At 41.7% G+C, this 144,179-nt stretch overlaps 4 protein-coding genes across 5 annotated transcripts; 3 read left to right on the top strand and 1 right to left on the bottom strand.

Moving 5' to 3' along the window:
* The first annotated feature begins 12,718 nt into the window (after positions 1-12,718).
* spdya (speedy/RINGO cell cycle regulator family member A) lies at positions 12,719-25,058 on the top strand. The gene is made up of 6 exons (XM_060932867.1): positions 12,719-12,980; positions 19,179-19,237; positions 19,393-19,478; positions 19,915-20,086; positions 22,937-23,213; positions 24,997-25,058. Exons 1-6 carry the CDS (start codon positions 12,719-12,721, stop codon positions 25,056-25,058), a joined length of 918 nt encoding a protein of 305 aa, XP_060788850.1.
* Positions 25,059-25,641: 583 nt separating this feature from the next.
* On the bottom strand, positions 25,642-41,144 carry trmt61b (tRNA methyltransferase 61B). Of its 2 annotated transcripts, XM_060932866.1 has the most exons (8): positions 40,976-41,144; positions 40,210-40,885; positions 39,896-39,998; positions 37,181-37,371; positions 33,846-33,937; positions 33,555-33,739; positions 31,627-31,710; positions 25,642-25,788 (listed from the first exon to the last, which is right to left on the bottom strand). In XM_060932866.1, the coding sequence occupies exons 2-8, from the start codon at positions 40,864-40,866 to the stop codon at positions 25,754-25,756; spliced, it is 1,347 nt and encodes a 448-aa protein (XP_060788849.1). In that variant the 5' UTR covers positions 40,867-40,885; positions 40,976-41,144; the 3' UTR covers positions 25,642-25,753. The 2 variants fall into 2 exon arrangements, with proteins under 2 accessions (XP_060788849.1, XP_060788848.1); XM_060932865.1 differs by having other exon boundaries at positions 40,210-41,144.
* A 10,852-nt stretch (positions 41,145-51,996) lies between these two features.
* wdr43 (WD repeat domain 43) lies at positions 51,997-117,900 on the top strand. The gene is made up of 18 exons (XM_060933343.1): positions 51,997-52,265; positions 65,448-65,585; positions 66,533-66,654; positions 74,138-74,258; positions 83,745-83,863; positions 84,144-84,246; positions 86,575-86,639; positions 86,826-86,997; positions 91,248-91,334; positions 91,510-91,638; positions 93,751-93,900; positions 94,066-94,152; positions 94,269-94,300; positions 107,812-107,875; positions 107,972-108,085; positions 114,978-115,047; positions 115,207-115,259; positions 116,500-117,900. Exons 1-18 carry the CDS (start codon positions 52,047-52,049, stop codon positions 116,653-116,655), a joined length of 2,001 nt encoding a protein of 666 aa, XP_060789326.1. The 5' UTR covers positions 51,997-52,046; the 3' UTR covers positions 116,656-117,900.
* A 6,032-nt stretch (positions 117,901-123,932) lies between these two features.
* On the top strand, positions 123,933-130,868 carry gjb10 (gap junction protein beta 10). Its single transcript, XM_060933342.1, has 2 exons — positions 123,933-124,040; positions 128,578-130,868. Exon 2 carries the CDS (start codon positions 128,666-128,668, stop codon positions 129,446-129,448), a length of 783 nt encoding a protein of 260 aa, XP_060789325.1. The 5' UTR covers positions 123,933-124,040; positions 128,578-128,665; the 3' UTR covers positions 129,449-130,868.
* Positions 130,869-144,179: the final 13,311 nt, after the last annotated feature.

The raw sequence follows: 144,179 nt of genomic DNA, 5'->3' as shown, positions 1-144,179 counted from the left end.
CAGGAGGAACAAGGAGAACGAACGAACACGGAACTGATAACTTTGTTTATACTCTTGAATAGCTCTTCTTCATGACGACAACCGGAAGTGTACCAACACGATGGGGCGTGTAGCGCCACCTGTGGCTCGGGTGCACAATGTACCTCACGCAATAGCTCGATTTCCTTGTGTGCATGTAGGATTGGATTTCTCTGGCACCCCTGCTGGGACCCTTAGCTCGATTACCGACAGTAGCTCGATTTGGATGTGCATGTAAACGCACTGAGTGGGTTATTAGCTTATCTGACCGGCTAGTGGCCTAGTGGTAGCATGTCCGCCTCTCGATCGGGAGATCGTGAGTTCTATTCATGGTCGGGTCATACCAAAGACCATCATAAAAATGGTGCCTACTAGGGTTGGGCGGTATTACGGTAAGAAGGTATCCCGAGGTATCCAAAAGTACCAACGGTATTGGTCTCATTACTGTCATTTTAAAAAAATATATAATATCTAAATAAATATGGAGTACATGAGGTCATAATCTCATCTCATCTCATCTCATCTCATTATCTCTAGCCGCTTTATCCTTCTACAGGGTCGCAGGCAAGCTGGAGCCTATCCCAGCTGACTACGGGCGAAAGGCGGGGTACACCCTGGACAAGTCGCCAGGTCATCACAGGGCTGACACATAGACACAGACAACCATTCACACTCACATTCACACCTACGGTCAATTTAGAGTCACCAGTTAACCTAACCTGCATGTCTTTGGACTGTGGGGGAAACTGGAGCACCCGGAGGAAACCCACGCGGACACGGGGAGAACATGCAAACTCCACACAGAAAGGCCCTCGCCGGACCCGGGGTTCGAACCCAGGACCTTCTTGCTGTGAGGCGACAGCGCTAACCACTACACCACCGTGCCGCCTGAGGTCATAATATAAAATAATAAATTGAAGATCATCCCGAATAACTGTGTGATCGTATTTTCACTAATTCTATCAATTTCCTAAAGAAGTTTTCATCGCGTGCAGGGTTGTTTATGTCGTTACCATGGCAACCCTGCGTGACATTTTGGAGTCTGACAGAAAGCTTCGCAAGAGACTGAGAGCGGGGGTGTCATGGCTCAGATGGCTAAGTACCGTACCATAAATCCGGGGACCCGGGTTCGATTCCGACCCGAGGTCATTTCCCGATCCCGTCTCTCTCTCCCCCGCTCATTTCCTGTCTCTCTATACTGTCCTATCTTAAAAAAAAAAAAAGAGACTGAGACCGCGGTTGAAAGATGGCAAGTCAAGATAACGAGTTAGTGGCAAAAAAAAAAAATACAACATCGGCAGTGTGGCAGTATTTTGGTTTCAAACCAAACGAAAAATCTAATATGTCCCCTAAGGCACACCATAGCCTGGGGTACTCCACTTCCACGAGATCTCCAATGAGTTGTGTTTTGAGTAGGTTACATGAGTAACAACAAGGTAAAATAATATAACGAAGGGATGTGGGTAATAAACGTTTGAAATGTCATCTACTGAAGAAACGGAAGAAAACATCGTAGCGTAAACTGTTAGGTTTCCGGTGGGAATTAGCAATGCGCTTGCTATCTTTGTTGGGTGTGTTAAACCGTATGGATTTAAGTGGAATAATTGTAAGGAGTTATGTGATCAAGACAACGTTTTAAGCAAGGTAAGGCCATTTGATTATTAATTTCCCCGCCATGGCATGACGTGGGCCCATAGGATTTTGCCTTGTGCAGCTATCACGCATTTGAATTAGGTTCGCCTCATTTGCGCTGAAGAATATGGTTTATCGCGCAGTCTAAACGGACTTGGGTGTTGGTTGATTCTTTTTCTTTTTTTTATTTCCCATGCTTGAAAGGGTATGATCCTGCTCATCGTGTACTTTTTTTGATGGAGCAGGTGAAATAGTGCTGCAAATGGCGTTTCAACGCAGACATGTGTAAACGACAGTTGAATGCTATTTTCAAGATGAAGGAAGAGTTGCGTGATGCTTTGAAATATCTCTTAATCCATTCATCAATGCACAAAATTCGCTTTGCTGCTTAATCCATACCACAATGCACACAATTCGCTATGCTGCTTTTAAATAGTACATTTGAGGCATAGGCGCACGTTACACAGTAGGCCGAAACAAAATATTTTTTTCTCGGTAATACCGTATACCCCGGGAAAACACAGAGACGGTTTAAAGGTATCAAAATTTGGATACCGCCCAACCCTAGTGCCTACTACCATCTGGCAAGGCACGCTGCAATACAGATGCGAGTGGGGAGTTAAACTCTCATGGTAACCAGAGGACTGGCCCCCCACTGTAACCCTAGCTATGTAATAGGCGAGAGGCCGAGGGCTGCGGAAACGGAGATCGGCGCCACACGGCGCGGGAAGGACTTTAACTTTATTAGCTTATCCGGCCAACAGGTGATGAGCTTATCCCATCATGTGTTGTCCGTCTGGCATCGTCCGCATTTCTCGAAAATCACTTCTTCTCTCTGTTTTTCACTGATTTTTATTCCTTTTGGCAGGAAGGTTGGTCTGCCTGGGGTGCATATAGCTTCTACCCAAATTTGCATAATTGCAGTTAATAATGAAGATATGGAATAATTAATCAATCCCTAACGAGCAGTTTCCACACACATCGCTGCTTCTCCCTCAATTCTTCACCAGTTTTGATTCTTTCTGGCATGAAGGTAGGGGTACCTAGGGCGCATATAACTTCTACCCAGATTTGCTTACTTACAATTATTAATGAAGTTATGGACTAGTTAAGCCTTAATGAGCAGTTCAACAAAGGTCAATTCCTCCCCATTTTGGATTCTTTCTGGCAAATAGGTCGGTATTCCTAGGGTGGATATCGCTTCTATATATAGCTTGTATATAGTGTATATAGCTTGCAACATTTATTACGCAAGGTGGCCCACTTTAGATTGCTCCTTCTAGACTAGATGGGGCCGGAGTGAGCTATGACATCATTGACGGTCTCGTTTGTGCTCTGACTTGGACACCAGTCTCCTACTTAGCTGCAGGTCCGGAGAAAAGCTAATCGGTGGTCCTGTAATACCACTGGGGCCGTGGGCATGTGTCATTTGTTTTCGAATAAAAGTGAAAGAAATGTAACAATTGAGTATTTCACTCTCTCTGAGAAAGATCAGTGATGTGTAGTTTATAAGACATTTGAAGAGGAGGCGTTGGAGTGTGAGCTGCTTTTACAGTTTAAACACATTAATAAAGTTTTGATCTTGACGGACTGAAAGTGTCTGAACATGAATACGATGCTTTTATAATGAAGGTTTCTGTTTCCCTGGCACATAAGGGGGAATAAATAACAGCAAAAACTAATTAACAAAAAACGTCAGCATTGGCTCTCGGCCAAATCGTTATTTTAAGTATCAGTATCACCCCAATATCAGAATTTCACGTTTGGTGCATCTCTGTTTCATTTCAGGAAGCTTACCAAATGGGTGTATAATTTTTCTAATGATCAACTGACCGTCGAAACAACACAAGGTGTTTTTTTTTTTTTTTTTTTTTTTTTTTTTTAACAACTCGCAGAATACCTTGGATGATGTTTTTAAAAAGGTGCCATCACCAAAAATGTTAGTTTCTGTTACAGCAGCTCATTTGTTATTCATGTTTAAAAATATTTTATGTAATTTTTAAAAAATATTTATTTATTTACAAAGTAATTGTAATATCTGCTAAAAAAAAATTTTGCCATGATATAGCCTCAGGTGCTGACATGGCATTGAAAAAAAAAATCATTCACAAACTAACCTTCTAGGAACGTTCCCATTACGTTCTCTTACAGAAAGTTCTGAAAGTTGTGTGATGTTTTTTTAGGTTATATTTTTAATATAACAACTACTTTCTGGATACAAATTGATAGCAACGTTTAAATTTACATGAAAACACTGGAGACATGCTGCATTCAACTGAAGCTTGTAACCCAAAATGCACCGGATCCCTCCAAGGCTGCGTCCTTTCTCCTCTATTCTTCTCCCTGTACACCAACAGCTGCACCTCCAGTCATCAGTCTGTCAAGCTCCTAAAGTTCACAGACGACGCCACCCTCATTGGACTCCTCTCTGATGAGGATGAATCTGCCTACAGATGGGAGATTGACCATCTGGTGTCCTGGTGCAGGCAGAACTGCTTAGAGCTCAATGCTGTAAAGACAGTGGAGATGATTGTAGAGTTCAGGAGGAGCTCTGCCACACCCTCCCCATCACCCTGTTCGATTCCCCCAGTAACCTCTGTAGAGTATTTCCACTTCCTGGGCACTATAATCACCCAGGACCTTAAGTAGGAGATGTAAACCTGCTCTCTCACCAAGAAAGCACAGCAGAGGATATACTTCCTGCGGCAGTTGAAGAACTTTGATCTGCCAGAGACAATGATGGTGCACTTTTACACCACCATCATCGAGTCCATCCTCACCGCCTTCATCGCTGTCTGGCCAGGGACAAGGGCAGATTGCAGTGCATCATCCGCTCTGCTGAGAGCACGATCAACTGCAACCTTCCACCTCTTCAGGACTTGTACGAGTCCAGGACCCTGAGGAGAGCGGAGAGGATTGTGGCTGACCCTTCTCATCCCGGACACAAACTTTTTGAATCGTGTCCCTCTGGTAGGAGGTCGCAGTCCATTAGAACCAAAACCTCACCCCATAAGGCCAGCTTTTCCCCACTGCAGCTGACTTTATCAGTCAGGCCCGAGACCCCACCGACTCTAACCTCACATTTTCAATCTGTGACATTAATGCACTTCGTCTCTGACCTGCAATTTTGCACATTTCATTTCATGGTCATCTTCATTCTGTGAACTTTTATTGCACATTCCGGCACATGCTGTACAGCTTGGTTATTGATTTACGTATCCTGTCGCACATGTTCTCTTCCTTTCACACGTTCATGTCAGGACTCATCATCTTCATCCTGTGACCCGTTTGTTTGTTTGTTTTTTTTGTTCGTTCATTCTGTAACATACTGTACAGCTTGGACTTCAAAGCAACTCCTTAAATATGTCCACTTTTCAAAATTGTATATTTTAGATTCTGCTTATTTTTTATTCTATTTATATAACTACTTTTATCCTTTTTAATTCTTCTATCCTAACCGTTCAAGCATCAACCACCAAAACAAATTCCTTGTATGTGAGAACGGACTTGGCAATAAACTCGATTCTGAAAAATGTTTGACCACCAAATCGGAAAAACCAACCATTTACAAAAATACGGCCGAGTCCCGCAATACAGGTTCACAGAAAATAAAAAATACAAAGTACAGATCTTTTATTCACGGATATGTGATGTTTTCCATGAAACATCAATAGTAAATTAATAAAGTAAACATATAAATGCAGGTTAGATATTTTAATTATGAACTTTGGCATTCCAAACATTTAACTGTTTTAGACTTCTTCTTAATTTGTTTTAAGTTGTTGAAATTGAAGACTTTGGTTTAATTTGTTTGACATGTCTTCCAGGCCTGATATTACAATAAGATCTGGAAAAGTTGCAATAAAATGAACAAATCCTTTGTCTTCATATACAGTTGCTTGCGAATCTTGAGTTGTCCTTTCTTCTGTTTTGTTTTTCGCTTCAAGGGAATGGATTTGACAGGCATGCTGTGGCATGTCCATGATTTCTGTCGCCTTTTCTGTGACAACGGACTCTTTGGTATAATTTATGGGCACTTTGATCGGTCCATGCTGCTTTTTACCGTCTCCTCCGTCTTTTTAATGACACGAGGCTTTGGTCTTCCAGATATTTTTGTTTTCTGTGTGCCTTCAGTTTAGATGTAGATTAATCACCGATGTAATGCAGACATCCCAACCTGACAAAATTCATTTCAGGGAGGTCCCCGTCTTTGGGGAAGGATTTTTTTTTGGGGGGGGGCAAATACATTGCCGGGGGTACTCCCCCAGAAAATTTGAATTTGGTTGATGTGATTTCCTGCATTCTCGTGGATTTTGGGGTGGCCGCCTGGAGATGAACAATACCTGAATTCACTCAGTTCACTCAGATTCATAGCTGACACCCTGACTTGGGGACTTAGCTGGCCCCAACCCATAAACTATAGGGGTGTTCACACGGCACATATTTGCATCGATGCTGCACCGATGTATTTTGTTGCGATATATCTTACACCGGTGTAAATTTTGTGGCACGTTCACACGTCACAAACCTGCTTACTAGAGAGAAGCGTGTTAGCACCGGTGCAGCCCCACTTGCGTCCACACGGCAGTTTTTGCGACCGTGCTATACGATAGTAATAATGCGGAAATGAAATATGCGCATGCGTGAAAATGTACTTCCTTTTCCCGGTTGTCATGGCATCACCAAGCGCCGGGAAAACAACGTAGATGAAGACACCAGTGTTGCCAGATACTGCTGACGTTTTCCAGCCCAAAATGTGTTCAAATCCACCAAAATGCACTTAAAACCGCCCAATCTGGCAACACTGGAAGACATGCAGTTCTGTTATTGTTGATATTCGCCATTTTGGAAGCGCAAAATACCAGGATGCAAATTATGCAATGCCCGTATGTAATCAACTCTCCTCACACGTAGCGAGTCTACCCCTGTAGCGTTCAGACGTCCCAGTTTATATCGGTGCTGCCCCGCAAACTAGCATTTACTCCGGAGTAAATTTCTTAAACCACCTCCTGAGCAGGGTTAGATTTGCACCGGTTTAAGCAGCTTTCAGGGGCTACACCGGTATAACTTTGTACCGTGTGAACACTCTACCGGGGCAGCCCCGGTGCTACACCGGAGTAAAAGTTGCCGTGTGAACACCCCTTATGATCACTACAATGTGCCATATATTAAGCTCCTTACTGACTGAATCTGGACCCCCCCCCCCCCCCCCCCCAAATAAGGAAGGATGACCAGGATAGATAGAAATGTTCACCACAGAACATTGCTTTACTTAAATACCGAAACACGGATGAATATAACAGAGCAATGAATGAATTGCATGAATAACAATGAATGCAACTGTACATGTAGGCCTAAAGGGCTCTTTCTTTTCCTCTGTTCGATGCCTGTTCCTTTTGCAATTTTCCAGACACCTCCACCTCGTAGTACTCTGTGTCAATAAACTTGTTAATCTTGCAAGACATCGGATTCGCACGTGTTTGGTGAGACGTCCAACTCCTAAATTCTGTCTCTGTGACGCACCATGCTGAATGCCCTTTCCACATCACAGTTAGAATTTGGCAGCAGCTTCATCAGCTGACAGAGCTCCCTGAATCTCAGCTGCCCTGGGCTCACAGATGTGACTTTGGACAGCTTCCCCCAGAACTCAACTGGTAAATTCTTATAATTTGGCACCAGTGCTTCCAGGTTAGATGAGACATAATCCAGGACTTCTAAATGGAGTTGTTCTCTGGCATCTGCCTTCATTACATTTGGAAATCTCTCTGCCAAAGTCAAAATCCGCTCTGATTTCACATCATTGTTCTCAGGATTAACCACTGACAGATTCGTCAAGATTTGATCTCTCACTGGGAATTTTTCCTTTTTTTTTGAATACTTTATTTTCACAATTTCACTTTTTCACAGAACAACCACACATACACAAAAAGAGACCAAAAAAAAAACCTCTGAAAGATCAGAACCTTGGTCAATACAAAGAAAAATACAGAAATAAAACTATTACCAATCCCACATAGCAGCCCAAATCACAAACTGGTCATTTAGGCCTCATCAAGTAAATCCAAGAATGGCTTCCATGCTTTTTCATAATACTTTGGTGAGTTCCTTCTGCTAAAGCGAATCTGTTCCATCCTAGAAACCCAAACCATTTTGTTGAGCCACCTCTTAAAACATGGGGAAGATGGAGATTTCCAGTTAAGTAATATCAGTTTTTTGGCTGCTACCATGCCTGTTTTGAGAACTTGCTTACAGTAGGAAGGAAGGGTCGATGTCTTTTCAGAGGAACCAAAAATGGCCAGGTTACAGTCTGGTTGAATATTTTTGTATTGCTTAGAGAACCAATTAAATACGTCACTCCAAAAGTTGTCCAGTACAGGACCGTACCAGAATAAATGTGCGAGTGAACCTTCGGCTCTGTTACATCTATGACGCATGGGAGACACCGATTCAAATATTCTATTAAGTTTAATTTTAGAATAATGCAGTCTATGTATGACTTTAAATTGAATTAACCGATACCTAGAGTTTATAGAACACCTTCTTTACATTGGACAGGCTCTCCTCCCATATTTCATCTGACAGTGGAACTCCCAGTTCTTTTTCCCATGTATCCCTGAGATAACTAGTACTCGCTGATGTCTCAAAAGCAATGACGAAGCGGGAAATCAAATGTTTGGAATTTGGTTGTAAGTGAAGTGTATCATAAAAGTTATAATTTTGTGGTCTTATTGGGAAATCCGAAATATGTTCCTTTACAAAGTGTCTGACCTGTAAATATCGATTAAAAATGTGATTGAGGAAGGTGATATCTAGCCTGGAGCTGAGGGAAAGAGGCAAAATTATCAATGTAAAAGTCTGATATGCAATGTAGGCCTCTCTCTCTCCAGTCCAAAAACACCCCATCCATCAAGCCTGCTTTAAACAAGTGATTGTCTGTTATTGGGGCATTTATTGAAACATTTGGTAATTCAAGGACTTTTCTAATTTGATTCAATATCTCATCTCATTATCTCTAGCCGCTTTATCCTTCTACAGGGTCGCAGGCAAGCTGGAGCCTATCCCAGCTGACTACGGGCGAAAGGCGGGGTACACCCTGGACAAGTCGCCAGGTCATCACAGGGCTGACACATAGACACAGACAACCATTCACACACACATTCACACCTACGGTCAATTTAGAGTCACCAGTTAACCTAACCTGCATGTCTTTGGACTGTGGGGGAAACCGGAGCACCCGGAGGAAACCCACGGGGAGAACATGCAAACTCCGCACAGAAAGGCCCTCGCTGGCCACGGGGCTCGAACCCGGACCTTCTTGCTGTGAGGCGACAGCGCTAACCACTACACCACCGTGCCGCCTTTGATTCAATATCTTCAGAGAATTATTAAGAATGAAGTTGTAACCAAATAGTTTATGGGATGATTGTGAAATTGAAAAAAGCAATGCTGAGAGCGAAGTTTGTGACACCGACATGGATTCAATTTTTAGCCAGAGTGGAGATGAACAGTCATCATAAGGCAAAGCCCCATTCCAAAAAATAAGAGCTCTTGCATTTGCAGCCCAGTAATAATGCCTAAAAACAGGGAGGCCGAGACCCCCACTTTTTACATTCTTCTGCAAATGGGCTTTAGAAATACGAGGGGGTTTATCTGCCCAAATAAATGACAGGATAATTGAATCCAGTTGTTTAAAAAAACGTAATGGCAAATAAATAGGGAGGTTTTGAAAAAGATACAAAAACCTTGGAAGTGCAACCATTTTAATGGCATTAATGCGGCCAATCATTGAGAGAGGAAGCAATTTCCAGTTCCTAATCTCATCTCATCTCATTATCTCCAGCCGCTTTATCCTTCTACAGGGTCGCAGGCAAGCTGGAGCCTATCCCAGCTGACTACGGGCGAAAGGCGGGGTACACCCTGGACAAGTCGCCAGGTCATCACAGGGCTGACACATAGACACAGACAACCATTCACACTCACATTCACACCTACGGTCAATTTAGAGTCACCAGTTAACCTAACCTGCATGTCTTTGGACTGTGGGGGAAACCGGAGCACCCGGAGGAAACCCACGCGGACACGGGGAGAACATGCAAACTCCACACAGAAAGGCCCTCGCCGGCCCCGGGGCTCGAACCCAGGACCTTTTTGCTGTGAGGCGACAGCGCTAACCACTACACCACCGTGCCGCCCCCAGTTCCTAATATTGGCTTTTAGTTTATCAACCATTTCCAAAAAATTCAATTTCATTAAAAGTTTGGGGGTTTTGGAGATTTTAAGGCCAAGATAATTAATATGGGTAGTAGCTATTTTAAATGGCAAGGTTTTCAAGAAAATCGGACACATGTTAGTCAATGGCATGAACTCACATTTGTCCCAATTAATTGTGTACCCAGACAATTTACTAAATGATTTTATATAATTCAGGAGGTTGGGAATTGAGACTACTGGGTCCGATAGAAAGATCAATAAGTCATCAGCATACAGGTTAACAAGGCTTTCCACATTACCAAACTTTACCCCGTGAATGCCTGTATGACCTCTTATACCAATTGCAAGTGGTTCCAGGGTAATATCAAAAAGGAGAGGAGAAAGAGGGTCACCCTGTCTTACGCCCCGCTGTAACTCAAAGGGTTGGGATCTATCTGAATTGGTGAGGACAGAGGATACTGGTTTAAGATAAATTATCTTCACCCATTCAGTGAAATTTTCCCCAAATCCAAATTGTTTTAGTGTCTTCAGCATATAAAGCCATTCAATCTGATCGAATGCCTCCTTTTTTTTTTTTTTTTTTTTTTGAAAGCTTCTGACGTAGAATGCTCTCGCATCTCTGTAGAATTGCTGTCTTGTGACTGGAGAGTGCTGATTTTCACATCGGAAAATCACATATTTGACGGAAGATGGATGTGTTAACAGTACCTGAAGATACAGTATTAATTGAACAGCGTAAATTTTGCTCATGTTGTGAGAGAATCTCTTTCAGAGCCCATAAACACAGAAAACCCCGATGAGTTAGTTGAGAGAGATAACAGGATGGCGTGTCCATTCATTTGATATTGAAATCATGTTTTTAGATGCAATATAACATCACACGTGTTTCAGTGGACAAAAAGGCAACGGCAAGATTCAGAAATACACAGGGAAGTTTATAAATTATAAATTAATCTTGCAATGGCTTTTTCCTTCACTCCAGTTCCGTGATTATTGTTTAGCCTTTACCTTAAAATTTCAAACAGTTAATTCACCTTAAAATCAGCTCTCAGTAAAGGGACACCGCAAGATCATCATAGGGTTTGGAATTTTGAAAAAAAAAATCTTGTATGGTTGCAGAGATACGAAATAAATTAATAAATAAGTAACGGTAATTACGCATTGACACCCACACACACACACCTCTACTTAAAGTTGTAGCACAAAATAGAAAGGGTGTACATGGTCCTAATTGGTTCTGTTTGAACCAGAAAAGGTTGTGGTTTTATGAGCGACTTAGTTTTGGAAGTGAATCCGAACAAATTCCTGGTGGTTCCGCGCCACCTGCTCCTGCAGCTCCAGCACTGAAAGGGAAAGTAATTTATTGCCATTATTTAGCCTTCCGCCGAGCAAGTGAGCTTACAAAGATGACAATTACAAAGAGACACTGCTTTATCATAACCGTGAAAGTTGAACACCAAATCAGTTTAAAAAAAAAAAAAAAAACCTGATGATTTGTACCATGCATTCATTTCCTGGGTTCCAGAAAACAGCTGGAGTAGCTGCTGCTGTTCTTCATGTTCTATGCGCTCACTGACTGGTCGATAGGTTCGGGATGAAGCTTGCTCTAGATTCCGTGAGATTGTATGTAATTTGCGGGCATCAGGGAGCCGCTATCAATATGCGGGAGACTCCCGGAACTTCCAGGAGACTTGGGATGTCTGGTAATGTAACACTGCGATGTTTATAAAATTTGGCGGTAACAGGATGGGAATTTCTTTTCGAACTTCTTTTCTACATCAGTCTTTGGGTGAAATATGTAAACTCCACCCCCTTTTGTCAAAAATGGTATTTCAGAGTTATTCTCTGTATATTGTTAATGTTCCACATCTCTTATCAAAAGACTCGTCTACTGATCAAGTTAGTATTGGCTCGACTTTATCTGGTGCTCCTACCTCCATCATGTAGCTACCATCAGCAGATAACATCACCATGGAGACAATCTTTGTGACGTCTGTGTCATTGTTCCGTAGACTCGTAGCAACATCCGTAAAATTAACCATCCATGATGCATCATCTGTATGAAATCCATAATCAGTCCATAACATACTGGAAATGTCCGTGACCAATCCGTAACTTACTAGCATCCGTATTAAAATCCATAACCACTCCGTATTTTGTATCTTTTTTTTTTTTTAAATTATATTTACGTAGTCCGTGACCTATCCGTATTTTGTCAACTACCAGAAAAACCAACCAAAAATGTTTCCTGACTCGGCTTGGAACTCCAACTCAAAGTCTGGAATGTTGCACCATCTACAATAAATAAAATATGACTCTACTAATGTTTTGTTGCACATTTTTACAAAGGCTCATTTATGAACGTACCAAGCTTGGAAAAATTACATGATTCCCACTTCAGAATTCAACTGCAGTATTAGTAACAGGTTTGTATCGGGACGCTCCTCTAACATTAGGACAACATTCCCAAGATGGTCTAATAATTTAAAGGTTACCAGAATGTTAGGGGAACGTTCTCCAGACCATCTTTGGTTACTACAAGGTTCCTGGGAGTCTAAAATTAATCATGGGAATGTTTTCTAAACTATCATATGCAATGAAACATGATATTTTTGTAAAGAGATCTTTCTGGGAAAATCAAGCTGGAACCAAAAACAAATATCTCCAGAATGTTTTGTGAACCAATATCAAACAATTGCTAGGTGTGTGATACCGTATGTAGCTGTATATTTGGTCGTCCTCTATGTCTTATACTGTATACCAGTGGATATTAGTACTCAGTAATCAGTAATCATGGTTGTGATGTAAAAGAATCACACTTTTTTTTTTTTTTTTTTTAAATTGCATATTTCAGAGCATGATGAAGCAGCTAAACCGTGCCGAGACTCCGCCGTCTATCACGTTGCGTATCGGCTTGGCAGCAGCTCACAGCCTTCAGCTCCGACGAGGACTTCGGGTGAAGCGTCCAAACGTTCAGGGCCCTCGGGGACCCCCGGGAAAGAGCCAGAACAACGGCACAATTCACCATCCCAGTCAGATCTCCTGTCTGAGTAAACAGCCGTGGGGTTCGACCCTGGTCATCCAGCGGCAAGAGATGGCTGCCTACTTCAGACTGTTTGGTGAGGGGAAAGTGATTGAGCGTGAGCGTGCCAGGTTATATCCTGATGTTTTGCTGTTTTATCTGTCAGACTGGGGAAAAAAATCACTGAAAAAAGTCCAGCACCATGAATCAGTATGAAGCTGATACCACCCAAATATCTGAGTGGATTCAATTCGATCCTGTAACAAGATTGGATTTGGACCCGGAAATGTTTACATATAAAGGCTCTGCATTTTTTCTATTGTTCGGACTGATTTTCTTGTGATTTTATATTTATTACAATTTGAAATGTAAGGGATTTTTGTGTGAAGTTCTCAAGGTTTCAGTGTTCATATCCGTATCGGAGAACAAGAAGTGGCATCATGCCATCTCTGGTTGTACCGGAGTATATTGTAGCTACTGCAGTGTCCAATTTGGAAGGAGGCAGCATCATAGATATTATAGTAATTATCACAATATATATCAATAAAAAAAGAAGTCTTCTGGACCCCGATTCCAAAAAAGTTGGGACAAAGTACAAATTGTAAATAAAAACGGAATGCAATGATGTGGAAGTTTCAAAATTCCATATTTTATTCAGAATAGAACATAGATGACATATCAAATGTTTAAACTGAGAAAATGCATCATTTAAAGAGAAAAATTAGGTGATTTTTAAATTTCATGACAACAACACATCTCAAAAAAGTTGGGACAAGGCCATGTTTCCCACTGTGAGACATCCCCTTTTCTCTTTACAACAGTCTGTAAACGTCTGGGGACTGAGGAGACAAGTTGCTCAAGTTTAGGGATAGGAATGTTAACCCATTCTTGTCTAATGTAGGATTCTAGTTGCTCAACTGTCTTAGGTCTTTTTTGTCGTATCTTCCGTTTTATGACGCGCCAAATGTTTTCTATGGGTGAAAGATCTGGACTGCAGGCTGGCCAGTTCAGTACCCGGACCCTTCTTCTACGCAGCCATGATGCTGTAATTGATGCAGTATGTGGTTTGGCATTGTCATGTTGGAAAACGCAAGGTCTTCCCTGAAAGAGACGTCATCTGGATGGGAGCATATGCATGGATTAAAGTTTTCCGTCGCTACGACGGATTTCCGTCAACTGGGAGCGCTAAAGGTCAGTAATGAGATTGATGCAGATCCGAGGGGGTAGGCCACCGATGTGATTTAGAACTTCACCAAGCTGCTGTTATTGTCTGTTGTTGAACCCTTTCTTATGCTATGTTTGAGTATATGTAAAAGAATAAGTTGTTGCGCTAGATAGGCATAAATAAATAAATAAATAAAGCCTCCGCTACTGTCTAGTCCCGGGGAGGCTCGGCGGAGGCCACTGATGAAACTATTTGGCTGTCCTACTACTAGGCAACTAAGTTACTTGTCTACTACTAATACTAGGCCTTTTGTAGTAGTAGTAATAATGATATTTACCTACTGAAAGGTGATCAGGTGAAAAAGTTGAAGCCGCAGCAAGACCTTTGCTATTAAGCCTTTTGTAGGTTAAACAGGCTTCGGCAGACAACGTTCTGGAAAGGCTGTATTTTTCTTTGGTTTGATTAGCCTACGATTTAATCTTTAAACATTATGGTTTCAGCAGTTCGCTTAAACATTGGAGGCTGCAGAGTCAGGCTGCAAGATTTCCCGACACTTGTTTAAGATGCCAAACTTCATAGTAAGGAGAAAATAATTCCACAGTATTTAGTGCCTCGTCAGTCTCAAAAATTAATAGTGAAGGACCAACGCGAATTAAGTCCCAAAAAAACATCTCGTAGGCCTATATTTTACATTTTCAAAAAAGTCTGGAATTGGAAGTCGGTCAGTGGAGTGTAATGAAGTGTCTCATTCACTAAGCACAAAAGGTCGGAAAACAGTGGAGAAAACAGCTATTGCTTAAATAGGCTTACATTAGTAATTTAATGTATGTGACAAATAAGTTCATTGATTAAATAGATAAAGAAGCGAATACTCCGAAGCTCAAAATTCAGGAAAGTGGCTCCGGTGTCGCGAGTGCACAAGAACAGTTAATTGAAAGTTAACCTGATGAATTTGTGCATGCGATTTCATGAAGAACCGGGACAATTGGCATTCGGTGAAAGATTCACACCTGTGACTCATTATATTCGCGCGCCCTCTCGCCCACTGTTGCTTCATTTTCCCGATTTACACGCGTGTCTGAAGATGGAGTTTTCAGAAATCTCCACTCTGCCCCGAGTTTGCGAAAGTAGCTGTTTTCAGTGACTGAAACCTCCGTATAGGTGTGAATGAGCGGTGCAACCAAATAAATAAATATGCGTCTTTTTTATCCGGCTACATGTAGGCTATCACTGCGCAAAGCCTCTAATGTTGAAATGGTAGTAATATTTGTTAAAATAATAGTAGGCTAATTTCCACATTACTTGGTAAAATGTCCCAAGGGATGTGATGGGGGGGATGGCCGTTTTATAAGGGGGATGATTTGAGATTTTTATTTCAGAAGGGGGATGCCTCTCCCCACATCCCCCCTCAACTCGAGTACTGCGTATAAGGCCGTATTTCACCAGACACAGGCCCTTCGATTTCCATCACTAGAGCGCGTCAAATTACTTTCGGTTTTGCCAGCATGGACGCGCTTCTTTTAAATGAAGGCACAGATGTGTCAGACACCGACAAAACGGTAAAGAATAAGTGGAGATGGGCTTGACTAAATGAAATGGGCGATAATGGCAAGCCATTTAGTTCATGGTGCAAAAAGATGAAAATGGCAGGTGTGTGCTTTTGTGTAGTTTGCCATAAAAAAAAAGTCTATGGAAGCAATGGCAAAAAACTAGATGCCTTTGGCTTCACTGCAAAGAAGCAGAAAAAGTGAACTTTCACTTTACTTTTCTTGTTTCCTGGTTTTATGTCAACAGATTTTCTTATTTTTCTTTCTGTTCCACTCTTTTGAAAGCATGGTTCAAGTTCGACTGCACTTGCACTTTTCTCTTAACCACTGTTGTGCATTACTAAAGTATTGTTGAAATAAATTTGCACTTTGCGCTGAAAACTTGATGTTTCATCATGAATAGCCAGTAATGACAATGTACAAGTCTTGCCTTAGCTTTAGTCATTGTTAAAATTATGTAAATGTACTATAAGTAGGGGCCGAGGGGATAATGGACAACACAGCGTTTAAAATTTGACGCATTGCTGACATGGTAGGAGCCAACGACATGGAGCTTCTTTTTTTTTTCAGTCAGATGATTTTTTTTTTGCTTTAATCCATGCATATGTTGCTCTAGAACCTGGATGTACCTTTCAGCATTGATGGTGTCTTTCCAGATGTGTAAGCTGCCCATGCCACACGCACTAATGCAACCCCATACCATCAGAGATGCAGGCTTCTGAACTGAGCACTGATAACAACTCGGGTCGTCCTTCTCCTCTTTAGTCCGAATGACACGGCGTCCCTGATTTCCATAAAGAACTTCAAATTTTGATTCATCTGACCACAGAACAGTTTTCCACTTTGCCACAGTCCATTTTAAATGAGCCTTGGCCCAGAGAAGACGTCTGCGCTTCTGGATCGTGTTTAGATACGGCTTCTTCTTTGAACTATAGAGTTTTAGCTGGCAACGGCGGATGACACGGTGAATTGTGTTCACAGATAATGTTCTCTGGAAATATTCCTGAACCCATTTTGTGATTTCCAATACAGAAGCATGCCTGTATGTGATGCAGTGCCGTCTAAGGGCCCGAAGATCACGGGCACCCAGTATGGTTTTCTGCCCTTGACCCTTACGCACATAGATTCTTCCAGATTCTCTGAATCTTTTGATGATATTATGCACTGTAGATGATATGTTCAAACTCTTTGCAATTTTACACTGTCGAACTCCTTTCTGATATTGCTCCACTATTTGTCGGCGCAGAATTAGGGGGATTGGTGATCCTCTTCCCATCTTTACTTCTGAGAGCCGCTGCCACTCCGAGATGCTCTTTTTATACCCAGTCATGTTAATGACCTATTGCCAATTGACCTAATGAGTTGCAATTTGGTCCTCCAGCTGTTCCTTTTTTGTACCTTTAACTTTTCCAGCCTCTTATTGCCCCGTCCCAACTTTTTTGAGATGTGTTGCTGTCATGAAATTTCAAATGAGCCAATATTTGGCATGAAATTTCAAAATGTCTCACTTTCGATATTTGATATGTTGTCTATGTTCTATTGTGAATACAATATCAGTTTTTGAGATTTGTAAATTATTGCATTCCGTTTTTATTTACAATTTGTACTTTGTCCCAACTTTTTTGGAATCAGGGTTGTATATACAGTATAAATATCTGTGCGAATGCACACTGTTTAAATTAATTAGTTGACTTGTTTTTTTAATGTTTAAAACCCTATTCAGACTGGATTAGTTTATCATAATGAGCTGGGGTCATGTTTTCCCAGAGCATCACTGCTAATTTTACTGCCATCCAAATCTATTATTATTACAAACTGCACATTCCTGCACTGGGAAAGACTATCCTGTATAATACCTATAGCCAAAAGTATGTGGACACTTGACCATCACAGTCGTATGTGGTTCTTCCCTCAAACCGTTCCGCCAAAGTTAGAAGCACACAGTTGTATACGGAATGCCTTTGTATGCTGCAGCATTATAATTTCCCTTCAGTGAAACCAAGAGTGAAACCTGTTCCAGCCCGACCCACACAAGTTCTAAGGTTGGAGCAGAGGAACTCGAGTGTCCTGCACAGAACCCTAGCCGAACTCAACCCCATTGTACGCCTTCCCAGAAGATTGGAGGAGGTTATCACAACAGCAAAGGGGGACTAAATCTGGAATGGGATGTTCAACAATGACGTATGGGTGTGATAGCCAGGTGTCCACGTACTACTTTTGTCTCGGACGTGCCGTTCTTTAAAGGACCCATGGCATGGTGGTTTGTTGATGCTTTAAACGGGCTCGTGGAGGTTTCCGGATGTTATATCCGCAGCCTTTCTCGAAATGAACCCTCGGCACGTAGATATAGCCTCCTGGGAGAAAGCCCCATTTCAGCCCTTTTCCCAGTGCGTCGTTTTGCTAATGAGAAGCATGGAGGCAGGGAAGGGTAGAGGGTGGGGGCGGGTCTTATCATTAATATTCATGACATGTAAACGTGTTCCCTCTGATTGGCTAACAGCACTGTGACGCTACCTCCAGTGGGTCAGAACAAGCGGATGTGGGTGTCTTACTATGGCGAGAGAGAAGGAACAAACCGCGAAGGGAAAAATACCGCGCGCTGACGTCATTAAGGTGCGACGCGAGGAAATAAAATAAATTCAACAAATGTTTGGGTTTTTACTGAACAAACAAACAAACAAACAAAATGAACGAGTGACTTAAAAAAAAGAATGTGGGTGTCTTTGTAAAAACTGTTTTGATTGGCTATTATAACAGAGCATGCTGCATGCTTTTTGGTTTTGTAGCACAGAGTACCTGGCTAACTGCAGGAAGCGGTTAGCTGCACAGCTAATGTAGCCATTGCAAGGCTAACGTGGCACCGATTTTAAAACACGGCAAAACGACTTAACAGTTATACACTTACTTGTTCGGTGTTTGTGGCTGATGCGGCAGGGATGCTTGGTACGGACCCAGGCTTCAGTGACAGCTGATGTGCAAAACCTGCCCTGTACTGTCCCAAGTTGTGGAAACATTCCTCAGGAAAATGCTTCCGACAAACATACACCGTCTTAGGTAGACTCGACGGCGTATTATTGGAGTAAATAAAATTAAGCCACTGCGTCTTCAGGGGCTCTCCTGTCGGCAGTAAAAACAGACTCTTTTCTGTGTTGTCACATCCATGTACAGCGCAACTTCCATGTTTCGCTCGCTTAGGTGATGCCATGTTGTGTCCTCTATGGTCTCCTCACTACAACTGGGCGGGCAATTCATACAGTGGGTGGGAATCCAGAGGGGGGGCGTGGGGATCATCTCCCTTGCTGACGTAGTAAAGGGAAGAGTTTATCATCAACGCGCCGTTTTGACGCGCCATTCTCAAATGTTGGGCATAGTTTGCTTTACACATTATGAAATTTCTAGCCACTGGGGTGACTTAAGAAGGTCAGAGGAACTCATTTTAACTTTAAAAAACCTCAAAGTGAAAATTTCATGCCATGGGACCTTTAAAAAGGATATTATTTGAGATACTACCATGATGTTAGTTCTTCAAATTCCAGGTCTGTTTCTTACTGTGGCACTTGTTTTATTTGTTTTGTTTTGTTAGATGATGATCTCATCCAGGATTTTCTGTGGATGGACTGCTGTTGCAAAATTACAGATAAGGTACGAAAGTCAAATTAAATTCAGTTTACTTTTTAACATCACAAAAGAAAGCCTGCCAGTGGTGCAGTACTATTACACATGGAAATCTTGTAGTTTAACATTTGATTAATATTTATATTGGAGGATTTTTATCCTCTTTTGCATTGTATTTATAGTATTTGCTCGCCATGACGTTTGTCTACTTCAAGAGGGCGCGTTTTAGCATCGGCGAGCACAGCAGGATGAACTTCTTTATCGCTCTGTAAGTTCATTTCACTAAAGCAGCATCCTGATGTGGCTAAGTTAATGTATTTGGGTTTTTTTCCCCCTCATCTGCACTTTTAATAATAATAACTAGTTTAAACAGGAGGCCGTATAACTTGAGGTTTTGGTGATAACTTTTTTTTACCACCAACTGGAATAGTTTGAGTAACAGCAAAAGAAATTAGTGATTTATTTGTGCATAAAGATTTAACAGCCATATTCATGTGAACTCCTGTATCCTCTAAACCGCTTCTAACATGCAGTTACTGTTAGCTTTTCAACACAGTGACATCTTGTGGTCAAGATGATGAACTGCAGCAGGGATTTTGGGTTATTTAGTATAATCTGCTCTCAACGGAGTTAAATTTGTTTTATCAGTAAAATTGGACTCTGAATTTTAGCCTTGACTGTATCACTTGTGGTGTGTGTTCTAGATACCTTGCAAACACCATGGAGGAGGATGAAGAGGAGGCAAAGTATGAGATCTTTCCCTGGGCTCTGGGGAAGCGCTGGAGGAAACAGTTCCCTCGTTTCCTGAAGCAAAGGGACAAGCTGTGGGCTCGCATCGAGTACCGAGCGGCAGTCAGCCGCCGCTGCTGCGAGGAGGTAATGATCCACGTCATGGCATTTCACACTGTTTTGAGTCAATCATTAAAAGTGCTATACAAACAAAAACAATTTATTTTTGCATGCTGGTGGATCTGTATAGCCTGGATCTTAATCGCACAAAAGCGAGACAGACCTTTACCCGAGTCATAATTTATCTCCGTCAACAATTACAGCCTTTTTAACAGAGTTTTAGACTCTGTGTTGCGGTGATGATTTTGAACATCATTTAAAAATCACTGTTTATTTTTGTTACATAAGAAATACAGTTCTGGACTCCTAACAAGTCTCCTAATGAAAATGAATGACTAATGCTCCATCCCAGTGAAAGCTGGCTATGAGCTGAAGGAGCAGAGAGGCGCACACACACTGGAATAAATCTTAAAAATATTGCTGTTTTTTTTTAAATCCCACTTATTTGTGAATTCTCACCCTGGCACTCCTCGATCACACACCCACTACCAACCAGGGATGGTGAAGGTTAGACATGTGAAGCCACCACATCTTTTCTGAACACTTGTAGGAAAGCTTTGTCTCCTCTTATACGAGAGGAAGTCAAAAAGTTCTAAGACGAATTGAAAAAAATCTTTATTTATGAAAATAACAAAGCTATTTCTCTACATATCCTCCATTTAAGTCTAAACACTTCTGCAAGCTGTGTTTCCATCAGAGAAATTCCTTCTTTGTAGAATTCTGAGGGATGTCTTAGAACTTTTTGACTTACCCTCGTACGTATGTGAGCTCACAGATAACCATCACTGGCTAGTGTCAGAATAACGCCATTGAGGGAGCATGGCCCGTTGACATGCTCTTGTTTTCCAGGTTGGCGATAATATCATTTACTTCGAACTTTCTATCTCCTGCTGCACCACCAGGGCTCTACGTTAACTTTGAGACATGGTTGCCAATTCGGGCAACCATTTGTAGAAATCTGGTTGCCCGAACTCAGAACATGGTTGCCCAAATATTACATATTATTTTTTTATTTATTATTCAACCTTCTCAGACGCTGTCTGTATCAACAAGCATTGACACTAGCGCCCCGTGCGAGTAACGCGGTAATTAGTCACGTAGTGAAGGACGTACCAATAGAACACTGAATATGCACTACGCGATAATTATTAGCAATGGGAAACTGCCCACGATGTGCAAATGTGAATTCCGCTAGTTGTTGAACATCCCGTAATGATAACATGGACGCGGTCTTTCCGAGTCAAACAATCGCAAATCGTGATGGAATTTCATCATAATATGAATGAATAAACATCGTTTTTCACGCAAGTTGACCTATTTGGGTAGTTGCCCGATCGGGTAAGCATTTGTGAGAGTCTGGTTGTCCGAATCTATTGAATGGTTGCCCCGGGCAATCGGGCTACTGTTAATGTCGAGCCCTGACCACTTGGGAGTCCAGGAAGTTTTCATATATGCTTTAGGTGCTAAAGAGCACCTCTAATAGCAGGAAAAGTGTACTTCAGATTGAGAGCTAGGAGCGTACTGGTATGATGTTATGTGCTTACACTTTAAAATTTTCGATGAGCTTTAAAACCTACTTTTTAAAATAAGATGAAATAAGAGAAACTAAAAAATACTATACGAAGGATGTATTTCTGCAAAGAAGAAAAGGAAAGTTATCAGTCTATTTATTAGGGGTGTAATGATACATTTACATTACGGCATTTAGCAGACGCTCTTATTCAGAATGATGTACAGCATGCCCGGAGCAGTTGGGGATTAGGTGCCTTGCTCAAGGCCACTTCAGCCATTTGTGCTGGTACAGAGAATCAAACCGGTGACCTTTTGGTCCCAAAGCTGCTTCTCTAACCTTTAGGCCACAGCTTCCCATACATCATGACGCAACGCATCGCGATGCAAATCTACAGTGATCTGTAGTGACAGAGAGAGCAGCCATTTTAGCCATCCTTGGAGCTCTATTTCCAGTTAAAATGATGCCTCAGACACTGCTATGGAGTTCATTATGTTTTAGTCCGTCGTTTTCTCTCGATCAGATCTCATCTCATCATCTGTAGCCGCTTTATCCTTCTACAGGGTCGCAGGCAAGCTGGAGCCTATCCCAGCTGACTACGGGCGAAAGGCGGGGTACACCCTGGACAAGTCGCCAGGTCATCACAGGGCTGACACACAGACAACCATTCACACTCACATTCACACCTACGGTCAATTTAGAGTCACTAGTTAACCTAACCTGCATGTCTTTGGACTGTGGGGGAAACCGGAGCACCCGGAGGAAACCCACGCGGACATGGGGAGAACGTGCAAACTCCGCACAGAAAGGCCCTCGCCGGCCGCGGGGCTCGAACCCGGACCTTCTTGCTGTGAGGCGACAGCGCTAACCACTACACCACCGTGCCGCCCTTCTCGATCAGATACTTTTGTTTATTCAGGGAAAATTTGGGGAGAATTTATAAATGTAATTATTTATTTTTGATGTTTGTTGAACCTGTAGTACATTTTGTTTAAATGTATTAACTATCTATTCCTGCCCATTTTTGATTGCTTTTAGTTTTATACAGACAAAAATGCACGTTGCTTTGAATTGTTTATCATTCAGAAATAAATACTAATACAAGTAAATAATTTTTTCTTCCTTAAATATTCTGAGAAACATGAAGCCAGTATCCCGAATCAAATCGTGACCAGAGTGTATCATTACACCACCACATCTCACACACAATTCTGATATTTGTCATTCCCTTTGAAAATCTGTATCCAGATATACACCAACATGTGGATTTACAGTCGTCATACCATGACTTAATTGTACTGTTGTAGTCCATGTTACACATCACACATTCCTATACTGTGTGTGTGTGTGTGTGTGTGTGAGATCAGGTGATGGCCATCGCGCCGTCTCACTTTATTTGGCAGCGGGAGCGAGCAGCTCACCACAGTGGTGCACAGCGGCAGTACCGGGACAGGGAGGAGATCCAGATCCCACGAGGTCCAGCTGCCTCTCCCGAGCCCTGCGCTCTCTGTGCTCAAGTCTCACGCCTGTCCCCGTCCCCTCTTCCCCTCAAACTCAGCCTGAGTCTCCAGGAGACACCCAAGTCCGAGAAATTATTCAGGCCCCACAGTAACGCCTCCTGCTACTGCACACACAGCCCAGCAGGTGAGACAGAAAAGCACGGACAAGAATAAAACACTTTGGGGTGCACTATTGTAGGAAAATAATCAGTACTGTATTACCACATCAGAGTTGATTATTTTTCTATAGTAGCCAGCATGTACCAAAGTGGTTTATTTATCCTATATTTTACCCAATTATTGTTGGGTTTTATGATAAATAGGCAAATATTATATTGATAAACGCTCCTCTCTCCGAGTTCTGCATTTTACTTTACTTTTGGGACATTCCACCAAATGGGTGCCATTTGCTTGTTGTACCACTCCCAAATTAAACTTAATTTGTTATATTTTTTCAACACTGATTATAATAACACACACATTTAACTATTCAAAATGTTAAAAGGCTACGTTATTTATTTGTTTACAAGGTTTGGAAGTCAAAGATGGCTGCATTTTTTTTTCAGTCCTGTTACCAAAACTCAAAGTAACAGGACTGAGTTTTTAGCTAATACATGGAATTAAGCCACATGGCGTCATTGCTAATAGCATGACCACACTTGGCACATTCTAGTGATTTACCAAAAATCTGTATTTTTAAAATAAATATCATCTAAGAAATAATTTAAGTAACAGGACAGTATGTTGACATTGACTGATAAAGTCAAAGTTAAAAAAATCATCAAATATACAGAAAAGTAAATGAGAGAACTAACTTTTGGTCTTCCCATGGCCTTCAGAAGACACAACTGATGTAACTTCCTGTTGAGCATGTGATTTATGGAATGTTCCAAATTTGTCAGATGGGGTAATATGTTTGGGTAACAGGACTGAGTGAAAACCCAGGGACACGACTAAAATGTGTATTTTAACTAAGATATTGTGGATTTCTTATGAGAAAATATATTTAAACCATGGATAGGATATGGAGTCACACAACAGTGCAAAAGAAATACTGTTTCTGAAGGATTTTAATCATAATATTTCATAGTTAAGTATAAAGTTATGGTGATGATACACGGGGCAACTTTTTGGGCAATGTTGCCGAGCAATGTTGCTGGCAACTAGGTGAGACACAGGGCAACTTTTCAGGGCAACTAACAATGGGCAACAACAGTTAGCTAAAAAAAAAATCGATGTCTTAATTTTTGCTGTGACCATTTAATCAAGCTGTCTGTTGTTTTTTAGAGCTTTGGTGAGGTAAATTCCTCCATATAGAATATTAAAATAACTTACCGGCGTAAAAACAGATGGAGTCTCTCCATCTCTTCACTCCACTGACACTGAGCGGCCGCCATATTTGTTTGAAATTTCTGATCCGAACCTCACCGGAGGTAACATGACTCGATACTCGCGTTCTGATTGGCTTATCTCAAAAAGTTGCCAGAGATTATCAAAACCATTCAGAAAGAAACAATGTTGCCCAATCTCAATAGAAAAGAGTCAAAACGCAATTGCCCAGCAACATTGCTTGGCAACATTGCCCAAAAAGTTGCCCCGTGTATCATCACCATTAGAGTGCGGGGACAGGTAACACATGCTATTTTTCAGTGTTTTAGGTAGTTTTTATTAATCCTTACAATTATATATCTTAAATTTGAAATCAGATCAATGTGCAGGACATTCTGCGTAATAAGGAAATGTATTTTAAAGTACATTTTTATGTGCATTTATACATATAATTTTCTAGGGACGGAAATGGCACAGATTCGGTGGAACGGCTCTTTTAACTATCCCCCCTCTTCCTTTATTTACACTCTACGTAAATAAATTGCAGCTCACCTGTAGTGTACATTTTACAGTTTCTCTTATTTTGAATTTACAAACAGGAAGTGATGCGCACAGCGAAACCGGCCATGACAATTCCATAGAGTGGATCAACAAGAACTAGAGTCTCGTTGCAACCAGTAACACATTACCCATTCCCGACGATCTGCTCTTTTGAAACCTCCGTCACCAGGTAACACGACCCCAAACAGCCCCGCCGACACATCGAGATCAAACCGGTCTGCTCTGTTTCACCGCTGAACGGATCAGCTGCAAAAATGACCCATGTTCGTGTGCAATTCTTTCAGTATTTCACTGTTCATATGCACTTTTCATCCTGTCACACATCATCGTTATCAATATTTATTTACTTTATTTATTAAGTACTTTGCTGCTTTTCTGTATAGCACTAAATGTTCACGTGACACTTTAAGAGGAATGTATGTGTGATGTTTTTTCTGTTTGTTTTTTGAGCCATCCAAGGCACAACACACACTATGGAGTGTTTAACAGCTTTCCTGGTTATAAACAATAAAACAAAATGGAAATAATTTATTAGTTAAGGCTTGTCAAAGTATAAATAAACATCAATGAAATGAACGCATTAATGGATTGCTCTCGATTTTTCCACTAAATTCAGCGACTACGTTTCATAAGTCAAAATAATCTCTCTGTTGGAAAATCAATAAAAAATTAGGACAACGTGGTTTGTTGAACAGATTTATTGCAAAACAACCAAAAGCATAATTTGTAAACGTAAGCCTTGATTTATCATCAGCTTCCTTCAGGGTCGTGACGGGTGCTGAAGTTATACACAAGCTATCTGGATATTTTTCTCAATTTCACAAGGAACGCTGGAAGAAAAAGAATAGAAAAATATTTGTGAGGTCATTTTATTTTAATACTGATGTTCTATATTCAGCTGATGTCACCTTTTTTGTAGCCTAGTAAACTAGACCCACCCGCCTAGCGGCCAAAAATATTTTTTGCCTAGCGAGTGGGTCTAGCCTCGCACCATATAAACAAAAACACCCTGGGCATCAAATCGTGCCCGTCAATCACAACGCAAGGTTTTTGTTTGGATTCTTTGGGCGGGCTTTTGCAGGAGTGACGACAAAGCTGCGCGACGCTGGAGAAAGCACAGCAGGAAAGATGGCTACGGCTAGTGAACAGCGCGCGTTTGACTCCGCTTTGGAATCAGTTTTAGAAGAATTAGACTTGGAGTTTTCGTTTGAAACATGAGCAGTAAGAGGCTCTCCGCTCATTCCTTTTCAAGAAGGACGTTTTCGCTGTTTTGCCGACCGGCTATGGCAAAAGTCTTTTCTACCAGCTGGCTCCGCTCATAGCCAAAAGGATGGGGCTAGTTTGTGCAGTGCGAAGAATTAATAAACAGCTTTGAAACATTACTTTTTGATTGTTTCTTATTTTCCCGTTATTTTAAATTTAAGGGAAATTATTTCACCAAACACCAATAAATAAAAACTCTCAAAAACAGTTTAAGCAAACCCTTGAAAAACACTTGGAAAAAAATGTATATGTGGTACAGACTCCAAACTTCTTAATATCTAGAACCTGTTTATTAATTAATACGCATTTTGAAAAATTATTTATTTCAAGGCCTCCCCCACTGCTTTCTGTCGCTCTGACTACGTCACAATCACTGTTGCGCTGATTGGTCAGAGCGTTGGCCTATACGCACAGAGACAGTTTGAAAGACAGCGGGTTGTTCCTCCTACCCGCTTCGGAAATGTCTACGGATCGAGGCCAGACTAAATATTCACATTTAGTCTGGCTTGCCAGGCTACTTTTTTGTATTTTTTTTTTTTTTTTTTTTTTAGAAATTTGGTGCATACCATCTAATTTAAGTAGTTCCATGAAATCGAGTCGTACGTGAGCTGATGGCTGACGAGGAGCGCAGCACCGAGTTGTCTATAATCCGTGTATGACGAGATTGAGTGCAATAACTGTTTTATTCTGTCCACATTCAGTGGATTTTGAGAAATGGAGTTTTTTTTTTTTTGTAAATTGGATAAATAAAAACTTTGTACAAAATGTCTGACAAAATAATTTTCGCTTAGAATGTAAACAAACCAGTGAAATGACAGGAGCAATTTGTGAAAAATGCTATCGTAATTCTTGAAAAATAAAAAAGATGCGTTCTTATCGTCAAATACTTCTTGTTCCATATTTTGTTGCACTTTTTTTTTTTTTTGGTATTTTGTTTTCCAGTAGAGTTTTTATTTCATCCTCACTTGGTTCAGCAACACGATCCGCCTTTTGTTTTTCTCTACTCACGGTATATGAGCTGATAGCCTAGTAGCAGAGTAGCCAATCAGAGCGCACGATTGCTCATATCCAGTGAATGTGGATAGAATAATGGGAAATAAACCAAGTTAAAACTTCCTGAAATCTGGCTAAGCTTCTGTGAGGCTACCAATAAACCTACAACTACGAACCTGAAATTTCCACAGAATATTACAGCGTATTAAAACCAAATCATCCATGGGATTCTAGTGGAAACATCCGGACTGAATTACTCTGGAATAAAAAAGACTTTTGAACTGGAAACTTGCAGCCAATCATATCACGTTGGAAGAGTGAAGATCTGTCCATATGATCAGCACTGGATCAGAAATTTGCTTCTAGCATGGGTCACACAGGAGGACGGTACGACCAAATGGTTAGAGAAACAGCTTTGGGACCAAAAGGTTGCTGGTTTGATTCCCTGAACCAGCAGGGCTGGCTGAAGAGCGGTGGCATACCTTGTGTCTGATTAGCCAAAGAAAAACTGATGATGCGATTATCGGTTCAGGCAAGAACCCGGCCATAACAAAAATGGGTCGCGTCAAACTGGAAACTTCTGCAATAAATCGCTTCACGGTGGAAACTTCTTCAGTGGCTCACTTTGCATTGGAAAATTTTGTCATGGATTCCATCACAGGGTCCTTAGGATCCTTTCCAGAAGTTTCCAATCACATTTCCATGGATGCAAATGGCGCGCCTTTTGGCGGATGCCGCCTTCTTCACGCCTGTCTGGGGGGCTTGTGTGAATCGTGCAGATCCGATGAGGTTTTTTTTTTTTTGGGGGGGGGGGGGGGGGGGGGGCGTTGGAGTGTCTGATTATAATTTAATCAAAGTAAATTCTGTATTAAAATTACTAAATAAGCAAATGCCGTTACAGTCCATGAAACAGGAAGTATACCGTAAGTATGAGAAGAAAACAGTAAATCAGAAAGCTGCGCACGTAAAGCCAATTGGCTGCGCGCCATTATCTGCTGCTGGCTGCACTTCACTGCACGCGCACGGATTTCCATCAGTCCATCAGTTGTATCTCACTGTATCTCTCCAACGGGACTGATGGGAATCCGTGCAGTGAAGTGCAGCCAGCAGCAGATAATGACGCGCAGCCAACTGGCTTTACGTGCGCAGCTTTCTGATTTACTGTTTTCTTCTCATACTTACGGTATACTTCCTGTTTCATGGACTGTAACGGCATTTGCTTATTTAGTAATTTTAATACAGAATTTACTTTGATGAAATTATAATCAGACACTCCAACCCCCCAAAAAAAACTCATCGGATCTACACGATTCACACAAGTCCCCCAGACAACCGTGAAAAAGGCGGCATCCACGCATTTCAGATTTCAGCATCACACCTGAAACTTCTACAGCGGATCACATTGCGTTAGACATTTCTGCAGTGGAATGTCGCTTCATGTCACAGCTGAAACTTATGCAGTGGATCACATTGCATCGCATCACATCACACACTAGGGTTGGGATCATCATCGTCATGTTGAGTCCGGTGGTTCTTTGAATCGGTCCTAGATTAGGCGAGTGACCAAGCCAGACTTCAGCAACTTCACTTAATTAAAGAAGAACTGAAGTCATTTTTAAACTTGCTTTATTTCTTAATTAACGTGTTATTCAATTACGTTTTCAGTTTTAGTAACCTTATATCGTGACTCGTATTGGCATATTATATCACACTTATCGGCCTTTTTGGGTTTTAGCCACGTTGAATGTAGTTCGTTTGGTCCACGGCAGGCGTCGCTTATCTGCGCGATCTTCACAAGACTTGTGCGAGACTTCAAACATGAAGTGTCAGCGCTGCCATTTTGAAAACCGTTTACGCAGCGGCCAGATCGCCATATCATTCCAATTTAGATTAATTTCGAGATTTGCCAGCTTCATCGGTGATGATTATTCCATACGACTTCGAACCAACATGAAGTAGAGAAGAGTTGGAAAGACGACGGGATAAGGACTAGTCTGTCGCGCTGGTATTTGCGTCATTACTGTCATACAATTAAAATGTGCCAGATCAGGCGGCTGGTGGGTTTTCAAAATAATAAATACATACATATTATACTGAGCGCATTTCCCACACAATCCTCACTAAGGTTTCAGACAGCACTACAAAATGGCGTCCCCACTATATAGATACTTTTCACATGACGTCACAGAGTCGGGGATTCCCTAGTGGCGGCCATCTTGGGGGTCCAGCTTACCGTACGGGTGACTGAGCACACATTGTAATGTGCGAGTACAAAGTCTTCAAAAGAACCCAAGCAGGCTATTTAAAGCTAGCAATGGTGCACACCTGTTGTATTCACGGCTGTCGTGATAGGTCAGATGATGAAGTCAAGCGGAGCTTTTATGGAATTCCCACTGTACGGGAGCACGAAGGCGAGCAAACAAAGAAACTCAGCATACAAAGGTGAAATCTATGGCTTGCGAGAATCAACCGCAAGGATTATCAGCCTTCCAAACACAGCGAAGTCTGCTCCGATCATTTTATAAGTGGTAAGTTGTTTAAATAAACAATCAGTTGTGTTTAAGTTTGTTTTTGGAAACCAAAACATCATGTGAACAATCTCTGGAGAATGCCTAACTGGAACCGCTGAGTGTACGTTTACATTGTAATGTACACTTAATATCGCTCGTTTGTCACGTTTCTATTTGACACTTGTCACTTCACTCACGCAAGGGTCATTTTTGAAAAACATTTTAGGTCTATTCTGTATGATTTGATTTGTGTTTGGGATGCAAACAGCGTGCCTTTTGGCGGATGCCGCCTGAATCGCACAGCTCCAGGGTTTTTTTTTTTTTTAGGGGGGCGTTGGAGTGTCTGATTATAATTTAAAAGTAAATTCTGTATTAAAATGACTAAATAAGCAAATCCGTTACAGTCCATGAAACAGGAAGTATAAGGATGAGAAAAAAAACAGTTTAAATCGGGAAGCTGCATACATTTGTGCAGCCCGAGCGGTGTGCAGGACTGCGCAAATGTGCGCAGCTTTCCGATTTACACTGTTTTTTTTTTCTCATCCTTATACTTCCTGTTTCATGGACTGTAACGGATTTGCTTATTTAGTCATTTTAATACAGAATTTACTTTTAAATTATAATCAGACACTCCAACGCCCCCCCCTAAAAAAAAATCGGATATGCGCGATTCAGGCGGCATCCGCCAAAAGGCGCGCTGTGAATATATAAAGTTGTATATATCAGACAGCCTTTAAAGTTTGATGAAGTCAGTTTCAGGCTTTGGCAGTTTCAGGCTTTGGCAGCCCTGCATAGTCACTTGAAAATGCATCTTTGTCCACGTCGTAGGGGTCAATTCCCCCAATCAAGGCCAGTTTGGCTGCATACCGTTGTTGTGAGATGTCGTCTAATGTATCTATATACTTCTGTTTGCTTGAATTTGCCGACATTGATCTTTATTTTAGAAAACTGACTATATAACTTCATAAATTCGTCCAAGATAACGTAGCCGGTAGTGGCGATGGTCCGTTTTGTTTGCCCCCCAAGATGGCGGCTGGGGGGCGTTCCCCGGAATGCCATGACGTCAGTGAAAACTATCTATAGTGCCGTATATAGTGAGTAGGGAGCGATTTCGGACACGGAAAACTTCCGGCTTGATTACGTCAACATTCGAAGGAGGGTGCGCACGTCTTTTGACAATGTTGGTCGCTTTGATTTCCGCTGTACGTTTTATTTCCATCCTACGATGTCTCGTACAGGTCTCAACGAATCTCGTTTACGGCCATTGCGTTGACATATGGACTGATATATATTACAGAACATATTTCAAACACTCATAACTTGCTACAGCAGCGACAAAATAGCGATCAAGAATGCATTCCGATATTCAATAAAATGAGCTTGAATTTTAATCAAAAATTTGCCTTCAGTTCTCCTTTATGTCCTACTTCTCTGATTAGGCAATGTCATAAGACAAAATGTTACTAAAAATTTAAATAAAAGAACGAAGTTGTTCCTGATCAGCGCCCATAAGACGATTTGCCCCAACCAGCCCTGATGACCTCACCCATCACATCTTATCCCAACCCTACACCGTAATGGAAACTTGTTCAGTGGCTCCTCCTGGATCAGAACCTTCCTTAATGGCTTGTGATTTATTGAGGAACTCTAAGATCACACAGGTTTGTTGTAGCTTGTGTTGCATCTTTTTGCAGCGCAGCAGGTGCATCCATGGTGGACCAAGCAAAAACCTCCACAGAAGATCATTTACGTAAGGAACTTCAGCACCAGAGGATACAGGGTCAAAGGCTTTTGCAGCAGATCATATGACCCTAAACTGGAAACTTTTTCTCAGTAGTGGAACAGATCATACAATTCCTCTACAACAGTTCATACTGGACTGGAAACTCCCAACATGCTCACCTGTGTGTCCGTTCTGTTCGGGATGCGGTCGAGCGATGTACGGGATGCTCCCGAACGGGAACTGTACTGGACTCTCATGTCCTCCTAAAACACACAAAGGGACCATAATACGAGAGCTGTAACGTGTTCGAATTACAGTTATGTGCAAAATAATAGCAGTCTAACATCACTAATGTGTTTAATTACTGATTTTGGCAGAAAGGATAATACAACATGGGAAAAAATAGGTGTAGCCGAGTAATGGGCAACCAACAGAATCAACAGTCATGACATGCACTCTGCTAATTGGGTGCAATTGACTCATTTAATGAAAAGGGCGTGTTCAAATTAATAGCAGTGTGGAGCTCAATTAGAGAGGTCATTCATTCTGTAAAGAAACAGGTGTCAATTATGGCCCTTATTTAAAGAAGGAGGGCAGCAAATGTTGTACCTGCTGGTTTTAGCCCTTGCTCAGTGAGTAAAATGGGTTGTTCCAGACATTGTACCAAAGGAGAAAGAACTTTGATCAAGAAGTTGACTGGAGAGGGGAAAACATATAAAGAAGTGCAGAAAATAATTGGCTGCTCAGCTAAAATGATCTTGAATGCTTTAAAATGGCAAACAAAACCCAAAACACGTGGTAGGAAAAGAAATATTACCATCCACGTAGATCACAGAATGGCAAAGAAGCATCCAATGATCAGCTCCAGGGAAATCAAAGAAGATCGTCAGTTACTGTACCTGGGAGTACGGCAACAATCAGAAGATGCCTATGTGAAGCCAAACTATTGGCAAGAAACCCTCGTAAAGTACCATTGTTGAAAAAAAGACGTGTTGAAAAGGTTACAGTTTGCCAAAGAACACATTGACTGGCCTAAAGAGAAGTGGCACAACATTCTATGGACAGATGAGAGCAAGATTGTTCTTATTGGGTCTAAAGGCCACAGACAGTTTGTGAGACGACCCATAAACAGTGAATTCAAGCCACCGTACACTGTGAAGACTGTAAAACATGGAGGTGCAAGCAGAATGGTTTGGAGATGTTTCTCATACTTTGGAGTCGGGCCCATTTATCGCATACCAGGCACCATGGACCAGTTTGAATATATCAAAATACTGGAAGAGGTCATGTTGCCTTATGCTAAAGAAGAAATGCCCTTGAAATGGGCGTTTCAGCAGGACAACGACCCCAAACACACCAGCAAGCGGGCAACATCCTGGTTCCAGACCAACGAGATTGATCTTATGAAGTGGCCAGCCCAATCTCCAGACCTCAATCCGATTGAGAATTTGTAGAGTGGCATCAAAAATGCTGTTTTTAATGCAAAACCCAAGAATGCAGAAGAACTGTGGAATGTAGTCCAGTCAGCTCGGGTTGGAATATCTCTTCGCAGGTGTCGGATGTTAGTTGACTCCATGCCACACAGATGTAAAGCAGTTATCAGAAATAAAAGGTTATACAACTAAATATTAGTTTCGTGATTAACAGAAGAGCTAAATCTGTAAACAAGTTTGTTTATACTGTAAATATTCGAGTTTGTAAATGAAAATGCAGACGCTGCTATTTTTTTGAACAACCTATTCTTTTTTCTTCATTTTCAGTTTAAAACTGATATTTTGTTCATGTTTTCATTTGTAATTGAATATGCAGTGCTCCCAGTGCCTTTGTGTATATGGAAATAAATGCTATTATGAGGATTGAGCTTTTTCTCAATTGTTTTAAACACACTGCTCTTATTTTGCACATAAGTGTATGTTAGTTAACATGAGTGCATGATGTAACTTGAAATCAGCTTAAAGCTTTCCTAAAGGCAGTTTCGTTTCCTGTCTTTAATTCAGTGAAGTTTTCAGTAGGAGCATACTATAAAATCTACAGCAGAAACCTCAAACTAGTTCACGGAAGTTTTTCATATTTATAAACCGAACAGCAGGTAAGTTTTATGTTTTACCTTCATCGTTGTTGCTCTCTGTGGTTTCTTCACCTGGCGATGTTTTTCGCTGATTGAAAGAGCCGTCTTTCTTGAGCGACGGCGCAAGCAGCCAATCCCTGTACTGCACCTCGATGATGCGTTCACACACCAGAGGAAGGGCGGAGCAGCGCAGCCCTTCCATCAAGTCGATGATCTGTGTAATGCTGCGACGCGTCATACAGGCGAGTGACGCGTTAAAGGAAAGCTCGATTTATTAAAGGTTTAACTAGTCTGTAGAATCCTGTGTGTGAGAGAGAGTGAGAGACTTACTTGGCCTGATAGATGGCGCACACACCTCCTGTATGGAGATGAGGGACGACTGTGGGTAAAGCCAGATGAGGGTTAATCATATCCAGAGCCACCTGAAAAACCAACATGTTTGCAATTATACTTATGAAGGAGCTGCTTTATTCCCACATGGGACTTTTGTAATTGCAAACCGAGCCGATTGCTCAAAAAGACTCCAACGTTGTCTTCGCTGCCTTCTAGAGTTTTTGGTGAACGGCTGGAATTCTTGGCTTAAATATCTGCCAAAAAAAACTTACATCTGACCTTTCAGAAGGACCAAACAAAAGCTGTGATAAAACAGAAAAGGTAAATTTTCTTCAAATAACAACTTACAGTGGTGCTTGAAAGTTTGTGAACCCTTTAGAATTTTCTATATTTCTGTATAAATATGACCTAAAACATCATCGGATTTTCACACAAGTCCTAAAGGTAGATAAAGAGAACCCAGTTAAACAAATGAGACAAAAATATTATACTTGGTCATTTATTTATTGAGGAAAATGATCCAATATTACATATCTGTGAGTGGCAAAAGTATGTGAACCTCTAGGATTAGCAGTTAATTTGAAGATGAAATTAGAGTCAGGTGTTTTCAATCAATGGGATGACAATCAGGTGTGAGTGGGCACCCTGTTTTATTTAAAGAACAAGGATCTATCAAAGTCTGATCTTCACAACACATGTTTGTGGAAGTGTATCATGGCAGAAACAAAGGAGATTTCTGAGGACCTCAGAAAAAGTGTTGCTGATGCTCATCAGGCTGGAAAACATTACAAAACCATCTCTAAAGAGTTTGGACTCCACCAATCCACAGACAGACAGACTGTGTACAAATGGAGGGAACTCAAGATCATTGTTACCCTCCCCAGGAGTGGGCGACCAACAAAGATCACTCCAAGAACAAGGCGTGTAATAGTCGGCGAGGTCACAAAGGACCCCAGGGTAACTTCTAAGCAACTGAAGGCCTCTCTCACATTGGCTAATGTTAATGTTCATGAGTCCACCATCAGGAAAACACTGAACAACAATGGTGTGCATGGCAGGGCTGCAAGGAGAAAGCCACTGCTCTCCAAAAAGAACATTGCTGCTTGTCTACAGTCTGCTAAAGATCATGTGGACAAGCCAGAAGGCTATTGGACAAATGTTTTGTGGACGGATGAGACCAAAATAGAACTTTTTGGTTTAAATGAGAAGCGTTATGTTTGGAGAAAGGAAAACACTGCATTCCAGCATAAGAACCTTATCCCACCTGTGAAACATGGTGGTGGTAGTATCATGGTTTGGGCCTGTTTTGCTGCATCTGGGCCAGGATGGCTTGCCATCATTGATGGAACAATGAATTCTGAATTATACCAGCGAATTCTAAAGGAAAATGTCAGGACATCTGTCCATGAACTGAATCTCAAGAGAAGGTGGGTCATGCAGCAAGACAACGGCCCTAAGCACACAAGTCGTTCTACCAAAGAATGATTAAAGAAGAATAAAGTGAATGTTTTGGAATGGCCAAGTCAAAGTCCTGACTTTAATCCAATCAAAATGTTGTGGAAGGACCTGAAGAGAGTAGTTCATGTGAGGAAACCCACCAACATCCCAGAGTTGAAGCTGTTCTGTACGGAGGAGTGGGCTAAAATTCCTCCAAGCCGGTGTGCAGGACTGATCAACAGTTACCGCAAACATTTAGTTGCAGTTATCGCTGCACAAGGGGGTCACACCAGATACTGAAAGCAAAGGTTCACATACTTTTGCCACTCACAGATATGTAATATTGGATCATTTTCTTCAATAAATAAATGAGCAAGTATAATATTTCTGTCTCATTTGTTTAACTGGGTTCTCTTTCTCTACTTTTAGGACTTGTGTGAAAATCCGATGATGTTTTAGGTCATTTATGCAGAAATATAGAAAATTCTAAAGGGTTCACAAACTTTCAAGCACCACTGTACTTGATATCGAATCCGTAGCCTCAGCGAACCATGAGGTGAATTTCGTTTATCTTTTTATCTGCCGATTATCTTCGGATACTATGAAGTCATAACGAGGTTTCTCTTATTTCGTTTCTGGTTCTGATTGGTTCCGAAGTTTTATCAAGAAGTAGAACAGGTAATCGAACTCGTTCAGAATTAAGTGCTGATTGGTTCCGAAGTTTTATAAAGAAGTAGAACGGGTAATCGAACTCGTTCAGGATAAGCGCTGATTGGTTCCGAAGTTTTATCAAGAAGTAGAACGGGTAATCGAACTCGTTCACGATAAGCGCTGATTGGTTACGAAGTTTTATCAAGAAGTAGAACGGGTAATCGAACTCGTTCAGGATAAGCGCTGATTGGTTACGAAGTTTTATCAAGAAGCAGAACGGGTAATCGAACTCGTTCAGGATAAGCGCTGATTGGTTACGAAGTTTTATCAAGAAGCAGAACGGGTAATCGAACTCGTTCAGGATGAGCGCTGATTGGTTACGAAGTTTTATCAAGAAGCAGAACGGGTAATCGAACTCGTTCAGAATAAGCGCTGATCGGTTACGAAGTTTTATCAAGAAGCAGAACGGGTAATCGAACTCGTTCAGGATAAGCGCTGATTGGTTACGAAGTGTTATCAAGAAGTAGAACGGGTAATCGAACTCGTTCAGGATAAGCGCTGATTGGTTCCGAAGTTTTATCAAGAAGTAGAACGCGTAATCGAACTCGTTCAGGATAAGCGCTGATTGGTTCCGAAGTTTTATCAAGAAGTAGAACGCGTAATCGAACTCGTTCAGGATAAGCGCTGATTGGTTACGAAGTTTTATCAAGAAGTAGAACGGGTAATCGAACTCGTTCAGGATAAGCGCTGATTGGTTACGAAGTTTTATCAAGAGGTAGAACGGGTAATCGAACTCGTTCAGGATAAGCGCTGATTGGTTACGAAGTTTTATCAAGAAGTAGAACGGGTAATCGAACTCGTTCAGGATAAGCGCTGATTGGTTACGAAGTTTTATCAAGAAGTAGAACGGGTAATCGAACTCGTTCAGGATAAGCGCTGATTGGTTACGAAGTTTCGCTATTGTTACACTCATTCTTACATTCTTATACTCGTTCTTGTGTACCTTTTAATAACGCAAGATCACGATTCGCCGTTCTGGTGATTGTAATGCTATGTGCAGTGCGCTATTGTTATAGTCACTCTTACAACACGATGACAGTAGCTCCACCTCCTATGAGGCAATAGCCACGAAAAGGTAATCATTGGAACTGTTGATTATTTTCTGATGACAGCATGACACACACACACAGTTTTATTGCTGATTCAATAAACATGCTACATTGCAGTTACAGTATGGAACTTACGGAATTGAAGCTCTGCCCAGCAAGCAAGGGGACGGCGTTTATGAGATCTCCGAGGTGAAAGTGGATGTTTTCGGGCCACTCGTTCCCACTGCGCAGCCTCCAGGATGAACGCCAGCGCTCGAAGTTTAACACGGCCCGTCTGTGGTGGTCCGCTCGGAGTTCAACACTCAGCACGTTTCCGCTCGAGCCGACTGAGGAGGGAAACACACACACGCAGAGCAGCCAGTTAGCTGAATCCTTTCAGAAGGTTCCTAATGCAGGGATCCCAGCAGTAATTGAAAAAAATAGAGGAATGTAAGAAACTATCAGCAGGGGTCAAGGGCGCTGCAAGCCCCCTGAAGCTGTTGAGATTTTAACATTTAAAGATGCTATAGAACACATTTTTTACATAGATTTAACATAGAAAAGCAACAGAATTTAACAATAATGTGCATCTATTTGATGCCATATTTTGTAATCAATGACATAAGTGGCAAAAAAAATTGTTATTTATAAAAATTAGATGAAAATGTAGCTTTGAAGAATATACTTCTAACCCGGACACTGTTCCGCTATCTCTTTTATGGACGATATCTTTTTTCCACGACATATTCAGGGCTGGGCGGCACGGTGGTGTAGTGGTTAGCGCTGTCGCCTCACAGCAAGAAGGTCCGGGTTCGAGCCCCGTGGCTGGCGAGGGCCTTTCTGTGCGGAGTTTGCATGTTCTCCCCGTGTCCGCGTGGGTTTCCTCCGGGTGCTCCGGTTTCCCCCACAGTCCAAAGACATGCAGGTTAGGTTAACTGGTGACTCTAAATTGAGCGTAGGTGTGAATGTGAGTGTGAATGGTTGTCTGTGTCTATGTGTCAGCCCTGTGATGACCTGGCGACTTGTCCAGGGTGTACCCCGCCTTTCACCCATAGTCAGCTGGGATAGGCTCCAGCTTGCCTGCGACCCTGTAGAAGGATAAAGCAGCTAGAGATGATGAGATGAGATATTCAGGGCTGTGAAATTGTAAAAGAAATCCGAGGAAAAGAGGGGGGGGCTGGGGGGCACAGCCCCCCCAGCATAAGCCGGACACCAAGCCATTTTAGGTGTTGTATGGTGTATTCTGAGCATTTCCTGCAAGTAAAAAATTGATCTCAACAAGTAAATATTTGACTAGTCTTGGTCTTCATTTTGCCATATAAAATACCTATCAACAGTTTTCTCTTTTAAAATGAAAGATCCATGTAAAATACCTTGAAATATCTAATAAGTGCCTCTGTATTTTATCTCTTAATCAAAATAAAAGTAAAAAAAAGTGTAAATAACAATTAAAAGAAATGTTAATAAAAGAAAACTTTGATGGGCCTTTCAAAATGACTTTGTGAAAATCATGCTCAATATTTAAGTGAGAGATACCTGTTGTCTTCCAAATTACACTTAATTCTTGTATTATGTTCTGGCTTTTTCCAAGAATCTGTCACAATGTCTCTTGTCTACAGAGCAAAAGTTTAAAAAAACTAATGTTTCTATTATTTACATCTTTTCTTTTACTTCTGGCTCCTTCTATTCCTCTTTGCATCACTCCCAGCTATTTCTTTCAATTCATCTTTCAGTAAGGCTATTAGTTCTGTAGTATTTGCATTCCTCTATTAAAGCTATTTACAAAATGTTCATAGTCTGTCAAACAGCATCTAATGAAAGTCTTTTAATTTTCTTTTCTTTAACACCATCTCTTTCAGTTTTGCAAACTTGTTCTTTTTCATCTTTTCCTTCAGTCTGTCTGTGTGTTCTTTTCTAGCCCTCTTTGCATCTCTCTCAAACACCTCCTTAGCTTTCCTTTTTGATGGCATCTTAACTATGTCTGAGCTTGCAGCCCAAAATATGTTCAAAACCCACCAAAATGCACTCGAAACCGCCCAATCTGGCAACACTGCTCCTGAGTCGCAGTCAAGACGTGTTCCACGCTCAGCTGGCATAAAACTCCGCGAGTCCGGCTGAGCCGCCGGTCTCGTGCAAGGCGATTAAAACCTATGATTAAAACCGACTAGACCCCCCAATGATTTTTAATGCAAAAATAGACGTTTTGTGAAGATATTTTTCGCGACAGAATCCGCGGAAATTTCACAGCCCTGCATATTGAATTAAGTTCAACGCATTAGAAACAAAAGCACGAACAGAGTTAAAACACATTTTCTAGCAAATGGGCGCAGCCATATTGTTTTCTCGTTCTATCGCGTACAGTCTCGCGGTATTTACATCAATTTAACTTCTGAATGTCAACGAGAACAAACGAAGCTGACAAAAACATCGCTAAACAAGCAAACCAAATCAGAACGTATTCTGCTGGTCATTTTACTTAAACATATTTTTAACGGATATACAAGAGATTTAAAAAAAAAAAAACACCACCACTTTGGCTAGAAAAATGGCGCAATTCCGCTAAATAGCGGACGTCTGGGATCCCTGCTAATGTCAGCAGAACTGCCAGTTAAAACACTTGAACCAACAGTTGAAACACTTTTGAAGACTCGCAAGACCCTGTAGGCTACACTCGGGGTAATAAACTTCAGGCTTTAGTAGCCTCGGATCAATATGTGACCAACTTTTGATAACAATCTGGGATAGGCCTACTATTAATCAGTAAATTATGACATAAAAAAGAACTATTTTAAAAGCATATGGTTTGGGTTAGACTGACTGACAACGATCGATCCATCATAGGTCGAGAATGTCTCTGTAAAAAGAAAGAACCTGCTCGGGACAGGAAGAGACTCATAGCTCCGGATCCAGACCCCGCCTCCAGTACACAGTCTCCCTTGTTCACGTCCATCATCATCAGCATGGCACTGGCGTCCTGCAGAGAGATGAGAGAAAGGAGCGAGTCATGTGTCTTCTGCAAAGCAGTCAGCACTTTGCTTTGAGTCACTTGAGCCGGTTTGAGAACCTCTGATCTAAGGGATAAATCAGGCACTAGTGACCAGAAGGTTGTACGTTTACATCCCAGAACTTTCAGAGAGCCGTGAACGTCTGGGTTCTATGCCAATGTGTATAGGATAAGAGCTTACTTTTGGATAAGCAATAGCAGGACCTCGTTTCATAAACAGCGTGAACTCTTCGAGACTGGGTCTGCGGATGAGCATAGGGAGCCCCAGGCTGGTGCGTAAAACTGTCCCAGCATGGCAGCCCTGGATGGCATCGTGAGCAATAAACCCACTGTTGCTTCCCAGCCTCGATCCTTTCTCCAGCTGGAACATTTTCTGGAACTCCAGCCTTTGTTTACGGTGGTACTCAGCGAGCAGGACTTCTCCAAAACGCATCACACGCTCTCCAGGTAAAAGCCTTTCTTCCTTGCTTCGATTCTCAAGATCAAGATCTTCTATGAACTTCTTTGGAGTCTGCGTTTCCGTATTTTCATTCTCTTCACTCGGTTTATTCCCTCTGAGTTCCCAGACCTCCTCGTTTAACGATTCTTGGGGTAACATTTGACTCACCCTCTCTAAAGGTGACAAGGGTCTCCTCCTAAATCGAGACATTTCCCTTGAGAATGGAGAAACCGTTAGACCAGATGGCACTGATGCTCCAGAACCATCATCATCTTCATCTGGACTTTTTGGACCTGTCCCAAACCACTTTGTCCAGGCTAATGAAGCAGTTCTGAGATCACTCTGGTTGACCTTTTGGCTTAACCATGTGCTGTACACTCTTGCCAGCCCTGGTGTCATTTTAATTGAGGGACCCAAACTGAAACACAACCCAAAGGCAGACATCAGCTCAGCTTCATAAGATTCCCAGGGATTCTACCAGTGATGATGTTTCTCATTCATTACTTACATATGGACATGTCAATGTCAAACAGTCAGAATTCACACGCTTTGTCTGATAGAAAAATATAAACAAAACAGAAAAACAAACTCAGGAACCCAGAACAGAAAGCGATGTGAAATATTTTAATGCATTAACTGCAATAAAAGCGATGGTAAACAAATCGAATCACAGCGTGACTCTTACAGAGCAGCGCCATTTTGGATTTGGTTACGTCATCAACAAGAGACAAACACGGCGCAGTACAAAGAATGACCACAAGATGGAGCCAAAACCAACGTGATGTTTCAGAGCGCCTCAGTTTTTTTTTTATTTGTTTGATTAGTCTAAAAGTATATACAGAGTAAAATAAAACAGAAAATAATTTTTAAAATTATATATTTAAAAAGTAACATCCAATTTGTTACATTTACACTACCGTTCAAAAGTTTGGGGTCACTTTGAAATGTCCTTATTTTTGAAAGAAAAGCACTGTTCTTTTCAATGAAGATCACTTTAAACTAATCAGAAATCCACTCTATACATTGCTAATGTGGTAAATGACTATTCTAGCTGCAAATGTCTGGTTTTTGGTGCAATATCTCCATAGGTGTATAGAGGCCCATTTCCAGCAACTCTCACTCCAGTGTTCTAATGGTACAATGTGTTTGCTCATTGCCTCAGAAGGCTAATGGATGATTAGAAAACCCTTGTACAATCATGTTAGCACAGCTGAAAACAGTTGAGCTCTTTAGAGAAGCTATAAAACTGACCTTCCTTTGAGCAGATTGAGTTTCTGGAGCATCACATTTGTGGGGTCGATTAAATGCTCAAAATGGCCAGAAAAATGTCTTGACTATATTTTCTATTCATTTTACAACTTATGGTGGTAAATAAAAGTGTGACTTTTCATGGAAAACACAAAATTGTCTGGGTGACCCCAAACTTTTGAACGGTAGTGTATGTGCTATGTAAAATACTGCACAATTAAAAAAACAACAACACAATTTTAAATTTTGCACCAAATCAGTATTAATTTAATTTTTTGTTTAATCTATTTAGTCTTTTTTCCAAAGCAACAGATGGTATTTTTGCCTTATAATTTTGATTTATGCAAATAAAATTTAGCCATATGATGCAATTTAATTATCATAGTCAGTATGCATGTAAATATTTTGAATTAAGTATGATAAACTTTGTTTCCTTTCTAAATATTTTTTCATAAATATTTTCCAGAGTAAAAGCACATAGGTTTTGCCAGAAAAGTTTCACAGGTGTGTTATGCATCAGACATCACATATCATATGTACAAAATATTGGAACAGATTAAATTTAAATGTAATGTAAAAAAAAAAAGTTAAAAACATTTGGGACATACGGAAGAGTAGTGGTGCCATACCAGAAAAAAAAAATCAGTATCATGTAATAAAGTGAAAAGTTTATTGTTATCACAAACTTATCATGCTATTACGTGATACTGATTTTTTTTCCTTTTTCTGGTGTGGCAGCAATACGCTTCTGTAGGGACATATACACAAGGTTCTTGAATTATTATTTTTTTAAAAAGCAGAAATTTTTTAAAAGTACAGTAATACGTTGGATATTAATTATACACACTCCTGTTGGAATTGCAGGATTGGTGTGGTTTTTTTTTTAATGAACCCAATATAAATTATGTCTGAACTTTTTCTACCTTAGTGTGAGAAATCAACCAACAAAATTCAAGTGAAAAACAAATTTCAGGTGAACAGAACAAGAAAAAAACTTACAATACGTTGGTTGCACAAGTGTTAAAGCAACTTTGATTTTTTTTTTTTTTTTTTTTAAAAAGGTCCTAATCCGGTCCACCAAACGAATTTATGTTCTAAATTGTTCTAAATTAAAATCATCTTGTGGACTGTGATTGAATTGTAAGATTTAGAAATGAGTGTTTTGTCCACTAGAGGGCGAAAGAGTGCAATAAATTCAGGGACACAAACTCAGAGCTAATAAACTCAGTTACTGATAAAATGTGTAATAATGTAATAAAACAGGGGCTGCTGAAGTTTTTTTTTTGGGGGGGCAAACGATTTCAAATGGATATTATGAATTTTCCAAGACCTTGACATTCAAATTCCATCTTTATTATTGAGAACTACTGTAACATTTGAATATTTTTCAAACATTTGTAACACAAACATATGTAACCACAGTGACTAAAAGGAACATTCCTTGCACTGTTTAAAGATTTTATGCACAGTGATTTTAAACACACTGATGAGCTCTGCTTCTCAATAACTTTGCATTCAGAAGTATTTACTAATCCAGAACACTGTCCTGAAAAACGACCTTTTTGTTAGATTTGGAGGTGACCTGAAACATTAAAATTCAAACACTAACAACTGGAACAGAAAAACGGACTAGCGTTAGTACTTAATAACGCTCTATAATAGTACCCAAGAAGGCGATTTAAGACGGAATGCTAGCTAGTTTGTTTAGCGGAGGTAGCTAGCTGGAGAAATTTGTCCCTTTTTATTGCTGAAGTATGCACTACACTGTATTATTAATTACACACAGGACACGTTTTCGATGGAATAAAAACGTGTTCTATTCCCTTCTAGCGGGTTTCATTCATTTGGTTTGATGGCATGCAATATTGTTAGCATATCACTTAAGGCCAATTTATGCTGACAACCCAGTCCTCGCAGATGGCGTCGCAGATGGCGTCTGCGTAGCCCCCCCCCCCCCCACCTTCGCAGACGCTCTGCGCGCACCTCCCAAAAATTATGACCACCGCAGAAGCCTCGCAGACAGCATCGCAGACAAGAGGGCTCTGATTGGTCCACTCTACATCCGCTGTACACGCACTTCCGCTTCCCTACTTTCCCGGTTTGTTTTGTTTTCACTACCGCCATTTTTAAAAACACGAGCGAAGATGGAGCAGCACGAAGAGCGGTTGATCGAGGAAGTGAGGAAGTACGTACATCTATACGACTCCAGTTCTAGTCATTATAAGTAACCGGAGGATAAACACTCCACTAACCACACCCACCAACTACTCCTAGCGACTTCGCGCCCCCTTGCGTTGTGCCGGTGAATAACATCGCGCACGCCTATTACTCCCCGCTCAACAATAAATTACAACTGTCTGCGAAAAGCTATCTGCGAAAGCCTTGTCGCAAGAGCATGCAGAGGCCTTTAGGTCCAAAGGGTCGCTGGTTCAATTCCTGGGACCGGCAGGAAAAATGTGAGGGGAGTTGAGTGAATGAACAGCACTTTCCCCTCCCTCTGTACCATGGCTGAAGTGCCCTTGAGCAAGGCACCGAACTCCCAACTGCTCCCTGGGTGCTGTAGCATCGCTGCTCACTGCTCTGGGTATGTGCGTGTGCTTATTGCTCACTTGTGTGTGTTCACTGCTTCAGATGGGTCAAATACAGAGGAGGAAGTTTACTGTGCTTGAGTGTACGAGTGATAAATAAAGGCTTCTTTCTTTACTGAAAAGTAAAAGTATATAATTTGATTATTTTAGCCAAATAAATTTAAAAAGTTAAAAAGAGAATATATGTATAATTTTTTTTATTTGATTTATTTGGCAATGATACAGTACATAAAAATTATAACAAACGTATACAAAAAAAAGATCCAAAATAAACATCTCTATCCTTCTACAGGGTCGCAGGCGAGCTGGAGCCTATCCCAGCTGACTACGGGTGAAAGGCGGGGTACACCCTGGACAAGTCGCCAGGTCATCACAGGGCTGACACATAGACACAGACAACCATTCACACTCACATTCACACCTACGCTCAATTTAGAGTCACCAGTTAACCTAACCTGCATGTCTTTGGACTGTGGGGGAAACCGGAGCACCCGGAGGAAACCCACGCGGACACGGGGAGAACATGCAAACTCCACACAGAAAGGCCCTCGCCGGCCACGGGGCTCGAACCCGGACCTTCTTGCTGTGAGGCGACAGCGCTAACCACGACACCACTGTGCCGCCAAAAATAAAATCATTATTCTCAATAGAAGTCATAACATTTTATATATATATATATATATATATATATATATATGGCTTAACATTTTTCTGAAAATTTAACAATGATTGACTAGAATTGACTAAAGTAGAAGGAAGACTATTCCATAACTGAGCACCAGTGATACAAAATGAAAACTTGTCATAAGCACCAAAATGAGGAATGACAAGTGAATGTTGACTAGAACGAGTATTATGAGAAGGTCTTCTTGAGATGGAAAGGAATTGGTCAGAAAGGTATACTTAGGATTAGATTAGATTAGATAAAACTTTACTGATCCCTTTGGGAGGGTTCCCTCAGGGAAATTACGATTCCAGCATCATCATTACAGATAAACAGAGAAAAGAAATAGAGAAAAACTTCTCGATAAATTAAAATAAATTAAGTATTTACATATACAAATATAAAAAGAATAAGATATGGGGGGAGGGGGGAAGGGGTAAGTGTGGGGGGGAGCAGGAAAGATATTGCACTTTATATTGCACATTATATTGCACATTGTCTGGTATTGCTTATTGTTAGGCTAGGCTCCTGCTCCTTCCTGTCCTCTGTCCTCCTGTTACCCCTCCTCCCCCCCCAGAGAGGAGTTGTACAGTCTGATGGCGTGAGGGACAAAGGAGTTTTTGAGTCTGTTCGTCCTGCACTTGGGAAGGAGCATTCGGTCACTGAACAGGCTCCTCTGGTTGCTGATGACGGTGTGCAGAGGGTGACTGGCATCATCCATGATGTTCAGTAGTTTGTCCATAGACCTCTTCTCTGCCACCATCACCAGAGAGTCCAGCTTCATGCCGACCACAGAGCCGGCCCGCCTGATCAGTTTGTCCAGCCTGGATGTGTCCTTCTTGGACGTGTTGCCCCCCCAGCACACCACGGTGTAAAACAGGACACTGGCGACCACAGACTGATAGAACATCCACAGGAGAACATCCATCAGGCACTCAGTATATGTGATTTAGTTTTAATTGCTCTACTCTATATCGGATAGGGAGCCACCCTAAGATTTTGAAGTGTTCAGTAAATACTGATGTTCTTGGCTGTAAATTAAGAGTAAAACGAACCAATTTATTCTGAGAAATCTGTACTTTTGGTTTTGTTTTCTTGGTCAAACTTGAGTACCAAAAAGAGCAGGCATAATCATAGTGACATTCTACCAGTGTTGATGCTAACAGTTTCTTGGTTCTTAAATCTAAAAATTTTGATTTTCAATACAAAAATGTTAATCTGGCATATACCTTACTCAGTACCTTTTCAGCCATTGGCTCTCCATCTAAGGATTGGTCCAATTCTGCACCCAAATATTTAACTTTTGAGTAATATTTGATTTCAATACCTTGACACACAATGTTCAAATTTGAAGTTTTCTTCAAGTTACTTTTAGAGGAAAACAATATAGGTTCAGTTTTCCCAAAATGTAAAGATAACCTGTTATCCACTAGCCAATCCCTAACAAATGATAATTCTTCACTAAGTTGATTTTGTAAAGTGACTGAATTCTGACCAGGTATTAACAATGCAGAATCATCGGCATGCAACAATAACTTGCATTTCACAGCCATTTCCATATCGTTAACATACACTACCGTTCAAAAGTTTGGGGTCACCCAGACAATTTTGTGTTTTCCATGAAAAGTCACACTTTTATTTCCCACCATAAGTTGTAAAATGAATAGAAAATATAGTCAAGACATTTTTCTGGCCATTTTGAGCATTTAATCGACCCCACAAATGTGATGCTCCAGAAACTCAATCTGCTCAAAGGAAGGTCAGTTTTATAGCTTCTCTAAAGAGCTCAACTGTTTTCAGCTGTGCTAACATGATTGTACAAGGGTTTTCTAATCATCCATTAGCCTTCTGAGGCAATGAGCAAACACATTGTACCATTAGAACACTGGAGTGAGAGTTGCTGGAAATGGGCCTCTATACACCTATGGAGATATTGCACCAAAAACCAGACATTTGCAGCTAGAATAGTCATTTACCGCATTAGCAATGCATAGAGTGGATTTCTGATTAGTTTAAAGTGATCTTCATTGAAAAGAACAGTGCTTTTCTTTCAAAAATAAGGACATTTCAAAGTGACCCCAAACTTTTGAACAGTAGTGTACATCAAAAACAATAAGGGCCCAAGGACTGATCCTTGCAGCACTCTCCATGTGATAGTTTCAAGATTAGATTTAACGCCTGAAAGATCAACAAGTTGTTTACAATTTAATAAATATGACTTGAACCAATTTATAGCAGAGTCAGACAAACCCATACACCCCAATTTACCAAGTAAAATCTCATGATTAACCGTGTTGAAAGCTTTCTGTAAATCAAGCAACCCCATTCCTACATACAGTGGTGCTTGAAAGTTTGTGAACCCTTTAGAGTTTTCTATATTTCTGCATAAATATGACCTAAAACATCGTCAGATTTTCACACAAAGTCCTAAAAGTAGATAAAGAGAACCCAGTTAAACAAATGAAACACAAATATTATACTTGGTCATTTATTTATTGAGGAAAATGATCCAATATTACATATATATGAGTGGCAAAAGTATGTGAACCTTTGCTTTCAGTATCTGGTGTGACCCCCTTGTGCAGCAATAACTGCAACTAATGCCACTTTTCCACTACAAACGCGGCTGAGTCGGGCTGAGCCGTGCCGTGCTGAGCGGGGCTGTTGGAGTTGCATTTCGACTACAACCGCGCTGAACCGTGCTGGCTGGAAGTGGGTGGACACATTGGGTGGAGTTAGCGAAAGTGGGTGGACGTCAGGTGATGTCATTAAGCAGCGCAAACAGTGACATCAGTGATCTTTTAAGCGGTAGTCTCACGACCCGAATAGTAAACAATAAACATGGAGGACATGGAGTCGTTAGTGTTGCTGGTCTTGGTGCTGTGGCTTGTTGTCACCGACAACGCGGACAGATACTGGCAAGAGCGTATAGATGAGGCGAGGCGCATAAGGCTTCAGAAATTCTCGTAATTCTTCTTCTTCCGGGTTTGCGGTGTTTACAGATCCCAGCGCGCTCGCGGGGCGTGTGTGGGCATGTGAGGACAGTCCTCCTCACCAATCAGTGCACAGGGGAGTGTCTGCTCACGCCCCCAACCTCACTCGGCTCGCTTTGGCTCGCTTCAGCCCCACTCCAAAACCGTGCGAGTTTTAGGGGCTAAGCAGGGCTGAAGCGAGCCGAATCGTGCTGGTTTTTGGTAGTCGAAACGCGAGCCGTGTCGGGCTGAAGTGAGCTGAAGCGAGCTGAAGTGAGCTGAAAAAGGGTAGTGGAAAAGGGCCATAAGCGTTTTTGGTAACTGTTGATCAGTCCTGCACACCGGCTTGGAGGAATTTTAGCCCGTTCCTCTGTACAGAACAGCTTCAACTCTGGGATGTTGGTGGGTTTCCTCACATGAACTGCTCGCTTCAGGTCCTTCCACAACATTTTGATTGGATTAAGGTCAAGACTTTGACTTGGCCATTCCAAAACATTAACTTTATTCTTCTTTAACCATTCTTTGGTAGAACGACTTGTGTGCTTAGGGTCGTTGTCTTGCTGCATGACCCACCTTCTCTTGAGATTCGGTTCATGGACAGAGGTCCTGATATTTTCCTTTAGAATTTGCTGGTATAATTCAGAATTCATTGTTCCATCAATGATGGCAAGCCGTCCTGGCCCAGATGCAGCAAAACAGGCCCAAACCATGATACTACCACCACCATGTTTCACAGACTGGATAAGGCTCTAATACTGGAATGCAGTGTTTTCCTTTCTCCAAACATAACGCTTCTCATTTAAACCAAAAAGTTCTATTTTTGTCTCATCTGTCCACAAAACATTTTTCCAATAGCCTTCTGGCTTGTCCACGTGATCTTTAGCAAACTGCAGACGAGCAGCAATGTTCTTTTTGGAGAGCAGTGGCTTTTTCCTTACAACCCTGCCATGCACACCATTGTTGTTCAGTGTTCTCCTGATGGTGGACTCATGAACATTAACATTAGCCAATGTGAGAGAGGCCTTCAGTTGCTTAGAAGTTACCCTGGGGTCTTTTGCAACCTCGCCGACTATTACACGCCTTGCTCTTGGAGTGATCTTTGTTGGTCAACCACTCCTGGGGAGGGTAACAATGGTCTTGAATTTCCTCCATTTGTACACAATCTGTCTGACTTTGGATTGGTGGAGTCCAAACTCTTTAGAGATGGTTTTGTAACCTTTTCCAGCCTGATGAGCATCAACAACGCTTTTTCTGAGGTCCTCAGAAATCTCCTTTGTTCGTGCCATGATACACTTCCACAAACATGTCTTGTGAAGATCAGACTTTGATAGATCCCTGTTCTTTAAATAAAACAGGGTGCCCACTCACACCTGATTGTCATCCCATTGATTGAAAACAGACTGACTCGAATTTCACCTTCAAATTAACTGCTAATCCCAGAGGTTCATATACTTTTGCCACTCACAGATATGTAATATTGGATCATTTTCCTCAATAAATAAATGACCAAGTATAATATTTTTGTCTCATTTGTTTAACTGGGTTCTCTTTATCTACTTTTAGGACTTGTGTGAAAATCTGATGATGTTTTAGGTCATATTTATGCAGAAATATAGAAAATTCTAAAGGGTTCACAAACTTTCAAGCACCACTGTAGTTACCTTTGTCCATTTCTAGCCTAATATAATCAGTTAAATGCAATAAACATGTATCAGTAGAATAAGATTTTCGAAATCCAGACTGAAATTCATATAACAAATTTGACTCATGCAAATGCAAATACAGTTGGTCATGTATCACTCTTTCAAATATTTTAGATATCACATTAAGAATTGACACAGGACGATAATTACCTTCACTGGGTTTACTATTCTTTTTATATATTGGAACAACTCTAGCATATTTGAGGTCATCTGGTACAACACCATGTAAGACAGATACATTTATCATATGAGTGAGTGGAGCAGCAATAATTTCTGCAGAATCTTTTACAAATTTTGCTGGAATGTTATCAAGTCCAGTAGCTTTAAAAAAAATTATATTTCTGGGCAATTTACAAACATATTCTTCTGTCACTTGATTGAGAGAAAATGTATTATGTGATGCACCTTTTTCAACATAAAACTGTTCCATTTTACTCACGCCAGATTTACCTGTAACAGCTGGAAGTTTCTGTATCAGACTTGATGCCACTGTAGTGAAGAATTTATGTGCAACCTTAGATTTATCAAAGATAATTTCACCATCAATGTCAAGACCTCTCTCTCTCTCTCTCTCTCTCTCTCATATATATATTATATATATACACACACACACACACACACACACACAGAGTAGTGCTTGAAAGTTTGTGAACCCTTTAGAATTTTCTATATTTCTGCATAAGTATGACCTAAAATCTCATCAGATTTTCACACAAGTCCTAAAAGTAGATAAAGAGAACCCAGTTAAACAAATGAGACAAAAAAATTGTGCTTGCTCATTTATTTATTGAGGAAAATAATCCGATATTACAGATCTGTGAGTGGCAAAAGTATGTGACCCTCTAGGATTAGCAGTTAATTTGAAGGTGAAATTAGAGTCAGGTGTTTTCAATCAATGGGATGACAATCAGGTGTGAGTGGGCACCCTGTTTTATTTAAAGAACAGGGATCTATCAAAGTCTGATCTTCATAACACTTATTTGTGAAAGTGTATCATGGCATGAACAAAGGAGATTTCTGAGGACCTCAGAAAAAGTGTTGTTGATGCTCATCAGACTGGAAAAGGTTACAAAACCATCTCTAAAGAGTTTGGACTCCACCAATCCACAGTCAGATAGATTGTGTACAAATGGAGGAAATTCAAGACCATTGTTACCCTCCCCAGGAGTGGTCGACCAACAAAGATCACTCCAAGAGCAAGGCGTGAAATAGTTGGCGAGGTCGCAAAGGACCCCAGGGTAACTTCTAAGCAACTGAAGGCCTCTCTCACATTGGCTAATGTTAATGTTCATGAGTCCACCATCAGGAGAACACTGAACAACAATGGTGTGCATGGCAGGGTTGCAAGGAGAAAGCCACTGCTCTTCAAAAAGAACATTGCTGCTCGTCTGCAGTTTGTTGAAGATCACGTGGACAAGCCAGAAGGCTATTGGAAAAATGTTTTGTGGACAGATGAGAGCAAAATAGATCTTTTTGGTTTCAATGAGAAGTGTTATGTTTGGAGAAAGGAAAACACTGCATTCCAGCATAAGAACCTTATCCCATCTGTGAAACATGGCGGTGGTAGTATCATGGTTTGGGCCTGTTTTGCTGCATCTGGGCCAGGACAGCTTGCCATCATTGATGGAACAATGAATTCTGAATTATACCAGCGAATTCTAAAGGAAAATGTCAGGACATCTGTCCATGAACTGAATTTCAAGAGAAGGTGGGTCATGCAGCAAGACAACGACCCTAAGCACACAAGTCGTTCTACCAAAGAATGGTTAAAGAAGAATAAAGTGAATGTTTTGGAATGGCCAAGTCAAAGTCCTGACCTTAATCCAATGGAGATGTTGTGGAAGGACCTGAAGCGAGCAGTTCATGTGAGGAAACCCACCAACATCCCAGAGTTGAAGCTGTTCTGTACAGAGGAACGGGCTAAAATTCCTCCAAGCCGGTGTGCAGGACTGATCAACAGTTACCGCAAACGTATAGTTGCTGCACAAGGGGGTCACACCAGATACTGAAAGCAAAGGTTCACATACTTTTGCCACTCACAGATATATAATATTGGATCATTTTCCTGAATAAATAAATGACCAAGTATAATATTTTTCTCTCATTTGTATCTACTTTTAGGACTTGTGTGAAAATCTGACGATGTTTTAGGTCATATTTATGCAGAAATATAGAAAACTCTAAAGGGTTCACAAACTTTCAAGCACCACTTGATATATCCAAAAAAAAAAAAAAAAAAATTCCCACGGACACGACGTCTTCGCTCGCTTTCCGCGCATGCGCGTTGCTTTCTTCACGGATAGCACGTGTTACCGTCCCACCCACTCTCTGTTGCTCCTCCTTCTTCTCGTGCACGCGCACGCAAGCAAACCAAACCAAACCAAACCAAGCGAGCGCACTGAGAATGGCGGCCGACGGAGGCTGTGTTTTTTCTTCATCAGCGCCGACGCTGCCGTGCTCCTTCTCGCCGAAATCGCGGCACTACCTCGCCGTGTGCGCGCAGGACGGCCGCTTGCGGATCTGGAACGCCGACTCGCGCGCGCTGCACCGGGAATACGTGCCTTCCGCGCATCTCAGCGCCACTTGTACTTGCATCGCCTGGGGACCATGCCGAGCGACCAAGGTACACGGGGGCCCGGGCCGTATCCTCAACTGCGCCTCGCTCACTCACTCGCGCGCACTTCATTATCCGCCATGACAGTATAATCACCATGGCGTCTCGCGCACAGTAATCCACACTACCTAGCGCCCTAGGTTTCGATTTGACACACGACGTCAGTTTTTTTCATTCCAAACCCAGACAGGCCTGCTGCTACACTCACACACACTATGCTAACTTCGCTAGCTCGGATTTCTGTGCTTGTACAACCTTTATGACCGCGCTTAGATCACTCCAGCCGTGTTTTAAGACATTTAAAAATGACTTGAGACGCTATTCGCGAACATTTAATCTTGTCCGAGATTATTTCTAGATAGCACGGTTAGCTTTTAGCACCCCGTAGTGAAACGCACATGTGTTACTGACGCACATGTTCACCTCCGAGATGATGGCCTCAGGGCTTTCCTTTCTTTCTTTATTTCTGTTTAATCCTGGGTGTTTGGTTAGGATTTGGTGCAGTTGTAGTTTATTGTTTCCTGTGTCTTTGTTCGTTTGAAGTTATAATATCATGTTTTGCTGTTAAAGCTTTTCTACTAATCGTGTAATATGTTCATTTTGACTTTATGCTAACTCTAATACCAGACTCTTTTTATTAATAAATGGTGTTTTATCAGTGGGGTTTTCTTTTCTTCTTCTCTAATCTTCTCTTCTGACTGAAATTCAGCAGGTGGTGGAGAGCTCAAACTTCTGGGGGAAAAGTTCAGGATGAGTAAATTTGAGTTAAAAAAAAACACAGTACAGGTTTAATTTTGAGCATCATAGGAACATATTTAAGGCATTTTGGGGCTTTATGTTCTAAACCTTTTCAACCTTGACCCACTAGATTTTGGAGACACATCATATTAAACATCACCTTCTACTTAGACTGTTTACTGTTGTTTGTTTGTTTTTATTTTTTTTAATTCATTGAACTTTAGCTTAAACCCTTAGTTTAAAGTGACCGCTCATTTCGAGTTCTAATTAAATATTATTGATGCTAAATTGCTAATAAATTTAAGAGACCACTCTTGATTATATACAGTACAAGACTATTAGAGGACCTGAAGGCAATTTTTTTTTATTATCGAAATTCAGTTTCTCATTTTATTAAATATCGGAATGTATTTTTGGTTGCTGTTTTGTCACTGATGTAGCAAGTTGAGTGTTTGAAATATGCTCTGTAATATATCAGTCCATATGTCAAAGCGATGGCCGTAAACAAGATTCATTGAGACCTGTGCGAGACATCGTAGGATGGAAGTAAAACGTACAAAGTGGCCAACATTCCGTGCCCGAAATCAGGGTTGTTTTACAATCAGGGTACGCAGGCTAAAAATCACATTTAACACTTATCTTCAATATCAAAAGGCTTGACTAAATAAACTTTGTTTTTTTGTAGCCCTGTGATACCGTAGCTCTATTTACCATGCAAAAAAAAAAAAATTGGTGATAACGTTATTTTTGGTGAATGTATGGCAATATGTCATATTCAGCAAAATTACTCGTGTCATTTAGAACAAGTGCTTTTTTGACCACAGGTAGCTCCAAAAGGGATGCACTTACATCATTCTTTATACCATAAAACAAATATTTGCTTCCATATCATTGGAAACATAGGTAAGTTTTAATGTTGAATAGGGATCGACCGATGTGTTTTTTTCAGGGCCGATACCGATATGTGCAACCGATAAATGTAAACATTATAATTCACATGAAATTAAACATGGCACACACTGAGACAGACCTTCATATCCATGAAATGTATGTTTAATTGTAAAATTGAACATGAAATTTTGTGCAGGGAGATGCCAGCAGTATTTGTACAATAAAGTCAAACATTAGTTAGAATAAAATGAGAAATAAAATAATAATAAAATATTCACCAATAAAAAAATAAATCACTCCCTACTATATTACAGCTCACCATTTTCAGTGGAAAATAAATGAAAATACACTCTGGATTTTTTTACACTAAGAACTAAGTAAGACTTGCCAACTTCAAGTAGTTTTTAAATAAATCAAGTGTAGGGAGCTGCCTGCAGCATTTTTTAAAAAGTAAAATCAAACGTAAAGTCGGCTATCACTCCCTATTATGCAACAACTTAACAAGTAACCATCTACATTCTAATGCTTTTAATGCCCAAGCCTAATATTCCCAATTTAGGAGGGTTATATTGTAGTGAAGGAAGCATTACATGTAGTTTCAGCGAGACTAGTTGGTTGTAGGCTAATTCAAGTGCTTCCTTCTGTAAGCTAAGTTTGCCTGGCTACACAGATGCAAATGGACAATTTTAACGAGTAGTAGATGAAGAATGTAAACATATAATGATGTTGTGCTTTTGCAACTTGTGTGTTTGTGACTTATTGCAGCAAAAGCAGCGTGTCCTTACCTTGAAGTGGGATCTGCTTCTGCCCGAGTGCCCGTACAGGCGCCTTGAAACAGTTCACAGCGTTTAGCTACGCGTGTTGATTGGCTGTATCCCTTGTGCCACTTCTGCCCGAGTGCCCGTACGGCCGCCTTGAAACCGTTCACAGCGTTTAGCTACACGTGTCGATTGGCTATAATCTCTTGTGCCAAACAAATCAGATGTTGTGGTGGGCGGGACCGTGTTCTTGAACTCAGAGAGGCGAGTGCAGGAAAGGACGTGCAGTGACAGTCGCGTTAGGAACAAAATGGCTGCAAAAAGGCATGTTATCGGCATATCGGTGGAAATTATGGCCGATACCGATAACCCTAAAAATGCAGAATATCGGCCCGATATATCAGCCAGGCAGATTATCGGTCGACCCCTAATGTTGAATGCCAGTAAGTTTTCAGACTATTTTGATCAAATTAGTATGCAATTGTGTCAAAAAAATGTCCTCTCCGAGATGGCTAATTTTTCAATATAAAATAACGTGGCATGTTTCATAATTATTTGACACTGCTGTCAACCAGAGGGTTGAAAAATTGACTTTCCCATATTTTGAATTAAAGTATGTTTTCATTGAGAGTAGTATCCAGCTGATAAGAGTGCCAAAAATCTAAGAAAAAAAAACCAGTGTTTCGGTACTTTTTTTGACCAATGAACATGCTAAGTCAGCAATAGTTACATACGGGACCAAGGCCCTTACCGCACCCAGAGTAATACAATAAAAGGCCAAAAAAGATCTGATATTGATTTCTGATGTTGATTTCAGATTGTCTGATGAAATGGTCTTAATATGGCTCTAAGACATTCTATCAAAACCATAGTTTGGCTTACCTGACAAATAGTTAGAGCTACAATTTCAGTTACGTACGGGACATTTGATGAAAAATTCAAAAATGTCAGCCCTATGATTGCTCTCACATTACAGAACTTTTTGTCCAAGCGAGGTAGCTCACTAGGCTTAGACATGAAAATTGATACTTTTTCTAATAAAATAAAGTAATCAAAAAACTTTCTGATGCCTCTGAGGACACTTTCTAATCCCCCTAAGTTACTATATAAAATCATTAAGTTACGTATGGGACAAACCTCTCATTTTCCATTCTAAGCCCATGTGGAATGAAGAATTGTTTATTGATCTAATCATAACCTCTTCGAATTATCGACAACATTATTCACTTTATCCCTCTGGCATCTGGTCTATGAAATCCATAATTTTACAAAAATTCTGAAGACTGAAAAAATCTGGTTACATACGGGACAATTTCAATTCCAATTTTGCATAGGCAGTCAGGAAGTCACATAATCACATTGAAGTTCTTTCCTTGTGAGGGATGATAGAAATAATGTCATATTATCATAAAATGACCAGATATTAGCAGTTACTTTAGTTAGGCATTCTTATTGGCAAAACTATTAGTTTAAAAAGAAAATTTTTGCTTGGCGTTACAAAAATATGTAATTACATATAATGAAAAAATTTTTTTTTGTTTCAAATACCAAATAAATTCTATCTGGTTTCCACAATATTTCAAGAATTCCTTGTGACTTAACATTAAGGATTTTTTAGTGGAACAGCTTCGAATTGGAATGGGCATTTGTAAAAATAGATGCATCATCTCAGGTTGACGCAAATTGAGGGAAAACAGGTTATGTACAGGACACATCAGGTGAATTTCTATCCACACCGGTGCCTTTATGCAGGAACAGTTGGTTTTTTTTTTTTTTTTTTTTTAGATTGCACAATAGGTCTATAGTTGAAACTAGAAACAAAAAATAAAATGCCATGGCCTATGCATTATCTTTTCATTAGCCTGTTACAGAATTTCAGTCCTTGGTGTCAAATTTTTGTGAAATATGCCATATCTAAAATGATTATTTTCATCCTAAAATGTGGTCAAGATATTGGGACATAAATATTAGAGACAACTAACACAAAGCTTACAGCCTTATATTTAAAAGCACTATGGAAGTAGCGGATTCTGAATTGTCAAAAAAAATGTCCTCTCCGAGAATCACTTCATTTGTTTCTCCCAGCCCTGCTTAAAGCTACACTTAATCTTCTTTATCTTATAGCAGATTACACAAAACTACCATACACACATGTCAAAAAATTACCTGAAATCTGTTCTTTAACTTGTCCTTCACTTAAAAACTGGTACAAGAACCAGTTTGAATCAATTTGAATTTTGGACCCCTGTGACATAAACTTTGTACCCTGATTGTAAAACAACCCATCACTCACTTGTTCACTACTCCCTATATAGGGAATCTCTGTATAGAGGACTATACAGTGAGCTCATTGATAAAATGATGAAGGAGGAACCTTTATTTGTCACATGTACACTTCAAGCACAGTGAAATTCATCCTCTGCATTTAACCCATCTGAAGCAGTGAACACACACCCAGAGCAGTGGGCAGCCATACTACAGCGCCCAGGGAGCAGTCAGGGGTTCGGTACCTTGCTCAAGGGCACTTCAGCCCAAGGCTGCCCTATGTTAACCTAAGTGGATGTCTTTGGACTCTGAGGAAACCCCACGCAGACACGGGGAGAACGTGCAAACTCCATACAGAAAGGCCCTCGCCAGCCGCTGGGTTCGAACCCGGAACCTTCTTGCTGTGAGGCGATCGTGCTAACCACTGCACCACCGTGCCGCCCTATATAGGGAGTAGTGAACGAATGAGTGATTTTGGACACGGAACATTGGCAGATGTTGGTTACTTTGATTTCCGCTGTACGTTTTACTTCCGTCCTACGATGTCTCGTACAGGTCTCAACGAATCTCGTTTACGGCCATCGCTTTGACATATGGACTGATATCATGTAGCATATTTTAAACACTCATAACTCGCTATAGCAGCGATCAAAAATGCATTCCTATATTTAATAAAATGAGAAATAGAATTTCGATAATAAAAAAAATTTGCCTCCAGGTCTTCTTTAATACAGTCTTGTACTGTATATAATTAAGAGTGGTCTCTTAAATGTATTAATCAGTCATTATAATTGTTTTTCGAACAATTTCAAAAAACAATTTTGAACACCAGTCCATCACGCTGGTATTTCCATCATTGCTGTCGCACAATTAAAACCAGATCAGTCAGCTGATGGGTTTTCGAAATAATAAATACATGCATGTGTTTTTGTGATAAATCCATATTATACTGAGCGTATTTCCCACATTAATCAATACAAAGTACCTTCGTCTTTCAGTTTTTTTTTTTAAATCCAGGCTGAATACTTTCTTCTTTGCTGTTGCCTTTCATTAAATCAAATTTGAGACTTTTGATTTCTTTCAGCGTGACCGCAATGCATGATGGGATATATTGCTTTGGTTAGTGACCATCGTTGTACACTACTTTTCATGATGCGTTGTGGGATACTTTGAGTGCGCTATATAGGGTGTAAATAATCCTCGCTAAAGTTTCCGACAGCACTACAAAATGGCGTCCTCACTATACAGTGCCCTATACAGTGAGTAGGGAGCAATTTCGGACACGGGGGTTGTCAAAAGGCGCGCGTGCCCTCTTTCGAATGCTGATGTGATCAAGCCGGAAGCTTTTTGTTTTGATAGCAATCAGGAAAGTTTGGAAAAAAGTAGGCAGTAATCGTCATTTAAACTCGTTTTTGTGCAGTATTTCGTTTGGAAACATTTTTCAAAATGGCGGCTCTGACACGTCAAGTTTTGAAGTCTCGCACAAGTCTTGTGAAGATCACGCGGATAAGCGACGCCTGCCGTGGACCAAACGAACTAAATTCAACACGGCTAAAAACCGAATAGGCTGATAAGTATAATATTATTTACAATTAGTTGCCAGTACGAGTCACGATATAAGGTTACTAAAACCTAAAGTGTAATTGAATAACATGTTAGTTAAGAAATAAAGCAAGTTTAAAAATGATTTCAGTTCTCCTTTAAAGTCTTAGGCACCCTATTTTTTAGTCCTGTACAAACTTTTTTTTTAAAAGGGCCTCTACATTATTGAATCAGCACTAAAACAATTTTAGATTTCCAAACCTAAGTACAAAATGAAAAGGCTTGTGATGGTTTAGCCCCCAGTTTATTCGCCCCATCTTGGGCATGGGGCTAAAACACCGTACGTGATTTTAGAAGGCATTACAAAAATTTCTTAATTTTGTTTCAAATAGCTTTATTTGATTTAGATGATCTTCAAAAGATCGGCAAAAGCCAAAATATAATAAGTAGGAGAAGTTAAAACTTATTTATTTTTTTCGCTGTCCGGTTTCCATCAAATCCTGCGCTCTGACTGGCTGGCGAGCGGGTCCGTATCCTACGATATGGACCCCGGTTACGGACCCTGGTTATGGACCTCTGGCGACTCACACGTTCACAACAACAAACATGGTAGCAATTTTTGTCAACATTTATCTTATTTTATAAGATTTATAAGATTTTTATCCAAAATCTTATTAATTTTGCCAGCATTTCTCAGCATAATAGCATTAATTTTACATCATGGATAGCGATAACGACAGTCTTCACAGCGAAAGCGAGTTTTACTCCCCTGAGGAAGAAGAAATAAAAGCAAACATTTCAGGAGAAAGCTAAAAACCTGTAACTGTTGCTAACGCCGAGCAAAAACATGGCTGAATCCTGAATGACTCAATTTTGTATAAATAGGGGACTACATAGGCGGCAAAATGTAGGTTTTTTTTTTCCCTGCCATGGAAGTGCACTTGTATACCGAGGAGGAAGCCATTTGCATTACAGCCGTGAATGAGGATTCAAAATGGCGGCTCGGCTCGGTTTTCTCTTTCGTGCGCTCTCGTTTTCTGTTAGAATTTGGTAAAGAAAAAAAAATTATTTACCAGCTTAAGGTCGATCCGTATGGTGAAATACCGTGACCTCGGCCTTACTTTCAAGACCTCGGCCCAAGAATTTCACAATACGGATCGACCTTAAGCTGATAAATACCATATGTATTTGTGACTTGCTACGAAATAAGAGCGGTTTTGATTGTGTTTACGTGCATGTTGAAGCTTGCAGGGGCTTCAAAGTTTGGGAGAATAGCAGGGTACAATTTACAGCAGGGTGCAAAATGGTAAAATGTCTGCCAGCGGCAGACATAATGCACGTAAAGCGTGCAGGGATATATATATATATATATATATATATATATATATATATATATATATATATATATATATATATATATATATATAAAAAAATGAGTGATTCCACGCTTATGGGTACTGAAATGGGGACATGAACTTATTCACCTAAAACCATTTCTCTTTTTACCATCAGGTCACAAAACATGTAATCTTTAATGAATGATATGTTAAAAGATAACTTTAATTTTCTGAGATGTAATAAAAACATATTTATATGCCAAAGTCAAGCCTATGAGTTCCAAAATGATGTCTGTTACATTACTTCTGTTACGATTGTCCATCTCGCGTCTGTTACAAATTAATTACAATCTAGCTATATACCATGTTAATCTTATTGAAAGAATGTGTATGTTTATTCTACTACACATGTTTATTAATTATATTTGCTAAAACATCACCTTCCTATGTTTCAAAAAGTAATTCTACATTGTTAAAATTGAGAATATATATGTCCACAACACTTCTGTTGCGTTCTGACTTTGGCATATAAATGTTTTTATTACATCTCAGAAAACTAAAGTTATCTTTTAACATATCATTCATTAAAGATTACATGTTTTGTGACCTGATGGTAAAAAAAAAAAGAAATGGTTTTAGGTAAATAAGTTCATGTCCCCATTTCAGTACCCATAAGCGTGGAATCATATATATATATATATATATATATATATATATATATATATATATATATATATATATATATATATATGAATGAGAGAGAGATGCAAGCATGAATTTTTCATGGGGCGGGATGGTTTGGAACAGGCCATCTAAAATTGGGATAACATTTTACCCGGGACGGGTATTTGAGGCGGGTCGTCTAGCTTAATCTTGATTAGCGTTGTTACGCACGCCAGTGTTTCCCACAGAAATTTTGGAGACTATGGGGGAGGCGTGGGGGTTGTTTAAAATTGAGTGATATGTTAAATATTAAGTTATTACTGAAAAACTATTGATTAAAAAAAAGACACTGAGAAATGGTCCTATGAACAACTTTACCAGTATAAAAGATTACCAGGACTACAAAAATGCAGAAAAATAGGCTTTACTTATCCAAATGCACCTGTTGGTTCAAAAGTTAAAGTGCAGAGGACCTCACAGCACAACATGAAGTTACCTTAAAATATAATATAAATGCCTCAGCTTTCATGTAAGAAAAAACACTATTAATACTAGTACTGTGTGCAGGCAGTCTCTCCTGAAGACTAAATTAAACAATAATTATAAACTAAAATAAATGGCTCAGGCTTCATAGAAGAAAAAAAACAATTTGAACAGAATCTCTCAGTATGATGCTGAAGCTGCCTAAACAATGGAAAATAAAATACCATTTTGGTAAAAACGTTGGCATCCATTAATTTCTTGTATTAAGTAAAAAAAAAAAATATGTTGCCAGATACTGCTGACGTTTTACAGCCCAAAATATGTTCAAAACCCGCCAAAATGCACTTAAAACCGCCCAAATTGGGCGGGAAACCACGCAAACTGGCAACACAGGCGGCAGTAATGGCTGCACTCGTGTCGAGGATGTAAACACAGTTGACGCGGCAACGGACATACATGACGTAGTGGATGTAATTTACGTTCACAACTTTTTTTGCTTTTTTTTTTGTCAGAAATATTTAATATTAAATTTTGTGACTCGACTGACAATAGCCGGCGGCATAACAAGCCATAGCCAGCGATTTGCCGCCGGTGACCGGCTACTTTTCAGACCGCTGTTGATGATTTGATTTACTTACTTTATTGATCCCAAGCTGGGAAATAGTTTTCTTGTAGCATCAAGTTATCAGACACAGCGCTCGAAACTAACGGTGTCCCGACGTCCCGGGGACCATAAAAAATGTCATCGGGACACAAAATTATCATATCTGGGACAATCCCGGGACAATGGAAAAAAATAGATCTAGAAAAAAAGTTCTACATTAATATTATTTACAAAGCCGTAACACATACGTAGACATTCACCTAATTTGTCAATTTTAATTTTAAAACGTTAACAGCGAAAAATACATAGTAGCTACACTTTCGATGCACCTGCATCCGTAGGCTACAGAGCAGCGCATTCTGTTCTAGAATCTTCGGCCGGAGTCCGCATTATATGGACTTGGAATGGAATTGCTACCGCACACGCTGCGCCGACTCTTGCCAGAACAAAAATGCTGAAGTGGTTGAAGCGGACCGACCGCGGGGAAGAAACTGAAAGCCCAGACATAACGTCTCCGGGACCTTCAGGATCCAAAGTGTCCTCGCCTGGTCTGCAGGCAACGCTAGCAACTGAATGAACTTAATGAACACTGTTAGACACGTTATAAAATACAACAGGAATGATGTGGCTGGATAACGGAAAAAAATGGATAAAATGGATAACGGAAAGTTCATAAAATGGATAACGGAAAGTTCATAAAATGGATAACGGAAAGTTCATAAAATGGATAACGGTAATGGATAACGGAAAGTTCATAAAATGGATAACGGTAATGGTGAAAATTATAAGTTGGCCTTATAAGTGCCAACAGATATTCAAGGTATAAGTAGATGAAATGAACATAAAAGGGCTCTTATTTTCAACTAAAGTGTACTGCAGATGTAGGGAGTTGAAACATTTTCTGAATGAGCTAGTTGGCCCCTTTAAATAAACGGGTATCTATTCATACAGTGAGATCGCCAAAGTTTAATAGACTGAAAATGCAATAACTGTAATTTTGAAGTAGATGATGTATAGGACGTGTCGCTTGTGTCTTGTGACTTATTGTAAAAATGATATAAAGGGTTCAAAATCGCATAGTTACAAATATAATAGTAACTTCATATGATAATATTAACCACTGGTTATTTCAGAGAGGAAAAAAATGGGGACACTGTTGCTTCCATTCGGGACAATACAACACAGAATTCGGGACCACTGGGGGGGACAAAGAAAAAAAGTTAATTTCGAGCCCTGATCAGACATGTGAAAAGAGAGAATTAAAAAAAAAAGGTTCCAAGAACAAGCAGACTATAAAATATACAAATAAGTGTTTGTGAATAGTGCTAAAAACAAGAATTGAGATAAATGAAGATAAAAACTGTGCAAAAGAGAATACCGTCAGCAGTGAAATCCTGATACGAAGCACTGAGTTCAGGTCAACTTTTCATATTTTGGAGGAAGGATTCTCGCTTGTTTGTCATCTGATATGTGACACGACTGCACACACTAAAGACAAAAGGAATTCAAAATCACTCCAAATTATTACCAGTAGGGCTGTAACGATATGCGTATCGAAATCGTGATACGCAGAGCCACGATCCGTATTGCGATACAAGAAGGCAGAATCGCGGTACACCCTTTCAAACTTCTCCTCAGCCCAAAAACAGAGGCGCTTCCAAACTTCAATTTATGAATACTTTACTTTTTATTTAAATTACATTTTAAACTTACTTAAATTACTTTTATTTTTTTATATCTATTAGTAAGTCGTTTTTTCGCCGACCTGCGACAATCTTCTGCGAGCCACGCAACGTCCACACTCGCCACTGGCAGAGCATTCATTTCTTTTAAGCGGTCGCCATTCTGGTTGCGACGCGGGGAGCGAATCTGTAAACAAGCAGCTCGTTGGCTGGCTAGGTGTGCCACAAGCCAATCACAATCACTTGACCGGAAAGGCATGCAGTGTTGCCAGATTGGGCAGGTTTAGGTGCTTTTTGGCTGGTTTTGAACATATTTTGGGGTGGAAAACGTTAGCAATATCTGGCAACACTGAAGGCATGTCTGCTTGGGCGGAAGCCTTCTGCGGCAGTTACATTTTGACACGCGAGCAATGTTTCACTATAAAAATTCCGTAATTTCCATCTGTTTTCCGCGATCACAGAAAATCATTGGCCCTATGAGAGTGAGACAGTGAGAGAGCCACCCCCCCCAAAAAAAAATCTTAACGGATTTACACGATTTGGAAAAATGACTTTTTCAGAACCGAAAAAACCAGAGCTTCCGGCTCAACAGTATTATTTTGAGAAATAAAACAATCTTTGGATATACATTTGTTCATTTTTGCATACATATTACTCATTCTCTGCAGTGGTCTGAATTATTTGTTATTAAATAGTTAATGTGAGTAAGTAAATGTTAATAAGTCAAATTTACTACTTTTTAAAAAAACGTTTTTAAAAAAATCGTGGGCGTATCGAATCGTGGGTCAAAAATCGCAATGCGAATCGAATCGTGAGTTGGGTGTATCGTTACAGCCCTAATTACCAGTGATTAATTATTCACGTCAGATGGTACTAAAGATGAGAATTCGGCATCACGCCGAATTATTACTGGCGAGCAGGAATATGTTTCTTAGAACAGCGATCAGATCTTTATAGTGTCCTCTGCGACAGCTCTGTCAAGCTGCAGAGACTTAAACATGCAAACCCGTGATCTGATGGCCCTTTTCCACTACCCTTTTTCGGCTCACTTCAGCTCGCTTCAGCTCACTTCAGCCCGACACGGCTCGCGTTTCGACTACCAAAAAACAGCACGACTCAGCTCGCTTCAGCCCTGCTTAGCCCCTAAAACTCGCACGGTTTTGGAGTGGGGCTGAAGCGAGCCAAAGCGAGCCGAGTGAGGCTGGGGGCGTGAGCAGACACTCCCCTGTGCACTGATTGGTGAGGAGGAGTGTCCTCACATGCCCACACACGCCCCGCGAGCACGCTGGGATCTGTAAACACCGCAAACCCGGAAGAAGAATTACGAGAATTTCTGAAGCCTTATGCGCCTCGCCTCATCTATACGCTCTTGCCAGTATCTGTTGGCGTTGTCGGTGACAACAAGCCACAGCACCAAGACCAGCAACACTAACGACTCCATGTCCTCCATGTTTATTGTTTACTATTCGGGTCGTGAGACTACCGCTTAAAAGCTCACTGATGTCACTGTGTGCGCTGCTTAACGACATCACGTGACGTCCACCCACTTTCGCTAACTCCACCCAATGTGTCCACCCACTTCCAGCCAGCACGGTTCAGCGCGGTTGTAGTCGAAATGCAACCCCAACAGCCCCGCTCAGCTCGACTCAGCACTGCACGGCTCAGCCCAACTCAGCTGCGTTTGTAGTGGAAAAGCGGCATTATTCAGCTTGCTAGCCAGAGTTTCTTTAACAATTGCTTTACAGAAGTCAAATGAAAAATCCAGTCAAAAATTTGGTCAAATTTTCCTTTTTTTAAAAAAAAAAAAAAGGTCTGTTGTCTAATGATCCATCATAGACATGTTTGATCAACTCTGTTCATGTTTAAACATGCGGCTAAACCACCGGATGACAATTTAAAATGTTACAGAAGAATATTTGTATCGGAGACCTGGATCTCCATCCAGGACCCCGTTTTAAGAAGCAAAGGTGTAAATGTTCTGGTTCTGGTGAGCTCCTGTATGGACTTCACAGATGGGATGGAACACGCAAGTGCAAGTCAACTGAGCAGGATATTCATTTTTAAACAGGGATGATGGTTTTGGATGATGTTACCCAGATCAGCTGTTTCCAGACAACTAAACCACGTCACGACGGGGCTTTTACTTCCTGGGTCGGGTTCGATGATGACTGATTTCTTTAACCCTGTTATGTAACGTGTGTTTTTTTTTTTTTTTTTTTTTTTTATAGGAGGGGCCTCAGAGGAAGAAGAGGAAGTCGGAGGCAGGTCCGGCGTCGGCTCAGCAGGTGGATCTGCTGGCTCTGGGTACAGCAGCGGGCACCGTCCTCATCTACAGCACAGTGAAGGGAGATCTCCACTGCACTCTGGTACGACACGGCCGGGGTTTCGCTTCACTTCTGATCAAACGCTGACTAACACCATTAGCTGGTTTATCTCTGATCACATTCCTCTCGAGTGCCGGTGTTAAAAATCCTGATGATGGAAACTCTCTCAGGAAAGATAGACTTTTATTAAATCCATATCAGAAGCCAAGTCAGTCTGCAGTCTAACCAAACCTCAACATTTTCTATTGGTCAGTCTGTCTCGTGCTTCTCTATTTATTTATTTATTTCCCCCATGACCGAGCCAAACATTCCAGTCCATGAATGCACAATTGAGGAAGAGTTAAAATACATGATAAGAAGTGATACATCCTGAACAACACATGCTATTCAGAAAGACTTTGGCCAGACCAGAATAACATAAGATATAAAATGATGCACAATGCCGGTGCGCAGTTGAGCAATACACACTTGAGAAAATAATATTCAGCAATAACAAGCTTTCCGTCAGATCAGTTTCCATTTCTTTACTGTATGTACTTTAGTAATTACCATTCATAAATTATTTTATTACTTTTAATAGAATCAACTTCACTTACTTTTGATAAGATGAACATCATTGTTTTGTTGAATGTGAATAATTAATGAGCATGATTGTGTTTATAAATAAGACGCACTGTAATCTGTGTATCTCGGGAGAGTTATTGGATTTGTGATTAAGATGGAGCCGAGCCGTATTGATCACTTCTGTATCTCTAACACTCTGAAATGGGCTGCACTGCTTAGAGCTCATTAATCGTGTGTGTGTTTTGCATTTGGACCTGCGTCGTCATCATATTATAACACACACACTGCTTTCTCGGTCATTCTCGCTCTCTTATTGGCTCCCTCGCGTCTCTTTCTCTCTCTCACGCACGTGCGCACACGGCTTTCTCTACCATTCTTGCTCTCTTATTGTCGCTCTCTCTGTTCTTTCTCTGCCTCTCTCTCAGGATGGAGGGCACAGTGGAAGTGTGAACAGCGTCCAGTGGCACCCAGAAGAGTCTGTTCTGTACAGCGGCTCAGACGACACACACATCGTAGAGTGGGACCTGAAGACGGGCAAAACCCGCTGGTGAGGGGCACGAATGTGCCTTCTGTCTAATATTAATATAAAATAGGTGCATAATAACTGTAGAGATTAACACATGGGCCCCGACACTCATTTACCCGGAGTCTGAGTGTGAAAATGTCCAAGAACGCAATGAACTCTTCCTGACAGCTTAGACTGAGTGAACAGTGTTTAATATTAGAACATTTATAAAGCACTTTGAGCAAAAACTGAATTACAGTGGGGCAAAAAAAAAAGTATTTAGTCAGCCACCAATTGTGCAAGTTCTCCCACTTAAAAAGATGAGAGGCCTGTAATTTTCATCATAGGTACACTTCAATTATGAGAGACCGAATGGGGGGAAAGAATCCAGGAAATCACATTGTAGGATTTTTAATGAATTAATTGGTAAATTCCTTGGTAAAATAAGTATTTGGTCACCTACAAACAAGCAAGATTTCTGGCTCTCACAGACCTGTAACAACTACTTTAAGGCTGCTGGGCCATAGAAGGTTCACGCTGCATGCTGCACACTACACGCTACACGCGTGTAAAGAAAAGTGGACAAACGTAGCATGACTTGCTCTGGGCCATAGAACGGCGTTCACGTTGCACGCTGCACACTTCACGCGTGAAGCGTGAAATGAACATGCACACTTTTTTCTAGGCGTGAAGATGGAAATTCCAGTCAATGCATGCGGTCACCGCCGCGCCAGCCAATCAGAACGGGTCTAGGGAGATAACTCTATGCTTTCAGGGGAAAACTTCAGAAAAAATATAATTGAATGGTATAATTGAAAAATAGTTCTTCATCGGGATTGTCAAGCAGATTATAGAATGTTCGGTGAAATTCACCACGGGTTTCTCTCAGAAGGAAGTGTTCTCGGCTCCAAATTCTGTTCCTTTTTCTCTTCCTCTGTCTCAGTAAAAGCAGAATGAGGCAATCGTCGTCATCCGAAGAGTCCGTATTGTTGGTTACTCGGTCAAAGTAGAACAGACGCAACACGTGAACATCCAAGCATGAAGTTTAATGGCCCAGGGTCCGGTTCTTCACGTGAACGTGTAGCGTGTAGCATGCAGCGTGCAGCGTGAACCTTCTATGGCCCAGCAGCCTAAGAGGCTCCTCTGTCCTCCACTCGTTACCTGTATTAATGGCACCTGTTTGAACTCATCAGTATAAAAGACACCTGTCCACAACCTCAAACAGTCACACTCCAAACTCCACTATGGCCAAGACCAAAGAGCTGTCAAAGGACACCAGAAACAAAATTGTAGACCTGCACCGGGCTGGGAAGACTGAATCTGCAATAGGTAAGCAGCTTGGTGCGAAGAAATCAACTGTGGGAGCAATTATTAGAAAATGGAAGACATACAAGACCACTGATAATCTCCCTCGATCTGGGGCTCCACGCAAGATCTCACCCTGTGGGGTCAAAATGATCACAAGAACGGTGAGCAAAAATCCCAGAACCACACGGGGGGACCTAGTGAATGACCTGCAGAGAGCTGGGACCAAAGTAACAAAGGCTACCATCAGTAACACACTACGCCACCAGGGACTCAAATCCTGCAGTGCCAGACGTGTCCCCCTGCTTAAGCCAGTACATGTCCAGGCCCGTCTGAAGTTTGCTAGAGAGCATTTGGATGATCCAGAAGAGGATTGGGAGAATGTCATATGGTCAGATGAAACCAAAATAGAACTTTTTGGTAAAAACTCAACTTGTCGTGTTTGGAGGAGAAAGAATGCTGAGTTGCATCCAAAGAACACCATACCTACTGTGAAGCATGGGGGTGGAAACATCATTCTTTGGGGCTGTTTTTCTGCAAAGGGACCAGGACGACTGATCCGTGTAAAGGAAAGAATGAATGGGGCCATGTATCGTGAGATTTTGAGTGAAAACCTCCTTCCATCAGCAAGGACATTGAAGATGAAACGTGGCTGGGTCTTTCAGCATGACAATGATCCCAAACACACCGCCCAGGCAACGAAGGAGTGGCTTCGTAAGAAGCATTTCAAGGTCCTGGAGTGGCCTAGCCAGTCTCCAGATCTCAACCCCATAGAAAATCTTTGGAGGGAGTTGAAAGTCCGTGTTGCCCAGCGACAGCCCCAAAACATCACTGCTCTAGAGGAGATCTGCATGGAAGAATGGGCCAAAATACCAGCAAGTGTGTGTGAAAACCTTGTGAAGACTTACAGAAACGTTTGACCTCTGTCATTGCCAACAAAGTATTGAGATGAACTTTTGTTATTGACCAAATACTTATTTTCCACCATAATTTGCAAATAAATTCTTTAAAAATCAGACAATGTGATTTTCTGGATTTTTTTTTCTCATTCTGTCTCTTAGTTGAGGTATACCTATGATGAAAATTACAGGCCTCTGTCATCTTTTTAAGTGGGAGAACTTGCACAATTGGTGACTGACTAAATACTTTTTTGCCCCACTGTATACTGACAACAGCTGTCATCTCGGTGTGTGTATGAGAGATATATCAATCATATGACCGAGTGCATTGTGCTTTTTGCCAACTGCGCAGTACAACCTTCTGACCTTTCCTCTCTCTGAGGAAGAGTGTCCAGGTGCTCTGTTTCTGTCCACAAGGCTCATGTGATCTAATGATTTATACCACAGTGTGGATCAGTTCTCCAATCTGATTGGTCAGAAGGGTGGGCATTATTTTTATTACCTCACCGTTCGTAACATTCACGCACTCGTTCTGATACATTTATTGTTTATAGTAACAGCTCATACATGGTGTAGCAACTCTGGATTTGGGTGGAGCACAGCAGGCGAGAGTTGTTGGTCACACACAAACACTTTTTTTTTTTTTTTTTTCTTATTTCAGCTTTTCAGCATTCACTCACTCAACATGCACACATGCGTTGTGGTCGGGAGGGAGACCCTTTTCTCTGCTCTCTCCCTCCTTTTATGCTCCGTCCCTGTAACACACACGCACATTAATTGACAGCAGGTGGAATGACTTAGCCACTTACTTTCCCTGACCCTGCCCTCCATTCACAGACTGCTGCTTGGCTACGCCCCTGCTGCCACATACCCCCACTGCCTGACTCAGGCCGGGGAGCTGTCCGGCCTGAAGCTGACCTCCACCCCCCCCCACCCCCCCCCCCCCCCCCCCCCCCCCCCCACCCCGACAGGACAGGAAGTCCGCCACCACCATCTGTGGATCACCTCGAGCTTAAATGGCTGGAGGGAAAGATACCAACCGGTGATCCGCGCATTGGCATCCTTCATGCGGTGGAGCCACTGGAGGGGCGTGTGGTCTGAACAGAGTGTGAAAGGGCGCCCCAGCAGGTAGTATCGGAGGGCGAGGACCACCCACTTGATGGCAAGACATTCCTTCTCAATTGTGCTGTACTTGCTTTCACACATCGACAGTTTCCTGCTGATGTATAGTACGGGGCACTCCTCACCTTCCACCTCCTGGGACAAAATAGCCCCCAGCCCTTTGTCCGATGCATCAGTCTGCAAAATAAAGGGGAGAGAGAAGTCAGGGGAGTGTAAAAGTGGCCCCCCACACAGTGCAGCTTTTACCTCACAGAAGGCCTGTTGGCACTGCTATGTCCACTGGACTGGATCTGGAGCCCCTTTTTTTTTTTTAGTGAGATTGGTTAGCGGGCTGGTGAAGTCTGAATAATTAGGTAGAAACCTACAATAATAGCCAGCCAGCCCCAGGAACCGTCCCGCCTCCTTTTTGGTCTTGGGCCTCGGTCAGGCCGCAATCGCTGCAGTCTTGTTAATTTGGGGACGCACCTGCCCAATTGCACACTTTTTCGGGTTAGCTGTGAGGCCCGCTCGCCTCAGCGACTTTAGAACGGCCTTCAGGTGTTCCAAGTGCTGTGGCCAATCATGGCTGTAGATTATTATATCGTCCAGATAGGCAGCCACGTAGGCAGCATGAGGGCAGAGGACCCTGTCCATAAGCCGCTCGAACGTAGCAGGCGCCCCAAACAATCAAAAGGGAGCGTGACAAGTTGGTGTAAACCAAACGGTGTGGAAAATACTGTTTTCTCTCGGGGTAGAGGAGTCAAGGGGATCTGCCAATATCCCTTTGTTAGATCCAGTGTCGAATAAAAGCGAGCAGCACCTAACCGATCAAGCAACTCCTCAATGCGAGGCATTGGGTATGTGTCAAATTTAGACACCGCGTTGATCTTTCTATGGTCCACACAGAACCGGACCAACCCATCGGTCTTGGGAACCAGGACCACTGGGCTGCTCCAGTCACTCTGGGACTCCTCGAGTATGCCCATTTCGAGCATGGCCTCCAGTTCGTCCCAAACCACCTTTTTCTTGTGTTCGGGCAAGCAGTAAGGGCGGCTATGCACTACCACCCCGGGGGCGTTTCGATGTGGTATTCTATGAGGTGGGTATGACCAGGAAGGGGCGGGAACATGTCGTAAAATTCCTTTTGCAACTTGGCCACCTCCGTGAGTTGGGCCGGTGAGAGGTGGTCTCCACAAGGGATGGTCCAAGATGTTATCTTTTTCACCTCCGGTCCCAGCTCCGCCTTCTCCGGGACTACTGACGCCAATGGCACAAGTAACCCCTCATTCCAGCGTTTTAAAAGGTTGAGGTGGTAGATTTGCAATGCCCTGCCCCATCCATTTGCCTAACCTCCTAGTCGACGTCCCCGACTTGCCGTGTGACCTCGAAGGGTCCTTGCCACTTGGCAACCAATTTGGAGCTCGACGTGGGCAATAATACGAGCACTTTGTCTCCTGGCGTGTGAACTCTAAGACACGTGCCCCTGTCATACAGCTGGATTTGATGTTCTTGTGCCTGCTGCAAATTCTCCTGGGTTAGGTGTGTGAGGGTGTGGAGTTTTGCGTGCAGGTCAAGAACATACTGGATTTCATTTTTGCTAGGTCAAGGTCCCTCTTCCCAATTTTCCTGTAGCATGTCCAGAATGTGACGTGGCTTATGCCCATATAATAATTCAAATGGAGAGAACCTTGTGGAGGCTTGCGGGACCTCTCGTACTGCGAATAACAGGGGCTCGAGCTACTTATCCCCAATTACACGCATCTTCACTTACGAATTTCCGGATTATGTTTTTGAGGGTTTGGTTAAATCGCTCTATTAAGCCATTTGTTTGTGGGTGATAGACACTAGTGCGGACAGACTATAATCCCTAATAACCCATATAGATCGTGCAGTGTGCGTGACATAAACGAAGTGCCTTGGTCTGTCAGGATTTCTTTCGGAATCCTGACCTGGGACATAAAGCAGAACAGCTCTTCCACAATACTGCATGCTGAGATATTGTGGAGAGGCACTGCTTCCGGATATCGCGTTGCATAGTCCACCAGAACTAAAATAAAGCGATATCCCCGTGCTGACCTATCTAATGGCCTGACGAGAGCCATCCCAATTCGCTCAAACAGGGTCTCGATTAGAGGAAGAGGGTGCAAAGGCGCTTTTGGAGTGGCCGTGGGATTTTACTAATTGGCATTCACGGCACACCGCACACCACCACCGGACAACCCCGTGAATCCCTGGGCCATTATTCGGGCTAGTGTTTTATCTTGCCCTAAGTGTCCAGCCATGGGATTAAAGTGAGCCGCATGGAATACGAGTTCCCTACAGCTCTTTGGGATTAACAATTGGGTTATTTGCTCACTAGTTTGAGTGTCCTGCGTCACTTGGTACAATCTGTCTTTAATAATAGCAAAATAAGGGAAGGTCAGTGCTGCGCTTGGCTGAAGAGTTTGACCATCGATTACTCTTGCTTGGTCAAACGCATGCCACAGAGTCTCGTCTCGGGACTGCTCTTATGGGGAATCCTCGAGAGAGGGAGGAGGAGCGGGCTGCTCCTCACTCTGACGCGGTGTTGACGTAGACGGCTCTGTGACAGCTTCTCCAGTCAGTGCCACACCGAAATCTTCCCGTGACCTACTAGTGCAGGACCCACTACGTGTTAAATATTCCATCAGCTTTTTAATCCCTGGCCAATCAGTACCCAAAATCAACGAGTGGGTGAGACGAGGACTAATCACCGCCTTTACTCTATGCATTTGGCCCCGGAATAGAATATGGACAGACACTAAGGGAAAACTGTGAACATCCCCGTGCGCACACAACACTTTCACCGCTTGTGCTCTCCCCAATGCCTCATCTTGCACCAAGAGTTGGTGAGTTGAGGTCTGATTACAACCAGAATCCACCAAAGCGTGATATGTATCCCTTTGAACACTTATCGGTATGCGATACATTCCAGCCCGATCGGGGGCAGTTTCTGGCGCGTCAGGGATCCGGATTACAGCTTCCACCTCCCTTGTGGAGCTCCGACTTTGGAGAAGCTCCGATTCCCTGCCACGCTAGCACACCGGCCAGGCTTTCCCTCTGCACTGGTGTTATGGGAGTCACTCACCTGAGGGGGAGACAACACAGACACGGAAGAGGGAGATGGGAGGACACCACGGGTGCGACAGGCCAGCTGGGGAGGAGCCGGCCGCTGTCTCCGCCGGAGGGGGACGAGAGATGGGGGGGGGAGAAGCGAAGTGAGAGGAGCCGCCTCGTCTGCCTGCTGTCGGAGCCACCTCCAGATGATCCTCCGCCAGCTCGATGGCTCGTTCCAGCGATGCCAGGCGATGACACTGGACCCATTCCGCTGTTCCTTCCAGAAGTCGAGAGATAAACTGTTCCAGTACCACCAGATCGACGATCTCGTCGGTGTCACGGTCTTCCGCCCTCAGCCACCATCGGCAGGCATCCCGGAGTTGCTGGCCGAGTGCAAACAGCCGGCCGACCTTCTCCAATGCCAGCATCCGGAAGCGCTGGCGATTTATTGTTCTGAGGAGCGGCCGACTCGCTGCAGGATGGCTGGCTTTCCTCAGGTCGGCTGCGAGCTGAGCCTCGCCAGTCAGGAGCCGGGAGGAGGCGCGCTGCTCCAGCGGCCACCCCCAGGCCTCGGCTGCTTGCTCGATGAGGGTGAGGAATGCTTCTGGATCGTCCTGCGGGCCCATCTTCGTGAAAGTGCCGGCTGCAGTGGTCGACTTCCCGGCTGACGCAAGCAAGTGCCGGAATGCCTGGCGAACTTCCTGCTGGGCCAGCATCAAGGCTTCGAAGCATTGCTCTTGTTCCTTTCGGAGGGCGATCAGTGCTTGATGCTGGTTCTTCTGGGCAGTAGTGAGGGCAAGGATGAGCTCTTCAAATAGGGAGGACTCCGTGGGGTGGTTCCCTTCTGTGCTCCTGGGTTTTGGCACCACTGTAGCAGTTTCAGATGTGGGTGGAGCACAGAAGCATGGCAGGCACACTATGAAAATGATCTATTTCTTGTCGTGCTGTGTGACACCACCTCAGAGTGGAGGATGTTTCTATAACCGTGTGATCGGTTCTTATTTAATCGTCTCTGTGATATTTCAGTCATCGTATGTAGTGGTGTGTTTTCTGATCACGTCACCAGGTATGGTTGTTTTATGATGTGTGTTGCATATGAGAATTAAACGAATACTGACTCTGATGTGCGTTTTATTTCTGTTCAGTAAATGGAAAGCGGATCGAGCGGCCGTGACGAGTCTGTGTGTGAGTCCTGATGGCAAACTCCTGCTCTCTGCTGGAATGACCATCAAAATGTGGGACCTGGAGACCAAGGAGGTGTACAGGGTGAGTGTGTCTGTCTCTCTCTCTCTCTCTCTCTCACACACAGGGTTTTTTCTAGAAAAATTTAGTATGAGGGCGCTCACCATGGTGAGGGAGCGAAGCGACCGGGGGGGTGCCAGTTGTCCGAAAAATTGAGGCTACAATGGGACTTTCTGAGGCTATCTGAGAGCGAAATTGTAACAAATTGTCTGTCAACATTGAAAAAGAAAGAAGTAATCATCTTCTGCCCCAGACAGTCTTTGGCTTTCTTCCGTTTTGTGCCGCGGGATGCCATCTTTAAATGCCCAAGTGTCAACAAAAACAACTCGCGAACTACTTCTGTCAAAAGCTCCTGCACCGGTGGGTGAAAAGTCAGTCTCGAGAAATCGCGCGAGAGCAGCCGCGACAAGTAAACAACAAGGCGCCTCAGTCTGGAAAATTCCAATTCGGGTTGTTTTTGCACCGTCTGGCGGTGTATCTACTATGATTGGAATATTTTTGGAGTAATTATGACGTATTTGATGATCGGACACATTGTCACGTGGTGTTGCTGGGATGTTTTCACGGAGAAAAGATCGTTTTGAGAAAGATTGCATGTTGTGCAGTAGCATACAAGTGTATGGCCTAAGTGTGACTTGGGGTTCAATCGGCATTTCGGTAAGGGGGCGCACGCCGAGAGTAAGAGGGCGCAGCGCCCCTGTTCCCCGGTTTAGACGAAAGCCTGACACACATGGGGTTGTATTACAGAAAACACTGGTTAATGCTAGTTAGGTAATTAATTGACTGTAGATATGATTAGTGAGCAAACTTTATGCCTGTTACAGTTGTAAATCTCTCACTTTTTAATGCGCTTGTTATCGTTTCTATTGCAGCAACTCGCACAGAGACTGGTGAGAGCAGACTGATGATATTAAGTGTTTATTGACAGACATTCAGCGTTTTATGGAAGGAATCTCCAGTGTCGGGGTAAATCTAAGTCTTCAGGACAGGAGTTTGTGCTTCGTGGTTTCTTGTAACGTAACACAAATTTGAGAGGGGGGAAAAAAAAGAGCCTGGGGAGGGATTTTCTTTTTTTATTTATTTATTTGAGTTGGTTTCCTGTAATAGCACGCATTTTCTTCTACATACAGTGGATATACAGTGATGCTTGAAAGTTTGTGAACCCTTTAGAATTTTCTACATTTCTGCATAAATATGATCTAAAACATCATCAGATTCTCACACAAGTCCTAAAAGTAAAGAGAACCCAGTTAAACAAATGAGACAAAAATATTATACTTGGTCATTTATTTATTGAGAAAAATGATCCAATATTACATATCTGGGAGTGGCAAAAGTATGTGAACCTCTAGGATTAGCAGTTAATTTGAAGGTGAATAGTCAGGTCTTTTCAATCAATGGGATGACAATCAGGTGTGAGTGGGCACCCTGTTTTATTTTATTTAAAGAACAGGGATCTATCAAAGTCTGATCTTCACAACACAGGTTTGTGGAAGTGTATCATGGCACGAACAAAGGAGATTTCTGAGGACCTCAGAAAAAGCGTTGTTGGAAAAGGTTACAAAACCATCTCTAAAGAGTTTGGACTCCACCAATCCACAGTCAGACAGATTGTGTACAAATGGAGGAAATTCAAGACCATTGTTACCCTCCCCAGGAGTGGTTGATCAACAAAGATCACTCCAAGAGCAAGGTGTGTAATAGTTGGCGAGGTCACAAAGGACCCCAGGGTAACTTCTAAGCAACTGAAGGCCTCTCTCACATTGGCTAATGTAAATGTTCAAGAGTCCACCATCAGGAGAACACTGAACAACAATGGTGTGCATGGCAGGGTTGCAAGGAGAAAGCCACTGCTCTCCAAAAAGAACATTGCTGCTCGTCTGCAGTTTGCTAAAGATCACGTGGACAAGCCAGAAGGCTATTGGAAAAATGTTTTGTGTACGGATGAGACCAAAATAGAATTTTTTGGTTTAAATGAGAAGCGTTATGTTTGGAGAAAGGAAAACACTGCATTCCAGCATAAGAACACACATAGCACACAGCATAAGATGTTGTGAAACATGGTGGTGGTAGTATCATGGTTTGGGCCTGTTTTGCTGCATCTGGGCCAGGACGGCTTGCCATCATTGATGGAACAATGAATTCTGAATTATACCAGCAAATTCTAAAGGAAAATGTCAGGACATCTGTCCATGAACTGAATCTCAAGAGAAGGTGGGTCATGCAGCAAGACAACGACCCTAAGCACACAAGTCGTTCTACCAAAGAATGGTTAAAGAAGAATAAAGTTAATGTTTTGGAATGGCCAAGTCAAAGTCCTGACCTTAATCCAATCGAAATGTTGTGGAAGGACCTGAAGCGAGCAGTTCATGTGAAGAAACCCACCAACATCCCAGAGTTGAAGCTGTTCTGTAGAGAGGAAGGCACTAAAATTCCTTCCAGCCAGTGTGCAGGACTGATCAACAGTTACCGCAAACGTTTAGTTGCAGTTATTGCTGCACAAGGGGGTCACACCAGATACTGAAAGCAAAGGTTCACATACTTTTGCCACTCACAGATATGTAATATTGGATCATTTTCCTCAATAAATAAATTACCAAGTATAATATTTTTGTCTCATTTGTTTAACTGGGTTCTCTTTATCTACTTTTAGGACTTGTGTGAAAATCTGATGAAGTTTTAGGCCATATTTATGCAGAAATATAGAAAATTCTCAAGGGTTCACAAACTTTCAAGCACCACTGTAAGTCTACACACCCCATTAAACTGATCGATTTTTCTGATGTAAAAAAAAGAGACCACAATAAATAATTTCAAAACTTTTCCCACCTTTAATGTGACCTATAACCTGTACAATTCAATTGAAAAACAAACAAATCTGTTGGGGGGATAAAAAAAAAAAAAAAAAAAACGTACAACAAGCTGGTTGCGTAAGTATGCACACCTTTTAAACTAATATTTTGCTGAAGTACTTTTTGATTTAATTACAGCATTCAGTCTTTTTGGGTCGGAGTCTATCAGCCTGCCACATCTAGACTTGGCAATATTTGCTCACTCTTCCTTGCAAAAGCGCTCCAAATCTGTCAGATTGCGAGGGCGTGTCTTGTGCACAGCCCTGTTCAGGCCACGCCACAGATTTTCAATTGGATTTAGGTCTGGGATCTGGCTGGGCCATTCCAGAACTTTTTTTTTTTTTTGGTGTCATTGTCGTGCTGAAAGATGAAATTCCTCTCCATTTTCAGCTTTCTATCAGACACCTGAAGGTTTTGGGCCAAAATTGACTGGTATTTAGAACTGTTCATAATTCCCTCCACCCTGACTAAAGCCCCTGTTCCAGCTGAAGAAAAACAACCCCAAAACATGATGCTGCCACCACCATGCTTCACCGTGGTGTTCTTTTGGTGATGCGCAGTGGTGTTTTTGCACCAAACGTATACCTTTTGGAACTGTGGCCAAAAAGTTCAACCTTGGTTTCATCAGACCATAGACATTTTTCTCACATGCGCCCCCCCCCCCCTCCCCCAAAAAAATTTTTAGCCGGCCTGGATATTTTTCTTTGACCCTACCTCATAGTCCAGACATGTGGAGAATACGGGATATTGTCACATGTAGTACACAACCAGTACTTGCCAGAAATCCCTGCAGCTCCTTCAGTGTTGCTGTAGGCCTCTCGGCAGCCTCCCTGACCAGTTTTCGTCTGGTCTTTTCATCAATTTTGGAGGGACGTCCAGTTCTCGGAAATGTCGCTGTTGTCTCATATTTTCTCCACTTCGTGATGACTGTCTTCACTGTGCTCCATGGTATATCTAATGGCCCTTTTCCACTACCCTTTTTCAGCTCACTTCAGCTCACTTCAGCCCGACACGGCTCGCGTTTCGACTACCAAAAACCAGCACAACTCAGCTCGTTTCAGCCCTGCTTAGCCCCTAAAACTCGCACCGTTTTGGAGTGGGGCTGAAGCGAGCCAAACCGTGCCGAGTGAGGCTGGGGGCGTGAGCAGACACTCCCCTGTGCACTGATTGGTGAGGAGGAGTGTCCTCACATGCCCACACACGCCCCGCGAGCATGCTGGGATCTGTAAACACCGCAAACCCGGAAGAAGGAGAATTACGAGAATTATGAAGCCTTATGCGCCTCGCCTCATCTATACGCTCTTGTCAGTATCTGTTGGCGTTGTCGGTGACAACAAGCCACAGAACCAAGACCAGCAACACTAACGACTCCATGTCCTCCATGTTTATTGTTTACTATTCGGGTCGTGAGACTACCGCTTAAAAGCTCACTGATGTCACTGTTTGCGCTGCTTAACGACATCACGTGACGTCCACCCACTTTCGCTAACTCCACCCAGTGTGTCCACCCACTTCCAGCCAGCACGGTTCAGTGTGGTTGTAGTCGAAATGCAACTCCAACAGCCCTGCTCAGCTCGACTCAGCACGGCACGGCTCAGCCCAACTCAGCCGCGTTTGTCGTGGAAAAGCGGCATAATGCTGTGGAAATGTTTGTCCCCTTCTCCTGACTGATACCTTTCAACAATGAGATCCCTTTGATGCTTTGTAAGCTCTCTGTGAACCCTGGCTTTTGCTGGAGGACGCAACTGAGTAAATGTCAGGAAAATCCTATTTGGGGTTAATCGGAGTCATTTTAATTGATGGCAGGTGTGAACCCAAAAAGACAACACTAATTAAATCAAAAGGTGCTTCAACAAAGTATTAGTTTAAGGGTGTGCACACTTATGCAACCAGCTTGTTGTACATTTATTTTTTGTTTTTCTCCCTAACAGATTTGTTTTTCAATTGAGTTATACAGGTTATAGGTCACATTAAAGGTGGGAAAAGTTTTGAAATTATTTATCATGGTCTCAGGTTTTTCTGATGTAAAAAAAAAAAATTGAACGGGGTGTGCACCCTTTTTATTTTATATATAATCTCCACTCTAGCTGTTGTCCTATGTGACATCCAAGCCTAGCTGTGGTCATCATGGTTACTAGGTAGGGGTGGGTTTCTCTAAAGCCTCTTAACGCCAAGAGCATCTTAAATCAGAGAGTGTTCGTTGTGCTGCCTGCTCCACCATTTCACAGTGCTCTTTGTGCTGCGATCCTTTTGGGAAACCCACCCCAGTTGGTTTCTCTAAAGTGAGTACTAATTCATGAACAGAAGAAGCATACAGTGGTGCTTGAAAGTTTATGAACCCTTTAGAATTGTCTACATTTCTGCATAAATATGACTTAAAACATCAGATTTTCACACAAGTCCTAAAAGTAGATAAAGAGAACCCAGTTAAACAAATGAGACAAAAATATTATACTTGGTCATTTATTTATTGAGGAAAATGATCCAATATTACATATCTGCGAGTGGCAAAAGTATGTGAACCTTTGCTTTCAGTATCTGGTGTGACCCCCTTGTGCAGCAATAACTGCAACTAAACGTTTGCGGTAACCGTTGATCAGTCCTGCACACCGGCTTGGAGGAATTTTAGCCCGTTCCTCCGTACAGAACAGCTTCAACTCTGGGATGTTGGTGGGTTTCCTCACATGAACTGCTCGCTTCAGGTCCTTCCACAACATTTCCATTGGATTAAGGTCAGGACTTTGACTTGGCCATTCCAAAACATTTAACTTTTTATTCTTCTTTAACCATTCTTTGGTAGAACGACTTGTGTTCAGGTCGTTGTCTTGCTGCATGACCCACCTTCTCTTGAGATTCAGTTCATGGACAGATGTCCTGACATTTTCCTTTAGAATTCGCTGGTATAATTCAGAATTCATTGTTCCATCAATGATGGCAAGCCGTCCTGGCCCACATGCAGCAAAACGGGCCCAAATCACGATACTACCACCACCATGTTTCACAGATGGGATAAGGTTCTTATGCTGGAATGCAGTTTTCCTTTCTCCAAACATAATGCTTCTCATTGAAACCAAAAACTTCTATCTTGGTCTCATCTGTCCACAAAACATTTTTCCAATAGCCTTCTGGCTTGTCCACATGATCTTTAGCAAACTGCAGATGAGCAGCAATGTTCTTTTTGGAGAGCAGTGGCTTTCTCCTTGCAACCCTGCCATGCACACCATTGTTGTTCAGTGTTCTCCTGATGGTGGACTCATGAACATTAACATTAGCCAATGTGAGAGAGGCCTTCAGTTGCTTAGAAGTTACCCTGGGGTCCTTTGTGACCTCGCTGACTATTACACGCCTTGTTCTTGGAGTGATCTTTGTTGGTCAACCACTCCTGGGGAGGGTAACAATGGTCTTGAATTTCCTCCATTTGTACACAATCTGTCTGACTGTGGATTGGTGGAGTCCAAACTCTTTAGAGATGTTTTTTTTTTTTTAAAACATCACTCCAAGCATTGAGAGTTCATTACACTGTGGGACGCCCAGAATAAAGAGCACAGTGCTGTTTAGATTAAAAGGAAATTGTTCTGTTGTACTTCAGCACTGAGGCTGCTATTATTATTATTATTATTATTATTATTATTATTATTATAATAATACCGTATTTTCTGGACTATAGAGCGCACCTGTATATAAGCCGCATCCGCTCTATTTTTAAAAAAAAAATTAAAAAAAAGATATACAAGCCGCACCGGGCTATAAGCCGCAGATATCTATGTTGATATTTACTGCATGTACAGAATGATTTTGTACTGTAAATGTACATGTATGTACCTGAACAGATTCTTTCCGAACAGTGCCTTTTAACACGGCAGCAACTTTGCTGATTAAAACGGAACAGAACCAAGAGAAAATAACCGGTATTTATTTACCTTCATTTCTCCTGTGTTTGAAACCACAAGTCACTTTAATCATCTTCGCTGGATTTGAAAATAATTACCAGTTAGTAATTTGTCGTGCGTGTTCTATCTGCTAAAGATCTGCTAATTCTTCTTTGCATTAATTTTCCGTCTATCTTATTTTTGATTCTACTTCCGGTTAGAGCGCCCCTAGCGGTGGAAGAAAAATCCACAGAATAGCCGCACCTTTGTATAAGCCGCATGGTTCAAAACCTAGGAAAAAAGTAGCGGCTTATAGTCCAGAAAATACGGTACTCCTGCGCTGAAGGAGGAGGGAGGGATTTACTGGTTTACCGCCGTCTGTCCGAAATGCCCTTTTTCTCAGCAGCCACAAATCATAGCTACTTGGTACCAAACTTCAGCTTGGGGTTTTCTACCGTGTTTACCGTTTTCAGGTCTCTTGCACATCGAGTTCCTGTTTACTGGCGATGTATTTACGAAACGCACAGCATGGATTTACAAAATTTTCATAGCGCTTCTCTCAGCAACTACAAATCACAACTGTTTTGATATTTGTTACCGAGCTTCAGCTTGGGGTTCTATACCATGTATACCGTTTTTAGGTCTGTCGCACATCGACTTCCTGTTTACCGACTGAATGTATTTACAAAACACACAGGGTGGATTTTGACGCTATTTCAAAATGAGTTTACCAGGATGCTATTTGTAATCCTTGGGGAGAGACACGGCTTTTTTACTTGGGCCAAAAAAAAAAAGTGTGTTTCCGGTAACCCGACCGATCGAGAATTTCCGCGTCGAAATTGCTGACCGTAAAGTTTTTATTACAAATTTCCCTCGATATTTTGGTGTAAGCGGTGTTAGTTTGTCATTTTTTTTGTTTCAACACATTCAAGTTGTGAAAGAAATGATAAAAAGTAAAATGTTTCGCCACTTCTATCAGCCCTCCTGCATAAACATGGAAGCGCACTTGTATACTGAAGGAGGAAGGGAAAACTGAGCCGAGGCGCCATTTTGAATCCTCATTCACGGCTGTAATGCAAATTGCTTCCTCCTCGGCAGGGGCGTTGCACCAAATTCTGGGCCCTATGCACAAGCAGTGGCCATGGGCCCCCTCCCAAAAAAAGCTCACCTGTTAACAATGCTGAAAGTATCTAACAACAAGGGCGTACTACCAGTCCAGTCAGTTATGTAGCCACACATTAATCTAACAACTCTTAAATGAATAAAAAACCCTAATCACACAATACGTCACTGAATCTTTGTTTTATTTGCAGAATGATTAAAAGTTGTAATAGTAAATGCCACCAAAGGTCACCAAACATAATAGGCCTGCATGAAAATTGAGCACCTTTGCATTGGGCTGAAGAGAACAGATTTTTATCAAGTAGCTTATTTATTACATAAAAGAAATGCCATTTCCAGATTTCTACATTTAACAAAATACTTCCTTTAGAATGAAAGGTAAACAAAACTTGACTCTCTTGTCATTTTTCATTTTAAAAAGGGCAAAAAGAAAACAGGCTTCCACAAAGTGCTAAACACTGGAATTTATACCCCAGCTATTAGCCTAATTATGTTATGGCCCAATATAATTTAATTTTCGATTAGTATACTATTGCAATGCAGAGAAAAAAGGCATCATGTTATTTCTAATTTTGTGTTGTGCAGTTTTTAGGGGCTGTCCCTAGACACTATGTAGGCTAGGACACACAATTCAATCCATTAATCAAACGATTTATTTACCCAAAACATTACATTTACATTAGTTAGCAACATATATTGTGATCTTTAAATGGTATTGATATTTAAAGGAAAATAGAATTACAGACTCCTCAAGGGCCCTCCCCCCACTTGGGGCCCTGGTAACTCAGTCCCCCTTTTCCCCCCACTACGACGCCCCTGCTCCTCGGTATACAAGTGCACTTCCATGGCAGGGAAAAACACTACGTTTTGCCGCCTATGTAGTCCCCTATTTATACAAATAGGAGTCATTCAGGATTCAGCCATGTTTTTGCTCGGTGTTTTTGCTCGACCCAAGTTCTACAGTAGGCTAGGCTAGGCCGTCTGCTTTTAATGGAAGTAGCCTAGCCTAGGACGTTATTTTCACGTTATTTCTTGTTAAGGTGTTTTCACGTTATTACATGAAAATATCATGAAATAATGTGATAATTTCTTATCATGAAATTACGTGATGTTATTACATGATAAATATATTGTAAAAACGTGATAACTTTAACAATATCTTTTCACGTAATTACTTGATTCTAAGCCAATTTTTTTTTTGAGTGTGGCAGCAATACGCTTCCATAGATCATAACTTGAACTCTTGCAATTTTTTTTTTTTTTTTTTTTTTTTGTTCGTTTAAAGATTTAAAACACTTTTATTTTATGATGTGTGGTATAAAGGATTCTGTGCCAAAATACTATTTTGTAAGATGTTTACTTGTGTTAATTTTTTCGAACAAAATAAAAAAAAAAAATTAAAAAAACTTTTTCCTACCTACCGACCGTATTTTAGTATTTCATGTTACCTGAAACACACTACCTTTTTTTTTTTTTGGGCCTTACTTGTTTCAGGGTTGATTATTTGTTGCAGTCAACATTTCATAATAAGTGGTCCTGTTCCTTCGATCGTTTGTGTTCTGATACAAGCGAGAGCGGGGGATACGTAAGGGAGCAGTGGCTCACAGCTGAGCTTGTTTTAACTCTTTTAAATAAACACATTTCTTACTTTTTGATGCCTTTTCCAGAGGTTCACAGGTCACTCAACCACAGTAACGACCCTGTGCTTCGCCACGACCCGACCTCCGGACAGCGACGGCCTCTATTTCCTGTCTGGAGCGGCTCACGACAGACTGCTCAGCGTGTGGTACGCGAACACGCACACATTTACACTTCCTGTTTTCCTTGAAGGTCATTCAGAATTCAGATATGATGAAGAAATAATGTTTTGGGACTTGTGGTGATGGACTGCTAGTGATTTTAGTACATTTTAGTTAGAAGGAAATAAATTGGTGTTAAATCTCACCGATAAACCCGAGAGATGATGATGATGATGATGATCCATGAGCTCTCGGTGAAGGCTGATAAAAGGAAAGGAACGATGTGTTTCCGTGGTAACAGTAACCGGTAATGTTGATGTGTAACAGGCAGGTACGGTCTGACGGCAAAGACAAGAACTCTGTGGTGTCGTTCACGCTGACAGACGAACCCCAGCACATTGACCTGCAAACGTCCAACAGCAAAGATGAGGTGAGAGCATGTTCGTTCGTTCGTTCATTCATTCGTTTGTTCGTTCTTCTCCTTTCCTCTTTTCTTTTCTTTTCTTTCTTTCTCTTTTCTTTTTCCTTTTTTTCTCATTTCTTTTTCCTTTTTTTCTCATTTCTATTTCCTTTTTTTCTCATTTCTATTTCTTTTCCTCTCATTTCTATTTCTTTTCCTCTCATTTCTATTTCCTTTCCTCTCATTTCTATTTCTTTTCCTCTCATTTCTATTTCTTTTCCTCTCATTTCTATTTCTTTTCCTCTCTTTTTCTCATTTCTTTTCCTCTTTTTCTCATTTCTTTTTCCTTCTCTTTCTCATTTCTTTTTCCTTCTCTTTCTCATTTCTTTTTCCTTCTCTTTCTCATTTCTTTTTCCTTCCTTTTTCTCATTTCTTTTTCCTTCCTTTTTCTCATTTCTTTTTCCTTCCTTTTTCTCATTTTTTTCCTTCCTTTTTCTCATTTTTTTCCTTCCTTTTTCTCATTTCTTTTTCCTTCCTTTTTCTCATTTTCTTTTTCCTTCCTTTTTCTCATTTTCTTTTTCCTTCCTTTTTCTCTTTTCTTTTTCCTTCCTTTTTCTCATTTCTTTTTCCTTCCTTTTCTCATTTCTTTTTCCTTCCTTTTTCTCATTTTTTTCCTTCCTTTTTCTCATTTTTTTCCTTCCTTTTTCTCATTTCTTTTTCCTTCCTTTTTCTCATTTCTTTTTCCTTCCTTTTTCTCATTTCTTTTTCCTTCCTTTTTCTCATTTCTTTTTCCTTCCTTTTTCTCATTTCTTTTCCCTTCCTTTTTCTCATTTCTTTTCCCTTCCTTTTTCTCATTTCTTTTCCCTTCCTTTTTCTCATTTCTTTTCCCTTCCTTTTTCTCATTTCTTTTCCCTTCCTTTTTCTCATTTCTGTTCCCTTCCTTTTTCTCATTTCTTTTCCCTTCCTTTTTCTCATTTCTTTTTCCTTCCTTTTTCTCATTTCTTTTCCCTTCCTTTTTCTCATTTCTTTTTCCTTCCTTTTTCTCATTTCTGTTCCCTTCCTTTTTCTCATTTCTTTTCCCTTCCTTTTTCTCATTTCTGTTCCCTTCCTTTTTCTCATTTCTTTTCCCTTCCTTTTTCTCATTTCTTTTTCCTTCCTTTTTCTCATTTCTTTTCCCTTCCTTTTTCTCATTTCTGTTCCCTTCCTTTTTCTCATTTCTGTTCCCTTCCTTTTTCTCATTTCTTTTCCCTTCCTTTTTCTCATTTCTTTTTCCTTCCTTTTTCTCATTTCTTTTCCCTTCCTTTTTCTCATTTCTTTTCCCTTCCTTTTTCTCATTTCTGTTCCCTTCCTTTTTCTCATTTCTTTTCCCTTCCTTTTTCTCATTTCTTTTTCCTTCCTTTTTCTCATTTCTGTTCCCTTCCTTTTTCTCATTTCTTTTCCCTTCCTTTTTCTCATTTCTGTTCCCTTCCTTTTTCTCATTTCTGTTCCCTTCCTTTTTCTCATTTCTTTTCCCTTCCTTTTTCTCATTTCTTTTTCCTTCCTTTTTCTCATTTCTTTTTCCTTCCTTTTTCTCATTTCTTTTCCCTTCCTTTTTCTCATTTCTGTTCCCTTCCTTTTTCTCATTTCTTTTCCCTTCCTTTTTCTCATTTCTGTTCCCTTCCTTTTTCTCATTTCTTTTCCCTTCCTTTTTCTCATTTCTTTTTCCTTCCTTTTTCTCATTTCTTTTTCCTTCCTTTTTCTCATTTTCTTTTTCCTTCCTTTTTCTCATTTTCTTTTTCCTTCCTTTTTCTCATTTCTTTTTCCTTCCTTTTTCTCATTTTTTTCCTTTTTCTCATTTTTTTCCTTTTTCTCATTTCTTTTTCCTTCCTTTTTCTCATTTCTTTTTCCTTCCTTTTTCTCATTTCTTTTTCCTTCCTTTTTCTCATTTCTTTTTCCTTCCTTTTTCTCATTTCTTTTTCCTTCCTTTTTCTCATTTCTTTTTCCTTCCTTTTTCTCATTTCTTTTCCCTTCCTTTTTCTCATTTCTTTTCCCTTCCTTTTTCTCATTTCTTTTCCCTTCCTTTTTCTCATTTCTTTTCCCTTCCTTTTTCTCATTTCTTTTCCCTTCCTTTTTCTCATTTCTTTTCCCTTCCTTTTTCTCATTTCTGTTCCCTTCCTTTTTCTCATTTCTGTTCCCTTCCTTTTTCTCATTTCTTTTCCCTTCCTTTTTCTCATTTCTTTTTCCTTCCTTTTTCTCATTTCTTTTTCCTTCCTTTTTCTCATTTCTTTTCTTCCTCCTTTCCTTCTTTCTTTTCCTCCTTTTTCCTCCTTTCTTCTCTAGATTTCTCAAAATTACCTTTTGACACTTTTTTTTTTCCAGGCGGTGCGGTTAGCGGTGGTGTGTAAGGACGGCCAGCTGCATCTCTTCGAACACTTTCTCAACGGGTGAGTGTGTAACAATGAGCGCGTTTTTATAAAGCTAATTAACGGACGTTCATCTTGGACGCATCTTACAGACAGCATTAAAGGAAAAATTAGACAACAGAACTGTTAGTCATGTTTAAGCGCTGGAAAGCATGAAAAAGTTTTGTGCATTTTGGCGTTAAAGTGCGTCCATGTTTTCTCCCGCAGGCCGTGTAAGAAGCCGCTGTCCCCAGTGTGCTCGGTGCAGATGTCGAGCGGAGGTTCTGGTGAAGGTGCCACCCCGATGCCCATCCCCCTGCTGGCTGCCGCTCTGTGTTCAGACAGACAGAGCGTCATGCTGGCGTACGGGAGCCACCTCCAACCCGTCACCGAGAAAACCGTAAGCACCTCTCTCTGCTCTTACGCTGCAATCCATACTGCTTGGAATTCCATGTCGGGAATTCTGACAACATTTCGTCTTTCGCAAGTTCTCACATGAACGCTCTTGAGTCGCAGGAAATGGATTTGCGTTGATGTGTAGCCTTTGTCTTGGAAAAAATGTGCGTTAATAAATTTAAAGGTTCTGACTGCAAAGTTGAATTCTGGGTAAAACGTTCCATTTCTGTTACTGTTGGAGTTTCGAGATGTTGCGCTGCTACACGCACGTGGTGTATCCAGTGTGTAAAAGTTTTGCCGAGATAAAAAGCGTCCCACGTTTTATGATTACGGAGATCGCCAAAGTAAGCAAGCAACAATATCACATGACCACCGTGGGGCGTTTGTTTGACCTACTTTTAACCAAAACGAGTCAGCATGGGCGAACATGGCGGAAAAGGAAAGCCTGCCTAGTGAGATTCGAGGGTGTGTCATTTTTCTGGACCGATAACTAAATCATTCTAGCTAGCGCTTGGCTATCTTCGCCTTAGAGTGCATGGGCTCGACTCAGCGGTAGCAAGTATGGATTTCTACACCGAATGTTTTGATCTTACAGAGAAAGAAATGAGGACACAAAAGCAGGAACAGGGAAAAGATATAAATATTCATCTTTTTGTTTTGCGAATGGCAGCGATTAAATCACATCCCCGCGACTCAAAACTCTCCGAGGGTCAACACAGAGTCACGATCCCTGTGTCCGAAATCGCTCCCTACTCAGTATGCAGGGCACTATATTAGCGAGGACGCCATTTTTGTAGTGCTGTCTGAAACCTTCGTGAGGATTATTTACACCCTATATGGTGCACTCAAATTATCCCAAAATGCATCACAAAAAGCAGTGTACAACTGATGGTTATTAACCAAAGCAATATGTCCCATCATGCATTGCGGTTGCGCTGAAAAATCAAAGTTTTAAATGTGATTTAATAAAAGGCAGCGGCAAAGAAGAAAGTATTCGGCCTTGATTTCAAAGAACTGAAAGCTGCGGGGACTTTGTATTGATTAATGTGGGAAATGCGCTCAGTATAATATGGATTTATCAGGGGGTTTTCTAGAAAAATTTAGTATGAGGGCGCTCACCATGGCGAGGGAGCGAAGCCGGGGGGGATGGTGCCGGTTGTCCGTCCCCCTTCCCGCCGTGCGAAGCCTTTGAAAAATTGAGGCTACAATGGGACATTCTGAGGCTATCTGAGAGGGAAATTGTAACAAATTGTCTGTCAACATTGAAAAAGAAAGAAGTAATCTTCTTCTGCCCCGGACAGTCTCTGCCTTTCTTCCGTTTCGTTTCCGCGGGATGACATCTTTAAATGCCCAAGTGTCAACAAAAACAACTCACGAACTACTACTGTCAAAAGCTCCCGCGCCGGTGGGTGAAAGGTCATTCAGTCTCGAGAAATCTCGCTCTACAAGTCAGCGGGCCTTGTATGTAATGCATGTCAAATCTCGCGAGAGCAGCCGCAACAAGTAAACAACATGGCGCCTCAGTCTGGAGAACGCCAATTCAGGTCGTTTTTGCACCGTCTGGCGGTGTATCTACTAGGGGTGTGCAAAAATATCGATACGGCGATATATCGCGATACTTTGTCTTCCGATTCAATATCGATACTCAATTTGAATATCGATATTTTTTCAAATAATAAAATCATGTTTCAGACGGGTTGTAAATCCAGTACGACTTCCGCACCTCTGCTCCGCAAGGTGTCGCTGTGCCGCTCCCTCACTGCAAGGCACTCTTCGTCTTCTCTTTTTTTCCCCGGCGGTTGCAGTGAGGAAAAAAAAAAACAGGCAAGCATGGCTGTTAACGTAAACCTAGAGACGCCGCCGAACTTTAAGGCAGATGTTTGGAGGCACTTTGGATTCCAAAGGAAAGGAGAAAAAAAAAACAGTGAGCCGGACAAAGAGAATGGACTTTGCAAAACCTGTTTCGCTCCAATTAAATTAAGATGCTCCAATTAAGATGCCCACTGCACTTTTCAATGTGTTTCAGACAGTGTGTTGTTCCTGCAAAATAAGCACAAGTTAAATGTTCTCAGGTACATGTTCTCAAGTTTACAAAGAACAAATTGATATTAGTGTTAGCACTGAAATGTATGTGCAGTCTGCAGTGCAAGTTTTAAGTTTTCATAAAACAATTTGATTCTGCTTGTTAAGCAGCACTGATGTGTCCATGCTTACAGAAAAGTTGATAATACTAGCACAGAAATGGGAATTTTCTGTATGTTGTAGTGAAGCAACTCTTGGTTTTGCCAGCAGTAGAATAGAGAAATATATGTCTGGCAAGAGTGTGTAGTTATGTATGTGAAATGTAATTTTACAGTGGTCAATAAATTCTGATTTTCTTCAGTGACACAGATATTGTGATGTGGTTGAAATTTCTTGCAATATATCGATTATCGCAGAATCGCTGTACCGTGATAATATCGTTATCGTGGGCAAAATATCGCCATAGTATCGTATCGTGAGGTATCTGGTGATACCCAGCCCTAGTATCTACTGTGATTGGAATATTTTTGGAGTAATTATGACGTATTTGATGATCAGACACATTGTCATGTGGTGTTGCTGGGATGTTTTCACGGAGAAAAGATCGTTTTGAGTAGTGTTGCACCGATACCAGTATCGGGCGGGGCCCCGATCTGGCACTAAAATGGTGGTATCGGTATTGGCGAGTAGCAAGAAATAGGGCGCCGATACCATTTATCGATGTTAGTATGACACTTGAACGCAGCCTTCTCTCTCCCGACACTCACTACACTCTGTGTTGTGTGATCACACGTGATCACTGTGCATGCCTGCCAAGCAGCTATTGCTATTGACCTGCTCCAGACCAATGAGAGCCGGCCAATAGCCGCTCTTAACCAATACAGGGGCAGCTTTTTCATGCGGAGGAAAAACAAACCACGAGAAGAAAATGTCGGCGGTCTGGATATATTTCAGCATAGAAACTCCGGCGAGTACAATGGCTACATGCAAGATTTGCGGCCTGAAAGTTTCGAGAGGTGGAGTTAAATCGGCCAGTTTCAATACCTCGAACCTGATAAAACATTTGAAGACGAAACATGTGAACGAACACAGAGTTTCTACTGGATTCACTTTGTATTAGTCTTTTTCCTGTTTCACAAAGGTAAGCAGCAGCCTGACAAAGCCATGATAGCAATGATTTTACATCCAAGTATGCAGCTCTTCATATATATATATATATATATATATATATATATATATATATATATATATATATATATATACATACACACATTTCAAACGGAGTGGTATCGGTATCGGCCGGTACTGCACAGCCAGGTATCGGGGCCCAAAAAATGGTATCGGTGCAACACTAGTTTTGAGAAATATGCTACTGCACAACATGCAATCTAAGTGCATGGCCTAAGTGTGACTTGGGGTTCAATCGGCATTTTGGTAAGAGGGCGCAGCACCCCTGTTCCCCGGTTTAGACGAAAGCCTGGATTTATCACAAAAACACACACGTGTTTTTTATTAATTTGAAAACCCACCAGCCGACTGATCTGGCACGTTTTAATTGTGCGACAGTAATGACGTAAATACCAGCACAACGGAGTAGTGTCCGAAAGCGTTTTTCATTTTACCAACGAGCTCACTGTATAGTCCTCTATACAGGAATTCCCTATATAGTGAGTAGTGAACGAGTGAGCGATTTCAGACACGGGACGTTTTCCGCAAATCGCCATCTTGGTGTGTTGCAGTTCCAGAGTTATGCTAATTACTACAGTTAAAGCTCCTCCCTCGCATTCGGCGGTTTCCTGTTTCTGTCCAGCCGTACTGTTCACCTCAATAGGGAGGAAGATGGTCCCAAAACGGAGACAAGCAACCCTCAGAGCGATCATCAAAATGATCACGTCCCCGTTCATCCGTGTAACATTGTCCTTGCGAGACAGAGGAAAATGCCACGCACAATAAAAGAAATGTCAAAATTTCAGATAGCTTTGCAGACAGCACCTTTTAAATCAGATTTTTTTGACATTCTGTTGAATTCAGCCACGTTTTACTTCCACGATCGGACCGTCATGACAGGTTTATGCAGATCATTTTCATATTTCTATCAGACTCGCTGTAGAAACGTGACCTTGCTCTGGGAACGGGAAAGTGTGATTGCAGCATTCAATCTCATGAAGCAGGGATTTGTGGGAATCTGGGATTGGGAATAATTATTGAGTGTTGTGTTTTTTTTTTTTAAAGACCATCAACACATCAGAGAGGCACGTGTGTCTGATCCGAGACGTGCACACGACGCTGTCGCTTTCTGTCGATGCTGCAGTCACAAAGGTAAGAAAGTCTAATTTTATTTTTATTTACAAATCTGATCTAATTATGTGGAGAAATGGTTCATTCAGTTAAACTGGACGCATCATGGATGCTTTGACTGAGTTATACACGCAGGTTTTGAAATGTTGTGACCCGGGCCTTTTTTTTTTTAACGTTAACCCGTCTCCGTTTCCAGGTAAAGACGCCCATCGTGAACGAAAAGAAGAGCAAAATTTTAATACCGGGACTTCCTGGGCATCAAGCGCCAATCAAAGCCGCTCCCAGCCAATCAGAGAAGAGGAAGAAGGAAGTGATTCCTACAGAGGTGCGTGCAAGAAACCTGCTTGTGCTTCTGTAAAACCTCCCGATGATCACGATGACGCGTCAGTTAGAAGATCCACCAGAGTTTATCTTGATAACTGTAGATAACTGGATTAAACCACAAAGTGGACAAATATTGAATTGACCGAACTCTGAATTCACATTTTCGGATGCAAGGTAAAAGTTTCATATGGTGCCATCAAGTTTTTTTTTTTGCCAAATGTAAAGCATTGGATGCTCGACAAATATAAAATGACGACGCGTTCAAATGAGCTTTTGATTTTTGAGAAACGGCTCACGCGAATCGTGTATAAAAAGCAGAAATATAGAAGGTTGAAATATTAAACGCCATATTGATCCATTTGCTTGCTGATATAAGATGCTTGAATTTTGAAGTTGGGGAATTTTCAACAAACAACGGAATTAATTAATTAATTTTAAGAAATGGTTTTAATTTTATATTTATTGCCATTGTTTTTATAAAATGCTTTTGATTGGAAATGATTTTTAACCAGGATGAGTTGATTTTGTTTTCGAAATGTACATTTTTATAACAGTGGGGCTTTTTTTTATTGTAATTATTTTCAAGTAATTAACATTTTCATTTGAAATGAGTCCACACAAGATTTATTTATTTGTTTGTTTTTTTGAGCAGAGTTTAAAGGGCTGATGACACGTTTTTGACATCTTTGGCGATGTTTTATAACATAAAAAGTAATTCCCGATGATCCATATATTAATTCACGAAGGTGCCTATTTTACAAGTTATGATAAACGCGGCTATTTGGGCAAATTTGACGGGGCTGCAGCACCCAGGGGACGAAAGAGGAGGAGGAGCTATATGAAGTCAACGAAAGAACCTTCCTCCTCACTTACCAGTTTGTTGTTGATGCGACAGGTGTTCAGTTTGTCATTATTATTATTATTATTATTATTATTATTATTATACATTTTATTTTTATATAGATAGATAGACAGATAGATAGATAATTATTATGCCTTCGCGTTGTGTTGCCGGCTTTTGCTCCAAAACCCACAAGGATGGGGTAAGTTTATTCAAGTTTCCCAGAGATCCCGAGTTGCATGCGAAGTGGGTGAAGCAAGTCAGGCGCACTCGTGACAAGTGGGAGCCCTCGCCAACATCCGTCCTGTGCTCTGAACACTTCGATTTGGATTGTTTTGACACCCTTCCCAGCTTAAAAGAATCTCTTAGGTGTTCAGTTCAGCACAAACGTGTGTTACTACCATCAGCAGTGCCTACACGGTGTTGCCAGATTGGGAGGATTTTGAACATATTTTGGGCTGGAAAACTTCAGCAGTATCTGGCAACAGATACTGCTGAAGTTTTCCAGCCCAAAATATGTTCAAAACCCACCAAAATGCACTTGAAACCGCCCAACTGGGCGGGAATCCTCCCAATCTGGCAACACTGCCAGTATTCCGGAGGGGGTCTACTAGTAGCTATGCCGGATCCAAAGACAGTCCTCCTGTCAGAACATGTGTTGTGAAACGACATAAGATAAAGGTACATAGAGCTATAGATTCTACATGATAATCATAAATGTAATCATAAAGTCGGCGTGATATCAGTCATGTATTTGCTTGTGAAAGCTTGCGGCTTTCATGTAACTGCCGCCTAGCAACGAGAGGCAGAGGGTAAAGAGGGTAGACTATCATAGATTCTATTCGGAAAAGATCAACACAATTCTAGACTCCCAGAAGAGGAAGAGCTAGCACTAGAGAGTTCACCGGCGTTTTCATGCACCATTTCCATTGAGTAGAACCAGAGTAGAACAGCCAGTGAACCGCAGCGTGTTCTTCCGCTGACGTCACAACATGGCCGCGAGCCACGGACCCAGTTTTCTTGCGCTGTGCAATTAAAAGTTGGATATTTGCATAACAGCTTCTTTTCACGTAATTATAACAGAAATCTAACGTTTGCCATGTTGTATAGTTTAAGAAATTGCATAGAGTCATGTTCGTGTCATCAGCCCTTTAAGGAGGAAAGCCTTGCGTAGAAAAGCTTTTTTTTCTTTATGATGTGTTTTCTGGGTACATTTAGAGGTTAAGGAACGTGTTCAGGGGCCAAAACTGACTCTGAAATGACTTGTCGTAGATGTCGATAGAAGAGCGCTTGGAGCAGATCGAGCTGAACACATCCGGCAGTAAAGGAGGGAGTAAAGGAGCTTCGGCTTCGCTCCAGACAGACAACTTTGCCGTTCTGCTCGTCCAAGGCCTTGAGAGCAAAGACCAGAAGATCCTCAATGTGAGTCGCTGTCTGTTAACTCAGTGTTAGCTGTCAATCAGCCAGTGGGATACAACTTGCAGCCAATCTCAGAAATCCAGCGTGACGTTAAAAAAAAAAAAAACTGAAATATTACTGTGTAGTCACTTCACATCTCATCTTTCATCCTTTTATCATCTTTCTCAGAAAATCTTTCAAATAAAGAAGGAAATCTTGATTAGGAACACGGTGGCTCGGTTGCCTCCTCCGGCTGTCCTGCCTCTCGTGGAGGAAGTGAGTGAACCGTCCATCTTCAAAACACACCTGACGTTGTTTTTCCATTTGTGGTGTGTTTTGCGTCTTTTTTCCCCCTCCCCCCCTCCTAAATAACATTTTTATGTGTGTTGTAGCTGTCGAGAAGGCTGCAAGGACATCCGTTTGTGTAAGTAAACATCGTTTTCAGTTAAACTTGCCTGGTTAGTGTTTCACTGCCTGATTTGGACAAACTGTTAATGTGAATAAATAATAATAATCAGGGTTTTTTCTAGAAAAATTTAGTATGAGGGTGCTCATCATGGCGGGGGGGGGGGAGATGGTGCCGGTTGTCTCCCCCCCCCCCCCCCCCCCCCCCCCGCCGTGCAAAGCCTTTGAAAAATGCTCCAATGGGACATTCTGAGGCTATCTGAGAGGGAAATTGTAACAAATTGTCTGTCAACACTGAAAAAGAAAGAAGTAAGGCCAAAAAAAAAAAAATAGTGTGTTTCCGGTAACATGAAATACTAAAATAAGGGGCGTCGTGGCTCAGGTGGTTAAGGCGCCATACCATGAATGCGGGCGACCCGGGTTCGATTCCGGCCCGAGGTCATTTCCCGATCCCTTCCCGTCTCTCTCTCTCTCCCGCTCGTTTCCTGTCTCTACACTGTCCTATCCAATAAAGGTGCAAAAAGCCCAAAAAAATATCTTTAAAAAAAATTAAAAAAAGAAATACTAAAATAAGGTCGGTAGGTAGGAAAGTTTTTTTTTTTTTTTTTTTTTAATTTTGTTCGAAAAAATTAACACAAACATCTTACAAAATAGTATTTTGGCACAGAATCCTTTATACCACACATCATAATAAAATAAGTGTTTTAAATCTTTAAACGAATAAAAAAAATATTTTATTTGAGATTTTTTTTGAGAAATATTTTATTTTATTATATTTTATTTTATTTGAGTTTATTTGAGAGAGTTAAAACAAGATCAGCTGTGAGCCACTGCTCCCTTACGTATCCCCCGCTCTCGCTTGTATCAGAACACAAACGATCGAAGGAACAGGACTACTTATTATGAAATGTTGACTTCAACAAATAATCAACCCTGAAACAAGTAAGGCCCACAAAAAAAAAAATGGTAGTGTGTTTCAGGTAACATGAAATACTAAAATAAGGTCGGTAGGTAGGAAAAAGTTTTTTTCTTAATTTTTTTTTATTTTGTTTGAAAAAATTAACACAAGTAAACATCTTACAAAATAGTATTTTGGCACAGAATCCTTTATACCACACATCATAAAAAAAGTGTTTTAAATCTTTAAAGGAATAAAAAAAAAATATCGCAAGAGTTCGAGTTATGATCTATGGAAGCGTATTGCTGCCACACTCAAAAAAAAAATTGGCTTAGAATCAAGTAATTACGTGAAAAGATATTGTTAACAAAGTTATCACGTTTTTACAATATATTTATCATGTAATAACATAACATCACGTAATTTCATGATAAATTATCACATTATTTCATGATATTTTCATGTAATAACGTGAAAACACCTTATCAAGAAATAACGTGAAAATAACGTCCTAGGCTACTTCCATTAAAAGCAGACGGCCTAGCCTAGCCTACTGTAGAACTTGGGTCGAGCAAAAACATGGCTGAATCCTGAATGACTCCTATTTGTATAAATAGGGGACTGCATAGGTGGCAAAATGTAGTGTTTTTCCCTGCCATGGAAGTGCACTTGTATACTGAAAAGGAAGCAATTTGCATTACAGCCTTGAATGAGGATTCAGAATGGCGGCTCGGCTCAGTTTATGCAGGGGGGCTGATAGAAGTGGCGAAACATTTTACTTTTTATCGTTTCTTTCATAACTTGAATGCGTTGAAACAAAAAATTATGACAAACTAACGCCGCTTACACTAAAATATCGAGGGAAATTTGTAATAAAAACTTTACGGTCGGCAATTTCGACGCGGAAATTCTCGATCGGTCGGGTTACCGGAAACACACTTTTTTTTTTATTTGGCCTAATCTTCTTCTGCCCCGGACAGTCTTTGGCTTTCTTCCGCTTCGTGCCGCGGGATGACATCTTTAAATGCCCAAGTGTCAGCAAAAACAACTCGCGAACTACTTCTGTCAAAAGCTCCCGCGCCGGTGGGTGAAAGGTCATTCAGTCTCGAGAAATCTCGCTCTACAAGTCAGCTGACCTTGTATGTAACCCATGTCAAATCTCGCGAGAGCAGCCGCGACAAGTAAACAACTAAACAACATGGCGCCTCAGTCTGGAAAACGCCAATTCGGATCGTTTTTGCACCGTCTGGCGGTGTATCTACTATGATTGGAATATTTTTGGAGCAATTATAACGTATTTGATGATCAGACACATTGTCACGTAGTGTTGCTGGGATGTTTTCACGGAGTCGGTAAGGGGGCGCACGCCGAGAGTAAGAGGGCGCAGCGCCCCTGTTCCCCCGTTTAGACGAAAGCCTGATAATAAAAATATGTGATGAAGCAGCCTGAAACAACGTTTTAACCAAAGGCTAAGAGAAATTTTGGTCATTTTAAGTCTTTGATTCGAAAGATTCGATATTTTTTTTTTTTTTTTTTTTTTTTTGGGTCAATTCGCTATGCTGTATATCCAGGACATATAGGAGAATCGAAATGCCGTTTTCTCTCTCACCTTACTTGTTAAAAAAAAAAAAAAGGCAAAGATAAAGATTACAAGGAAAAAAAAATTAAGAGCAAACAGTATACACAGTGCTGAGCGTAAATGAGTGCACCCCCTTTGAAAAGTAACATTTTAAACAATATCTCAATGAACACAATTTCCAAAATGTTGACAAGTTTGATATAACATCTGTTTAACTTATTACGGGAAAGTAATGTTAATAATATAACTTAGATTACACATTTTTCAGTTTTGCTCAAATCAGGGTGGTGCAAAAATAAGTGCACCCCACTGAAAGTCTCTGGAGCAAAGCTAAATTATAGACTACATATGTCTAATTTAGCAAGAATGCAATCACAGGTGAGTCTAATTAATCATTACACAGGTGTCCAGCAGACAGTTGACCTATAAAAGGGTGTTACTTAAAGAAAACCCCTCCCCATTTCATGCTGTCAGCAACGGCACCACATGGAAGAGAAATGACACAAGACCTGAGAGCAGGGATGGGAATTTTCCGCGGATTTTATCAACCCAGGGGTCATTTTTGTGAATCGTCTAAATCCGAGGAGAAAATATTTAGGGGGGGTTAGGTATGTGTTGACCCGGTCAACCATCGGGAACAAGGCTCTGTTTACATCGGCAGTTCAGAACGTACACTGTATTTGATTGGCCGTTGAGAGAGAAATATCGTGATTTGACCAATGGTAAACGAGCATAGATAGGAAAGGCCAAAATGTCACATGTAAGCTTTGTTCTGATTGGTTCTTCGCATTTCGCTTTCTTACTCATTCAACATGGCGCTCCACGAGGCCGGAGATTGAGGATGTAACAGCGAATAAGGGCTTCAAAATGGTGAAAATTATCACAAAAGAAAACGAATCGCTTATTCAGGTGATAGATAAAGACGTGAAGAATAAATTCCGTTGGGACTGGTTAGAGAGAACTGTAACTTTTGAAGATAAAAATCGGCAAAACCACTGAAGACGTAGTTGAGAAATTGTCCGATTTCATTGGAAAATGTGACGCTCCCGGCAAAGCCCAATGTATCTCCTGCAATGACATTATTAATTATGGCTCTCGCGGGTGCATTGCTTTGATTGAACATGCTTCAAAAGGGAAGAAAGGGAGCTGAGAGAACTGTTCAACAGGGAAATTGTGTTTCTGTTGAGACAAGTTCACTGCAAAAGAGGTAACTGCATTCTTTAATAAAGTAACTGAAACATTTACAGGATTATGTCAAATATTCTGTCTTTGTGTTTAATTTATATTCATCATTCCTTTCATTCTAGCATGAAGTTAAAAATTCTTTTTAGCTGAGCATTATTGAGACTATTTTTGTTTATTAGTGTCCAAAACTCAAGCTTCTTTGGACTGAAAATATTATTCAACTGAGCAATCTGAGACCATTTCTAGTGGTCTAAAATGTATAAAACTCATTAGCTTCCGGGGGACTTCGGCCCCCTGGACCCCCGATTAAATTTTCAGCTGAAAATACAATTTCTCATTCTCATCCCTGTGAGAGAGAAGATAATTTCTTTACGCCACAAAGGTGAAGGCTACAAGAAGATCAGCAAAGCTTTACTTATCAGTCAGAATACTGTAGCAGAAGTGGTACAAAAATTTAAAGGGATAGTTCGGGATTTTTGACATGAATCTGTATGGCATCCCCATCAATAGTGTCGTGCACACACACTGACTTACCCCTGACAGCATCCTGTGAGTCCAGTTCTTGTCCAGTTTTGGTCCAGACGAAAGTAGTCCGGCAAGTTTGTTGAGGTCACGAAAGTAAAACGTTTTTCGTCTCAAAACAGTATGTGTTCAAAAGAGTGATATATTTGCATCACAAAACCGTTGCCAAATAAAAAGTCAGACCTCGAAATCGCTTGGCACGATTTTCTCTCCCTTCTTAATCACTGCGCGCTGCCGCCAGGTGACAGCCACGGCTGTTTCATTCATTGTTTACTGCTAGCAAAGTTAGCGACAACATGTCTGACTACGGCAGCGACGTTGAAAACATTGACTTCATCTCACAGCCAAAGGGATATCTTTATGAACCTGAATATACAGATGAAGAAATTCGCCAGATGGAGTTAGAACGGGCAGAGAGAGAAAGGGTGGACAGAGAAGTGGAAGAAGGTGAAGCTGGAGCTGCAGCTTGTTAGCGCCACTGATCTGAACTCCTAATCACTGCCAAACAATGGGAAAGGTGTTGATTCCTGCGCAGATGTCAACATGACAGCGCGCAGTGATAAGAAGGGAGAGAAAATAGTGCCAAGCGATTTCGAGGTCTGACTTTTTATTTGGCAACGGTTTTGTGATGCAAATATATCACTCTTTTGAACACGTACTGTTTTGAGAAGAAAAACGTTTTACTTTCGTGACCCCAACAAACTTGCCGGACTACTTTCGTCTGGACAAGAACTGGACTCACAGGATGCTGTCAGGGGTAAGTCAGTGTGTTTGCACGACACTATTGATGGGGATGCCATACAGATTCATGTCAAAAATCCAGAACTATCCCTTTAAGAAAGTTGGAACTGCAACCGTCTCACAGAGACGTCCAGGTCGTCCACGGAAGTTAACACCTCGACAGGAGCGTCTTCTGATGAGAAGGGTTGAAGAAAATCGGCATGCAAGTTCACTGCAGTTATCTAAAGAAGTAGAAAGCTAAACTGTGGTGACTATTTCCCGTGACACAATACGGCGTACGCTGCAGAGGAATGGCATGCATGGATGCCGTCCACGAAAGAAGCCTCTCCTAAAGCCCAGGCACAAAAAAGCCCGCCTAGAGTTTGCCAGGGCCCATGCTGACAAAGATGAAGACTACTGGGACTCTATACTCTGGAATGATGAGACCAAGATAAATGTTTTTGGAACTGATGGCTTCAAAACTGTATGGCGAGGAATACAAAGAAAAATGCCTGGTGCCTACAGTGAAACATGGTGGTGGCAGTGTCCTTATGTGGGGCTGCATGAGTGCTGCTGGTGTCGGGGAGCTGCATTTCATTGATGGCATCATGAATTCACAGATGTATTGCTCTATACTGAAAGAGAAGATGCTACCATCACTCCGTGCCCTTGGTCATTGTGCAACATGACTAAACACACATCTAAGGCCACTGTTGGATTTCTGAAGAAGAACAGGGTGAAAGTGATTCAGTGGCCAAGTACGTCTCCTGATCTGAACCCAATTGAACACCTATGGGGAATTCTGAAGAGACCAGTTGAGCATCACTCTCCATCCAGCATCCAGTCACTAAAAGAGGTCGTTGTTGAAGAATGGAAAAAGATTGATGTTGCAAAATGTCGCCAACTTGTTCATTCCATGCCTAGAAGACTTGGTGCTGTCTTTAAAAATCATGGAGGCCATACAAAGTACTAGATGTAGTAGTTTTTGTTGTGGGGTGTACTCATTTTTGCACCACCCTGATTTGAGTAAAACTGAAAAATGTGTAATCTAAGTTATATATTATTAACCTTACTTTCACGTTACAAGTTAAACAGATGTTATATTAAACTTGTCAACATTTTGGAAATTGTTTGTGTTCATTGAAATGTTGTTTAAAATGTTACTTTTCAAAGGGGGTGCACTCATTTACGCTCAGCACTGTATAAATATAGATAATATAGATAAATACACTCTAAAATCAATGTACAAAATGGCAGTAGTGCAAATACAGTACAATATCTGTAACGGAGAAGGTGCTAGGAGAGCAGCTTATGAGGTGGATATGAACAGTAGTGCAAATGAGCAATAGCAGCAGATACAGCAGTAGTGCAAAATGATTGTAGTGTGATGAGCGAGAGTTTCTTGTGTGAATGAATGTTACAGACCGGGGGTAGGTAGTGGACAGAGTTCAGCATCCTGACAGCCTGGTGGATGAAGCTGTTTAGCAGTCTTGTGGAGCGGGTTCAGAGGCTCCGGTACCTTTTCCCTGAGGGCAGGAGGGTGAAGGGTGGGAGCAGGGTGGCCGCGGGTCCTTAAAAAGTCTTTAAATTTAATTTTCCTTAAATAAGGCCATTAAAATGTCTTAAATTTCAAACCCTGTGATCTTAAGTTTATGGAGATTTTACTCAGTCATATCGTTAAAATGTGGTACACTTTGGACGGGGGAAAAAGTTTAATCGTTTTTGATGCTCACAATTATACCGCGCAGGCTCCGAATCCACCGGTTGCTAGACACACGCGTGCTTGACAACCACTCAGTGCCTGATCTGTTGATGGAGGGTAGTCTGAGCCACAATGGGTAAATGTAAATTTAATGATAACTGGCTGCAAGATGCAAAATACTCGTGGTGGCTGAAAGCTGTACCCAAAGATGCCAACGAGGCATACTGTGTAGCATGCTGTAAGACTTTTAAGTTGGGCCCAATGAGCGGTGGACTCTCATATGAAGAGCGCCAAGCACGTTGCTTTTGCTAAAGGCCGCGAGCATCAGCCTCAAATATCCGACTTCAGCGCTGCCACCACTAACGGTCGTGGAGAAGAGGATAGATCTGCGAGATGTAAGAGAATATATTGTGTGTGAGAGAGAGAGAGAGAGAGAATATATTCTATTGCAGGGGTTTTCAAAGTGTGGGAGAATCGGCCCCCCCTCAGAGAGCAAATAAACAACAGCGCCCCCCTTACAATTTTTGTTGTTGCTATACTTAATGTTCCATTCGTACTTTAAAAAATGGTTGTACACATTTTTATCTTTTTCTTTTACACATTTTAAACATCTGTGCTTTTTAAAACATCTTGTTTTACACATTTTAAACATCTCATAGCATCGTTAGCTAGCACCTCTTGGCAGACAACACACTGTGGCAGTGGAGCGTCTTCAGATCCAGTCCATGAAAATCCAAACTTTAAATAATCGTGGTCATACTTCCTTCTTTTTTCAGTCTCCCCCGGATTCCGTGGGCCTTTTTTGTGATTGTTGCGGGCTAAAATGTCTGTTGCGGGGAGGTTCCAAAAAATTGCGCTGAAAGTTGTGGTGTTTTTTAGGTTTTTGTTGCGATTACATTGCGGGAGGAAGTGAAAGTTGTGAGAAATTGTTGCGATTTTCTCTTTTTGTGATTAAAATTGAGTGATATGTTAAATATTAAGTTATTACTGAAAAACTATTGATTAAAAAAAAACAGACACTGAGAAATGGTCCTATAAACAACTTTACCAATATAAAAGATTACCAGGACTACAAAAATGCAGAAAAATCAGCTTTACTTATCCAAATGCACCTGTTGGTTCAAAAGTTAAAGTGCAGAGAACCTCACAGCACAACATGAAGTTACCTTAAAATATAATATAAATGCCTCAGCTTTCATGTAAGAAAAAACACTAATACTAGTACTGTGTGCAGGCAGTCTCTCCTGAAGACTAAATTAAACAATAATTATAAACTAATAAAATAAATGGCTCAGGCTTCATAGAAGAAAAAAAACAATTTGAACAGAATCTCACAGTATGATGCTGAAGCTGCCTAAACAATGGAAAATAAAATACCATTTTGGCAAAAGTGTTGGCATCCATTAATTTCTTGTATTAAGTAAAAAAAAAAAGTGCACACAGTCCTTCACTGTAAACAGAACACACTTTCAGTAACAGAATTTAAGCCTATATAAACACTGACTCGCACATGCAGTGTTGCCAGATACTGCTGGCGTTTTCCAGCCCAAAATATGTTCAAAACCCGCCAAAATGCACTTGAAACCGCCCAATCTGGCAGCACTGTGCGCATGCTGCTTCTCTTGAATGTATACACGGAAGTAAGGCGGAAGGTAGTTTGTCGACGTCACCTCAAGACGACGCCAATGATTGGTCAAATTTGCGGGAAGGTTGTGGTGATTGGATATAATTGCAGCACCGCCCCGAATTCGCGGGGATTGGTTGAATTTGCGTTGAAGTTGCAAATCGCAACATCGCGAAATCCTGGAGGGTCTGGGTTTTTTTTTTTTTTTGCTTGGCCCAGACTCTGTCTCCTCACTCACTGTAGCTTTAGGTACTAAAAATCAATCCATTTTGTCTCTGGTAAAGGCTAGCTGAAGTTCGCTAAATGTCCGCAATAGTAACTTATTCTGGTTTATTTTTCCTCACGTTGCGCTCCCCCCCCGAAGAACTCTGGTGCCCCCTAGGGGAGGCGCGCCCCACACTTTGAAAAGCCCTGTTCTATTGCATGCATGTGAGAGAATAGTATTGTTTGTGTGTGGGTATCGTTCCAAGTGTTTTAAGAAGTGCAAGTGAGCGTACCTTTCAAGTGAGTGAGCCGAAGTTTCAGGTGTATGTGCATTCACATTGTTTGTTTAACTGTTGTTTTCTGCATTGTTGTTTGACCAAAGATGGAATTGAACAATTCTGCTTACAGTGTGACTCCCCAAGCAGAGAAAATAATTTAAAAAACCTGTTGCATTGGATTCTGTGTGTGACTGCATTCTGATTGTCACAAAGTTTATCCGATCCTTATATTGTGTTCTGAGTGTGTGAATGCCTGTCAAGGAAAAGAAATGAAGTACTTCTACTAGAATAGTGTTTTCTGGTGAATGTTTACAAGAACAATAAGTTACATTAAATTATATAGTTTTTTTCAGAAGAGTGTTTTTGCGTGACTTTAGATTTGGTCTTAATTTTTTTTTTTTTTGGAACATGGTATGAAAAAGTCGTAAGTCTTAAATTTAACTTGGACAAACCTGTAGACACCCTGGGGAGGTGTCACCAGCGATGCTGATGGCTCTGCGGGTGAGACGGGAGCGATAGATGTCCGTAAGGGAGGGCTGAGGGGTACTCATGATCTTACTGGCTGTGTTCACTATGCGTTGCAGTGTCTTCCAGCAGGAGGCACTGCAACCTACGTACCACGCAGTGATTCAGCCAGTGAGGACACACTCAATGGTGCCCCTGTAGAATGAGCACATGATGGGGGGGGGACTCGTGCACTCCTCAGTTTACGGAGGAAGTAGAGGCGGATTTGAGCCTTCTTGGCCAGCGATGCAGTGTTGTTGGACCAGGAGAGGTCCTCAGCGATGCGCACCCCTAGGAATTTGATGCTGCTCACCGTCAGTGGTCAGAGTGGGATGCTGTGAGTGACCTCTTCTGAAGTCGACTACAATCTCTTTGGTCTTCTCCACGTTCGGGAAGAGATTGTTGTCTTTACTCCACTGGACCAGTTGGCTTCATCGTTGTTGGTGATGAGGCCCACCACAGTCGTGTCATCCGCAAACTTGATGTGGTTGGTGCTGTAGATTGGTACACAGTCATGGGTTAGCAGGGTGAAGAGCAGCAGGCTGAGCACACACCCTTGTGGGGCCCCTGTGCTCAGCATGATTGTCCTGGAGGTGTTAGTGCCGACCCGCACGTTCTGTGGCCTCCCTGTAAGAAAGTTCAGCACCCATACCCCTTTTCCACCAGGGCTGGTTCGGGGCCAGTGCTTAGTTTGGAACCGGGTTTTCTGTTTCCACTGACAAAGAAGTGGCTCTGGGCCAGAAAAACCAGTTCCAGGGTAGCACCAGCTCTTTGCTGGGCCAGAGGAAAGAACTGCTTACGTCAGCGGGGGGGGCAGAGTTGTTAAGACCAACAACAATAGCAAGACCGCGAGAGGGCGACATTTTTAAATAAGCGACGAGATATCATGGATGCAGTAAAGCAGCAGTCATCCATTATTGTTGTTGTTGCTGCTTCTTCTTCTCCGCGTTGTTGCTTCGATGTTCGCGCCAAGGTTTATGCAAACGCAGCAATGTAACTGATGTATACAGTGACGTAATGACGTGGCTCCCCTTAGCACCCCGAGCTATGGAAAAGCAAGCTGGTTCTCAGCTGATTCGCAAGTTGAACGAGTTGTGAACCAGCACCGGCCCCAAACCAGCCCTGGAACTGATTTGGTGGAAAAGGGGTAACAGTTACAGAGAGGTGTTGAGTCCTAAATGTCCGTGTTTTTGTATTAGCTGCTGGGGAACGATTGTGTTGAATGCCGAACTGTAATCCAAGAACAGCATTCGCACATGGGTGTTCTTTGAGTCCAGGTGAGTGAGGGCTGGGTGGAGAGCAGCGGCGATGGCGTCCTCTGTGGACCTGTTTGACCTATATGCAAACTGGAACGGGTCATGAGAGGGAGGGAGAATGGACTTGATGTTCTGCATGACCAGTAAATGTAAAATGGTTTTGTTTCAGGCTGCTTATGGATACATTTTAATATACTACACCTGATCATATTAATGTATCATTTATTATTTTATATATCATTATGAGATTTCCATCATATTTTGATTTTTTTTTTTTTTTCCTTCTTATAGGAACATTTCGGGCTTGTAGTACTCGAGTCCGGCTCATGCCCTAATTTTAAGGACTTGTGACTCGACTTGGACTTGAGCACTGATGACTTGGAATTTTTTTTTTTTTTTGATGATGTGCCATAATAATTTGGCATAAGATTATTTATATCTGTTAATTTTTGTACTAATTTTGTGTAAGAGCATCACACCTGCATGCCTTGGCGCGTGCATCAGATAGACTCTCGGGACAGCGTGTGCCGTAAACGACTCGCACCTGCACAGGACTAAGGCATAATCAGTGCGCCGATATAAAAACTGTGAAAATGCATTTACTTTGCGAAGTATTGTTGCGTTGCTGACACGTTACCGAGCCTCATTTCCTTGTTTGGTTTCTTGTTTCTCGTCTTTGATTGTGTCGAGTCTACGATAGCCTGTTTGTGCCTCGCTCGACCTATTGCCTGTTTCACCGTTTTGCGATTTTTGCCTGCCATTCTGGATTGTTTATCGTCTTCACTTGTATTAATAAAACACACCTTCTGCACTTGCATCCGTCTCCCAACCATGTCTGACAGAATACTTCACACTCCCTGATAAAGACAGGAATCCCAGACGTCCACTATTTAGCGGAATTCCGCTATTTTCTAGCGAAAGTTTTTTTTTTTTTTTTTTTTTTTTTAATCTCTTGTATATCCATTAAAAATATGTTTAAGTAAAATGACCAGCAGAATACGTTCTGATTTGGTTTGCTTGTTTAGCGATGTTTTCGTCGGCTTCGTTTGTTCTCGTTGACATTCGGGAACACTCGGAAGTTAAATTGATGTAAATACCGCGAGCAGTGTTGCCAGATTGCGCGGTTCTCCGCCCAGTTGGGGGGTTTCAAGTGCATTTTGGCGGGTTTTGAACATATTTTGGGCTGGAAAACGTCAGGAGTATCTGGCAACACTGACCGCGAGACTGTACGCGATAGAACAAGAAAACAATATGGCTGCGCCCATTTGCTAGAAAGCATGTTTTAACTCCGTTCGTGCTTTTGTTTCTAATGCGTTGAACTTAATTCCGAGCACTGCAGGAACATCAGAAAAGCAGAAGGAAAGATCAGAGAAACAAAAGCAGAGAAAACTGGAGGAAAGACAGAATGCACCCCAGAAAAGAGCATTACATTCTTTTGCAGTGAAACCTTTCAAAAAGAGAGAGGTTTAAATCAAATATCTCCAGTATTTGCTGTACATATGTATATATCTAATATTACTGAATCATTGATTTCTGCTCATAGTCATGATTTTTGAAAAATGAATGTGGCTTATATTAGACTAGTTTTGACATTAACTTGAAACAAAAAAATAAACAAATGAGATGAACTATGGATGCTATTGTTATAACAATCAGTGGAATATTTAGGCAAGTATATTCTTCAAAGCTACATTTTCGTCTAATTTTTATAATTTTTTTTTTTTTGCCACTTATGTCATTGATTACAAAATATGGCATCAAATAGATACACGTTATGGTTAAATTCTGTTGCTTTTCTATGTTAAATCTATGTAAAAATGTGTTCTATAGCATCTTTAAATGTTAAAATCTCAACAGCTTCAGGCAGCCCCCTTGACCCCTGCTGATAGTTTCTCATCTCATTATCTCTAGCCGCTTTATCCTGTTCTACAGGGTCGCAGGCAAGCTGGAGCCTATCCCAGCTGACTACGGGCGAAAGGCGGGGTACACCCTGGACAAGTCGCCAGGTCATCACAGGGCTGACACATAGACACAGACAACCATTCACACTCACATTCACACCTACGCTCAATTTAGAGTCACCAGTTAACCTAACCTGCATGTCTTTGGACTGTGGGGGAAACCGGAGCACCCGGAGGAAACCCACGCGGACACGGGGAGAACATGCAAACTCCGCACAGAAAGGCCCTCGCCGGCCACGGGGCTCGAACCCGGACCTTCTTGCTGTGAGGCGACAGCGCTAACAACTAGCCTACACCACCGTGCCGCCCGGTGATAGTTTCTTACATTCCTCTATTTTTTTCAATTACTGCTGGGATCCCTGTAAAGAGAAGCACATTCACCTGTTCATACGTCATGTTCAGGAACAAACTCGTTAATGGTGCTGAAACAGACACCGTCACATGGTGCAGTTGGAGTCTTGTTCTCGGACTCGACTCAATTTTCTTTAGTGACTCGGACTTGAAAACTGGGGACTCAAGACTGGACTCGAGGTTTAGTGACTCAGCTACAACACTGGACCATTTTATTAACTGGTTTTGTAACTGCAATATTTATGCAAAGATGAAGAGAAATTTTTTTTTAGACAAGCAATATAAATTTTTGCTATATATATACACACACACAAAATAATGTTTTGTAATTTGGCTATTTATTTAATGTCCATAATGCATATGTGATAATATTTAAATGTTGAAGGAGAACTGAAGTCATTTTTAAACTTGCTTTATTTCTTAATTAGCGTGTTTATTCAATTACGTTTTCAGTTTTAGTAACCTTATATCGTGACTCGTATTGGCAACTAATTGCAATTAAATATTACACTTATCGGCCTATTCGGTTTTTAGCCGTGTTGAATTTAGCTTGTTTGGTCCACGGCTTGCGTCGCTTATCCGCGCGATCTTCACGAGACTTGTGCGAGACCGCCTTCTGACCAATCGGAAGTCAGAATTCAGCAGAACAGCACTGATATGCATAATGAATGTTGTTGTATTAATGATGATCAGGACGCTGCTTGTCAAGCTGTAAAGGAAATATTAATTGATGTAATTCGTTACAGGGGGATTCTTATCGTACAGTGGCTGAAGGCCGTGTTGACGCAGCACACGTCGTACTTGTCATCGGTAAGCATGTCTGCTTGTGCGAGTTAGTGCAAATCTCATTTGCTGATTTTTTTTTTTTTCTTCCCCCACTAAACATCTTTTCTCAACATGTTTCAGCTCCCCGACCTGATGTCCCAGTTGGGGGCGCTCTACCACATGATCGAGAGCCGGGTGAAGCTGTACCAGCAGCTGACGAGACTCCACGGCAAACTCTACCTCCTCATGACGCAGGTACGTCTCCGCTTTCACACACCGAGATGAGATGCATCACACAGACTCGGTAAAGTTTCAGAAATGTCTCCCCACCCCACCCCTCTCCATATTTAAATTGACTTGGATGTTAATTAACAGCATCATAGAAACCCGGAGTTGATTTGGTTTTTAGCCGTGTTGAATTTAGTTCATTTGGTCCACGTCAGGCGTCGCTTATCCACATGATCTTCACAAGGCTTGCGCGAGACTTCGAAACGTGAAGTGTCAGCCAGGTGTCAGTGCCGCCATTTTGAAAACTGTTTTCCAAACGAAATATTGCACAAAAACGAGTTTAAATGACGATTACTGCCGACTTTTTTTCAAACTTTCCTGATTGCTATCAAAACAAACAAAACTTCCGGCTTGATTACATCAGCACTTGAAAGAGGGCGTGTGCGTCTTTTGACAACCCCGTGTCCAAAATCGCTCCCTACTCACTATATAAGGCACTATATAGCGAGGACACCATTTTGTAATGCTGTCTTAAGAAGAAACCTTTGTCACATGCACAGTGAAATTCATCCTCTGCATGTAACCCATCTGAAGCAGTGGGCAGCCACACCAGAGCGCCCGGGGAGCAGTCAGGGGTTCGGTACCTTGCTCAAGGGCACGTCAGCCCAAGGCCGCCCCACGTCAACCTAATCTGCATGTCTTTGGACTGTGGGGGAAACTGGAGCACCCGGAGGAAACCCACACAGACATGGGGAGAACATGCAAACTCCACACAGAAAGGCCCTTGCCGGCCACGGGGCTCGAACCCGGAACCTTCTTGCTGTGAGGCGACCGTGCTAACCACTACACCACCGTGCCACCACAGTGAGGATTATTTACCGTATTTTCTGGACTATAAGCCGCTACTTTTTTCCTAGGTTTTGAACCATGCGGCTTATTGAGGTATTTCACCTGACGTCACAGGGTCACGTGACGCCCCGGTGTCCACCATTTTGGACGGCAAGCTAGCTAATGTCAACAACAGTAGCTGGTATGTTACTGTAGCAATGTTTACGGTCAGTCATTTGGATGACTGTTAAAACCTTTCAGTCTCAAGTTTTTCCTTTACTGTATTTACTAGTTTACTGAGCCAGCCGGCCCCGGAGCGCTAGCTAGCTAGCCGGCCCCGGAGCGCTAGCTAGCTGGCCGGCCCCGGAGCGCTAGCCAGCCGGCCGGCCGGCCGGCCGGCCCCAGAGCGCTAGCCGGCCGGCCCCGGAGCGCGCTCAGTAAACTAGTAAATACAGTAAAGGAAAAACTTATAACGGGCCATGTCTCAACAGACTAAGAAGTTATTTCAATGACATTTAATAACATTTTGTTTATCCTGAGGACCGAAAGTAAATGAAAATGTGAACAAATCTTAGCTGTCAGTGAACAATCCTGATGGAAGCAGGTAAACGACGTTCTCTAAGCCTGCTAACCTCAATTTTTGCAAATACCTCTCCCTCTGCTCGCCCTGTAAATGCCCTGTGTCGCTGGATAGTGAAGGTGTTTTCTGCATCTCGCTCCTTTTTCTTTTATGTTTTTCGTTTGTCGCCTTCCTCGCATTCAAACTGATTCGAGCCGTGCCGTCCAAAATGGCAGTGTCACATGACTTGGTCACGTGAGTGAAATACCTCAATACAAAGGTGCGGCTATTCTGTGGATTTTTCTTCCACCGCTAGGGGCGCTCTAACCGGAAGTAGAATCAAAAATAAGATAGACGGAAAATCAATGCAAAGAAGAATTAGCAGATCTTTAGCAGATAGAACACGCACGACAAATTACTAACTGGTAATTATTTTCAAATCCAGCGAAGATGATTAAAGTGACTTGTGGTTTCAAACACAGGAGAAATGAAGGTAAATAAATACCGGTTATTTTCTCTTGGTTCTGTTCCGTTTTAATCAGCAAAGTTGCTGTCGTGTTAAAAGGCACTGTTCGGAAAGAATCCGTTCAGGTACATACATGTACATTTACAGTACAAAATCGTTCTGTACATGCAGTAAATATCAACATAGATATCTGCGGCTTATAGCCCGGTGCGGCTTGTATATCTTTTTTTAAAATTTTTTTTTAAAAATAGAGCGGATGCGGCTTATATACAGGTGCGCTCTATAGTCCAGAAAATACGGTACACCCTATATAGTGCACTCAAAGTAATGTACAACAATGGTCACTAACCAAAGCAACATATCCCATCATGCATTGCGGTTGCGCTGAAAGAAATCAAATTAAAAGTCTCAAATTTGATTTAATAAAAGGCAACGGCAAAGAAGAAAAAGTATTCAGCCTTGATTTAAAAAAATAAAAGAGAGAAAACTGAAAGATGCAGATACTTCGTATTGATTAATGTGGGAAATACACTCAGTATAATATGGATTTATCACAAAAATACGTGCATGTTTTTTATTATTTTTGAAAACCCACCAGCTGACTGATCTGTCACGTTTTAATTTTGGGACAGCGGTGATGTAAATATCAGCATGATGGAGTAGTGTCCGAAAGCGTTTTTCATTTTACCAACGAGTTCGCTATATAGTCCTCTATACAGTAATTCCCTACATAGGGAGTAGTGAACGAGTGAGCAATTTCGGACACGGGGAACGTTGGCAGATGTTGGTCAGTTTGATTTCCGCTGTACGTTTTACTCAGGGCTGTGAAAATTCCGCGAATTTGGCCGCCAAAAATATCATTTTAGTAAATCATCTAATTTTGCAATAAAAATTGGGGGGGTAGGTTTCTTTTGCGACAATGACGGACCGGTTTACGGCATTTGCGCCATGCTTACAAACCACAGTGCGAATCTTGTGCTCTTTTAAACACGCTTTCGATATCAACGGTTTTGAAAAGGAGAATTTCGTGGTATGTCCGCGTCACAGAGGGACATCGTTCAGAGGGAGGACGGTGAGACCGGCGATATCAAAAACATTTGACAAGGAAAACGGCATCAAAAATCCATGGAATTGGCGATGGCTGGAGTTTAAAGTCCGTAGTGAATGAGCACATACGGAAGATAAAAGAACCAGGGAAAGCTTACTGCGTCTTGTGCCATCAGGATGTGAAGTACGGTTCTGGTGGAAGAACGCGTTTGGTTGACCATGTTGAAGGAAAAAAACATGCGGAATTGGTGAAATTGAAGCTGTTGAACTATAGATTACCAGGTAGACCATCTTGTTCACATTTATATATTCAATTTATTATAATAATAAACAGTTCAAATGAAATGCAGGGATGGGAATTTTCCGTGGATCTGCGGAATTCCGCGGATTTTATCAACCCAGGGGTCATTTTTGTGAATCGTCTAAATCCGAGGAGAAAATATTTAGGGGGGGTTAGGTATGTGTTGACCCGGTCAACCATCGGGAACAAGGCTCTGTTTACATCGGCAGTTCAGAACGTACACTGTATTTGATTGGCCGTTGAGAGAGAAATATCGCGATTTGACCGATGGTAAACGAGCATAGATAGGAAAGGCCAAAATGTCACATGTAAGCTTCGTTCTGATTGGTTCTTCGCATTTCGCTTTCTTACTCATTCAACATGGCGCTCCACGAGGCCAGAGATTGAGGATGTAACAGCGAATAAGAGCTTCAAAATGGTGAAAATTATCACAAACGAATTGCTTATTCAGGTGATAGATAAAGACGTGAAGAATAAATTCCGTTGGGACTGGTTAGAGAGAACTGTAACTTTGAAGATAAAAATCGGCAAAACCACTGAAGACGTAGTTGAGAAATTGTCCGATTTCATTGGAAAATGTGACGCTCCCGGCAAAGCCCAATGTATCTACTGCAATGACATTATTAATTATGGCTCTCGCGGGTGCATTGCTTTGATTGAACATGCTTCAAAAGGGAAGAAAGGGAGCTGAGAGAACTGTTCAACAGGGAAATTGTGTTTCTGTTGAGACAAGTTCACTGCAAAAGAGGTAACTGCATTCTTTAATAAATTAACTGAAACATTTACAGGATTGTCAAATATTCTGTCTTTGTGTTTAATTTATATTCATCATTCCTTTCATTCTAGCATGAAATTAAAAATTCTTTTTAGCTGAGCGTTATTGAGACTATTTTTGTTTATTAGTGTCCAAAACTCAAGCTTCTTTGGACTGAAAATATTATTCAACTGAGCAATCTGAGACCATTTCTAGTGGTCTAAAATGTATAAAACTCATTAGCTTCCGGGGGCACTTCGGCCCCCTGGACCCCCGACCAGGCTCCGCCCTGGACCTGGCTGGGGGCCGATGGCCCCCCAGACCCCCGATTAAATTTTCAGCTGAAAATACAATTTCTCATTCTCATCCCTGTAAATGGCATGGTTGAGAAAATATTTGCTTTCAGGAGATGCTTCAAATCTATCAATATACACAAAATCTGTTCAGCTTCTGGGGCCCCAGGCCCACGGCTCCTGGGGGACTGCTCCTCCCAGACCCCCTGCTAAAATTGTTTCCTTGGATTTTGTCATTTCTATTTCACAGCCCTGTTTACTTCCGTCCTACGATGTCTCGCACAGGTCTCAACAAATCTCGTTTATGGCCATTTGCTTTGACATACGGACTGATCTATTACAGAGCATATGTGTCAGATCACAGAATCCAGGGACACATGTCGGCCCGGGGGCATTTTGAGTTATTGACAGATTCAGAAAGTACAGTTTCTAAGCTTTCCAATGATGCCTTCCATGTGGAGATCTGATAATATTTGAAGAATGTGTGGCCTTTTGAAAGTGCATACCTCTTAAAACAGAAAAGAGAGAAAATCGCCCTCAAATGGCCCTTTTCCACTACCCTTTTTCAGCTCACTTCAGCTCGCTTCAGCTCATTTCAGCCCGACACGGCTCGCGTTTCGACTACCAAAAACCAGCACGACTCAGCTCGCTTCAGCCCTGCTTAGCCCCTAAAACTTGCACCGTTTTGGAGTGGGGCTGAAGCGAGCCGAGTGAGGCTGGGGGCGTGAGCAGACACTCCCCTGTGCACTGATTGGTGAGGAGGAGTGTCCTCACATGCCCACACACGCCCCGCGAGCGCGCTGGGATCTGTAAACACCGTAAACCCGGAAGGAGAATAATTACGAATTACGAGAATTTCTGAAGCCTTATGCGCCTCGCCTCATCTATACGCTCTTGCCAGTATCTGTTGGCGTTGTCGGTGACAACAAGCCACAGCACCAAGACCAGCAACACTAACGACTCCATGTCCTCCATGTTTATTGTTTACTATCCGGGTTGTGAGACTACCGCTTAAAAGATCACTGATGTCACTGTTTGCGCTGCTTAACGACATCACCTGACGTCCACCCACTTTCGCTAACTCCACCCAATGTGTCCACCCACTTCCAGCCAGCACGGTTCAGCGCGGTTGTAGTCGAAATGCAACTCCAACAGCCTCGCTCAGCTCGACACGGCACGGCTCAGCCCGACTCAGCCGCGTTTGTAGTGGAAAAGCGGCAAAAGTTTTCCATCTCAGCTACTCTGGGTGTAGGGCGGGCACATAATGGTGCTCATTTGCATGACATTAAGGAAAGCCCTACCCCCTACTAGCTAGCACGATACTACTTTCATGTGAACAAAGATCACCACGTCAATTTTCCTTCCATGCAAAGTATGCCCAACACAATTATGAAGTACAAAAATAAGTCCTAAAGTATACTTTAACGTTTTGTGGTTGAAAAATTACTCACCACCGTAAGAAAGAAAGAGAGCACGATGATGACACAACTAACACAACACTAGTTTCATGTAAAGCCTCGGTCACAACCGGCCGTACCGTGCTCCTACAGCCGGTCTACATGCAAGAAACACACGGAGAGCGCACATGAAACGCACGAGAGCGCACATGAAACGCACGAGAGCGTGCGTGTGATGTGCTGATTTTCGAGCCGCAGACCGGCCGCAGAGGTTCTTTGTCATGTCAAACAAACTCTACGGGCGCTTAAGTTTTTTTCAGGTTGCAAGACAAACTTACGGCCAACGCGCGTCTTTCTCCGTGAACAAAAAAAAAACGCAGCGATTTGGGAAACGCCAAAAATCACACGGCCAAAAAATCGTACGTCCGGTTGTGACCTAGGCTTAACCAAACCACAACACTCTCCGTTACATGCAAAAATAACCACACAGCCTTAGATTAATAAACTCACCCCATCAGAAAGAGAAACGGCGCCTTGCACGCACCAATGCCTCCGATGGAATGTAATCCTAGAACGGTCCATGTATCATCCGATCATTCAAGTATTCCATTCAATCTGGAAAACGAGGTTGCGGTTTTTTTTGCTAGAAATGGTGATCTCCGATGTAAATACCGTGTGTCTGTTTGCTTCGCGGTGTTTCAGCTCCTCTGCGCTCTGTTTAGTAACTCATTCCATCGTGAAATCACACGCCTGTATGCAGTTAAGTAGCCATGCGCTCAGCTCGGATCATACAGCTGATTCGCGGAAAAAAAAAACAAATGACTTTAAATCATGTGAATGGCCCATATGGTAATTTACCCACACCCCCCAGCAGGCTACAGTCCTGACAAAAACGAGACAATTTGCAACAAAAAATGTATGCTTTTCCAACAAAACAATCTATTATCTGAAATACTGATTGCATTCTTCAAGATCTCAACTTGCACATGATGGAAAAAAACAAAAATCACAAATTTAAAAAAAAAATGCTTCTTTTGCGATTATCTCGGATTCGTTTCGGCCGACATGTGTCCCTGGATTCGGTGAGCGGTCATGTATTTCAAACACTCATAACTTGCTATAGCAGCGACAAAATAGCGATCAAAAATGCATTCCTATATTTAATAAAATGAGAGAAATGGAATTTTGATAAATTTGCCTTCAGTTCTCCTTTAAAAGTGGTATTCTGAAGATTTTAATTGGAAATCCTTTCCATAACATTATTTTTCCACTAGGTGGCGACAAGCAACCGTTCCCACAAAGTAGCCGGTGTGAATCGCAAAGCCAAACTGGTGTATGAGGAAGGTCAGTGACTGATTTTTAATTTTATTAAAGCTGTATAAAAGGGCTTTTGAGAGTGTCTCGTTGCTCTAAACTGCTTCGAGTCCTCGATGCTGATTTGTTGAATCACTTATTTTTACTGATGAATAATTTCTGCTCATGTTTCACGCTTATCATTCTTAGAGTCCTCCGATGAAGACTCTGGAGACGAGGGACGGCCTGAGGACGACTCTGATGTAAGTGCGCCGAGGTTTTTGCAACTTTTTGGACATGAATTCTTATTCAACATATCTTGCGGCGATACACAGTGCGCTTTCATAACTATTGGCGCCCTTCATGCAGAACAAGGTCATTTGGCTCACTAGTAAAAGTGGACTTTTTTTTTTGATTTTCCAAACTGCTCGTTGGGATTATTCTGTTAATCTGAGTTTGTGATCCTGTATTTTGACCACTGATTTATTCTTCTTATGTCTTCCATACACACCACTCAAACATCTCACCTTTCGCAAGTCGACTTTCAGTGTTTGGTAAAAGAGTCAAATCATTATTGTGAAGGGCGCCAATAATTCTGGAAGACAACACTAAGCAGATTTTAAGCAATTTTACTTGGAGAATTACTCTAAATCACTAGTTATTTCTACACTACAGGTGGTGGGGTTTTTTTGTTGTTGGTTGGTTGTTTTTTTTAAACCATATCAGTAAATTTTTGCCAGTGGATTACTGGATTTCAGGGGGTCGTCCGTCCGTCGTCGTCGTCTCCCTCCGTGTGCGTTGGAAGTTTTTTCCAGAAAAATGTACTTATTTATGCAAATTATATTTGAAATGGAAGAATTTGCATACTTAAAAAAAAAAAGAGATATTTTGAAGATGATGGAATTAAAATATTTCAAGCAGGATTTTTTTTTAAACAAAGTTTGTTGGAAAATCATTAGTGTGTTTAGTTTAAAAAAAAAATTAATAATTTCATGCCAGTTTTCAATATGATGTCTGATGTGAACCTAACAATTAAATATTTTTGGGAGATTGCTCTGTAATAGCTTTCTCATTAGGACTAGAGACAATTTTATTTTAAGCAAATGGTTTTAATATAATCATTGTGCTTCCACTCATGGTAGTGGGATTTATTAATTAAGGAAATTAATATTTGTCGTAATTGACATGAATATTATGAGAGTCAAGCGTTTCAGAGATATGTGATGGGATGGTGAAGTGGGCGGAGCTTGGGTCAGTCTTCATAGTCGCTTCAGATCATGTAGTTAAGAGTGGTCAAAAACGGGGATCTAAAGACACTCTTGAGCTTTTATTAGTAAATTTGATATAAAATGTGCGATTGGTGTGAGCCAGAATACAAAAATGTGTGGGTTTTTTTATTTTATTTTATTTTTTGGGGGGGTCCCTTCTGATGTAATCGCTCAACCATGATAAACATTCTGCTTTTGGCAGCCAGTAACAGATCTGTACATTTCCTGTAAACAGAGCTGGGCAGAGGAAGAGGAGGAGGACAAGGAGGAAGAAATGGACGTGACTGAGGACAAAGAGAACCACGCAGATGAGGAAAGCGACGAAGACGGGAAGGACGAATCCAAAGCGAATGGTGATTCGGACTTAGACCCTGAGAGCGAAGAGGAATGAAACGATTGGAAAAAAAAAAAGCAGCAGCTTGGAAAATTTATATAGTATATGTTTTATTTTTTCCCTGTTTTCATTTTATTGTTAAAAAAAAAAATCACAAAAAGCCTGTTTTATAGAGTTCCGATGTGTCATGGACTGAAAGTGGTAGAATCCCAAGAGGACCACCAGGGCGGCGACATTCACAGGATGGGAAGCGAACACAGCGGGAATGCTTGTCTCAATGCCATTTTACTCACTCGACCTTTGACCCCCAGACTGGCTCGTTGATTCGTCCATCTGGTTTTTTTTGTTTGTTTTTTTTTGTTCCTATGGCGATGTGGTAACAGTGTACAACTCCTTTAGGATTTATTCTCCAGGCTTGTCTGGTGTAGCCCTTTCTTATATAAAATATTATACAAACACTCTCACAGTTTTAAGGTTACATTTCTAAAAAAAATTAAAAATGTACGCCCCAAAATGAGGAATGTACTTTCACTTTTTCCTCCATTTGTGTGGAAATCAGTGTTATGTTGATACAATCCTGAAATCCTTCTCTTAACTTTGTGAGCTTTGGCTGCTGAGTTATGCAAAAAAAAAAAAGTGATGGTTAACTTGAGGACAAGTTATATCCAGTGTGTGACGTTTACATCATAAAATACATCTGATCTGATATCGGACTGATGCATCCCAAATGTACAGGGAGTTCGTTATTTAGTTTTTCTTTCAGGGGAATTTTGTTCCTTTTGTTTGGTTGTAAATCAGGATTAATCCAGAATGGGAATTGGTTCCTGAGCAAATACATTTAAGCCAAATTGGGTTTAATTGCAAGCTTCCACCCCAAAAATGACTGACACTGTGACGACCTGTGTCTCACTGCATTTTTTTTTAAGTGTATAACGTCGCAGCAGCTTTTTCACCCCCAGCCTTTTCACATTTCCGTGAATTTCGTCTTTGTTTCTCTGAATCACTCCTCATTTCTTTTATTTTAATGCCCCCCATACAAACCTCCACACCCACCCCAACACTCCCCATCAGCCCTGCAGTGTTGAATTGTGTCCGCTTCTTCAAATGACGGTTTGAGAGTGAAGGATGATGTGAATGTTGCTTAGTTCAGTGAATAATAAGTCTCTGAGACTCGAACTCAGAAAAGTTGGTTGCTTCGGGGGGGAATTTGTCAACCGTAACCTTTTTTTTTCAATGCAAGCAGTATATATCGACGACTGTTGTACAGTTGAAATGAAATAAATTCCTTTTTGTTCTCAGAAATTTTTGTGGATTTATTTGATTTAATTTTAGGTCATTATGGAAACCTTTGGCTTTCGGTTCAAACATTTAAAAAAAAAAAAAGTCCTGATTAAACACAACTTTCACTTAAGTGCGACTAAAATTGAAATCTGACTAAATGTAGTAATACGCATTTGGATATGCAATGCGCATGTTTATGGAATTAATAAGATTGATTTTGATATGTTGAATTCAATTTGCAATGCTCATATGTGAAAGTGTGAAGAGGGATCTGTAGCTCAAGGTTGAGTTCTATGTACAAAAATCTTTGTAAACTGTTTGGGTTTATGGTACGAGTTGTATTTGGTGGAAGAAAATTTATCCCCTCGTTTACAAAATGTATTCTGAAAGTAGTTTGAAAATGTAGCAAATAATATTAGTCCACACATGACAAATTAACAGCTTAAAAATCCTTAAAATATCCTAAAAGTTTACGAAATGTTAAATTTCAGTGTTTTTTTGCTTGTACTATAAGAATTCGTGGAAAGTCACTTAAAGATAACGAAATGCTGTTAAAAAGAACCTTTAAGATGTTAGTTACTAAATTTAACATGGACATTTAACCCTTTGGTGACTGACCCCTTGAAAATGGTTCCTCCAGGAACGATGACTCTTCAGTTGTCAAGACAACGGAAAAACTAAAATACAAAAACAGAAAGATACGTCACAATGCTCTTGTGCACAAAATGCTCTTGTATTTTAGTTTTTCCGTTGTCTTGACAACTGAAACGTCATCGTTCCTGGAGGAACCATTTTCAAGGGGTCAGTCACCAAAGGTTAAAAGTAGTCACGACTACTTTTAAGAATCCCAGTAAAGTGTCTTAAAGTGCTGATGACACGAACATGACTCTATGCAATTTCTTAAATAAACTATACAACATGGCAAACATGTTAGATTTCTGTTATAATTATGTGAAAAGAAGCTGTAGTTACGCGAATATCCAACTTTTAATTGCACAGCGCAAGAAAACTGGGTCCGTGGCTCGCGGCCATGCTGTGACGTCAGCGGGAGAACGCGCTGCGGTTCACTGGCTGTTCTACTCAATGGAAATGGCGCATGAAAACGCCGGTGAACTCTCTAGCTCTTCCTCTTCTGGGAGTCTAGAATTGTGTTGTGAGTGGGATAGATCGGAAGAATCAAGTGATGACGAACACGGGTGCATCCAACCGTACAGGTTTGAACCTGTTACTGTGCAATCTGAGAGCGACTCCGACCCCGAGATGGACAGCCCAGCATTGAACACCACAAGGTTGGATAACAAGGATTGGTAGGTCAACCCGTATTTGTTCAAAATGTTATGGAATCAATATTTTAATATTGTGTATTGTTGTCTTGCATGTGTAAACACTGCTTATATGCTACACTGAATACATAGTTCCTAATGGAGCATGCAAATGGCTAACATAATAAGCTTACGACTATGCCTGATCCGTGATACATTTAGGATAATATTGGCAGGCACGTCTTCTAGTTTATGGCTTCTTAGTTTTATCCTTGAATGAAGCAAAATATTTGATAACCTACATCAGCGTAAGCAAATGACAATCTGTAGCCTACTTGTCTGGCTAAGTTAGCTTTCCCTCAGTGTTTGCTTTGAGAAACAAGCTTTCACAAGCAAATACATGACTGATATCACGCCGACTTTATGATTATCATGAATGTGTACTCTATGATGTGTACTCTATGAGCGCTCTGGAGCGAGTCACTTCCAAGATGGCCGCGCAGACCGCAGTGTTACTATTTTTAGCATCATGTCAGAGCACTCTATAGCTCTACGTATCTTTATCTTATGTCGTTTCTCAACACATGTTCTGACAGTTGGACTGTGTTTGGAGGAGTCAGCTTGTCCTAGGCGACTGCTGGATCCGGCATAGCTACTAGTAGACCCCCTCCGGAATACTGTAGGCACTGCTGATGGTAGTAACACACGTTTGTGCTGAACTGAACACCCAAGAGATTCCTTTAAGCTGGGAAGGGTGTCCAAAACAATCCAAATTGAAGTGTTCAGAGCACAGGATGGATGTTGGTGAGGGCTCCCACTTGTCATGAGTGCGCCTGACTTGCTTCACCCACTTCGCATGCAGCTCGGGATCTCTGGGAAACTTGAATAAACTTACCCCATCCTTGTGGGTTTTGGAGCAAAAGCTGGCAACACAACGCGAAGGCATAATAACTATATATATATATATATATATATATATATATATATATATATATATATATATATATATATATATATAAAATTTATTTATTATATAATAATGTATAATAATACTAATAATGACAAACTGAACACCTGTCGCATCAACAACAAACTGGTAAGTGAGGAGGAAGGTTCTTTCGCTGACGTCATATAGCTCCTCCTCCTCCTTCGTCCCCTGGGTGCTGCAGCCCCGTCAAATTTGCCCAAATAGCCGCGTTTTTTATCATAACTTGTAAAATAGGCGCCTTCGTGAATTAATATATGGATCATCGGGAATTACTTTTTATGTTATAAAACATCGCCAAAGATGTCAAAAACGTGTCATCAGCACTTTAAAGTTACCTAGTATATTTAATGAATTTAAAAAGTTCAGTAAAAGTAGTTAAATTTAAGGGCTGGTCTTAAAGGGAACTTATACACGACTAAATACTTAAAGGTTCCTTCAAGGTATAAATTAAGTGCAATTAAATTCACGTTTTCATCTCGCGACGGCAACTGCTAAAGTTGTTGCTTTGAATTCGGTAAGTATTTTAGGTCCTTAGAAATATCTCAAAAATAACTTTAATCTGTTTATCCCTGCTCATACTTTAGTCAACAAAGACATGAACTGGACATTTTGAAGAATAATTTGAGTTTATCCTGTTTTTAGAATATTATAAAAAGTGATTACATCCTGAAAACATGTACACTAAAGACCAACAGTATTTGTTGCATATACTATTGATGACAGCAAGAAAAATAGTGACATTAAATTGGAGGAAACCACAGCCACCTACAGTGACTCAGTGGAAACAGAAGCTGAGGGAGGTGTATGAAATGGAGGCTTTGTCTGCTCAACTACAATTGAGGTCTGATGTCTTTTTGAGGAGATGGTCACCTGTAGTAGATTACCTCTTTACTTGAGAGAAAACCCAAATTATGTGCCTTGATGTTTTGTTTTTTTTTTGCTCTCTGAGTGCTGCAGGGTCAAATATGTTTGTTATTTACACTGCTAGGCTTATTATATAGTCTTGTCAAGGAATTTCATGTTCTGTACTGTGTTGTTTAATAAAAAATTAAAGTTCAAAAAAAAAAAAGTGATTACAAATTTTTAGTGGCAGTTTTATGTTGAAGTGATCAAAGCTGCCTTCTGTATAACACTATAATTTGTAATTTAATTATTTCTTTCCTCTCACCAACTCAGAAAAAGGGTATTTTTAAAGAAAAAACAAATTAAATTTAAAAAATGAACATATGCTTACATTAAAATGTATGGCATTGTATAACAATTTTTAAAAATTATTTCCTTACAGTTGATTATATTTTTGATGCACCTATTGAACTACGCTTATATGTTATATAGACACGAGTATTTTACCGCGAAATATACCATTTGTATTTTTCAGCCGAGCTCCATCCGGGACTTGGAGAACCGAAAATGGGACATAAATCTCTATATGTCACTCATGAGGAAATCGATGATATATTTTGTTTTGATAAATTTGGGGACTTTTTGTTTGTGAATGTGTCGATATAATAAAAAATAATAATGTTGGTTTGAAGATATGAAGTTTATCTTCTGTTGAAAAACTCATTTGTCATACGAAATACATCACGGATCTGAGTGACATTGAAATAATATTGGCTGGTTTTTTTTTGTGGTATATCAGAGATATTCCACTCAGCTATCATGATACTGAACGAGTCGAAGACGAGTAGCTAAATGGAATATATCTGATATACCATGAAAAAAAGCCAGGCAATATTATTTTACATACACACTCCTTTTGGGTGTTCAACGCATCTTTCTCTTTCAAAATTTTCCGTATTTATCGAAGCAAACCTGGCGGCCATGTTTGTTTACAAATTGTCACTTGCTAGTGTGGAAGTTTTACGTCTCCGACGTGTGGCATCATGTTGTCTTAACAACCATGCAATATTGTAAACCATATTCAACGCTCATTCTCCATTGGGTAGAGTGACGTAGTACACGTAGGATAAGCGATATGCTAACAATATTGCATGCTATCAAACCAAATGAATGAAACCTGCTAGAAGGGAATAGAACACGTTTTTATTCCATAGAAAAAGTGTCCTGTATGTATAATAATTCCTGATATTTCACAATGATGTCACTTGCAGTGTTTTCCCGCTGATTAGACATGCGTTGTCAAAATGGCGGACCAGTTCAAAATTAAAATTCTTTTGATTAGCTTGCATATTTTTTGTGGATGTGTCCATATAATATAAAGAACATCACATGGTTGTTCAAAGATATGAAATGTATTTTCTCATGTTGAAAAATATTTCACTTGTTCACTTCGCGGGCGGCACGGTGGTGTAGTGGTTAGCGCTGTCGCCTCACAGCAAGAAGGTCCGAGTTCGAGCCCCGTGGCCGGCGAGGGCCTTTCTGTGCGGAGTTTGCATGTTCTCCCCGTGTCCGCGTGGGTTTCCTCCGGGTGCTCCGGTTTCCCCCACAGTCCAAAGACATGCAGGTTAGGTTAACTGGCGACTCTAAATTGACCGTAGGTGTGAATGTGAGTGTGAATGGTTGTCTGTGTCTATGTGTCAGCCCTGTGATGACCTGGCGACTTGTCCAGGGTGTACCCCGCCTTTCGCCCGTAGTCAGCTGGGATAGGCTCCAGCTTGCCTGAGACCCTGTAGAACAGGATAAAGCGGCTAGAGATAATGAGATGAGATGTTCACTTCGCTCACTCATGAAATATACATTCACCACTTGAAGATAAACTTCATATCTTCGCACAACCGTGTAATATCCTCAATGTCTCTATATACTGTATGAGTCACTTTGCTATGATTTTGGCACAATGTAGGCGACTTTATTGAAATACTGAATTGTTTTATTACAAACTTAACATCTTTGTAAGCTTAAATGTTATATTTCCTTATGATTTATGAAAATGATTGGCTACGTATGTATATTTTCTCCAGGAATTAAAATTGAAAGGGCTTTAAAAGAAAATTTAAAAACCCAAATAAATAAATAAGTGAACAAACAAACAATGTAGATATAAAAATATGCCAGATATATAGTTTAATTTATATTTTCTTAACATTGGATGTTAATGAAATGTATTTTATTCTTAAAAACACTGAACCTTTAGAACTTTCTGTTAATAATATAATATCTACTTTATATAATTTTTTTATTTGCTGCTGTAAACAACTTTATGAAACAACAAGGAAGTAGCATAATAATGTAAAGGACTAATTATTATATTTATCTGCATGGATGCAAAAATAAAGTCTTTTTTTTTTTACTTAATTGTGTATATTTGCTTTGGTTTGTATCTGTGGTTATTCAAATTAAAAGCAATAATAATCTCTTAAAAGTGATTTAAAAAAAAAACAGCAACAACATTAAACTTCCATCTGAGGTGAAGAAAAATGTCTTCTTAAATGGCGCGCCAGGTGTCGCGCGTGCTCTTTTCTGATTGGTCAGTGTGACCAAGCTGATCTGAGGCCAGATACTTCTTTCACAAACTCTCGCGATAACACGCTGAGATCTCCAGCCAACTGATCTCAGACCTTCTTGTTGTGCCAGATCGGACTGTTTGATTCTATTGTGGAATCGACTCCGGTTTAAATTCCAACATAGGACTCGATCATGTCGATTTCATACGATCAGGGATTTTTTTTTCCAGCTTAATATCCTACACTGAGCATTTTATGGACTTTAAGTCCAGGTTTGGAAATATATCGCTGTCTAATGTTCGAGTATTTGCGAGATTTTAGCAGCTAAATTTTTACTGTATGGAATCGACTCCAAGAATTGGAGAGTCGACTCATTGGGGATTGATTCATTAGCTCATCATGCCAGTTTTCAGGCTGAAGCAGGCAGTTAGTGATGACTTGTTGCTGTAGTTGGACTGAGGACGAAGCGGTTTCTACAAGTCTTTAAGTTTTCTGCTTTGATTTGTAAGTATTTTCCTGTTCAGATCTTTTCTTAAATTGGATATAAACAGGATTTTTTTTGTGTGTGCGCGCATATATAAAACTTCAGCAAAATAACATACCGACTGGAAGTTGTTTTTATTCTCATTGTGTTAATGAAGTACGTGAATTGTAGTAATAATAATATTATTATTATTGTTTTTTTTTTTTGCTTAAAATATTTTTTCCCTCTTATCAAATCCTTTTTTTGGAGAACACATGTATCTTAAGTTACAGGGCTTGTACAATATATAATTTGAGACATTATCAACAACTCATTAATATATCCTAAATGTCTTATTGTGTTGTGTTTTGATCATCCTGATCCATCTCAGACAGTGCCCAGATGTTTGTAAGGTGACAGATGAATGAAGTGAATAACATTGATTTATTTCATTACAATGGCATCTATGGGCGGAACAGTGGTGCACTGGCTAGTGCTGTCGCCTCACAGCAAGAAGGTCCGGGTTCGAGCCCCGTGGCCGGCGAGGGCCTTTCTGTGTGGAGTTTGCATGTTCTCCCCGTGTCCGCGTGGGTTTCCTCCGGGTGCTCCGGTTTCCCCCACAGTCAAAAGACATGCAGGTTAGGTTAACTGGTGACTCTAAATTGACCGTAGGTGTGAATGTGAGTGTGAATGGTTGTCTGTGTCTATGTGTCAGCCCTGTGATGACCTGGCGACTTGTCCAGGGTGTACCCCGCCTTTCGCCCGTAGTCAGCTGGGATAGGCTCCAGCTTGCCTGCGACCCTGTAGAACAGGATAAAGCAGCTAGAGATGATGAGATGAGATGAGACGATGGCATCTGTTACAGTGCCTTGAAAAAGTATTCATACCCCTTGAACTTTTTCACATTTTTCCACCTTACAACCACGAACTTAAAAGTTTTTTATTGAGATTTTATGTGATAGACCAACACAGAGTAGCGGGGTACACCCTGGACAAGTCGCCAGGTCATCGCAGGGCTGACACATAGACACAGACAACCATTCACACTCACATTCACACCTATGGTCAAGGGACACAGCAAACATGTGGAAGAAGGTGCTTTGGTCAGATGAGACCAAAGTTGAACTTTTTGGCCTAAATGCAAAGCGCTGTGTGTGGCGGAAAACTAACACTGCTCATCACCCTGCACACACCATCCCCACTGTGAAACATGGTGGTGGCAGCAGCATGCTATGGGGATGCTCTTCTTCAGCAGGGACAGGGAAGCTGGTCAGAGTTGATGGGAAGATGGATGGAGCTAAATCCAGGGCAATCCTGGAAGAAAACCTGTTGGAGGCTGCAAAAGACTTGAGACTGGGAAGGAGATTCACCTTCCAGCAAGACAATGACCCTAAACATACAGCCAGAGCTACAATGGAATGGTTTAGATCAAAGAATATCCATGTGTTAGAATGGCCCAGTCAAAGTCCAGACCTAAATCCCATTGAGCATCTGTGGCAAGACTTGAAAATTGCTGTTCACAGACGCACTCCATCCAATCTGGCTGAGCTTGAGCTATTTTGCAAAGAAGAATGGACAAAAATTTCAGTGTCTAGATGTGCAAAGCTGGTAGAGACATACCACAAAAGACTTGCAGCTGTAATTGCAGCAAAAGGTGGCTCTACAAAGTATTGACGCAGGGGGGCTGAATACTAATGCACACCACATTTTTCAGATTTTTATTTGTTTAAAATTTTGAAGACCATTTATCATTTTCGTTTCACTTCACAATTATGTGCTACTCTGTGTTGGTCTATCACATAAAATCTCAATAAAAAACTTTTAAGTTCGTGATTGTAAGGTGGAAAAATGTGAAAAAGTTCAAGGGGTATGAATACTTTTTCAAGGCACTGTAAGGGGTGAACAGTCAGTTCTTGAAGTTGATGTGTTGGAAGCAGGAAAAATGGGCAAGCTTAAGGATCTGGCAAACTTAGACAAGGGTCAAATTGTGATGGCTAGATGATTGGGTCTGGGCATCTCCAAAACTCCATATTTTGTAGGAGTGTTCCAGGTATGCAGTGGTTAGAACGTGCCAAAAGTGGTCCAAGGAAGGACAACCGGTGAACCAGCGACAGAATCATGGGTGCCCAAGGTTCAACTAATGCACATGGGGAGTGAAGGCTAGGCCGTCTGGTCTGATCCCAGTCGCTGCATATCGGTCAGACCGCCCACCATGCTGACCCCTGTCCTGTGAACATGGCCTCCAAATTCCCAAGATCGCAATCTGATCCAATATCTGTCGGATGTGCTGGACAAACAAGTCCGATCCATGGAGGGAGGTCCTACCTTGCAACTTTCAGGTCTTACAGGATCTTCTGCTAATGTCTTGGTGCCAGATACAGTACCACAGCACACCTTCAGAAGTCTGGTGGAGTCCAGGCCTTGATGGGTCAGAGTTGTTTTGGGGGCACAAGGAGGGCCTAGACAATATTAGGCAGGAGGTTTTAATATTATGCCTGATTGGTGTGTGTGGAGAGGTAATTTTAGACAAAATTAGAGCTTCATTCGTTAACTTTTAATAGATTCCCAGGCATATTTTTTTTAGTTCGGATTCATATGTGAAGTGTTTTGTTTTTAAGTAGAGTTGTGGAATATTCCAGTTTATACTGCTCTCTTCATCTCTCTTTCCTGCTAGCAGCACATTTTCATATATTTGCAGGTCTCCAATGCGTGTCCTCGGGCTTGCCAGGTCTCTTAAAGCAACAGATCTTCATTCACTCAGTAGTCGATTGCTTAATCTTGTTTTTCCATTTTATTGCTCCTTATAACTCTTCCTTAAATCTTTCCCTGGTTTTTTGTTTGATTTTTTGTTTCTGGATGCCAATACGTCAAGTCTCAATGAGCATACGTGCAGTTCACTGAGTAGCGTCATTTATTTATACCCCTTTAACCACTCGTTTGCTAAGAACCTGCTGCTGTTCCACTGGTTTGAGAGACGCACCATTAGGAGTTTCCTCCTGCTACACATAACTACAGGCATGTTTAAAAGTAGTACTAATGGATCGGAGAACGTCTTTTTATCATCCAAAGCCAAATCATTCACTGTGTAATGATGGTATAGATCACAAGGACAGATAATTGTTAGTCACTCTTCAAGAAAGATATCGTGTTAATGCAGTATTAGTATTAGCATCAGTAATGCAGCTTATGTTTGTTACATTACTCGTAAAAACAGTTGTTTCTTCCGCCACCATGGATTTAATTTCCTCTGACGGTGTTATCGTTTTATTTTAATCTGTCATAAACATAACTTGAGTTGTCTTGACTTGAGTCTTGATGGAGCTTGGAAGCTGTAAAAAAAAAAAAAGTATTTGGATATGAATTTCGTATATTTGAATTATATACATGTGCAATTATTATTATTATTATTATTATTATTATTATTATTATTATTATTATTTCCATGGTGTGTTTAATAAACGTACATTTTTGCCAATTTTTTCTTCATTTTCAAAACTTTCTCTAGGAGTCCCGGAGGCGTCCCCTTTAGCCAGAGTGAAGTCAAATGTGTATTTTTGAGATTGGAGTTTTTGAGATTTGTATTTAGTGTTTTGATTTTTAAAGCTAGACGGCCTTTCGATTTCATAAAATCAGTGAAATTTAGTTCCGTCTGAAATGTGGTGATTGTGAGATGTTTATTTCTGTAATATCACAAAATATCAGGCCATTCTGTGGCTGGGACGTTATTTAATTTGAGGGGATTAAAGCAAATAATGTGCATGAAATCGCTCGCTTCATGCAGTCAAGCAGACAGAGGAAGTCCGTGTGTGTGCGCATGCGCAGGTTTACCTTTGAGCGTGCACTGACTTCCATCATTCTGTCGCTAAACAAACAGCTGATCACACCGAGGTGCTCGCTGACCGCCGATATTTATTAGTTTGGGTCTGCGTTTCCTTTCCTTCGTATATAACATAACGCCTTGTGCGAACAGGGAAAGCCCACCACGTGACGCATGACGTAGTATCTTGAATTGGGTCATGGTGAAGCAGGAAAAAATAGCGGAGAATTTAGGGCCATGTAGCCTTAAATTCATTAATTGTTCTATTAAAAAAAAAAACTAATAAAACTGGAGGTCTGTGATTCGAATCCGGTAGCTTTCTGTCCACTAAACAAAAATAATTGAGTGTCGGGAAAATTCTTTTTATGACCTAAACTTGAAAAATCTGAAAGGCAGTCTACCTTTAAAATCTGAAAATTCTAGCCTGAAATATATAATCTTGAAATATATATCATCAAAGGCAAGTTTTACCTCTAGCAAGTCCAAAACAATGAAAAAATTGTTTAGAAAATTGTTTTGAAAAAATTTGTGTCTGCTTCCAAGCTCCATACTTGAGTTCATGCCAGTGAAATAACGTCTTCATTTTTTGGTTCTTGGTTCCAAAGTTTTGTAAGCTGAGAACCTTGAACAGTTTGAGAACCTGTTCTAGAACTAGCACCAGTGTTATCTTGGTGGAAAAGAGGTTTCCGTGTTCTGTCTTCTGGGCTGTCTCAGTGACGTGTTTGTAATTCCCAACTTTTCTCCCTTTGTTCCTTTTGCAGATCTTTAATAACCTTCTGTGTTTTCTGAAGATCCAGTCCTCCTTCACTCAGCGTTCTCTCTCAGGATCTCCAAGAACCAGTCAGCGCCATGAACTGGTCATTCCTAGAAGGTCTCATCAGCGGGGTCAACAAATATTCAACTGCGTTGGGACGCATCTGGCTGTCTGTGGTCTTTTTGTTCCGTGTCATGGTGTTTGTGGTGGCTGCGGAGAAGGTCTGGGGTGATGAGCAGAAGGATTTCAAGTGTAACACGGCACAGCCGGGCTGCCACAACGTCTGCTACGACCACTTCTTCCCCATCTCACACATTCGCTTGTGGGCACTGCAGCTGATCTTCGTGACGTGTCCGTCGCTGCTTGTGGTGCTGCACGTGGCGTACCGTGAAGAACGTGAGCGCAAACATCGTGCCAAGTTTGGAGAAGCCTGTAACCGTCTTTACATGAATACAGGCAAGAAGCGTGGCGGACTCTGGTGGACCTACGTGCTTTCGCTGATCGTCAAGATGGGTGTAGATGCTACGTTTGTCTACCTGCTGTACTATCTGTATGAAGGTTATGACTTTCCGACGCTGGTGAAGTGCTCAGAGGCGCCATGCCCCAATGTGGTGGACTGCTTTATCTCAAGGCCCACTGAGAAGAAGATCTTCACACTCTTCATGGTGATCACCAGTATGGTGTGCATCCTGCTCTCGTTCTTTGAGACCCTCTACCTGGTGTGCAAGCGATGCCTCGAGGGCATCCAGACGCTCAGGGGTTCCAGGCAGGTGGCTCGTGCCACTTCCATCCGCAACATCAAGAACCCAAATTCACTGTTGGATGGCACTCAGATGGTGGACAAAGCGCCATCATATACAGTCATGATGTCACATTGAGGAAACTGGAAAGGAACTTGAGATAAACTTAAAAAGCAGGTTGATGGTGACCAACAATGGCATTACGAAATGGGTTTTGCAATCCAATAGTGAGAATGAGATCTGGTTTAATCTTAAGAAGGTTTATCTCAAAGAGCAAGATAGATGCACAGGTACTCATCAATGTAGTAAACTTCTCTGTATCTGGAGTTTCTGGGTTTGTTCCTCATACCATTCATTTACTCAACACTACCAAACAGGTGAACTGATAATGGGGTGTAGCTCTGTTTATGAATGTTTTTAACTTGCATCGACAAGTTCCATCATGCCATTTGCTTCTCTGCAACGTGTTCTGAAGTGGTTTGGGCTGTGAGTCAGTTTCAACCACGAGGAAAAGCAAGCAGGGTCCTTTGTTTAAACCGTTCTTGATTCACAAAAGAAAAGCACGTAAATAGTGAAAGATGATTGTCCCACGCCCTAAAGTAACCAGGTGTGGGTAGTGCCACTGTCGAGATTGCATCATTCCTGATTGTTTTTACCATTTGGTGTTACTTTTTTGTTTTTGTTTTTTATGCAGAGCTAATGGTGTCAAAACTGCTCAGAAATTTATTTGCAAAGAAAAAATTGAAAAAGAAAAAAGAAAAATCGCCAAAATGTTGTGTGTGTGTGTGTGTTTGAACCTTAATGGAACGTTTGAGGTACTGAATGCTAGCTCTCACTTCTTGCATGAAGATGCATGTACGGTACATTTATAAAGAGATGTTTTCTCAGAAAAGTGCGTGAATCTCAAAATGTTCCTGATTCAGGATCATTGATGTTGATACTAAATCAACATCACCACAACAACCGCATGCATGGACAATGAAAAGGAGAAAAGAAGCACAATAGTTTGGTTAAGTTCATTGATTTGATTTGTCATGTGAGAAAGAAATCGCATAATATTTTAAAGAAGTTTCAGCCTGATGGCTAACGCAGAACAAGAACACATCTGTTTGTCCTTTTGCATTTTTTTTTGTCCGTCCCACAAAAAACGAGTCTCAGAAGCTCGTCTTTTTGCCAGGGTGTATCCATTAAAAGCCCAGCGCGACGAACCAAAGAAGCTCCATGACTCATCGGCCCCATTACATCTGAATCTGGTTTGTTTTTGGAGGAAACCTGAAGCCTTTGGCTCACACACACAGAGAGAGAGAGAGAGAGAGTGTGTGTGTCTGTGGCTAAGCTTGCATGGTGCTTTTTTTCAAATGCTAAAACCTCCTTCAAAAAATGTAGACAACACAGAGCAAACACCTACTTGTGAAATATACATGTTTTTTTTCCTTTTAATTATTATTATTTTATTATATTATTATATGGGCGGCACGGTGGTGTAGTGGTTAGCGCTGTCGCCTCACAGCAAGAAGGTCCTGGGTTCGAGCCCCGGGGCCGGCGAGGGCCTTTCTGTGTGGAGTTTGCATGTTCTCCCCGTGTCCGCGTGGGTTTCCTCCGGGTGCTCCGGTTTCCCCCACAGTCCAAAGACATGCAGGTTAGGTTAACTGGTGACTCTAAATTGACCGTAGGTGTGAATGTGAGTGTGAATGGTTGTCTGTGTCTATGTGTCAGCCCTGTGATGACCTGGCGACTTGTCCAGGGTGTACCCCGCCTTTCGCCCGTAGTCAGCTGGGATAGGCTCCAGCTCGCCTGCGACCCTGTAGAACAGGATAAAGCGGCTAGAGATAATGAGATGAGATGAGATATTATTATATTTTCTTGACCTGTTTACAATCTGTTTATGATTTCTGTCAATGTTGTATCAAGAATGCAAACGGCTATTTTACTGCCAAGTGTTTAACCACAACTATTTAACCACAGGAATTCTGGATGTTCTTTAATTATCGTATAATTCGTCTTTTTTGTTGAACACATTTATGGAAAGAAACGTGAACGCAGAATTATGAGGGTACTTCAAAAAGTTCTCGGACTCCCTCACCCAGAAAAAAAAAATCACAGGAGAAAGATCTTACATGTTCTCGCATTATTTTTCAGCATAGTCTCCGTTAACTTCAATGCGCTCTTTACACCGATGTTCAAGCTTCACTATCCATTCATGGAAGGTCACATCTTGAGCCTCCAGATCCTCCTCAACAGCATGGAGGACTTCATCATCATCACTCTGAAAATGGCGGCCCACGCAAGTGGGACTTCAGTTTGGGAAACGGATAGAGGTCAGGCCATGCCAGGTCGGGTGAGGAAGGTGCATGGGGCAACAGTTCAAAGCCACTTCTGCCCCTGCCACCGGTGCTCTCTGGACAGGCGTATTCGCATTGTCCTGGAATAACATCACGCCAGCTCGAAGCTTGCTTTCTTCTCCTTTTTTCTGTGATTGCTTCAAACATTTGAGTTTTTGTGGACAGTGATATAAAGTTTTATAGTATACAATTACGCCCCAAAACGGGAGTTAATCACGCCCCTTGTTTCTGGGTGAAGACGAGAACTTTTTGAAGTATTTTATTATTTTTATTTCCTATATTCCTGCGCTCCTTCTGCCACTGGCTGAAGGTTCTCGGGGAATTTTGTGCCTTCTAGGAAATTACAAAAATGCTACGGTTAAAACAGTCTGTACATGAACTGAACTTTGTCACAACCTCAATCATCAAGATGTTGTTAAGAGAGGAATTAATTTTTTGTTTTTTTGGTTCGGCACTTTTGTGAAGCATGGATTTCCTCTGCTTGACGCCCATCTTCAACATTCCTTCTTGTTTTGTTTACTGTGCACAAACAGTAACGTTTCTCGATTAAACTTGACTTTGTACTTTACTAATCATGTGTGCGCTGTTTTATTACCATGTTATTCTATATGATATGCAATATGTAAAGAATAAAACATTTGGATCATGCTGTTCTAAGAACGTAATTGATGACTGACAGGGTGGCGCTGAATCTGATGAAGCGGAGTTACTGTTACCTCTCTAAAGTTGATTATTTTCCTGTAACGGCATGCCTTGAAGTGTTTTCCTCTTATTACAAATCCAAAACAATTTACTTCCTGTCATCACATCTCCCTAGTGCATCTCAACCCATTAGAATATCGTGAAAGAGTTCAATATTTTCCATCAGCTATTGAAAAACATGAAAATGTAATATATTCTAGACTCATAACACGTAAACAAATGTTTTGACCATTTTTCTATTTTAATTCTGATCATTATGGCTTACAGTGCAAAAACAAAATCAAAATATTAAGAGTTTGAGTAAAACAGTATAAATACAGCATATTTCTCAGTCTAGTTCAGTACAATCAATGCAACTACAATCATGAAGAAGACTGCTGACTTGACAGTTGTCCAGAAGGCAATCATCAACACCCTCCACAAGGATGGTAAGCCACAGAAGGTCATTGCTGAAAAGGCTGGCTGGAAAAGGTGCACAAGCAACAGGGATGAGCACATCTTTGAGAAGTTTGTCAAGAAAAGCCGATTCAAGAACTTGGGAGAGTTTCACAAGGAGTGGACTGAGGCTGGTGTCAGTGCATCAAGAGCCACCGCACAGATGTCTTCAGGAAAGGGGCTACAACTATTGCATTCCTAATATCAAGCCCCTCCTGAACCAGAGACAATGTCAGAAGCATCTTACCTGGGCTAAGGAGAGAAAGAACTGGACTGTTGCTCAGTGCTTCAAAGTCCTCTTTTCAGTAAATTTTGCATTTCATTTGGAAATCAAGGTCCTAGAGTCTGGAGGAAGAGTGGAGAGGCACAGACCCCAAGGTGTGTGAAGTTTCCACAGTGTGATGATTTGGGGTGCCATGTCATCTGCTGGTGTTGGTCCACTGCATTTTATCAAGTCCAAAGTCAACACAGTGTCTACCAGGAGATTTTAGAGCACTTCATGCTTCCATCTGCTGACAAGCTTTATGGAGATGCTGATTTCCTTTTCCATCAGGACTTAACACCCGCCCACAGTGCCAAAACTACCAAATGGGTTGTTGATCATGATATTACTGTGCTTGATTGGCCAGCCAACTTGCCTGACCTGAACCTCAGAGAGAATCCATGGGGTATTGTCAGGAGGAAGATGAGAAACACCCGACCCAAAAATACAGACGAGCTGAAGGTTGCTATCAAAGCAACCTGGGCTTCAATAACAACTCAGCAGTGCCACAGGCTGATCACTTCCATGCGGCGCCATACTGATGCAGTAATTCATTGTAAAGCCACCCCAACCAAGTACTGAGTGTATAAATGAACATACTTTTCAGAAGTTGGACATTTCTGTATCGTAAATCCTTTTTTTTTTATTGCTCTTAGGAAATATCTTAATAATTTGAGATACCAGATTTCTGATTTTCATGAGCTAAGTCATAATCAAAACTAAAACAAAAGAAGGCTTTAATATTTCACTTTGTGTAATGAATATAGAATATATGAAAGTTTACGTTTTTGAATTAAATTACGAACAAAAACTAACTTTTTCACTATGCTGTAATTGTTTGAGATGCACTAACACATGTTAAGCCTAGGTCACAACCGGACGTACGATTTTTTGGCCGTGCGATTTTTGGTGTTTCCCAAATCGCTGCGGGTTTTTTTTGTTCGTGGAGAAAGACGCACGTTGGCCGTAAGTTTGTCTTGCAACCTGAAAAAAATGTAAGCGCCCGTAGAGTTTGTTTGACATAACAAAGAACCTCTGTGGCCAGTCTACGGCTCGAAAATCAGCACGTCACACTCGCACCCTCCGTGCGTTTCTTGCGTTTTTTGCACGTAGACCGGCCGTAGGAGCACGTACGGCCGGTTGTGACCGAGCCTTTATACATGGTCATTCCTTCACTTTCTGTGGAAGTTAATGAGAAAACACAGTGTGTCATTTTATTGAGAATCTGCAACATGATATCCTCTGTCCTCAAGTGCTGACACTGGCGAATCCTTCCTTAAATGTTCAATAAGCGTCTCCTTAAGAGAGAATGTTTAGAGTCTGCCATGTATATGTTGTTAATACAGAAATTATACCAAGTGACCAATCAGAATCAAGAATTTAGCAGCGCTGTAGTACAAAATGTTAGTAAGTCATGCTATTTTAGAACTTGGCGCTTGTACTTGATCGAGCTACAGAGCCTTGTAAAAGTATTCAAAGCCCGTAAAAGTCATCAGATTCACCTGGATTATAAATATGCAGATTGCTCCTGCTAGTATTTTTTTATTGTAAACCTACATGCCTTAAATCTATGCAGTATTTTCAAAGACAAAATTCATTCTTTGTCAGCAGATCTTTAAAAGAAAATAAAAACTGAAATATGCTATTTGAGTAAGATTTGAAGTATTCGATCAGGTTAGTGCTTGGTAGAACCAATTTTGCTGTAGTAACAGCTTTAATTGTGTTAGTGGTAGAAATCTATGTTTGGCATGCTTGAACTGGTACAAGCTGCTCTGATTGCTACTTGTTCTTGAAACTTGTACAGACTATTTTGATTGCTACTTGTTTTGGTCAAATTAAATGCTTGAGATTTATCTTCCCTCACACATTCTGCTCTCTCCTTAAAGTGCTAGTCTTACGAAAATGACCACCTCTGGAAATGATACCTTATAAAACTAGACATGTTAAATAGTTTACTGTCTAAACTGTATTTTAATACGAGACCGGGAACATGTTCTATTTAGCCGGTAAAGTTTGGCTCTTTGAGTCCACCATTACATGAATATGTTCCTGGTAAGTTATTGTTAATTCAAAGGAAGTGACGTCATACACATAACGCTTGAAAGTTTGCGGCATTTCTGGCTTCGTCTGCTTTGCAAAATGTAGCACGGTTTTGCCTTTTTTTTTTTTAAATCCCAAAACAAAATTAAAACCAAAGCATGTCTCCTAAGACCGAGGTGTGTCATTCAAGGCTGTTCAAGTGTAGCCGATTTTAAAAAAAGCAGAATTTCGATCCATTATAGCCCAAAGTCAACAGGACACTTATGGGTTCAATTTGTATGAACAAAGAGAGGTAACTTCAAGCTGGCAGTATGGTTTGGTGTCTGCTCCATCCATTTTGAAAATTTGTGAGGCAAATTCACAGAGAAGAATTTGACTGAAGGCTGGTACGCAGAGCAGTTCCTACCATTTGGAAACAGAAGTCTGAAGCATCGTCCCAAAGAGCTCACCACCGCACAGGAAGTGTCAAGCTTGTGTTTAGCCTGTTGCTTGAATTTATTAGTTGTCCTTAGTCAGGTCAGTAACTGTGGCAGCACGGGTGTGGTCAAGCGTCGGTCTGTGACCGGAGGGTGGAGTCAGGGAAGGTAAGTGGCAGAATCACTGCACCTGATGTCAGTTAACCTGTGTTTGTGTGTCTTCCCCAGTGACCGCGCCCTATATAACGAGAGAGAGAGCAGAGGAAGGAGCTCTCTCCCCAGCCAGACGACTGATGTGTGCGCGCGTGTCTGTGTGACTGGGAGATTGGAAAAGCTGACAATAAAGAGCTTTTTGAAACTCAGTTCTGGCCTGCCGTACTTCTGTGCTCCACCCACCCGCTCAAAGTCCTACAGTGGTGCCGAAACCTGGGGAGGAGCACAGAGGAGAACAGCCCCATGGAGTCCTCCCCCTTCATGGACCTGATTCACGCCCTCGCCACGGCCGAACAGAGCCAGCACCAGGTGTTGGTCACCCTCTGAAAGGAGTAAGCGCAAAGGTTCGAGGCCCTGGTGCTGGCGCAACAGGAAGATCGTCAGGCGTTCCGGCACCTCCTCGTGTTGGCGGGGTCCACTACCTCCACCGCCGCGGGCCCTCCCCACCTCACCCTAACGAAGATGGGCCCGCACGACGACCCTGAGGCCTTCCTAGCGCTCTTCAAGCAAGCAGCAGAGGCCTGGGGCTGGCCGGTGGATCAGCGCGCGGCGCGCCTCCTCCCCCTGCTAACGGGCGAGGCGCAGCTGGCCGCGCTACAGCTCCCCGCCGACAGCCGGCTGGTCTACGCAGACCTGTGCCAGGCCGTCCTCCAGCGTGTGGGGCGCACCCCTGAACAACAACACCAGCGCTTCCGCGCTCTATGCCTAGAGGAGGTCGGCCTGCCGGCCGTTCGTGTTTGGCCAGCAACTCCAGGACGCCTGCTGGCGGTGGCTGAGGGCTGACAACTGCGACGCCAAGGGAATCATCGATCTGGTGGTACTGGAGCAGTTCGTCGCCTGACTTCCCGAAGGGACCGCGGAGTGGGTCCAGTGCCATCGCCCGGCGTCGCTGGATCAGGCCAGATGGTCAGATCAGTTGGCGGAGGATCATTTGGTGGCTGTTCCAACGGCAGGATCGCAGATCTCCTCTTCTCCTCTCTCTCTCTCTCCCTCCCCTTCTGTGTCTCATCCTTGCCCAGTTCCCCCACCGCAGAGGCGGGGGCCGGCTCCACCCCAGCTGGCCTGCCGCACTCGCGGTGCCCTCCCATTTCCCACTTCCTTGTCTGTCTCTCTCTCCCCCCCCCAGGTGAGTGAGCCCAAGAGCACCGGTACAGAGAGAGAGCCCGGGCCAGTTTGCTGGCGCTGCGGGGAGCCGGGGCACCTCCAGCATCAGTGCTCGGCAATGGAGGTGGGCGCAGTGGTCCGGATCCCCGACGCGCTAGGAACCGCCCTCGATCGGGCCGGAGTGTATCGCATACTGGTGAGTGTCCAAGGGGATACATATCAGGCTTTGGTGGACTCCGGCTGTAATCAGACCTCAATCCACCAAAGCCTGGTGCAAGACAAGGCATTGGGGAGAACACAATTGGTGAAGGTGTTGTGTGTGCACGGGGATGTTCACAACTACCCTTTAGTGTCGGTCCACATTCTATTTCGAGGGGAAAAATTTAGTGTAAAGACGGCAGTTAATCCTCGCCTTACCCACTCGATAATTTTGGGGACTGATTGGCCGGGATTTCGGGAGTTAATGACTCATTTAGTGAAGAGTGGGTCCTGCCATAGTGCAGCAGGGGGAGGTCCCGGTGTGGCATTGGCGGGAGCAGCTGTCACAGAGCCGTCTATGTCATCTCTGCATCAGAGTGAGGAGCAGCAGGCTCCTCCTCCCTCTCTCAGGGAATCCCTCGCAGATTTCCCATTAGATCAGTCGCAAGACGAGACTCTGCGGCATGCGTTTGACCAAGTGAGAGTAATCGATGGTGAAACGCTCCAGCCAAACGCCACCCTGTCCTTCCCCTATTTCTCCATTATGAAAGATAGATTATACCGAGTGACACAGGGCACTCAGACTAAGGAGCCGATCACACAACTTTTGATCCCAAAGAGCCACCGGGAATTGATATTCCAGGCGGCTCACTTTAAGTCAAGTCAAGTTTACTTGTATAGTGCTTTTAATAATAAACATTGTCGCAAAGCAGCTTTACAGAATTTGAACGACTTAAAACATAAGCTAATTTTGTCCCTAATCTATCCCCAATGAGCAAGCCTGTGGCGACGGTGGCAAGGAAAAACTCCCTCAGACGACATGAGGAAGAAACCTCGAGAGGAACCAGACTCAAAAGGGAACCCATCCTCATTTGGGCAACAACAGGCAGCATGACTATAACATTAACAGTTTTAACATGAAGACAGTTTCATTGATGTTATAAACTCTTCATTGATGGAAACTTGAGTGCAAAACTGCTTATGACAACTGCAGTCCTAAAGTTAGCAAGTCAACTGTAGTCCTCAGCCATAAAAGCATTACTGTAAGAGTCCAGAGGATCCTCCAGGTGTAACCCTCAACTGTCCTCATGGGACCGTCCTTCACAGGAGCGATGCGATAAAAGTCCGACCAGACACAGGGCACCAGGATGGATCAAGCAGGTCTGAGGGGCAGAAGAGGCTAGCATCTCAATCCCAGGACCAACATGTAACTCAGAGGGACAGATGGGGGGGGGGGAGAGAAAACACAGGTTGTTAGGTATGCCCTAAAAATGACACAAGTATTAAATCTGTGTGGTAGGCTCGCAGAGATGAGAGTCTTGACATCAGGCATAATACACAACAATGGCATGTTAATATGGTTAAAAAATATCATGACCTGCTCTGGCTGGATGCTTGATTGGGTGATGGGAGCACACTCCTCAGCAATGATGAGATGCAGATGGGACCCTTAGGGCTGGCCAAGACAATTCAGTTACATTTCATCGGGTCTGGGACATGCGACAGAATGTCTGACAGCCGATTCCCTGCAGGCTACGATAGCCAGTCGAGGTCTCCACCCTCTCCACCAAAAGATTTCCTGTTGACTCCATGTAACTCAGAAGGACAGATTTTGGGGGGGGAGGGAAAGAAAACACAGGTGGTTAGGTATGCCCAATGTCACCTGAATAAGTAGGAACAGTATACATATTGCACTGAGTACAAGCAGGGACTCCGGCAACTAACTATGACAGCATAACTAAAAGGGGAGAGCCAGAAGGTAACACAGGCATGAGGGAGCCCCGGGACATAAAGCAGCCAGCCACTACACCATCAACAAACTCGAGTGAGCAAGCGAGTGGGGACTGACAGCATCCATACATCCCAGTTTACCAAAACACTCTATGTCTGAGGACCCTCTAGATCTACACCTTTACCTCATAAACACCATTAACAAAAGGCTTGACTAAACAGATATGTTTTCAGCCTAGACTTAAATGCTGAGACTGTGTCTGATTCCCGAACATTACTTGGAAGGCTGTTCCATAACTGTGGAGCTTTGGAAGAAAAGGCTCTGCCCCCTGATGTAGCCTTCACTATACGAGGTACCAGCAGATAGCCTGCACCTTTTGATCTAAGTAGGCGTGGCGGGTCATAGAGGAGCAGAAGTTCACTCAGGTACTATGGTGCGAGACCATTTAGTGTTTTAAAGGTCAATAGTAGTATTTTATAATCAATACGAAATTTGATTGGGAGCCAGTGCAGTGTGGATAAGACAGGGGTGATGTGGTCATATTTTCTAGTTCTAGTAAGGACTCTTGCTGCTGCATTTTGAACTAACTGGAGCTTGTTTATGCACTTATTGGAACATCCAGACAGTAAGGCATTACAATAATCCAACCTGGAGGTAACGAAAGCATGGACTAGTTTTTCCGCATCATGTAATGACATTAAATTTCTTATCTTTGCAATATTTCTGAGATGAAAGAAAGCTATCCGGGTGATGTTATCAATGTGAGTTTCGAATGAAAGACTGGGGTCAATAATCACTCCGAGGTCTTTTACTGCTGCACGTGAAGAAACAGAAAGGCCATCCAGAGTCACTGTATAATCAGAAAACTTACTTCTAGCTGTATGTGGTCCTAGCACAAGTACTTCAGTCTTGTCAGAGTTAAGCAGAAGGAAATGAATAAGCATCCAGTGTCTAATGTCCTTCACACATTCCTCGATTCTATTAAGCTGGTGTCTCTCATCAGGTTTTGCAGAGACATACAACTGTGTGTCATCAGCATAACAGTGGAAACTAATACAATGTTTACGAATAATATCACCCAGAGGTAACATATATAGAGAAAAAAGCAGTGGACCCAAGACAGAACCTTGTGGAACACCAAACTTTACCTCAGTACGTCTAGAAATATTACCATTTATATCAACATACTGATAATGATCAGTTAAATAAGACCTGAGCCAGGAGAGGGCCGTTCCCTTAACTCCCACAACATTTTCTAGTCTATCCAGAAGAATGGAATGTTCAATGGTATCAAATGCTGCACTAAGGTCAAACAACACAAGTAGCGAGATACAGCCCTGATCAGACGCCAACAGTAGGTCATTTACTACTTTAACCAGAGCTGTCTCTGTGCTATGATGAGGTCTAAATCTTGACTGATACATTTCATGGATGTTATTCCGATGTAAATATGAGCATAACTGTTGTGTCGCAACTTTTTCAAGGATCTTGGAGATAAAGGGGAGGTTTGATATTGGACAGCTGACAGGGATCAAGGTCAGGTTTTTTAATCAGGGGTTTGATAACTGCTAGTTTAAAGGATTTGGGTACATAGCCAATCGTAAGAGAAGAATTTATTATTTTTAGAAGCGGTTCAATTACTTCAGGTATTATCTGTTTGAATAGACGTGTAGGTAAGGGATCTAGTACACAAGTTGAGGCTTTTGATGCAGAGATTAATGAAAGTAATTCAGTTTCTTTAAGGGGAGTAAAACATTCTAACTGATGATCTGATACAGTTATATAGTTAACTATAAGGTCACTTTCATTGTCTGACCTTAAATTAGTAGTTTGAATTTTTTGTCGGATATTCTCAATTTTGTCATTAAAAAAATTCATGAAGTCGTTGCTACTACATACTGCAGGTGTGCATGTGTCTATAGTGGACTTATTCCTGGTTAATTTTGCTACAGTATTAAATAGGAATCTAGGATTATTTTTGTTATCTTCTATTAAGGAGGAGAGATATGTTGATCTCGCAGCACTAAGAGCTTTTCTATACTTCAGGAAGCTCTCCTTCCACGCTAATTTGAACACTACCAATTTTGTTTGACACCATTTACGTTCCAATTTTCGAGTGGTCTGTTTTAATGTGTGAGTGTCATCATTATATGCTAATTTTATTTCATTATATGCTAATTTTTTGTCTCTGACCATTTTCCTTTTTAGAGGAGCTACATTATCTAAGGTATGGCTGAATGTTGACTCTAAGCATTCAGTTGCCTGATCAAGTTCTGCAGGGGCTGACAGTGACCCAATCAGAGTTGATAACTCTGGGAGATCATTTATAAAGATCTGTGCAGTAGTTGACGTGAATGTACGTTCAATACAATAGCGTGGTGAGGTGCATATATTATTACTCAGACATAGTTTGAATGAGATGAGATAATGATCTGAGATAACTTCAGACTGTGGAAGTATGACTATATTGTCTACGTTTAATCTGAATGTTAGTATTAGATCAAGGGTGTGTCCACCATTATGGGTCAGTCCTATGATATTCTGATTAATCCCTACTGAATCTAAGATGGACACAAACGCTGTTTTTAAAGGGTCTTCTGGGTTATCGAAGTGAATATTAAAATCTCCAACAACTAAAGCTTTGTCTAAAGAAATAACCAGATCTGAGCCAAAATCTGCAAATTCAGAAAGAAACTCAGAATATGGCCCCGGGGGCCTGTAGATAATAAGCAATGGAATTAACTGGGTAGACTTATTTTTCGAGGCTACATACATTATATGAGTATGAAGAACTTCAAATCTATTAAATTTATAACCAGGTTTTTGTGTTACACCTAGATAATCATTATAAATAACTGCAACGCCTCCTCCTCTGCCAGTTTGACGAGGCTGGGGTATATAACTGTATCCAGGAGGACTCGCTTCATTTAATGCTATATATTCATTTGGCTTAATCCATGTTTCAGTTAAACAAAGTATATTAAACTCCTGATCAGTAATGAGTTCATTAACCATTAGCGCTTTAGATGTAAGAGATCTAATATTTAATAGCCCCACCTTTAGATCAAAGGTGCTGGCAGCAGCTGTACAGTCAGTATGATCTAATTTTATATTGATTATGTTACTGGAACAAACTCTCTGGAAAATTTCTACCTTTTTGTTGAGCTCGGGGAACAGACACAGTCTCGATGTAGTGGGCCCTGAGCGATGACTCTGTGCAGCTAGCAGACAGTCGGTTTAGCCTGTTCGTCTGCTCCCTGGCCTTGGCTCTGGATTGTCAGAAATTAACTAGGCCTGTTCTGAGACTATGACCTCTGCTGCAGGAAATGAGAGCAGCACCTTCCCGAGTGGGATGGATACCGTCCCGCCCTAACAGGCCAGCAGTGCCCTCAAAATTAGCCCAATTATCTATAAAGCCCACACTGTTTTCAGAGCACCACCTGGACAACCAGCAGTTCAGCGACCATAACCTGCTGTAAGCTACATCGCCATGCCGCATTGGGATGGGGCCAGAGCATACTACAGCATCGGACATCGCCTTCGCTAATTTAAACACCTCTACTGTAATCCCATGGCTGGACACTTGGGGCAGGATAAGACACTAGCCCGAATAATGGCCCGGTTCTATTGGCCAGGGATTCACGGCGATGTCCGTAGGTGGTGTATGGCATGCCACGAATGCCAGTTAGTAAATCCAGCGGCCATTCCAAAAGCGCCTTTGCGCCCTCTGCCATTAATTGAGACCCCGTTCGAAAGAATTGAGATGAATCTCGTCGGGCCATTAGATCAGTCAACACGAGGGTATCGCTTTATTTTAGTTCTGGTGGACTATGCAACACGATACCCGGAAGCAGTGCCTCTTCACAATGTCTCAGCACATAGTATTGCGGAAGCACTCTTCCACGTCATCTCCCTAGTCGGAATCCCCAAAGAGATTCTGACTGATCAAGGCACTTCATTTATGTCACGCACACTGTGTGAACTGTATGGGTTACTGGGAATTAAGCATATCTGCACCAGCGTTTATCAGCCACAAATGGACGGTTTAGTCGAACGGTTCAATCACACCCTCAAGAACATAATTAAAAAGTTTGTACATGAGGACGCATGCAATTGGGATAAGTGGCTCGAACCCCTGTTATTCGCAGTGGGCAGGTGCGTCCCCAAATTAATAAGACAGCAGCGATTGCGGCCTGCCCAAGGCCCAAGACCAAAAAGGGGGTGAGACAGTTCCTGGGGCTGGCTGGCTACTATCGTAGGTTTATACTTAATTATTCGGATGTCACCAGCCCACTGACTGATCTCACTAAAAAGGGGGCACCAGATCCAGTCCAGTGGACGGAGCAATGCCAGTGGGCTTTCTCTGAGGTGAAGGCTGCACTGTGTGGGGGGCCACTATTACACTCCCCTGACTTTTCTCTCCCCTTTATGTTGCAGATGGACGCGTTGGACAGAGGGCTGGGGGCTGTTCTGTCCCAGGAGGGGGAGGATCGCCCCATGCTGTACATCAGCAGAAAGCTGTCGGTGCGTGAGGGGCGCTACAGCACGATAGAGAAAGAGTGCCTAGCCATCAAGTGGGCGGTCTTCGCCCTCCGCTACTACCTGCTGGGACGCCCTTTCACCCTCTGTTCGGACCACGCGCCCCTCCAGTGGCTCCACCGCATGAAGGATGCCAATGCGCGGATCACCTGTTGGTATCTGGCACTCCAGCCCTTTAATTTCAAGGTGATCCACAGGCCGGTGGTGCAGATGATCGTGGTGGACTTCCTCTCCCGTCAAGGGGGGTGGAGTCGGCTGCAGGCCGGACGGCTGCCCGGCCTGAGTTGGGCGGTGGGGGTATGTGGCAGCGGGGGCGTGGTCAAGCATCGGTCTGTGACCGGAGGGCGGAGTCAGGGAAGGTAAGTGGCAGAATCACTGCACCTGATGTCAGTTAACCTGTGTTTGTGTATCTTCCCCAGTGACCGCGCCCTATGTAACAAGAGAGAGAGCAGAGGAAGGAGCTCTCTCCCCAAGCAGACGACTGATGTGTGTGTGCGTGTCTGTGTGACTGGGAGATTGGAAAAGCTGACAATAAAGAGCTTTTTGAAACTCAGTTTTGGCCTGCCGTACTTCTGTGCTCCATCCACCTGCTCAAAGTCCTACAATAACGTTCTAAGGTAGTTTCTGTGTGCCCAAATATTATACTTAGACGACAGACAATTACTGATCTAAAAACAAACCAAAACATGCTTATTCACTCTGAGTCACTTCTTCATCCTTGTTGTCGTAAAGTTGTGTAAAGCTTTACAAAAGAAGGCAATGGCGCACATGACATCACACATGCAGTGCTGCTGACCAATAAATCGCTGTGATCTAATGGCGGACAAGCTTTTAGTGATTTTTGGAACAGAATTCAGATGCAAAAAATTTCTTTTCTGAACCAATT

This window comes from Neoarius graeffei, chromosome 11 (assembly GCF_027579695.1).
Source record: "Neoarius graeffei isolate fNeoGra1 chromosome 11, fNeoGra1.pri, whole genome shotgun sequence".
NCBI classification, from domain to species: domain Eukaryota; kingdom Metazoa; phylum Chordata; class Actinopteri; order Siluriformes; family Ariidae; genus Neoarius; species Neoarius graeffei.
Note: the sequence above shows the minus strand (reverse complement) of the source record. Positions and strands in the feature narration are given on the sequence as shown.

What these genes read in the sequence shown, in the direction of transcription:
- wdr43 (XM_060933343.1), top strand. Translation starts at nt 52,047, where the DNA reads ATGGCGGCCGACGGAGGCTGTGTTTTTTCTTCATCAGCGCCGACGCTG. An exon ending in TTCGAACACTTTCTCAACGG is followed by an intron (nt 86,640 to 86,825) that starts GTGAGTGTGTAA and finishes TTTCTCCCGCAG; the next exon opens with GCCGTGTAAGAAGCCGCTGT. An exon ending in AGGAAGTGATTCCTACAGAG is followed by an intron (nt 91,639 to 93,750) that starts GTGCGTGCAAGA and finishes GACTTGTCGTAG; the next exon opens with ATGTCGATAGAAGAGCGCTT.
- trmt61b (XM_060932865.1), bottom strand. Translation starts at nt 40,911, where the DNA reads ATGTCTGCCTTTGGGTTGTGTTTCAGTTTGGGTCCCTCAATTAAAATG. An exon ending in AGAGAGCAACAACGATGAAG is followed by an intron (nt 31,711 to 33,554) that starts GTAAAACATAAA and finishes TGTGTGTTTTAG; the next exon opens with GAGGACATGAGAGTCCAGTA. An exon ending in CGAACAGAACGGACACACAG is followed by an intron (nt 25,789 to 31,626) that starts GTGAGCATGTTG and finishes TTTTTCTTCCAG; the next exon opens with CGTTCCTTGTGAAATTGAGA.
- gjb10 (XM_060933342.1), top strand. Translation starts at nt 128,666, where the DNA reads ATGAACTGGTCATTCCTAGAAGGTCTCATCAGCGGGGTCAACAAATAT.
- spdya (XM_060932867.1), top strand. Translation starts at nt 12,719, where the DNA reads ATGATGAAGCAGCTAAACCGTGCCGAGACTCCGCCGTCTATCACGTTG. An exon ending in TGCCTACTTCAGACTGTTTG is followed by an intron (nt 12,981 to 19,178) that starts GTGAGGGGAAAG and finishes TTGTTTTGTTAG; the next exon opens with ATGATGATCTCATCCAGGAT. An exon ending in GTTGCAAAATTACAGATAAG is followed by an intron (nt 19,238 to 19,392) that starts GTACGAAAGTCA and finishes TTGTATTTATAG; the next exon opens with TATTTGCTCGCCATGACGTT.